The 144,179-nt window shown below is 35.1% G+C and overlaps 5 protein-coding genes and 1 pseudogene across 6 annotated transcripts; 5 read left to right on the forward strand and 1 right to left on the reverse strand.

The window, feature by feature from the left end:
- Window positions 1–22,216: 22,216 nt before the first annotated feature.
- On the forward strand, window positions 22,217–27,502 carry LOC107622907 (mitogen-activated protein kinase kinase kinase 3-like). Its single transcript, XM_088509774.1, has 11 exons — window positions 22,217–23,113; window positions 24,091–24,414; window positions 24,536–24,623; window positions 24,781–24,843; window positions 24,983–25,143; window positions 25,238–25,313; window positions 25,718–25,777; window positions 25,890–25,997; window positions 26,099–26,335; window positions 26,624–26,724; window positions 26,818–27,502. Exons 1-11 carry the CDS (start codon window positions 22,626–22,628, stop codon window positions 27,065–27,067), a joined length of 1,956 nt encoding a protein of 651 aa, XP_088365900.1. The 5' UTR covers window positions 22,217–22,625; the 3' UTR covers window positions 27,068–27,502.
- Window positions 27,503–48,648: 21,146 nt separating this feature from the next.
- LOC107620971 (DNA repair metallo-beta-lactamase family protein) lies at window positions 48,649–80,572 on the forward strand. Its single transcript, XM_021113343.2, has 4 exons — window positions 48,649–49,081; window positions 68,136–68,230; window positions 78,126–78,657; window positions 78,777–80,572. The coding sequence occupies exons 3-4, from the start codon at window positions 78,354–78,356 to the stop codon at window positions 80,366–80,368; spliced, it is 1,896 nt and encodes a 631-aa protein (XP_020969002.2). The 5' UTR covers window positions 48,649–49,081; window positions 68,136–68,230; window positions 78,126–78,353; the 3' UTR covers window positions 80,369–80,572.
- Window positions 80,573–80,608: 36 nt separating this feature from the next.
- On the reverse strand, window positions 80,609–81,970 carry NDHO (NAD(P)H:plastoquinone dehydrogenase complex subunit O). The gene is made up of 6 exons (XM_016325860.3): window positions 81,702–81,970; window positions 81,546–81,601; window positions 81,362–81,427; window positions 81,246–81,287; window positions 81,056–81,115; window positions 80,609–80,874 (listed from the first exon to the last, which is right to left on the reverse strand). The coding sequence occupies exons 1-6, from the start codon at window positions 81,925–81,927 to the stop codon at window positions 80,845–80,847; spliced, it is 480 nt and encodes a 159-aa protein (XP_016181346.1). The 5' UTR covers window positions 81,928–81,970; the 3' UTR covers window positions 80,609–80,844.
- Window positions 81,971–88,920: 6,950 nt separating this feature from the next.
- LOC148581490 (uncharacterized) lies at window positions 88,921–95,648 on the forward strand. The gene is made up of 2 exons (XM_088509798.1): window positions 88,921–90,046; window positions 95,623–95,648. The coding sequence occupies exons 1-2, from the start codon at window positions 88,921–88,923 to the stop codon at window positions 95,646–95,648; spliced, it is 1,152 nt and encodes a 383-aa protein (XP_088365924.1).
- A 7,916-nt stretch (window positions 95,649–103,564) lies between these two features.
- LOC148581491 (uncharacterized) lies at window positions 103,565–110,896 on the forward strand (annotated as a pseudogene).
- A 1,276-nt stretch (window positions 110,897–112,172) lies between these two features.
- Window positions 112,173–115,928, forward strand: LOC107623886 (GDP-mannose transporter GONST1). Of its 2 annotated transcripts, XM_016326284.3 has the most exons (9): window positions 112,202–112,817; window positions 112,915–113,054; window positions 113,745–113,874; window positions 114,053–114,151; window positions 114,572–114,726; window positions 114,928–115,044; window positions 115,295–115,392; window positions 115,481–115,545; window positions 115,631–115,928. In XM_016326284.3, the coding sequence occupies exons 1-8, from the start codon at window positions 112,620–112,622 to the stop codon at window positions 115,537–115,539; spliced, it is 996 nt and encodes a 331-aa protein (XP_016181770.1). In that variant the 5' UTR covers window positions 112,202–112,619; the 3' UTR covers window positions 115,540–115,545; window positions 115,631–115,928. The 2 variants fall into 2 exon arrangements, with proteins under 2 accessions (XP_016181769.1, XP_016181770.1); XM_016326283.3 differs by having other exon boundaries at window positions 112,173–112,817; window positions 115,481–115,928.
- Window positions 115,929–144,179: the final 28,251 nt, after the last annotated feature.

Here is a 144,179-nt window from a genome sequence, read left to right on the forward strand (position 1 = left end):
AATCAATTTTCCATTTCCTAAGAGATTTAATTGCTGCTAGAGTTTCCTTTTCATGAGTGGTATATCTCTGTTCTGTTGGAGTAAAAGTTCCTGAAGTATACCTGCAAAGTAATTCCTTTGGGGAATATTTAAAATCTAGTGATTCTTTTGCTTGTTCTAAATCTTTTATAGTTTTCTTAGCTTTTAGACATCCTGACCAGGTTATGTCTGAAGCATCTGTTTCTACTATTAAGTAGTCGTTTTCTTCTGGAATATAAAGTTCTGGAAGTTTTTCACATAACTCTTTAACTCTTTGAATTTGCATACTATCTTTTTCTTCCCATTTCCATTATTTTTTAGTACTTATTTTTGGAAATAAGCTTTTAGTGTATTCTGTTATATTCTTTAAAAATTCTTGTTCAGAAATGTAATTTATACACCCTAAAAATCTTTGTAACTGTTTTCTATCTTCTATTTTATTAGGAAATAAATTTATCTTTTCTAAAACATTTGGTTGAAGTTTTAGCTTTCCTTGAGTGGATAGAATTAATCCAAGAAACTTTATTTCTTGTTTTGCTATTCTTGCTTTCTTTTTGCTAAGAACTAATCCTTTTTCTTTACATCTTTCTAAAACTATTAGTAATTTTTGAAGATGATCTTCTTTATCCTGTTTTGTAAAAATTAGTATATCATCAATGTATACTAAAACAAATTCATTTAATTCTTTTAGATTTTTTTCCATAAATCTTTGATAAATACCTGGGGCTTGTTTTAATCCGAATGTTAATACATTCCATTCATAGAGCAACACACTTGTTGATTCTTTTGTTGGGCAAGTAAAAGCAGTTAATTTCTTCGTCTAAACGAAGTTGCCAATATCCTGATTTTGCATCAAGAGATGAAAACCAAGTTGCTCCTTTGATCTATTCTAAAATAGAATCTTTTCTTGGAAGTTTATGAGCATCACCAATGGTTGCTTCATTCATTTTCTTATAATTAATTACCATTCTTCGTTTTCCCCTTTTAATTTCATTATTGTTTTCGACATAAAAGGCTGGAGCTACATGAGGACTTTTACTTATTCTTATAATTCTTTTTTCTAAAAGATCTTTACATTCTAATGAGAACTCTTCTCTATCTCTTGCAGAATAAGGAATTTTATTTGGAACATTTATCTCTTTTGTAGGATCTTTTAATTTAATGCTTACTAATTCTTTATTTATATTTTTAATATCTAAAGGATTTTCAGCACAAATTTTATCTAAAAGTTCTTCTATCTTTATTTCAAGATTATTTTTTGGAATATTTATCTGAAAGTATAAATTTAAATAACATGTTTCTAAAATAGAAAATATTTTAAATTTTAAGATCTTATCTATAGTAGTAGTTGGTATTTTTATACGTTTTGATTTTTGATTTATTGAAGAATCGTGTGGAGCTTTTAAAACTATATATGTTAATTCTTGAATGAATGGATGATATAGCTTTAAAAAGTTATTTCCTATGATAAAATCCATTCCAGAATCTAACATATATATAGATGGAACAATGAACCTATAATTTTGAATAAAAATTTCAGCCATCTCTGCTTTTTGGTCAATTTTTTGTATTGATTTGTCAGCTATTCTAACTCTTAATGGTTTGTTTAGTTTTTTCCAATCAAGTTTTATATTTGTACTAGCAAAGCATTGTGTTGCTCCAGTATCTATGAAAGCATTTATAAACTTTTCTGTTATTTTTATAGTAATAAATGTGGCATTATTACTCAGTCTCTGAGTCTGTTTCTGAGACATATTCAAAAATATAGTCTAGGTTATCATCGGATTCTTCTAATGGTTCCATGAAACAAGACTTAACAATTTCTATTTGTTTGGTAAGATCCTTTTTATCTTTCTTTTTTGGACATTCATTTGCATAGTGTCCTTCTTCTTGGCAATACCAACACTTACAATTTTCTTTTTTATTTGGGCAATAGTAATTTTTTTATCTTTTATTTTTATTGTTATCTCTTTTTCTAAAATACCTCTTTTTTCTCCAGTTTGGATAGTATTTTCTTTTTCTAAATTGATATTTTATTTTTCTTTGAAAATTTTTATTAAGACCATATTTTTTAGGTATCTCTTCATTATCCTGACAGCAAATTCTAATTATATTTGCAAATCTTTTTTGAGTCGCTTCTTGCATACAACGTTCTTTTATTTCCTCTCTTATTGCAGAGGTTGCTCCACCAAAATTATTTTCAATTGTCCCTCTATTTATTTCTCTTATAAATCTTCCCATTATAAATTCATTAGCAGGATATGGAAGTTTTGTTATATACATACTAAGATAATGATTTTTATCTTCTTCTTTTAATTTGTAATAATGTATTCTATATTCACATATATATGACTCCACATTACATAAATCATATATCTGAATATTAGCTAAATGGTTTTTTGCTTCTTGATATTCTTTATTATAGACTTCTTGTCTATGATCTATAATATTTTTTCCAAAAAATTCTTTATATAGAATCATCATTATATGTAATATCTTATCATAAGCTGTTGTTTTTGTTGCTAATTCTTCTATTATTTGGTTTTCTATTGATGTCATATAATCTCTTATAGTTCCTTTAGTATGAAACCCTATGTAATTCCAAATATCTCTTCCAGACAATTCACTAAGTTTTGGATTAGTAAAGGCTTCTAATAAGAAGGAATTTAACCAGTTTTCGAAAATTTCTTTTTCATTCTTTTTACAGTCTAAATCGAGCATTCTTTCTCCTTCTATTTTCTGGATTTTAGGAACATATTTTGATGGTATTTTTGTATATTTTGAATCTTTATTTATAAACCTCTTTTTAAAAGCATAATTATCGAAACCTGTTTCCCATTTAAATTGAGATTGATTATCCTTAGATGTTCCAGCTTCATTTTTTACTTGTATTGGAATTGCTAGTTCTTCGTCACTTGAATAATCTAGGATGTGTTCTTCATTTTCTATGTCTTAATTTTCAGAATTTACTAATTCTTCTTCTATTTGAAATCCCTGTTCCATAATATTATTTTCTTGAGCCATTTTTAATTGTTTAAAAAGCATTGTAACTTCTTCTAATTTTTCTTCAATATTCATAATTTCAATGGTGGTTTTACTTTTAAATCTGTTATGTTGATTATATTTTGAAATTTTTCTTCTTTGGGATTCTCTTTTTTCTTATTTCTTTGAAATTTTATGGATACTAATATTTCTTCAAGCATATCTACTATAGAATTTAATTGTGGGTTAAAAGTATGATAAAGATGTGGGGAATCATTTCCATGGTAACATTTTTTAGAAATTCCATGTGAAAAATAAGTTTTTTCAGGTTTTTGAAGTCCTTCAATAAAATTTATAGTAAAATAAAGATTTTGAGAAAAATCATTTTGTATTGATTTTAAGAATTCGGTGTCATTACAGTTAACATTAGTTAAAATCATTAATTTTTGATCTATTAATTTTGATAATTTAATTATTTCTTCTCTTAAATCTTCTAATTTACTTTTTTTCATTAGGTGATGCTTTTTTTTGTGAAGAGTTACGGTTTTAAGTAAAAAAATGTGACTTTAGAATGTGTGGATCAAAACTTGCCACGTAGGCCTCTTTTATCATAAAGTCATTTTTGGAGACTTTACGTAAGTGGTGCCCTCTTAGTAAATCGTTGCTTGTTAGCACGGTTTATATTTTTCCATCGAATTGTTCACAAACAGCAACTCTCTAGCGATTTTGACCCATTTCTTTGCGCTTTTTTTTTTTTTTTTTTTTTTTTTTTGCATAATCCTAACATCTTATGACGATTTATGTTTAAATTTAAAATTTTACCTCCTGCAGTGGTTTATATAAAATAGGTATAGAATCGAACTGTAACTATTTTTCAATTATTATATTTGAGTAATTTTGTTATTTTATTTAAATACGTATTTTACCCTTTTTATATTTTTTAAATTATTCTTCATTTTTATTGATTTAATTATTATAAAATTTTCTATTAAGGATATAATATAAGTAACATATAATAAAATAGTGATATTATTATTATTATTAATTAGAAAGTTTCGAAATGACTCTTCTTCAAATTAATGTATTTTTAATTCTATTTCAGTACATAAATTAGTTTTTAATAAGAGATTGATAATTTGATCTTTATTGATTTGTTTATATTAAACAAAAAAGTTCCAATAAAATAATAGAATAAATTAGTCTCATATAGTTTTTTAAATCTTATATGATTTAATTATTATATTATTCTGTCATTTTTAAATATTAAAACTTTATTTTCTATTTTATTATAAAATAATTTCTCTAATACCCTAAAAATTATCTTTTATCTTACATTAGTGCAAAAGATAGTATTAACAGCGATGATCACCTATTCATTTTTCAAAAATAGTCTTGTACATGGCATAAACTATTACACATAATACTTTTAGTTTTAGAGTAACTTACATATATGAAATATTTGGATCACAAAAGTACACAAACGTCCTAAAAGAAATTTCACTATGTTTGTTTTCAATTTTATTATGTAAATCGTAGAATTTGGCCATATTTCACGTTTGCTCATATATATCTAATAAAAATCCAAGATTTAGTATAGAGAGAAGGCAACACTAAATTATGGGTATTCACCAGGATTTTCAGAAGCAAACGACACTAAATTGTAAGATTTTACCATAATTTAAGCTAAAATAATTAAATTGTGAAAAATTAATATTTTTAATGATACTAAATCATGGCATGTTAGGTTTTTCTTAATTTTTTTACAAATATTAAATCGTTAGAATTCTTTATTTATCATTTTTATTAAATTTTTTCATACTAAATCGTTATCTTTGAGTATGATTTACACAACTTAAACATCTGAACTTAAATTATGGTGAGATCTCACGATTTGGACTTGTCTGTTTCTGAATCTAATTCATAGTGATTATTCACGATTTAATTGTCTTTTTTATACTAAATGGTGAATTTTTATTGGGTATTACGAGCAAATGTGAAATATGGTCAAACCCCACTATTTATATAATAAAATTGAGAGCAAACATGTAGAATTTTTTTTAGAATATTTGTGTAGTTTTATGATCCGAATATTATATATATATATATATATATATATATATATATATATATATATATATATATATATATATATATATATATATTACTAAGATTTTTATGTTTAAATTTGACTAATGCTACTCAATTTTTTATTTTAAGTCGGTTATTATTAGTTAAATAGTTTCCAAACAAAATCGTAATAAATAACAAATATTAATTCCAACGGTTATATATATGTATGATAAATTTTATCATATTTTTTTTAAAATAAAAGATAAATTATCTCTGGTGATATATACAGTGATTATTGATAAATTATTCTTTTATCATAACTTCAAGATTCACGTTATGTTCTCTTTTCTTTTCGATTGACACTATGTTCAGGATCATTTTCATCCTTTTCATTAAATACATCTATTTTTTTTCTAATTTTAAAATCTTAATTCCTTTCAAATTCAATCACCATTTTTAATCAATTAAGTTAGGATATTTTTAGTATTTTGTATTTATGTTCATAAATCATAGATTATATTTTAAAGAAAAAAAGATGCAATAAAAATCAGAATATATTACGTTTGGGGAGAAGCAAGAGGGTATGAATTTGTATGGCAGATATGGATTTACACCATAAATAAAATTCTTGTAGGTAATTAATGGCATGAAGAATAAAATAATTAATTAATATTTGAGGCAAATGTGAATATTAAAATACTTATCCCATTTTGTCTCATTGTTATCTGAATAATAATTTAATATTTTTTGTGACAATATAATAGTTCAATATACTCTCATCAATGCATTAGCTTTTTTTTTTTTTTAATTAAAGAAGAAGTGTATTTGATGGAAATGATAAAAATAACACTATTATCAAGTTTAAAGATAAATATAGCGTCAATTAAAAAAAAAAAGAAGATAAAGTAAATTTTAAAATTCTAGTGAAAGAATAATTTATCAATAATTATTAAATATATCACAAGAATAATTTACCTTTTTTTTAGAGGTGTGATAAAATTCACACACATATATATAATATATGTCATGCTGTTATTTTTTATTAATCAAATAATTATATATAAATTTTATATTTTTAATATTTATTTAAAAATTATACTTTTAATTAACTAACACATTAATTTTAATTTAATAAATTAATTTTTTTTGGTCTATACATGACACAGATTTTTTTAACTTATTATAGAAACTAATTTTTTGCAATAAAAAAATTTTAGAGAAAATGATAAATAGATTTTTGACTTTTTAATTCTCGGACATTTAAGTTTTCGAAAATTTAAAAATACATTTAAGTTTTTTATTTTTTTAAAATTTGGATATATCGATATCTCATGTTCACTTAGGTCTGTCAAACCCAACAAAAAATTAAATGTGACTCTCGTTGTACTAATTAACCTGATTGATATAGATGCACAAATGAAAAAAGGGCAATTTACATAAATAAATTGTTTGTCCCTCAAATTTACGTAATTGCATTGTTTCAAAAATGAAGACGCAAATACATTGTTTCATATATCTATAGAAACCGCTACTGCCAGTAGCGGTTTATCAAAACACGTAATTCGCTATAGGCAGCAGCAGTTTACATGCGAATGGAGGAACACAGAAACCGCTAGAGGCTATCGTTTCTCTTTCTTGATGCTTGGCCATAACCAGTAGCGGTTTATGTGTACTGGGACATGTGCGTAAACCGCTAGAGGCAGCAGCGGTTTGTTTATGCTAAATTAAGTTATAAAAATATTGAGAGAAAAAAAACGGAGTATATATTTTTTGCAATCATATGATTTATATGGATAAAAAATGAAGTAATTTTTAAAGAAAAAGTGTATGCTTTAGTGAATTTTTTACTAAAAATAAATTATTTTATCATTCATGAGTTTTAGAAGGGATGAAGATAAAAAAAAAAATTAGTCTTGGTTTATATATTTTAGTACTCTGTGAATACTCACTCTTTGATTTGCTATTTAATCTCATTTTAATAATAAATACAAATAAAAAATTATTACATGCATATTTATATTTTTTATTTTATTCATCAAAATTACGATGCTATCACTATTATTTATCATATTAATCAACTGTAAAATACAAATAATTTTTATTTTTTGGTATAAGACAACAAAATTGCACAAATAAAAAAAATCATTTAGCTAGAACCTCAAATGCAAATCAGCAGTAAAGAACACAACCCATTTTCCAAACTCTCCAATCTTCTTTGTATGGTTGATATAAATAAAAGAGAATGAAGTGATTTTTAAAGAGAAAAATATATGATTTAGTAAACTTTTGGCTAAAAATAAATTATTTTATTATTTATAAATTTTAAAAGAGATGAGAATAAAAAAAATTAGTCTTAATTTATATAATTTAATACTTTAAAGACTATATTTTTTTATTTGTAATTTGGTCTCACTTCTAATAATAAATACAAATAAAAAATTTATTACATGCGTATTTATAACTTTTAAATTATATTGTGAAATGATAAATTAAATTTTTTATTTATAATATTATTTTAATAGGATATACCATTAATTATCATTTCACAATTAATGGTATATACTATTTAAATAATATTATAAATAAAAAATTTAATTAATGGTATATACTATTTAAATAATATTATAAATAAAAATTTAATTTATCATTTCACAATATAATTTAAAAAATATAAATATGCATGTAATAAATTTTTTATTTGTATTTATTATTAGAAGTGAGACCAAATTACAAATAAAAAAATACAGTCTTCAAAGTATTGAATTATATAAACCAAGACTAATTTTTTTTATTCTCATCTCTTTTAAAATTTATAAATAATAAAATAATTTATTTTAAGCCCAAAGTTTACTAAATCATATATTTTTCTCTTTAAAAATCACTTCATTCTCTTTTATTTATATCAATCATACAAAAGAGATTGGAGAGTTTGGAAAATGGGTTGTGTTCTTTACAGCTGATTTGCATTTGAAGTTCTACCTAAATGATTTTTTTATTTGTGCAACTTTGTTGTCTTATACCAAAAAATAAAAATTATTTGTATTTTACAGTTAATTAATTGGATAAATAATAGTGATAGCATCATAATTTTGATGAATAAAATAAAAAATATAAATATACATGTAATAATTTTTTATTTATATTATTATTAAAATGAGATTAAATAGCAAATCACAAGAGTGAGTACTCACAGAGTATTAAAATATATAAATTAAGACTAAATTTTTTTTTTATCTTCATCCCTTCTAAAACTCATGAATGATAAAATAATTTATTTTTAGTAAAAAATTCACTAAAGTATATACTTTTTCTTTAAAAATTACTTCATTTTTTATCCATATAAATCATATGATTGCAAAAAATATATACTCCGTTTTTTTTCTCTCAATCTTTTTGTAACTTAATTTAGCATAAACAAACATTTTTTCTAATCAACGTAAACCGCTGCTGCCTCTAGCGGTTTACGCACATGTCCCAATACACATAAACCGCTAGTGCCAGTAGCGGTTTATGGCCAAGCATCAACAAACAGAAACGATAGCCTCTAGCGGTTTCTGTGTTCCTCCATTCGCATGTAAACTGCTGCTGGCTATAGCAGATTACGTGTTTTGATAAACCGCTACTGGCAGTAGCGGTTTCTATAGATATATGAAACAATGTATTTGCGTCTTCATTTTTGAAACAATGCAATTGCGTAAATTTGAGGGACAAATAAGTTATTTATGTAAATTGCCCTGAAAAAAAATTTAAAATAGAACAAATTAAATCTAAAAATCAATGTGTGTAGATTTTGAAAAAGTAAAAAATTTAAATATATTTTTAAATTTTCAATAATTAAATATTTATAGACTAAAAAATCAGGAATTAATGTGTCATTTTTTCAAAATTTTAAATATAAAGTCAAAAAATTTGTAAAATAATAAAGTAGTTATAACTTTCTTTTTATATCAAATTTAATGGTAGATAATCTGTATGAGCGGCAAAATGATCTCATACACCTTAGTATAGAATAAGTACGTTTAATATAACTTATTCGGGGTATATATTATTTTTTGGATTAATCTCTACTTATAACTATTTATAAGTGTTTTGCATTTACAAGCTTTACAAGTTGTGTTGTTTATGTTAGGTGCTTTTTTAATAGAATTTTAAATCAATTCAAAGCAATTAACGCGCAAATATATAACTTTCATTTTTTAAAATATTTCGTTTCTTTTTTCGAGTTTCAAAGCAATTTTAATGTTTTGCTGGTTAAGGATGAGGCACATGACAGAGACAATCTAGAAGAAAAACCTAGAAGAACAGTAAAATAGTACCTTAAATAATGTTTCTTCCTTTTTTCTAGTGATTTTTGATGGAGATTTGTATCTTTTTTTTTTATTTCTTCTACTCTTCGTGAGGAGTTGGAACGTTTCTACATAATCGTAGTAGTTTGTTTCGAATGTCCCTTGAATCTTAATGGTTTGCGTTTTGATTGAGAAAGAAGAAGAAGAGTGAACATGTTGTGAAAAGGGCGCGTATTTTTTTCTTGAACTTGAAGCAACTTGTATAGCTTATAAGCCAAAAAAATTTATACGTGTAGCAGACCTTTTATTTTTTTTTTTTTAAAATAGCATGATTGCGGATTGAGCATTGACCATTGGTATAATTATGTAATAACTTCAAAAGTTTGATAAACATCACTTGCTTTTAAACACTTTCACAATTAGCATAACTCGAGGTATATCCCAGGCAGCAGCAAACTATATCTATATTAAGAAGAGTATTTATTTTATGTACACTAACACTGCTAATATAAAATATCATTTTACTTAAATTGTAAACAGTTGACTTTAGCTAAACAAAAATATAAAAAACTAATACTATCAATAAATTAAAGAATTTAATTTAATGTACTGAAAAATAATTTTTAATGTACATTCAATCACATCACGTTATGTCGCAAAAAAAATATTTTTTACATCAAATAAGTGAATACTTTTTTAAAGAAAAAGATGTGTGATTAAACAATTGTGTACAATATTTTATATTTTGATAATATATCAAAACTAAAACACAAATTATTATAAAAGAATGTAATTTATATTAATATAAAAATATTAAATAACCAATATTTTTATATTTTTCTTATATTTAAAATAGGTTTAATTATTCTGTTGGTTCTTATAATTTTTCGAAATTTTTAATTAGATCCCTATACTTTTTTTAATTGGGTCTCTATACCAAATTTTTGTTTCAATTATGTCCCTCTTGGCAGTAATTGGCTTAATTGTATAAGAACCAAACTAAAAAAAAGATGGTGCATGGACCCAAATAAAAGGAAAAAAAAAGTGTAGGGACCCAATTAAAAAAAATTGGTGCAAGGACTAAATTAAAAGGAAAAAAAGTATAGAGACCTAATTAAAAATTTCGTAAAACTATAGAAACCAACAGAATAATTAAACCTTTAAATTAATAATAACAAAAATTCTATTTTATTTTACAGTGATGCTACATGTATAAACGTTTTTGTAATTAAATCTAACTAAATTTACATAATTCCAACAAAAAAAGTGCGTACATACGTCGCCATTTCTTCTTTTTTGTACTTCTAGGTATCGTTTGGTGGAGAGACAGAGATGGAAAGACTGAGACTGAGATTGAAATAAATCTCAGTATTCTGTTTGGTGCAAAGTGGGAGACAGAAATTGAAACAAAAATGAAATTCTAATTTAATTTGTACAAAGGGTAAAATTGGAATTAATTAATTAAAATGAATGTATTTTAGGTATAAAATGTTATTAAAATTTCAGTCTCCATCTCTAAAAATTTTAGTCTCCTGTGTCCCCATTTTTAGAAGTACTGAAATATTGAAATTTTGGGGACAAAGACAAAAATTTTAGTACCAGTCTCTGAACCAACAAACATGATACTGAGTCTCAGTCTCCCAGTCTCTGTCTCAGTACCTCAAAACAAACGCTACCTTATAGTACACATATTTTTTATGGAGAGTACAAAAACTTAATGATATAATATAAAAAAATTTTGTATATGTATACAAAAATTTTTGTACATAATACAAATTTATCAGGATAATATAGACGTTTTTGTATATATCACATAAATATTTTTACATAGCACAAAAATTTTTGCAGATAACATAAAAATTTTCGCTGCAAATGTATTTGTTAGTTGGGTAAGTTGATATTTTAAATATGTGATCCTTTAAAAATTTATGTATTATACAACAAATTTTTTGTACTATGCGCCAAGATTTCTATAATATATATTAAAATTTATATGTTATGCATATTTTGTTAATTAGGTATCAATGTTTTAGATATATAGTCCTTCAAAAATTTTTGTATTATATACTAAAATTTTTGTACTGTGCACTAATATTTCTGTGCTCTAATTTTTTAAACATGTATAGAAAAAAAAAAATGAAGACAACAAGAACAATAATGAAAATAATAACAAAGAATTAAAAAAGAGAAAAAATTAAAACAACAAGTGACAGAAGCAACAACAAAAAATATACAAAAAAAAATAAAGACAACGACAATGAGAATAACGAAAGAGGAGAAAAAAAAAGAAAAAAAATAATAGCTCTCGTGTCACTTTTTTTATTTTGATATTGGGATAGGAATGGTGTATAGCGTGGTTATGGGAGTGCAGGGTGTATAACCAGGGTGTGACGGCTGTGATTAACAAATCAGACGGTCTGATTGGGGGGAGAGTAATCGGACGATTTGATTACAGGCATTGCAGGTACACAAATCGGACCGTCCAATTTACGTACTGCATGCCACGCGTCAAATATGCATGCATCCCCAGCCCCTGCTTGTATCCTATTCCCGATAAAGAACCCCCGTCCCTTTCACTTCATTCTACTCATGCCCCACTCACCTCCAATCCCACCTTCTCTTCTCTTCTCTTCTCTTATTGTTGATGCAGAAATCGGACCTGGAAAGAAAAAATTTGGACCACCAGCCTTCCTTCAACAATGCCAAGGAGAAAAAAAAATAAAAGACGTCAATCGTCCGAAACTTCACATTGCTAATTATCTTTATCATCCTAATTATGTAAGTTTTTATTATCAAATATTTTGATTTAATAGTGATAATAATGATAATGTTAGATATTAATAGAAATATTATAGTAATACTTTTTATTAAGATTATAGGTATGATAAAATAATTATTATTAATTGTTATTGATGACAATCAGTGGCTAAGAGAATGGGGGGTTGAATCTTAGCCCTTTTTCACTGTATATTAATTTTTGACTTTTAAAGGAACTTCAGGAGATATTTATGCTTTTTGTCTCGTGTTGAGTTGAGAGACACTTTTGTTTTGTCTCGTGTCGAGTTGAGAGATATTTTTGTTTTTGTCTCCTGATAAACAGAAACAAAGAAAGGGGTAGGGAAGAAGAATTAACACCAGATATATCTTAGTTCAGCCACTAGGTGCAATGTAGTCTACATCCAGTCTCCATCACAACAATGATGGAATTTCACTATGTTTTCACAATATTACAAACACCAATTTCTCCTTAGGAATTACCCATTCCTATCTGGGACAAATCCAGATTCTACACCCAATCTGAATTTGACTAGGACTCAAAATCTAGCTTTCAACCGTAAAGTGCTAACCCAACTTGCAAGGGAATCCCCACAGGATCATGACTCACAACAGGAAGATGTACAGAGAAACTCTGAGACATCTATGACTTTTTCTTTAATTTTGATCACTCCCTTTTTTCTCTTACTGGCTTTTTCTTACAAACGTCACCATGTTTGCCTTTTTCACCATGAGACTCAGACAAACAAAACTAAGAAAAAGAAAACAAAATGAACAACATTGAAGGAGAAGAACTCAGGAAGCTTGGGTAGCTATGAGAACTCTGTGTTTTTTCACTTTCTCTCCTTGATCTCAACTCTTGGCCGTTCACCCTTAATATAGAAGGGGAAGTTTCCAAGATTGAAACCGGTTTAACCAAGCAACTTCTTCTCCAACCAAAAGCAGCAGCGGTTCAGACAAAGAGAAGAGAGAGGAAAAACCAAAAACCAACATGCTTGTACCTCTCTCAACCCTTCTCATCAAACTCCTTCCATCTGGACCCTTGATCTTGTCTTTGGCTCCAAGAAAGAATTCGGACCCTTGATGAGCTTTTGACCCAGGACAGCTTATTGCTTTCTATTTTTGCTTCTTCCTACATGTAGCTCAGCGGCTATCTTCTTTCTTTGATGAACAAAAATAGAAATAAACTTTTGCAACTAAGATCTTCTTCCTGTCAGAGGCGGATTGTTTCTATTTTTGGTTTCAAAAATCTTGAAGCCCTTCTTCAAATCATGCCTTCACTGACAAAAATCTTACTTTGCCTTTCTTCAGATCTTTGAGGTGACTGTCTTCCATAGCCTGTTTTTCATAGGCTTCTTTGTAATTTCACTTTTTCTTCTGATAATTTCTATCTTCTTTTCTGTTGATTGATATGACTGAAAAGCAAAGAGAGAGAAGAGAGAAGAGACAAAGCTTTCAATGAATAATAAACTCAATTTAATTTTGAGTTTCGGTTACCAAAGAAAGTAATCAATTGAAATGAAATTTGAATTCCATTCACTAAAGGAAGTGGGTAACCGAACTAAGCTTTGGATCAATCCTTTCTCTCTTCTTCTAATTCGGACCAAGAATGATGTTGGTCCATGATAATGTTGACTTGGGTTTTGTATTACTTTCTTGGCCCAATCTGTTTTATTATCCTATTAAAAATTCAGCCACATAGTATGAAATAATTTTGCATAAAAGCTGAACATTCTTTAATCACGTTGGGCTTGATTTAATTTGGCCCAATACAAAATTTGTACACTAACAAACCTATCAACTAAACAATTGGAGGCAAATAATTAATAATTTAATAATTTTTTAATTAATATTTAATAATGTTTGATCATCAAATTTGATACAAGTTTTTTAAACTCAACAGTTATAAATAGTCAATAAAATAAAATAAATTTAGAAGATATTTAAAAAATTATTGAATCAATTATTATTATTATGAGTATATTATTTAGATATATGATTAAGGATTAATGACTTGTTGTTGTGTGTTGTTAGAATAGAATAGTTACTTAAAAATATTTGTTTGTTATGTTGGAAGTGAAAATTTTAAAATTGTTTAAATATAATAATTGTTGGAAGTGAATTAATCAATGTATATTATTATTATTATTGTTATAGACTTATAGTACCATGAAGAATGAAAACCGAATAAATTTAGTGTAATTTAGGTAATGAATTATGTTAGTTTAAATATGAATTTAATAAATTATTTATAATTATTGATAAATTTGGTCCCGCGCTCAAAATAGAAAGATTAATAATTTAATTGAGGTGTTTAATACTTTTTAAAATTATTCTAGTTATATAAATAGAAAATAAGGAATAACAATTATTATTATAAAATAATTAGATTTTAGACATTAGAATATGTAGTTTGAATGTATCTAATAATAATTAGATTTATATTTAAGATTCGTTTAAGGTTTATTGATACTTATTAGAATCTAATTAATATAAATGTGAATTTTTTATAAAATAGATTTAGTATATTTTGAGTAGTCAATAATATAGTTGTTAATATGATTATGTTTTACTGGTTATATGATAATAAAAATTTGATTCTATTAAATTTAATTTGTTAATTAAATATGGCTATATTTATTTAATGTGATATATGGCTACATTTTGTAGGGTTCACGAATGTTGCAATATAACCACTTAATGCCGCTGGATTTATACAATCAAATTGTGGAGGAGCATTTACGAGAGACTGGCTTTTATCGCGTTTCCCATATTGGAGTTGTCCAATATCAGTCGGCATTAGTTAATGCTCTGATCGAGAGATAGCGCCCTGAGACTCAAACATTCCATTTTTCAGTTGGTGAGTGTGATGTGACGTTGGAGGACGTGACGATAATTCTTGGTCTTCCGACGAATGGTCTGCCAGTTACAGGACCAACCCTCAATAGTTATGAGGCCTTAGAGGCCGAATGTTTGGATCAGTTTGGTGTTGCACCTAGGAAGACAGACTATAGAGGAAGCTTCATAAAGTTGACGTGGTTTCGAAGACTGAAAGATTATTTAGTGTTGACTGATGATATTCACATTCAGAGGTACATGAAGTGCCACATAATGTTATTATTTGGGACCATTATGTTTGGAGACAAGTCTGGGGTAGCAGTACATTGGAAGTTTCTGCCGTTGCTTTGTAACTTTGTTGGGATCATACAATTTAGTTGGGGATCGGCATGCTTGGCACACCTTTATAGAGCATTGTGTAAGGCATTTCATGTCGATTGCAAGGAGATTGATGGTCCATTAACACTTTTGCTTACCTGGACTTGGATCCGTCTACCATTTCTTGCGTCGATTTCTGACAATTCTCGACTCTTTTCGATTGCAAACAAGTAAATATAATTACTATCTGGTTTGAAAAAGTGTAGCACGTTGTATTTTAAATTTGATTGATAAAAGTTAATTAACGGATTGTCTGATGTCAGGTGGCGTAACTGGGAGCGTGCTGATTGGCCTTACAGATTTCATTCTCTTGCTCTCTTTAGGAGGTCGTTGGATGATCTGCAAGAAGGACATGTATGTTGTAATAAATAAGTATCTGTTTTTATTTAGTCGTATTATTATTTGGTATGTAATCCTCCTTTACTTGCAATGTGTACAGTTTGTTTGGGAGGCTTATGCAATTGGTCGCATTGAGCTAGACGTGAATCTTTTTGACATTCGTCAGCATTCGGTTATATGGAGTGCCATGGTGCCGTTGATATCTTTCAAATGCGTTGAATGGCATGCATCCGATAGATCCAGAAGACAATTTGGTTTGACTCAAGGCATTCCTCATCAAGAGCGGGATCTAGGTGAAGCATACGACGAAATTCTGACAAGACCCAAGAATCAAGATTGGTCTGGAACCCACTCTTTTTGGGTGATGCATTGGACGAATCGGTATAGTCATATTTGTGTTGAGCACCTGGTGCCCTCACAGCATCCTTTGGAAATTTACATGCATTGGTACCGAAGTATATATGGTACCCACTTGCATTTGTCAGATCTCGTATTGCAAGAGAATCAGGAGAGCAATCATGTACATAATCAGGAGAATCAACAAGAGCAACCACCGCCAACACCAACGCCAACGCCACCGCCACTGCCACCGGCACAGGCACAAGCACAGTAAGAGCCTGAGTATTTTACAGATATTCTTGACACGTATTCTGCAGATTATTTTACACCATATATTCTTGACACGTATTCTGCAGATTATTTTACACCATCAGTCCCATTACATCAACAGTATTGGAGTGTCCCGCAGTTTGAATCAGGGGATCAAGGTCCGTTTAGCCAACTGCTTGGATTTATGGCTCCTGTGCCAGGTCACTCACATCTAGGTAATTATGGAGATATTCCCACCGACCAGAGGGCACACCCGAGTGAGATTGCTTTAGGTAGATTGTCCTTGGATTCAAGACCTCGACCTCGCACTTCCTCTGACAATTATGGAGATAAACTTTCTGTTGACTCGAGTAGGAGTGAAGATGCCACGGAAGGGATCATACAGAGCAGGAACCCACGTCGTATTCCGATAGGTCTAATTCAGGAGAGCAATAAGGCAGTTAATGATGAGGCTGATGACTACCTGGTAGACCATTCGGATAAGGATGAGGATGAGGATGAAGATGAGGATGATGATGATGATGATGATGATGATGATGACGACGATGATGACCCGGCCGGTCAAGATGATGGTCCAGCGCTCAGTGGAGGTAAAGCAATTTCTTGGTTAGTTAGTAAAGTAATTTCTTTTAGTCATTTTGGTTTAATTATTGGTTATTGAATGTGTTGTATTTTCATAGGTACAACCACAAGTGAAAAAGAAAAAGGATACAACTTTAGAGCTGATCCTCCACGTCGGAGCGCTAATCGATTTATCCTGTCCGCTTTTAATAGGGTTGCAAAGAAGTGCAAAAAATTATACAAAGATGTAAAGTGGGCGATGAGAAAATAAGGTTTAATTACTCTGCAGGTCCCTATAGTTTCACTGAATTTTCAATTAGGTCCCAATACTTTTTTTCTTTTTAATTGGGTCCCTATACCATATAATTTTTTTTTTAATTTAATCCTTACCGTGACAAAAACGTATGAAATAACAGAATATTCTATTAAGAAATGAATATTCTCACAATAAAAAAATCTAATCAAAGACACTCTCATATTTTAAAAATTCCTAAAATGCCCTTATTATTTTGTCCCACACTCACCCAGTCCTAACCCAGTAGCCCTAACTTCTTGAGCTCTCGCCGGATCCACTGCATGGTCCTGTCTTGCGACATCTCCTCTGCTCGGCGTCCCTCCCATGCTCATCGCCACTAGAAGAAGGCTATTCATCCGCTACCAACAGTATCGACGGAACGTAGATGAATTAAGGTTGGAAGTTTTAGCGACAAATCTTGGAGCTTCGATGCCGTAACAAAAATCACTTGACCTGTGGTTCTTTCTCCTTCAAATATCTTAGCATTCCGAACTCTCCACAAGCCCCAGCACAGCGTTGCAATCAATGTCAGCTTTCTCTCTCCTTCTTGCCCTAAACTCATCGATGCGCACACCGTCAGCCACAGATCGGCAAAATTTTCAAATTGCTGCTGCTGGATAATGAACTCGAGGCTTCATCAAGATTTTTCATTCTAGAAAGCTTGATCAGTTCATGGATGAGATCCCTACCTTTGTGGCTCAGCCTTTGCCAGTTGGCATGGATCAAGTTTTTTCTTTTTTTCTTTTTTTTTGGTTTAGTTTTTATTTTTTAGGATTTTGAATTGTGTTTCTCTTATGGTTGCTTTTTTGTGATTATAAAAAAGAAATTGGTGATTAGATGCTTTGACTTTCTGGAAAAAATTGATGCTTTACATTTAAAATTCATGACATTATTGTGAGTGAGGAGTTGAATTTTAAAGATTTTAAGTTAGTTATTTGGAAGAAAGAATGTACACAAACGCTAATGCTATGATTTGGTTTTCATTCCTTCCTCCTATGAAGTGGGTGTGGTTGTTCTGTTATAAGTTACAATTAAGTTCTGTCCATTGTGTTGTGTTATTATAGAATTAGATAACTAGAAAATGTGTGCTACAATTTGTGAATAATTTGTATAAATATTATGCCTCGCACTTGTTCTTGAAGTATGGCATTTTAAGTGCTATGCCTTGTACTTTTTCTTTGGGTAAAATGTTTTAGATTTCATTCGTCCTGGTTACTATCTGATTTCAAAAAGAAAATAATAAATGCATATGCTATTTTTCTTTTAAGGTATTTAAAAGTTATTGTAAAAAAATTAAGAAGAGTATGTGATTATTTTTAACTTCAAATTTTTATATGCTATACTTTGAATCATTATTTTATTAAAGGAATTTTGGGTTTTGACTTTTGTTAGTGTCATTTATATTGTATATTTTCAGTTATATATTGATGTCAGAACCAGATCATATAATTGTCAAGTCTATTTCAAACTTAGTCAGAAATGGTCTTAGAGCTGCATTCCCTTTCTTTTATATTGAGCCAAAGAAGTATGAGAAAGTGTTAAGGAATTACTTCTTTGAGGAGAAAGGACCAATAACCAATATAGACTCGATTGGTAATTCACCTATTATTGTTGCTAAAGTATTTTTTAATTTGTTTCCGTCCAAAACTAAGTGTCTTTTAGGTTGTGTTTGATAAGTGTATAGAGATAGACTACAGAGATAAGATAGAAATGTGTTGAGATAAGAGAGAAAAGTTGTGTTAAATACAATTTTTTTTTTTTGAGTATTGGTAAAAAGACATGTATTCTTGGATGATAGTAGTAGTACTTATGGATAGTCTCTTGATTTTGGGCCACCTTTTAACTATATATGTAACGTATGTTAGGAATCTATGAATCCACACAAACGTAAAATGTTACATGATCATAATGAATACTTGAATGATGGAAAATGAATTTTATATATACTTATTATTACTATTTCTGTTTTATTTTATCCATTTCTTGTTTTTTATGTTCTTAAGATAAGGTATTTTAAAAGTAAAAAAAAAGAAATTTTTAGTACAATTTGTATATAAATAAGCAAAAGAATGATAGCAACAAAATAAAAGTTGATCTTCGTCTACACCCGGATCAACGACCTCATAGTTACTTTCAAACTCTTCCTCGCTATCACTATTATAATCTTCCAATTCAATATCTCGGTCTGCTGTAGATTGCTCGAACTAATATATAGCTCGATGAACGATAGTTGGGACCGACTTTCAAGATATACTGAAAATATTTCTTGCATGTTCACTTCATCGTTACGTATTTCGTTTGAAATTGAACGAACCCACAAAAAAAATATAGGATATCTGTACAAAATACACGACACTCTTACATATTTGAGAATCCATCTTCTCACAAATCACACCTTTTAGTTCTTCAAATGACAGTGTGAATGAAATAATAATATCTAATGGATTTTTACATACAAATTTCACTCCTTCAGATGTTTGTAATAAAATCTGCCTATGATAATATATTTTTAACATGACTCTATCATCCATGATAATATACTAACATTGAACACTCTCAACTTTGGTATTAATTTTTTTGAAACACCAGAGAAGAAGAGAAGGAGCTTTAGAAGATTTGAAGATTGTGAGAAGAAGAAGATGAAGTGGAGAGCTCGGTTAGGGGGTTGGGTATATATAAACATTGAAATCGGACCATCCGACCGCCTTTTTTACCATTTCAAATTTTAGAAGAACCTAAATCAGACAGTCCGATTAAAGTTGCGTCGTAGCAAAAGAAATTTGCATGCATGAAATTTGAAATTTGTGGGTTCGATTTCCTTAGCCAAAATTTTTTTTGTTCTATATGCATAAAATCGGTGGATCCGATTTTCTTAACTAAAAATTTTTGTTTTGCATGCATGAAATTGGTGGGTCCGATTTCCAGTCGAAAATATTTTTACTTAACACAAATCGGACGATTCGATTTGTGCTATTCTCTCTCCTCAAAGAAATCGGACTGTCTGATTTTTCTCGTCAGTTTACCATTTTCACAACAATATATAAGACCATCTCTAGTAGGGAACTCATCCCAGTTCCTATTTATGGCACACCTGTCATAAAAAGTAACTCCACATCAGCTTTTACGTCATAAACAGTAAATAGGAACTCAAAGCATCTCTCTCTTCTCCATTAGGAGGAACTAACTTTAGTCCCTGTTGTGGTCCCAGTTAATTAATTAATTAAAATACTTAAAATTAATGTAATAAATTTTTTCAATAATATAATTTAAATTTATAAATTTAAAAATAATTCACTATTTAAAGATATTAATATTAAATAAATTCATATATAACAATAATACATCATCTATAATTCGGGATTACACTAATTTGTAAAATTACTTAATACAAAGAAAAACATAATTAAGCTCTATAGTTGACGACAATCATTGTGAAATTGCCATATGTGTTCAATCAAGTCCTCTTTCAATTGTCTATGCTGCTGCCTATTTCGAAGTTGGGGATTTCTTTGGAAAAATTGATGGTATGGTGCAAAATCTTCTTCTCCTAGCTGAGGTTGTGATAAGTCATTTTCAACATCATCATACTCTAAGTCTTGAGCAAAATTTTATGCATAAGTGTCTCTTTCATCCTCAACAATCATATTATGCAATATAATACAAGCTCTCATTATGTTGGCAAGCTTCTTTTTTTTCCAAAAGCGAGCTGGACCACGTATAATTGCAAAGCGTGCTTGCAACACTCTGAATGCTTGCTCCACATCTTTTCTTTGCCCTTCTTGGTATTGTGCAAATAACTTGCATTTCTCCCCTTGCGGCTTTGAGATTGATTTGACAAATGTGGCCCATTCAAGATAAATACCATCTGCTAAATAGTATCCTATAGTATAATTATTATCATTAATAGTATAATTTACCTCCGAAACATGGTCATTTAGAATATCATCGAACATTGGAGAACGATCTAAGTGTGAGAATAGAACTGTATCTAAGTGGTATATATAGAGTAACAAAATATTAATTTATTAATAATAACAGTAACATAGTAACGACTAGTTTCCAACGGCTAATTTTGCAACGGCTAGTTTTACAACGGCTAATTTAATATAATAATATAAATAATATTCAATATTAATTATGACATAAATAATTAATATGAATCATTAATTAAATAGAAATTTAATTATTTAATCTAATTAATTATTATAATTATTACTAAATTAATTATTATTTAATTATTTAATATAATTATTTATTTAAATAATAACTTGCCAAATGGCAAGTTATTATTGGCTATATCCAGTCCCTATTTAGAAGGACTTAGTTCCATCGAAACTTGTGCAGGGACCAATTCTATTTCTCTCCAACTGGTAGGAACTTGTTTGTGTTAGAAAAAGTTTCTAAGGCATTCATCGTTAGAGTTCGTCTAACACCTCTAACATCTATAATATTATATTACACTACACTAAATTTCGCAAATTATTTTTGATATTGGGGTGAAAATGGTGTTTTTTAGGATTATGGAGGATAAATGTGTTATTCTCAAATGTAAAACTTTTTTATTTAAAATATAGAAATCAGACTCTTCAATTTTTTTGGAAATAAAAATCGGACCATGCGATTTATTAAGAACAAAAATCGAACCTCCGATTTATGATTTTTTTTTTAAAAAAAATCACAACGAACAAATCGAAGGGTCCGATCTGATATTAAAAAATTTTTGAAAATCTAACTTACAAAGTAATTGAACCTGCGATTACTTATTTCCATATCAAAATAAAATCACATACACCACTAACAGAATTGAATTGCACACATTTATCTTCTATAATAAAAATTTTTAGCCACTAAATTTCATATCCAAAAAAATTAGTCCATATATACATACAAAACAAAAGAGAGAAAAATTGGTGTGATGATTTAATTTAGTTTAAAAATCACTTAAACGCTTAATTTTATTGAATATTTTATTTCTTATCAACACTGAGCCTGTTACATTCGGATAAAAAGTTACTAGTGTGAAAAGCATCACTGCATAAGTAAACTAAAAAGAATTTGAACGTGCAGTATTATCATTCCTAAGAGAGGAGACAGAGTTAACAGCAGACATCACACACGTACGCGCAGACACAGCACTCAAAACAAGAGCGTTCTCTCTCTATCTCTATCTAAGCAATTGCCACGTCACTTATCCATCCAACCACCGTTAGCCGTCCCCTCTTTCTCTCTCTCTACAATTCCATCCTTCCTTAGCTGTTCTTCTACTGTACCCCCCTTTTTCCCCTTTCTCTCTCTCTCTCTCTGCTTCGTCGTTTCTTCCTCCACTTCCTTCTACAACGACAAAACACAAAACCTACCCCTTAACTCTCCTCTTTTCCTTCTTCCTTGAAGACTCCTTCTCACTTTCTCCCACCAAACAAATTAAACTCTCCCTCTTTTCTTCTTCTTCTTCTCTATTTTTTTCCCAATTTAGAATGCCCACTTGGTGGAGTAAAAAGTCCAGCAAGTCCAAGCAGCAGCAAGAACTGCAGCAGCCACATCAGCATGGAGGAGGAGGAGTTCGTCAATTCACCTTCACCAGATCAAACAACACCGTTTCTTCTTCTCTTTCACCTCCCAGTAAGGCCAAATCCGACAAGCCCAATCACAGCTTCGACGAAACCCTCTCCCGCAACTCACCAAGGGTCAGCAGAGACTTCTCTTCTACCCCCGCCGTAGCTTCCTCCGCCGCCGCCGCCGCCGCCGCCGGAGGCTCATCCTCCGGATTCTCATGCTTCGATTCCGACGGCGACAGGAAAGGCCACCCCTTGCCTCGCCCCTCTGTCTCCTCCACCCAAAGCTTCGGCAACGACCAAGGCCTTGTCTTCGGATCTGCCTCCGTCTCTGGTTCCAGCGTTAGTTCCACGGGCTCCTCTGATGATCAACCACCCACCCCTCGAAACACTCGTATGGATGCAACCAGGTTCGTTATTTTCCAATCATGATTTGGTTTCACTACTTCCCTAATTTTATTTTATTTTCCCTAATCTTAGTACTTATGGTGAAACTTAGTTTGATTGATTGATCCGTTTTATTGTTCTGGTGTTAATGAAAAGGTTAAGTGTAATTATTGATCATTGATCAGCTAAAGTTAGTTACTTTTACTCCGGAGCCTTAGTTACAGGACGTTGCTTTTTTTTTTCCCCCTTTCTTTCTTTTCCCTTTTGTAGTTAGACCATAATTGCTTTCATGTATGGGATCCTTTTTCGGTTTTACATACACTCTCACATGATTGTTCACTTTTCTTCCCCTTCAGTCTTTCACCCTTTTCTTGCCTTCTACTTTCCTTCTTTTTTTTTTTTTTTCTTTTAACTTCTCTCTTCCCGTTTTAGTTATTAACCTCTAAAAGGGTTCTCTCACGCATTCTGTGTGTATGTCTGCTCATGCTTTATTGCAATTCTTCCCCATTCCGATTAGGGTATTGTGGTTCTGTTCTGCGACTAGTGATTTACAATCCGTGCTTTGGAGAATTATTTACATTAACTGGCGATTTGGAAATTTGCAATTTGCAGACTTCATGTATTGATTCATTTGAGGGAAAAATGAAGATCTGAATCTTGAGCGATAGATTTGTTAATACTACATCCCGTCCTTTTTCTCCCCCTTTTACTGATTATGGAATCTTACTTAATCATTCAAGTTGATTTAGGAGACATTAATGCAAAGATAAATGCACCTTACTTTTCTTACATAATTATCATAATTCATTTAAGCATACGAGATGGTTATGATTATAAAATATCTGGGACTGATAAGTGATAATCTGTGCACACATTTTAGCATTGATTGACAATGTAAGGAAGAGAAACATGCACTTTGCAATTTTTTTATAAGGGTGTGGTTCAGTGTTGTTCTAGAGTTTTATGCTAAACTAATCTATGTCATTTTTCTTTATGGTAGAGGACAAAGTGACATAAAGTTCAATGCAAGGTCAAAAAGCCCGGGTCCTGGTTCAAGAGGGCCCACCAGCCCTACATCACCGCTTCATCCGAGGTTGCATGTTTTGAGTCTTGACTCCCCTACATGCAGGCAAGAAGATGGAAAGAGTGAGTGTCATCCGTTGCCTCTTCCGCCGGGTTCTCCAACTAGTCCTTCTTCTCTTTCCAATTCCAACACAAAACCAAATGGACTTCCAGAAAACACCACATGTAATCCATCCAAGTGGAAGAAAGGAAAGCTGCTAGGACGGGGTACATTTGGGCATGTATATGCTGGATTCAATAGGTAATCCCCCTTTTGAAGGAAATTCAAGGTCAATTTTGAATTCCCTTTTAGATTAGCCTTCCACTACCTATTCTTATGTATAATTTTCAATCCTAAAATTCTGATATTGCAACTTTCACAGTGAAAATGGACAAATGTGTGCAATAAAAGAAGTCAGGGTTGTTTGTGATGATCAAACATCAAAAGAGTGCTACAAACAACTTAATCAGGTACGTCATAAGTACAAAGCATGATGCTCTAAGCCTTTAATACATACTATAGAAATTAGGAAGATATTCTTCTCACAGTTGATTTGGATTTTGATTTAATATGCACATTATCATACAGTGGTCTATAAATTATAACACTTACACCAATCAATTGCAGGAGATACTCTTGCTTAGTCAGCTTTCACATCCGAATATTGTTCAATACTATGGGAGTGACTTGGTATGCCTAAAATATCAAATTTTAGAATTCTTTATATCATGTACGTACATATTGTAGCAATGTGCACGCATAGAAATTTAAAAAAAAAAAATTGATGAATGGGATCCATTTATGAATAATATATATGCCGTGTTTTCAGGGAGAAGAAACACTTTCAGTTTATTTAGAATATGTTTCCGGTGGTTCGATTCATAAATTACTTCAGGAATATGGGGCCTTTAAGGAGCCTGTTATTCAAAATTATACTAGGCAGATTGTCTCTGGACTTGCCTATCTTCATGGTAGAAATACAGTGCACAGGTAACGTGACCATGCCTGCTCTATTTATAACATGAAGTTGCTGTTTCTTTACTCTTGATCAAATAGTTTATCACTTTGTAATTTTGTTTCACAGGGATATCAAGGGGGCTAACATACTAGTTGATCCAAATGGTGAAATCAAGCTGGCAGACTTTGGAATGGCTAAACATGTAAGTGTATCATATGAACAAAGAATGAAATTTCTTCTAGATTACTTCAATAGTGGATCATATTTATTATTTGTGGTACATACAAGTTATACAATGTACAAGTTGTATTAGAGGGTGAAACCCCAAAAAATACTCGTTTTCCTGAAGGTTGGAAATTTTTGTAGATTTGCACATATCTGTATGTGGCAAGAGATTTTTCCCTCCTCTCTCTCTAACAGTTATGTTCACTCACATAGATAAGGAGAGATGAAAACATATTGATTCTGTTATTTTATTAATAAGTTGGAGCTGTATCACCTGAGAATATATACTAAGCAAAGCTAGTTTGGAGAGCGATGTATAATTTTCTCTGTTGGTTGATTTCTGATGGAGATCATCTCTGAATTATGGCTGTTCTGAACCAGATAAATGCTTCTTCCTCAATGCTTTCTTTCAAAGGAAGTCCATACTGGATGGCCCCTGAGGTAAATATTTCCTCCGGTTTTAGATCTTGAAATTTCTTTCGGAGAAAAAAAAATTCCCTATACTTCAGTTTCTGCTGTACATAGTACGTTATCCTGATTTTTGCTATCTTAGGTTGTAATGAATACAAATGGCTATAGTCTTCCTGTTGATATATGGAGCTTGGGATGCACAATTCTTGAAATGGCAACATCGAAGCCTCCTTGGAGTCAATATGAAGGGGTGAGCTATTCGATATTTTATAACTACATTCATTGACATTGCTTGTGATCCTGTTTCAAGATAAAAAGATCAAAATCATTATTTTCACATGTTTGAAACAGGTAGCAGCAATATTCAAAATTGGTAACAGCAAAGATATGCCTGAACTTCCTGAGCATCTATCGAATGAGGCAAAGAACTTCATCCAGTTATGCTTACAAAGAGATCCATTGGCTCGCCCAACAGCTCAAATGCTGCTAGATCACCCATTTATTCGAGATCAGTCGGCAACAAGAGCTGCAAATGTCAGCATAACCAGGAGTGCTTTCCCCTATATGCTTGATGGGAGCCGGACACCGGTATAGTCTGATTATTTTGCTTAGTTTGTATTTTGTAGCTGACCTTATATGTGCTTGAGGATTTAGTACGCTTTGTTGTTTGGCTTAACTGTAGGGAACAGATTAATTGGGAAACCTTAACATAGTTTGGGGTGATAAGTGATGACTGATAGGGAAATATGTTACCCATTTATCTATACTGTATTAGTGGAGTGTATAACTTCATAGAAGATTTGCTGCCATATAATTCTAGTTTTAACTTGAACGAAAAATATTTGATCATAATTGATTGTTTGGATTTATTTGCAGCCACCTGAGATTTTTTCAAATAAAACGAATGCAACTTCATTTGATGGAGACTATGCAACAAGGGCAGCCCCTCCAGCCTCACGGGCTGTAAGGAACCAAAGGTAAAACACCCACAACCTGTTGTTTTTTAGAGAGTATAACTATAACTATGTTAGTTACTTGGACTAACCAGCTATTGTAATTCGCTTGTTCAGAGATAACTCAAGAATGATCACATCATTACCCGTATCTCCTTGTTCAAGTCCATTACGGCAGTATGGACCAGCACACAAGAGCTGTTTCCTTTCACCTCCTCATCCAACTTGCACATTGATGGGACAAAATACCCTCCCGTCATATCCGTTGAGATCGAATGCCGCCTTCACTCTTGATCCTTGGCACGAAACATCTCCATACAGATCCCACCACACACCTGGTGGATCCCCAAGATCGAGACTCATTTGAGTTGTCACCATTGTAAATTCCGCTAAAATCTTCCAGTGTTTTCCCCAGCATGCATTGTGACCTCTGGTTGAACTTCAATCTCTACAAAAGCAAACTTTTTCCATAAAAATATTCGGGTCTATTTTCACTACTGATGAGGTGAAGGATATAAGAAGGAGCACTCAATGCAAGGTATAGAGACCTAGTTCAATGTACCAATTTATTGATTATTGTAAATGCAAGGTGTAAGGTGTTCTCTGTTTGTAGCAACGCTTATGTTGTATATTCATAGTTCATGGCAGAAGGGAAAAGAGAGTAATTTTTCCATACATACTCTTTTTCCGTTTTTTAAATTATATAGTTACTAGTTCAGACTCAAGACACTGACTAGTGTATTGGCTTGGAAGAGTTCGTTTATCCCGAATGCCAAAAAAATATTTGAAAGTGATTATATCACTCATTTGAATTGATTTAGTTTTAGTTTTAGTTTCACCGTTACCATAGTTAGTGTTTGGTTAGTGGGTGTGTTCATTTAGAATAAATGTCTATTTCGGTCCCGAAGGACAAAGCGTTCTCTAACGATTGGAAATTGACCAAGCGGACCTCAAACACCTAAGAAAATGGTTATGGCAGCCCCTGCGACCGGTTGGGAGATGGTGGAGTGCTAACCTGTCAATTCCTCAGTCACGTGGATTTTGTTCCTACCAAATTGGGACAAATTGACCCCTTCCTAGCGTACAAAACGTCATCCTTGTCTCAACCTCCTTTAAATTAGGGTTTGGGTCTTCGTTGTAGCCATAGTTGGAGAACGTGTATTCTGCAAGTCATGACTGATGAAGATGAGGGTTCTTACTCAATAACGCAGAAACGAAATGGAAGCCCAAGCGCGTAGCGAGGGTTTGAATGCGATGTTGGCTTGATTGGGAGCTTCAGGAGAGGGGCGAATAGGAGGAAGAAAAAATTTACAGCACCTACCTGTAACTGCAAAATATATGCCATCTTGTTAGAGTTAAGTACCATGGACAACCCAAACAAACTTTTTCGAATGCTCCTATTTTAAGGTAATTTCGGTTTGATTTTGGACCTATTCTACTAATGGTTATTTATGTCAATTTCTTTCTTTTCACTCTCAGCAAGTAAATGTATTTTTACATACCAAAGCTCCTCTTTGCAAATTCTTTGCTTGGTTGGACAAATATGTGACATCTTTTCATGGTAAAGATATAACGAGTTCTAATGAATTGGTGGATCAAATGAAGAGATTGGAAGAGAAGTTGTGATCTCTGGAGATGTTGATGGAAAAGGACAGAGTAGGGATAAAATCTCATGGTAGCACTAAATGCAGGACTATTTCCACATTGATGTTTGGAATTGTAGTGACATTGTCATTTTTGGCTTTATTTAGTGCATTGTATGCTTGAATAATTGTACTTATGGAGTAAGAAATAGGTTAGGATATCAAATTAGAGTTGTGTGATGGACCTGTTTTGTGGAGAAATGTGAGTTTGTGTGAAATATGTATTTTGCAAATTGAAAATGAAAATGTGATGCAAGCCCTTATGCTTTAATCATCACCTGCATTGGTTGGGAACTACATTATATTACATAAATCAAGTAGACAGCAGTACGGACACTACTAATCAAATTATAACGAAAATAATAAATAAGTGCATTTAAGGTTTGAGTAATGTGATATATTACCACCAAAATACATAACCAAAATAGAGGCAATGTCTAAGCCAATTTAGCACTGCTGCATGACGGAGGATTTAACGTTGGTCTAGAATTTATCAATAGAATTTCATTGTAAGTATAGTTCAAACTGATAATTAACTTTCACAATTAAAGTTTAATTTGTTTGTTACAAGTACAAACCAATAAAAATACCGAGAGTATTAAATCTCGGGTCGTCTCTCAAAAGAACTACAATGAGGAATGCGTATTATAGGTTATGAGTATACGAGAGTTTGCAGATAAACAGATAGAAAATTAAATTACAAGAAAGTAAAACCAACAACAGAAGGAATATAAAGGCTAAAAGACATTCCTGGCAAAGTTCGATAGTCAAAGCTTCCTTTCCAAGTCATTGATTACAAACATAGTGATTATCTAGAGTTAATCCCATTTAGTCATCTCCAACATGAGAAGAAAGTCAAATAAGCATAGTCAGTCTTAATCCATAGGTCTTACTCATCAATAGAAACAAGAACAACTAATAACCCTAAATCATCAATCAATATTGGACATCAATTACTCTTTCATCACTAACCACGACATGACATTTATAAAAGCAAACCCAATTAGTCAACCTTTAATAGTAAGATAAGTCAATTGAGCTCAATCAATCACAATCCATAGGTCTTACTCATTAATGGAAACAAGATTCATTGAAATCCCCAAATTGTCAATCAATTCAGACATTAGTGACTCAAGGTCAGGGACGGATCCAGAAATGATATTATGGGGGGCCAATAACACATATAATATTAAAAATTATGTAAAAAAAGTATATAATATAAGATATATTATAAAAATATACAGATAGAGAATATATTTTAAAGTAAAAGAAATATGTGTATACTTTTTAATTACTAATGAAGTGGTCGATTCTTCGTATCATAAAATTCACCGATAATAGAATTTGTGTCAAAATTTATAACAATTTTCTTTTCAATATAATTAAAAGACAATTAGCAAGAAATTCATCTTTTATTTTGTTTTTAAGTTATCTTTCACAATATTCATAATTAAAAAAAGATCTCTTAATTGTAGCAGTTGAAACGGAGAGAATTAATACCAAACGAATAAAAAAAACGGCCACAAGAAAAAAAAAGAATTCACTTTATGAGATTTAAAAATTTTTATTTAATTAAAAAATATTAATAATAATATCTTTTTCAGATTTTTTTAATATTGTTACTTATTTTTTAGATATTAAAAATTATTAATATTTAAATTAGACTGAACTTTTATTTATATTAGACTAAATACTAAATATTTTTTTAAAAAAATTAAATTATACATAATAACTTATTACTATTAAAAAAAGTTGGGGGGCCGAGGCCGCCACTCGCCCCCTATGTCCGTCCCTGCTCAAGGTCATCTCAAACACTCAATTCCAAGTCAAGAGTGTAAAAATCTACTCTAAAACTAAGAGAAGCATTTTCACAAACACTTGGAATGCATAAAAGTAAAGCATGGTAAAATTTCAATAATAATAAAATCTAAGGATTTGGTCCCACCTATGAAATCAATGGTGAGAGATTACACTTTTCTCTCTAAAGTGAAATTCAAACTTTAGAGGATCCAAATCTAAAATCTAAAGCTACCAAATATAAGATAGCAATAGTCAACAACTAAAGGAAGCAATAATAATCATGAAAATATAAATTGCATTAAAGAACTCAAAATTAACAATAATGTTCATAAAACTAAAAGTAGTAAAAATGAGAGATTAACAAGAGAAACTGAGAGAATCAAGGCAATGAAACATGCAATTATAAATGAAACTACACTAGAACAAGAATTAAAACCTAAATCTAAAGGAGAAATTACTAAATCTATCCTAATTCTAGAGAGAAGAAGAGCTTCCCTCTCTAGAAAATGACCTAAAACATTATTCTAAACTACTCTAATTGCTCTCCCCCTTCATCCTTCTGTAATTTGGCTTGAAATATCCAGAAATGAGTTGGATTTGGGCTTGAGAAGGTCTAGAAATCGTCATCCACGTGTTGTCTTAAGGGAATCACGTGCCGTCAATCGTGCATACGCATGATGCATGCGTACGCGCATCATGGCAAATTCTCAAAGCGCGTACGCATGACCATGAAGTGCTCCAAACTTCATTTTTTCATGAATTTTCCACTTTTGTATGTTTTTCCTTCACTTCTTCAATCAATCCTTACCTTGTAAGCCTGAAATCACTCAACAAACACATCAAGGCATCGAATGGAATTAAAGTGAATTAAATTTAGCAATTTAAGAGCCTAAAAAGCATGTTTTTACTCTTAAGCACAATTTAGGAAGAAATCACGAAATCATGCTATTCCAGTGAATAAGTACAAGATAAGTTGATAAAATCCACTCATTTCAATAAAAAATAAACCATAAAATTATGGTTTATCAACCTTCGCACACTTAAACAATAGCATGTCCTCATGCTAAACATCAAGAAAGACAAGAAAGGGGTATCAACATTTATTCGATGTAAACTATCTGTATGCAATTTATCTACATTCATGCAACTACTCTAAATAACACTATCTATTTATCTACATGTATTTACTTAGTCAAAGTAAATCAATTTTCAAGAAAGCATTTATGCACAATCAAAGTCTAAAGCAATTATAACCAAATTAAATCCACAATTGAATTGAGTCATATACAAGAATGTACAAACTTGCAAGATAAGAGATCATCGTAGGTGGAAACATAGAATTGAGCAATCGAACCCCTCACCGGATATGTGTATACACTCTAGTCGCTCAAGTGTTTAGGGTCGATCCACTCAATTTTTCCCTAATCATGCTTTCTAAGGCTTGTTCTTCATCTAACAATCGACAAATATTTAATGTACACATACAAGTATCATGAGACTTTTTAAGGTTGTAACGGGGCTAAGGATAAAGGTAAGGATATATATGGCTAAGTGAGTTAGGATTTGAATCTTTGATTAACCTAAGCTCTCACCTAATATATATAACAACCTATGCAATTCATATTGAGCTTAGCTACCCAAAATCTCACATTTACACATAGTCATGCATTCTTTTCAATCACAACACATATGCATTGTTATTATTACTCTACTTTGGGATATTTTGTCCCCTTTATTCTTTTTTTTACAACAATAACATAATATATACAAAAGGTGAATGCATATGGTTTACATAATTAATACATGAGTATGTACCCAAATTTTCAAGATTTTTCAATAGAAATGCAACACACTTTTATCAACCCATTTTTTCCATCTTTTTTCACACTTAGATGACACACACACACTCACTATTCTAAGCTAGTCAAAGATTCAAATTAGGGATATTTATTATTTTTCGCTTACGGTTAGTGATGTGCTAACATAAAGAACAAAAGAGGATTAAAAAGGCTCAAAGTGGGCTAATAAAGGTAGATGAAATGGTAGGCTATATGGGGTAAGTGAGCTAATTGAAATGAAGGCCTCAATCACATAAATGCATATATACATCAAACAATGGACATAAAGAATCAAACAAATCAAAGATTGCAACCATAGAAAGAGAATACACACAATAATTAAAAGAGTGGTTATATGATGCAACCACACAATTAGGCTTAAAAATCATAAGGATGTGTGTTCTTAGCTCAAAAGTCATGTTCCACAATGTGTAATTTAAGCAAGTCTTAATAAAAAATCTCAACTCAATTCAATTGGAATATCAATGCCCTATATAAAAAGAAGTTTTCTTGGAAATTTCATTAAATTAACTAAGCTTATTCTATATATAATGTGATTGGATGCAAACCATCAAAAATCTTAAGTTTATTTCCTAATTTCAGTCAAACCAAATCATCAAGTGTATAGAAAATTCAACTAAGTTCAATTATGCGCATTGTCCAATCACCACTAATCAACTACAACTAAACCATGTATTTACACTAGACAACATAAAATAAGGTAAAAAGTATGTAAAACTAAAATAGAAATCTAGAGTACGTACAAACTAAAGGTATAAAGTGCAATAACTAAAAAGTGTTCAAAATAACATAGTATATACAAAAGTCCAAAAGCATACTAAAAATTAAAATAAAAGTGTTTGGAGTAGAACATTTCACCCAAAATAAACATCGCCAATCAGTCGGACGACTTCCCCACACTTAAGAATTAGCACCGTCCACGATGCTCCAGAAGTCAGGTGGAGTGGAAGGAGTCCTCGTCGCTATCCTAAGCTGGTGCGTCCTGTTCCTTCTCCTCGCTCCCTACTGTGCTTAGAGGGGGTATCCGGCTCCTCTATCGCTGAATCCCACGTCGGAAGCTGCCTCCTGATGTTTTGATAGCATCGTTCGGAGTGGCGTTCCAAACGTGCTACGTCCTCAACCAACCGGTGGATCAGACGATAGAGTGGTTGTGATGCTGATGATGGTCCAGGTGTTGAAGGTGCTGAGGGTGCTGCTGAAGAGGTGGCTGCCTCTGTGGTAGTGGTCGTCCTACGACCTCGGCGTCTAGTGGATGACCGCAACCAATTACTATGCGGGATGATCCTCTTGCTACTGACAACTGTCGGCCTCTCATCTGCATCCTCCCAAACTACATCAACTTGCAGACCCAACTGTGTAATCAGGCATGGGAATTCTAGGTTGCCTATGTGATGTGTCCGAGCCATATACCTTCTGAGGAGCCTTGGAAGGTACAGCTGCTTTCCTTCCAAGACATACCAGATAAGCACATCCATATCTGAAGTGATCTCTGTCTCATGAGTGCTAGGGATCACATAGTTTGTTAGGATTTGATGCCAAAGCCTAGCCTCAACTGTGAGATATCTGATTGCTCTGCCCTTCGGACTCGGCTTCGACCGCCCATAGATCCAAGGGCTATTGGGGTGGACGACTATAACTCTTAACACTGCATCCCAATCAAAAGTCATCATCTATATGTCCTCTTCTGCCTTTTGAAAAGCATGTTTCTCGGCCACTTTAGGCCAAAAATGGAGGACCTCTTCGATTGCCTCCTCTGTAATCAATATCTGCTTGCCTTGAAGAACTGCATCTAGGGTCGCTCTGTAAAAATTGTAGTAGAATTCGCAGACCCAAAATGCATTCACTCCTACTAGGTCCCGATCCAGGAATGTCCAACCCCACTGCTCGATCTGATGCTCAGTGTATTTTTGCAGCTCTGGAGGTATCTGAAGCTTCTTCTCAATATGGAGGCTTCGCTTCTCAAAAAAATGCAGGAACCTCAGCTCTGAGTAGAGGTTTGTGAACTTAGACGGGTCAGAGGAGGATGTGTTTTGATTGGCTTTGTCCCTCTCACTGAGCTGTCTCTCTAATAATGAATCTTCCGTTATTTCAGCAGTCCGTGAGGATCTTTTCCTCTTACTCGGGCCAGTGGCCTTACTCTTTCTCTTCCTGTCAGTCATCTTGAAAAGGATAAAAGGAAACGGGGATACGAAAAGTGATATAAGGCATATAAATCAGAAATATAAGCAAGCAGCATAACAAAAATAGAGGCGAATACACAATTATGAGTGAAGTAGAAGGAAGGAATAAAATTGATTGGAAGAATAAGTGAAATGACAAAGCAACTCTAGCAGAAAGCTCATTCCAATCAATTAGAATCCATCAAAGCAAATTAGCTTGCCTGTTTGACAAAAAAAGAGTAAAGGACACATTGTTGCTATACACGAAGAAAAAGAAAAAGAGTTAGTTGAAAAAGAAAAGAAAAGTCAAGGGTTATGTGCATAAGAAGTATGATCCTTAATTCTAAAAAGTTTCAAGAGTTTCAAAACAAGCAGGCTCACATTCACTTCACGACAATGCAATATGCTAAAACAAGTGATGTAAATGTATGTGTGTAGCACATAATCAAATGAAAAATGGTCACAGTCACTTGGCATAATTTTAAGCATTTTGGTGTTTAAAAAGATAAAGTATTGATTAACAAAGCAGTTGAGGAAATTTCAAACACCAAATTGCAAGTAAGCATTAAATTCACAAGTTTGAAATAGGAATTGAAAAATTCATGCTCTATGTGACTTAAAGCAGTTTAAGCATGGTGAAAATGGATCAATCTAGTCACATAGGTTAAGAATCCTCAACCTTGTGAATTCCTACAAAAGAGGCTCTAATTCTCAAAAGAATCCAAGTTTTGGTTAATTTGAAAGTCAATTTAAGCCATTCAATGCATATGAGTAAATCACAATTGAAAACAAGCAAAGAATTCAAAGATATGACTAAAATTTGCAATAAATCTTCCTTAGGGCATCTTTTTCAAATCCGTTTGGTAAACAAGGTTCTATTAACACAGAAATTTGTCAAATAAAGCCTTGTTGCACCAAATCAAACAATGCAGCTTAATGAAACAAAATAACAGAAATCTCAGCTTTTAGCAATAAAATACTGAATCTATTAGCTGGATAATCAATTAATTGATCTCAGCAACATTTCAAAGCAAAATTAATGGAATACCAAACTCAATTAAACGAATGTACCAAAGATAAATAGTGAAAACATATTCAAACAATTTTCGGCAGCATTTCAGCAGCAAACTAGCACATTTACCAAATTTACTCAATCAAATGAATGTCCATATAAATGTAACAACAAATAAACACCATTCACATATCTATTCATATGAATCAAACATAATTGAGTGAGCAGCACATATACAGTCACAACTAAAAAATGGATTAATACAGACAGATTTACAGACAGATTTAGTCTTTATTACAGACGGATTTTTGGTTACCGACGGATTTTGTCCCTCTGTAAAAGCCTCGTCAGAAATTATTTACCGAAAGATTTTTTTCCGTTAAAAAATTACCGACGGATTTTTCCTCTGTAAATTTTCTATCCATTTCCCTAAGATGACGAACTTTCCGACGGATTTTTTGTCTGTAATTACAGACGGATTTTCTGACGGATTTTACGTCTGTAATTTGAATCTTGGAAACCATCTTACATTCTAATTACAGACAGAAAATCCGTCGGTAAGGTAAAAGAAATTTTTTTTAGATTTTTCTATTACAAAAATAAACCTGTTTTCATATAAAATAAATATATACAATTTTTTTTATCTATTTTGTATTCGAATATTTATAATATTTCAAAAAATAAACAAATTCATCGTATTATCAAACTAAAAGAAAAGTACTATAAACAAGCAAGTTAATATAATTCAAAACATAAACAAAGTGTATTAATACATCAACTATAATAGTAAGTAACAACCATACATCAAAGTGTGTTGATACATCAACTATAATTCATCACAAACAAATATTTAATTAAAAGAGCATGTAGTCAAATCTTATGGAATAAGAAATCTCTTAGCGTGTATATTTGCCAAGTCAAGCCAAGCTAAACAAATTGCTAGATGTTTTTAGTGCCGACATGTAATTAGAGTAAGATATAGTGCATGAATATCCTACTTGCTAATTAGCTTACAGTTACATGCATTCAACTAAATCAATTAAACAAGAATATCCTACTTTTTTGAAGCTGAAAAATGAAGCTTTAAGGGAGAATGTGGCTAGTTTGCAGCAAAACTTGGCCGAGAACCTTAGATCCTCCTTCCTTGGCTCCTTTCTCAGCTTGTCCTTCTTCCCCCAATTTTGGGATGTTACAAACACATTTCAAACATCCAAACTGAAATAACAGAGTAAGATATAATGCATGAGCGATTTTATTTAAATCATAATATATAATTTCTTTTTTATTACCAAATTAAATACCGACAAAAAAAAGGTAAAGACTAAAGAACTAATAAATATGCATGGGAAGTACACCCCTTTTTTTATGTTTCTGGTACGTTATCCATGTGAAGTTGGTAAAGAGAAGCTAAGTGCAATTTAGGTTTCTTTATTTAAGTACAACATAATTTCATCATCCTTTTCATATCAAATCCATAGATTGTTATTGAATTCCTACCAAGACAGATAACATTATATGAAAAGAAAGCAAAAATTAGTAAAGATCATCTTACCTTTCCTGGGTCTAGTCTAGGTTGAAAGCCAATCTCCACCACCTTTTCTACTCTCTGTGTATGTGGCCGTAATCCACAGATAAGCCTAAGAAGCAAGAAGTTGAACAAACAACACAATTAAAATATGAACCACACAAAACCCAATTCAGGGAACCACAAGGATTTTAAAAAATGGAAGTACTCATGAAATGCATCATCCTGGTGTCTAGTCATCAAAATAAAAGTTCAGGCACATTAAGAAACTGTTGTGATTTAAAGAGAATGCATATTTGATACTTACTATTTCCATACGGGTGGAAGCTTCTTGGTCTTCTTGTAGTAACGTGCAAGGCGGTGGATCCTGCTCTCTACCAAAATCAACCTGAATTTGGAGTCCTTGTCCTTCCTATTCCTCTCCAAGTGCTTCCTGATTGAGTCAGCCTTCTTGATCAAGTGAAAAGGGAACTACACTTTTTTTGCTGCAAAAATTTTAAAGTACTGCATGCCAGTATAAGTATACAACAAAGAAAAAGACATGAAAAAAAATTTTCAATTAAGTCTACAACACTTGCGACAACTTTGCAAAATAGAAAAATTATTAAACATTTTCAGCAAATAACATAACACGAGAATGGATAAGGAACATTTCCATTAGTTTTCCATGTACTTTTCCATGTACTTTTACTACTACTACTACTAATTTACTTACCTAAGGTACATGGAACAAGGTAGAGAAGTGCCGGTTGTCCATGACCTTTCATCAAGTATAGCCCAAGATATGTTAGGAAAAGGCCTAAAAAAGGGATCATCAGATTGTATGAGAATAAATTAATAGTATCCATTTTACAATTTATAAACACTATTGAAATGATAATCTTTTATCAAAAAATAATCAGTGTGGCTTATGATGTGATATGATACTGAAAACTATGTTACCAACTCCAATGATATAACCATATATCAAATTTTATATGTAAAGTGAAATTATCCAGCCATGGCATGAACCAGAATTTGATCCATCGCATGATTCCTGTCTTATAAATAATTAACGGCCATCCAATCGCCATAAAGGCAAAAACACAAGCTAAACTTATCTTGACCCTCTTTACTTCATTTGTCCTGAACTTCTTCAAATCAAAGTGCCACATCAACCTGCCAGAGAGCATGGTTATATCAAGATTTAGTATAGATTAAAATTGAGACTGCCCACTGCTCAAGTCAACGAAGAAGTTCTTGAGGAACAAAACAATGATATTATAGGGCATAGTTGATCACATAGAATAAAAATCTCATAATGTACCATACCAGTGAGCTATTTCGAAATATATTATTGCATTTTGCAAAACAGGAGATGAATCAAACTCATCTTTCTAAACAGGGTGCCAAGCAATATCTTCATACAACCTATAACAATGGAGATATTACAGTTTTTAAAGCACAACAAAACAATAAGGAAACTGCTGATAATTTACAAAATCTTCCACTAAAATCATTATTGAGAAACACTACTTACATGTTCGTCTTTGCATGGTGTCTGTCATGCATAAATCGCCATGGCTCATATGGAAAAATTAGTGGCAAAGAAACTAGAGTTCCAACAATGTCCTCAACCAATTTGTTCTTTGAAAATGATTTGTGAGGACAGTCATGGCCTATAACAAAGAAATAGCAAAATGAGAGCATTACAAAGAAGAATTTTTCAAACAGACAATAAGGATTAAGTAAAATATGCATGTTGAACTAACCCCAGTTACTGTAGTCCCTGTCCATGCCCAAGCCAGAGGAAGTAGGTGCCAAGATGCTTTGGAAATCATAAAGAGCCTCAATGCATAGAAGGCAAGGCACTCACCATAGGGCTGCTAATTCCTGATTTGATCAGTATGGAATTCTCGATCTCTTTTAGCTTCATTTTTAGTTTCACAAGCTCTAGTTTCAAGTCTTGATTTTCATTTTAATTAGTATTCAAAACATTATCAAATAAAGTCAAAGAACAAAAGAATATGAATGACCTACCTTTTTATCATTGCAGACTTGGAAGTACTTTGTTATTCCCCTAATTCTCTATTCCACTGAGAAACTGCATCCATTTGTTAACCGTGAAGATCATCATGTTAGCGTGATTAAGGTCTATGTTAGCAACTTGTTCTTTCTAGTTTTGCATCGTGAAGCAAGACACTAACATTATTAATAGTTGGGAATAATTTTCAGGCAATATTATATACAGAAAATGATAGCTCAGATCAAAATTCAAATAAAGCATCTATCCTTATAAGATTATTTAGTTATGGCAAATGAACCAAGCATTGAAAACACAAAATAGTATTTGATTAAGGGAATTAGGGAAACATAGCATTTTTTGTTCAGGGTGGCCACCTTGAATAATAAATGGAAATAACTAATTATTATTACAATTTATTTGTTTATTAACATAAATCATGACATGGAGTTGCGGGGACAAACCTTATGGAAGTTGAATATCAAGTCCAATTCACAGACCTGCAAATGGTGATGCAAGCAATACTGAATTAGAAAGATATGAGAAAATGCTATATTCTGAGGAAGAGAAGAATGGTACATTAGGGTCTGAATGGTATAAACAAACTCAAATTCATTAACCTTGATTTCAAATTTATACCATCCAAAAAGATAGAGAATGAACTATTAAGTGTTGTTTAGTAGTGTTTATCTCTAGAAGCATTTACGAGAGCGAAGAAGCTCTGTTCAAGGTCATGGATGAAATCACCTTCCTTCTTTGACAAGAAGAGCTTGATGCGACGGTAGCTCTCAAACATGGTTCGAACCTCATCTTTGTTCCTCTGCTTGGTGACGACCTCATCTTGTGATAGAGGCGGAGGAGGAGGAGTAGGCGGACGAGCTAGGGTTTGAGGAGATTACAGCGGCGGTGCTAGCGGCGGTGGTGTGGCAGTGGGGATTCCGGGAGAGTGTCGTGCTTTCACTTCTTCAATGGCTGCTCGGCGGACGCCATTGGTTATGGTTAGTGCCGCTGAATGAGCGATCGGTGCTGTAGTTTTATAAAATTGTGAAGGTAGACGAAGGCGACGAAGACAATGGCGGAGAAATGCACATTAGGGTTCGAAAGGGAACGACGTGAGCAACACACATAGAAGAGCCGGGAAGGGGTGTGACGGGGCAATGTAAGTTCAGTGCAATGGAGGTTCGGTGCGGCAGCGGCGAAAGGTGCGACGGCGGTGCAAGGCTGAGAAGCGCCGCCGATAGAGCATTTGGAGGGGAGGGTGTAGAGGCGCAGGGAAGAATATGTGAAATGAGGAGGAGTTAGTAACGCTAAACTTTATTTTAATATTTCCGACGGAAAATTTTAAATTACATACGAAAAATCCGTCTGTAGTAATTTAATAAAATTCAGCGTTCTATCCATTTAATTACAGACAGATTTTCCATCTGTAACCATTTTCCATGAAAAAAATTAATTTTTTCGACGAAATTATCGACGGATTCTTTTTTCCGTCTGTAATTTATGCTAATTCATTTTTTTTGTTTTTCGACAAAAAATCTCTCTGAAATTCTGTCTGTATTTCTGTGGGATAAAATTCGTCGGAAATATCCGTCTGTAATAACTAATTTTCTAGTAGTGATTTTAGTCAAAAAACATCAATGCCATCAGCATACAACAAACAAATTCATACCAAACACATTCAAAACAGCAAAATTTTCAAACGTAAAAATCCACTACAAACTAAGTTCATCCTACCTAACCACCTAAAATCCACTAAAATATGCAGTTCTAACTAACTCTAATTAACCAAATTAACCAACTAACAAAACTAACGAAATGAAATTAAACTGACATAAATTGAAAGTAAACTAACCTAGACCAGAGAAAGATAAGAACAGGGGGAGGGAAAGGACGGCGGGGTTGTAGTCACAACAGTGGTGGCTGGCCAAGAGAGGCAGAAGTAGTAGCAGATGAAGAAGAAAACAGGGGGTCGTGCCCTATTTTGGTTCCTTGAAGACAATGGAGAATGGAGTGGAGATAGGCGAGATATCTAGTGATGTAGTGAGAGTGAGTGGAAGACAAAGTGATGGGGGTAGTTGTGGTGGTCGCTGGCAGAGCCGCGGTAATAGCGGTGGCAGAAGGGATAGAGAGGGAAAATGGAAGAAGAAAGGGGAGAAGGGGAAGAAGAATGGAGGTAGACAGAGGTATTAACAGTGCTGTTGGGGTCGTCGGAGGTGGTTGGTAGTGAATGATGGAGGTTGATAGTGGAACGTTGGAGAAGAGATGGATGTTGGGAAGAAGAAGAGAAAGGTGTGCGAATACACTAGGGCATTCACGTATAAGGGTTGGGATTTTCAAATTGGCACATACGCTTAAGGCATGCATACGCGCGAGGTATGGTGCGAATGGAAATTGTGCATACACACAACGCTCGCACCACACCCTTTTGGTTCTAGAAAGGGGATCGTGCATACGCATGAGCGTGAGTTTTTTTTTAACATGATGTAGTAGGCGGACGAGCTAGGGTTTGAGGAGATTGCGGCGGCAGTGCTAGCGGCGGTGGTGTGGCAGTGGGGATTCCGGGAGAGTGTCATGCTTTCACTTCTTCAATGGCTGCTCGGCGGACGCCATTGGTTATGGTTAGTGCCGCTGAATGAGCAATCGGTGCTGTAGTTTTATAAAATTGCGAAGGTAGACGAAGGCGACGAAGACAGTGGCAGAGAAATGCACATTAGGGTTCAAAAGGGAACGACGCGAGCAACACACATAGAAGAGCCGGGAAGGGGTGTGACGGGGCAATGGAAGTTCAGTGCAATGGAGGTTCGGTGCGGCGGCGGCGAAAGGTGCGACGGCGGTGCAAGGCTGAGAAGCGCCGCCGATAGAGCATTTGGAGGGGAGGGTGTGGAGGCGCAGGGAAGAATATGTGAAATGAGGAGGAGTTAGTAACGCTAAACTTTATTTTAATATTTTCGACGGAAAATTTTAAATTACATACGAAAAATCCGTCTGTAATAATTTAATAAAATGCAGCGTTCTATCCATTTAATTACAGACAGATTTTCCATCTGTAACCATTTTCCATGAAAAAAATTAATTTTTTCGACGAAATTATCGACGGATTCTTTTTTCTGTCTGTAATTTATGCTAATTCATTTTTTTGTTTTCCGACAAAAAATCTCTCTGAAATTCTGTCTGTATTTCCATGGGATAAAATCCGTCGGAAATATCCGTCTGTAATAACTAATTTTCTAGTAGTGAGTTTAGTCAAAAAACATCAATGCCATCAGCATACAACAAACAAATTCATACCAAACACATTCAAAACAGCAAAATTTTCAAACGTAAAAATCCACTACAAACTAAGTTCATCCTACCTAACCACCTAAAATCCACTAAAATATGCAATTCTAACTAACTCTAATTAACCAAATTAACCAACTAACAAAACTAACGAAATGAAATTAAACTGACATAAATTGAAAGTAAACTAACCTAGACCAGAGAAAGATAAGAACAGGGGGAGGGAAAGGACGGCGGGGTTGTAGTCACAACAGTGGTGGCTGGCCAAGAGAGGCGGAAGTAGTAGCAGATGAAGAAGAAAATAGGGGGTCGTGCCCTATTTTGGTTCCTTGAAGACAATGGAGAATGGGGTGGAGATAGGCGAGATATCTAGTGATGTAGTGAGAGTGAGTGGAAGACAAAGTGATGGGGGTAGTTGTGGTGGTCACTGGCAGAGCCGCGGTAATAGCGGTGGCAGAAGGGATAGAGAGGGAAAATAGAAGAAGAAAGGGGAGAAGGAGAAGAAGAATGGAGGTAGACAGAGGTATTAACAGTGCTGTTGGGGTCGCCGGAGGTGGTTGGTAGTGAATGATGGAGGTTGATAGTGGAACGTTGGAGAAGAGATGGATGTTGGGAAGAAGAAGAGAAAGGTGTGCGAATACACTAGGGCATTCACGTATAAGGGTTGGGATTTCCAAATTGGCACATACGCTTAAGGCATGCGTACGCGCGAGGTATGGTGCGAATGGAAATTGTGCATACACACAACGCTCGCACCACACCCTTTCGGTTCTAGAAAGGGGATCGTGCGTACGCATAAGGCATGCGTACGCATGAGCGTGGGTTTTTTTTTAACATGATGTACCGAGGGGTACCATGCGTACGCATGGTGTACACACGATACTAGCACAAAATGGCTTTCGTTCTGTTTTGGTGTCATGCGTACGCATGAGGTACGCATGATTTGGTGAACTTTTGGGGTCATGCATATGCATAAGATGTGCATATGCATGGTTGGTGCTCTGTTTTTCAAAACTTTTCCAACTTCTTACACCAAATCAAGCATTCCAAACACCCAAAATGTTACCAAAACACTACTAAACCTTATTTAAACATACTAAACTACTAATTAAACTTAACAACCCAAACTAAATGGGAATTAAACTTATTCACCAATATGTGCAAAAGAGAAAGTGGAAAGAGTTTACCATGGTGGGGTGTCTCCCACCTAGCACTTTTAGTTATAGTCCTTAAGTTGGAAATTTGGCGAGCTCCTTATCATAGAGGCTTATGCTTGAACTCATCCTTGAACTTCTACCAATGCTTGAATCTCCAATATGTTCCAGAATTCCAAATTAATCGCACCAAGTTTTGATGAAGCTCCGAACAAGCCAGGGGCTCCCAAGGTTGATCCTCATGTATTCAGGGGTCCCAAATCTTATTTCTACACCCGTCTTCTAGTTGTTCATCAAAATTCCATCCGGATGGCATGTTCTTAGAATTCTCATATAGACACCCAAACATCCTCCTAGATCCAATTTATTGAGCATTACACCAACATTTGCATTTAAGCCTTGATGATGCAACCGTAATGAACCTAAAATGGTGTTTTTAACTACTAACCATCTCTCTTTTGCTCTTAAATCCACAAAGAGCTTTAAGCTGACCATCCGTCTCAAGCAAAACCATATTCAAGCGGGATAATAAAGTTTAGGCATAAGAGTTTAACCCACTCAAATGAAAGAATGGACGGTGACCTAGGAAAAGACGTTTCCAACAGTTGTGACAAAGTAATTTCCACTCCCATCCGTCCTTTTTGAAGGACTTCCACCACTTAACAAGATTCCTCATATACAGCTTCTCCTTCACCAACTTCATCGAACTCTTCCCCATCACTCAAGTCATAACTCGGAGGTTGTGTAAAATCTACATCAACATCCATTTCAAATTAAATAGGGAAAGGTTCATCAAACTCACAAAAATCATTAGTTGGTGTGAGATCATTATCAATAATGAAATTTGTCCCTTGTTCAACTTCTTCTAATTCTTCACCGTTCACAATATGCTTTGGAGGTTGTGCATTATCCTCCTCAACATCAAATTCGAGTGCAGTGGCAGAAGGTTCCACAATTTTGGAGTTTGCTTTGCACTCAACATCTCTTAGATCTTCAACCACTTCTTCCTCTTCAATAATTTTAGCTTCCTCCACTTATTCCAACACATAAGTCCACTCCTCGTTTTCCACTTGAGATTCTAACATCTCATTCATACTACGCTCTTTGGTTGATTCTCCTCGTTCATCAACGAGAGCACCTTGATTGCATAGGCATTGTGAGGCTAAGTTACTTATGACTTCGGCTAAGGTAACCATGAATTCTTCTTGCCTCCTTCGAGCTTCACATTGCTCTTGAAGAAATGAAATGAGAGCGTCATCCATGAATGATTAAGGTAGAGAGGAGGGTTCAATGTTTGGGAGAAAGGGTTCATAATTGGAAGGTGGTCCATATTGGTGAGAATATTGGAGTGGTGTATAAGGGATTAGTGGTTCTTGGAAATATTTATGTTAGAATGGTGGTGGTTCTACGAGTATTTGTTCATAATGGTCACAAGGATGAAGCACATAAGGTCAGTAGTATAGTGGATATGGATTATAAGAAGGTGTTTGGCATGATGGGGATTTTGAATAAGGTTGAGAATAATGTTGAAGGATTGGTTCATATTGGTGTGCATTATGGGGTAGATTGTGATCACTATCGAATAGAGAAAATTGATCCGGGTACCAAGAAGTTCATTCATAAGAGCACGATTCCTCTTTTAATTGACTTCTAATCCCATAGCATGTACCATCATTGAAGTTCACATTTCTTGCAATATAGTTGTAACCAAACTCAAAGCCAAAAGGGTGACAATTCATAGTGAAAATGAAAAATAACAAGACAAAAACTATTAAAAAATAAAGAAAATAAACTCCTAAAACTAGCAAAAACTAGCAAAGAAATAAAAAACAAACTATTCAGAATATTAACATATATACAATAACCAATAACAAGCACACATTGCAAATCTCCGGCAACGGCGCCAAAAACTTGACGTGAGGGGATTAATGCTGGTCTAGAATTTCTCAATAGAATTTCGTTGCAAGCATACTCCAAACTGACAATTAACTCTCACAATCAAAGTTTAATTTGTTTGTCACAAGTGCAAACCAATAAAAATATTGAGAGTATTAGATCTCCGGTCGTCTATCAAAGGAACTACAGTGAAGTATGCGTATTATTGGTTATGAGTATACGGGGGTTTGCAGATAAATAGGAAGAAAATTAAATAACAAGAAAGTAAAACCAACAACTGAAGGAATATAAAGGCTAAAAGACATCCTGGCAAGGTTTGAGAGTCAAAGCTTCCTTTTCAAATCATTGACCACAAACATGGTAATTATCTAGAGTTAATCCTATTTAGTCATCTCCAATATTGGAAGAAAGTCAAATAGGCATAGTCAATCTTAATCCATAGGTCTTACTCGTCAATAGAAACAAGAACAACTAACAATCCTAAATCACCAATTAATATTGGACATTAATGACTCTTTCATCACTAACCACGACATGACAATTATAAAAGCAAACGCAGTTAGTCAACTTCTAATGATGAGATAAGTCAACGGGACTCAATTAATCACAATCCATAGGTCTTACTCATTAATGAAAATGAGATTAATTAAAATTCCCAAATTGTTAATCAATTCGAACATTAGTGACTTAAGGTCATCTCAAACACTCAATTCCAAGCCAAGAGTGTAAAATTCTACCCTAAAACTAAGAGAATCATTTTCACAAACATTTGGAAGGCATAAAGGTAAAGTATGGTAAAATTTCAATAATAATAAAATCTAAAGATATCAAATGCAAAATAACAATAATCAACTATTAAAGAAAGCAACAATAATCATGAAAATATAAATTGCATTAAAGAACTCAAAATTAACAATAATGTTCATAAAACTAAAAGTAGTAAAAAGGAGAGATTAACAAGAGAAATTAAGAGAATCAAGGCAATGAAACATGAAATTATAAATGAAACTACACTAGAACAAGAATTAAAACCTAAATCTAAGGGAGAAATTACTAAATCTATCCTAATTCTAGAGAGAAGAAAGAAGCTAGAAAATAACCTAAAACATGATTCTAACTACTCTAACTGCTCTCCCCCTTCATCCTTCTTTAGTTTGGCATGAAATACCCAGAAATGAGTTGGATTTGGGCTTGAGAAAGTCCAGAAATTGCCAGCCATGTGTTGTCTTAAGTGAATCACGTGCCGTCAATCATGCGTATGCATGATGCATACGAACGCGCAACATGGCAAATTCCCATGCTTACGTGCAAGGCATGCATACGCATGACCATGAAGTGATCCAAACGTTTTTTCTTCATGAATTCTCCACTTTTGCATGTTTTTCCTTCACTTCTTCAATTCATCCTTACCTTGTAAGTTTGAAATCACTCAACAAACACATCAAAGTATCGAATAGAATTAAAGTGAATTAAATTTAGCAATTTAAGAGCCTAAAAAGCATGTTTTTACTCTTAAGCACAATTTATGAAGAAATCACGAAATTATGCTATTTTAGTGAATACGTGCAAGATAGGTTGATAAAATCCACTCATTTCAATAAAAAATAAACCATAAAATTGTGATTTATCGCTGTCCAACATAATTAAACTAGACCCAACTACAATTGAGCAATAAGTCTTATAGTAAACCAAAATAAAACATGTGATCCATTTAGTACAATAAGACATTTCAAGATGAGTTGTTCATCACTAGCAGATTCATTAATCCTTCTTTGGTTGATTTATGCTTGGAATTAGAATGAACTTAAACATCTTTGAGGAAGTTCGATTACCAACTACTGCTATTATTGTTACCACCGATATGGCATCAAGTCATCAACATTGATATTTGGTTGTCCCTGTGATGGCTTAGATGTTAAGTAAGTGCTGCATTTGTTTGAGCTTGGGTATTGGTGACATTCCTTTGGATCTGACTTGCTGGTGCTGGGGTCCTTAAGATCCTTTGCATGGGCCTAAACCTTGTGGCACCAATTTTGTGTTGAGTAGTATTTGCTTATGTAACCTTTGGGAGGGAGGCATTTAGGGCTTTAGATTGAATCATAGTGGGCTACAAAATGACTACAAAATAGAAACATATCAACAAAACCTGTAAACTAGAGGCTTTAAATGACTACAAAATTAACCGCATTGTATTAACTTACCCCTACTTGTAATGCAAATTGTAAGACATTAATTTTCTCAGCCTCACCAATGGACCTCTTTGGCATCTTTATTTTTTTTTCTTGGACTTGGTCTATATGAACTCAAAATTAGTATCCACTAATAATAACATTAGTGATTAAAATTGTCTAAAACTAAGACTTTAGTTAAGTGACTATATGTGTTGCCTCTTAATATGTTGTACTGGGATACGAATTTTAGTAATGGCCACGTAGTAAATAGAACCATGTGTGTGTATGTGAGTGGGATGTGTGTGAGTGTGGCTTCAAATTAGGGACTGTCCAATCTATCCAAACAAAAAAAAAAGTCTAAATATAGGTTCTAATACGATAGAACTAGTTATTAAAATCGAACCGGTAATTGATCCGATGAAGTTACTGGGTCACTGAATTAGTGGTTCAATCGATGGGTCAATGGTCGAACAGTTTGACCTGGTAATAATTAAATAAATATATAAAACTATAATACAATGTTTATTGAAAAATAAAAATTAGTGTTTAATATTTTATATTATTTAAATTTATAAATTATATATAAATTTCATTAGCTCGTTGATTTAATGTGATATATATAATTTATATAAATTATTAGCCTTTAATTTAATAGGTCTAATCTGAAAAAAATTAAAAAAAAAGTTACATATAGATAAAATTAAAAGTAAAAATATTTTGTTGATAAAAAATAAGAAACAATCAAAATTTTAAAAGAGAAATAAACATATATAAGTTGAATTACATAAGTAAACATGTGAGGTTAAAATTATTCTAATAAAATATGAACTAATGTAAGGTTGCAAGGTTGGAGCATTACTCATGTGAACTTGGTTATTATATATTCTATTATTAGCATACAATAGAGTAAGAGTGTGCCTGAGTTCGAATCCCATGTGAAGCATTCTTGTGAATTAATTCACAAGTTCTTCTACTGTGATTCAGCATCCCCGCTGGTGTACCGTGGAGGCGCAGGTCAGCGGCCCGAACTACACCGGTTCGTGTCGAACTGTCTGGTTTTTAACGGATTTGACCACCGTTGATCGGGTTAATTACTGAAGCGGTCTAATAATAAAATAGAACCGAATAGATCATTGATTTACTGGATTTTTTAGTCAAATCGACCGGTTCGGTTCGATTCTGATTACTATGCCACAGAATCCTCCAGGGATGCATTATTGATTTCCAACAAGGTTGTTGGTCAAACCAAAGCCTTCACCCTAAATACCATAATTTTGTCTAAATATTAATTTACTACAATTAAACTCCTATCCTTTTAAGTTGAGTACAAATAATTTCGGGACTAATTTAAATTATGACACATAACTATCTAGGTTTTTTTATTAAAATAAATAAACAAAAATATTTAATTTCAAAAATACGTGTGGAAATAAAGTAGGACAAAAATACGCATGGCCATTTCAAAGCCAGCACACACAAAATGGAAGAACCTGGCAGAGCAGTGGAGTGTGGCGCGGGGAAAACGAGGATTGATGCCAACTCAAGCCTGGCGACCACGAGTTAGCGCACCTTGGGCATGGCGACCACGAATTGGAGCAATTCACGCGAGGCACCCTCTTCCTTGATCTGTGGCCGAGTTACTTAAATCCTGTTTTTGGGCTTCTGGCAATGAGTCGTTTCACGTTTTTTCCTTTCTTCTCTTTAAAATATCTTTTATGTCTTCTAGAAAAGGTACATTGATACATCTAGAAGGGGAAATATGGTTAGGAAGGACACACGGTTAAGGGAAGGAAGCTCTGGATTTAACTAACTCAGAAATGGATCTGACAGAACGGGAAAGATATCAGCAGCTGGAGGGAGCCGAGAAGAAGATTATGCCTTGTGAGTCTATTCTTCTCTCTAGTCTGTTCTTTATTCTCCTATTCTTTCTTCTCCCCTATTATTGACATAAAAATATAAGGTGAATTTTATGGTGTAAAAGGAGAGACTCTTATATATGTTGTAAACAGTAGAAATTATTAAATGTCTAGAGAAAAAAAATGTAAAAATAATGTCTGTCATTGTCTGAATAAGTTACAGAATTCTTTTACTTCTTTATTCCTTGATGCACGTGAAGAAATTTAGTTGTTAAATGTGGTAAATATTTATTTAATTAGTGATTATGAATATGATGTTGGGTCTTTATTTAGAGACACTTTTTTGTATTTGTAAAATTCTATTCGTGTTGGGTCAGACTATCTTTATGAATGGAAATTGAAAATACATTGACCCAAAATTTTTAGATTAGTGACTTGTAGGAAAGGGTCATTAACTTTTTACATGATTAAAGTATGTACTAAGTATGGTGTACCAATTGTAATTTTTTTTTAAATAATAGTTATAATAAACAATATAAAATTTATGATATACGTAAATAAAATTTTTAGGTAATATGTGTGATTTGAATACTAATTTAAATTTAAATTTATCTACTTCAAAATATTAAACAGTATTTTATACTATATTTTAATTTTTAAGTTGATAGGTGAATAATTAATTGTTTTTGGTTCATTATGTGCTAATTTTTAATTGTAAAATAATAAATTTAATTATTTTATATAACAAGTATTTAATAATCTAATCCATGAAGACTAATATATATATACCGAAATCACTAATGTGAAGATTACTATATGAACCGAATATTAATTGCTTCTGGTTCTCAGTTGGACCAATCTAATCGATCCGTCCAATCCGATTTTTAGAACTATGAGAATTATTGAGGAAAATAATGAAGGTAATGGTAGCACTAACTCATGTTCATGTATTGGAAGTGTCAAAGACAAGCACCTACTTGCTGCAATTCATTGCATATATTTATTGGGCTGGACTATATTACTACTTCTTCTATCAATAAGCCTAGTTTCATTTACTCTCAAAAAAATCTACCAATAATTCTAAAAAGTCCAAAAAGCTCAAGTCTAGTTAACTTTCACCATCATTAATAATACTAATCATAATTACCTATCAAGATTACGCAACATTTCACGTGAGGGGTCACCATCAAAAGCTGCTAAATTTCTAAACCCAACCAGAAATTGTCTCTTGGGAAAACACTTGTCGCGCTGACAGTGTAACAACACCACTCCACACATGTAGAATAAAATCCATCATCTACACCCAAGACTTTGCCAAAATATAAACACTAAGATAGGTACATATACACATAGATATTTTTTGTCTGACAAGTATGATACACATAACATAAATTACTTTAAAAAGTCTATTTTATTATCCCTTTGTCTTCATAATATTAATTCCTCTATCTTCTTCCTTCTTCTATTTAATTCTTTTCTCCCAAAAAAGAAGAAAAAAAGAAGAAAAACTATAAAATCATAATCCAATACAAGTTTAAACAACAAAACAAGATCTCATTAATAAATACATATAACATATTTTGGGAGAAAAATAAAAATTAAAAATAAAAAAAAAGATGATGAGAAAAAATGAAAAGATAAAGCATATTAGAAATCAAAGGACATCACCAATAGCATTGCAAGCTGGAGGCGGCGAACAAACGAACAAGTGAGGGAGAGCAAAGTGACGAGTTGGCACATATGAATACAAAGAGTAAATAGAGGAAGTGCAAAACAAAAAGTGAAAGAAAAGGAGGACATAAAGAGGAGGGTACAATTGCAGTGGAAAGAGAGTAGTGATGGAAGAAGAGGGCAGTGGTAGAGAAAGTGGGAGGATCATAGAGAGCAATAAAAAGAAGAATTGCGATTATGATAAAATTGACAATTAAAAAAATTATTAGAGATAAAAATGTCAAACTTTGTGTCTTTTAGATTGTGTCTTGGTGTTCGATTTTTAATGAGGATAATTAAAAATATGTATTTTGTGCATATTCACTATATCTATAAAAAAAATCTATGTCTTAGCAAATAAATAATGTATATGTACCACTGTGTCTATGTCTCTTAGGTAGAGTTTGTTTTGAAGTATTGAGACTGAGAATGAGATTGGTATTGAGATAATAGTATGCCCAAGATTTAATCTATCATGATTGGTTCTCGTGCAAATGGGAGATTGTTGGAAATAAGTAGTATGACCACAATCCAAATCAATTATGTGTCAAATAATTTGATATTGTTATTATATTAAAATGTTAATATAATAAAGCCCTTAATTAAATTTAGTGATTTATCATTGTGATAGTGATCATAATATTGAGAGATAAATCTTTTATTATTTAATCTAAATTATTTTTGGTCACATGATTATTTAAAAGGACATTATAATCTAAAATGATTATATATATATATATATATATATATAAAATAGTCTTCATTGGATGAAGATTAATAGATCTCATTTATTAAATTATATATATAGATGGTGCATATAGAGATATGACCATTGAACTGACTCACTTTGAAAATTCCTAATGGTTATAATTACCGCATATTTGTCAATAGGATATTCTCAAAATGAACATAGTAATAGAGTTCCTTTGACTTGCAACTATCATAGTAATTGACAATGTATTTATTATACTTTGATTCCAGACACCTAATACCTTAGGGTGCTAGTTGAATGGACATTGGGTATGATTTAAATACTTGTAGAATTAATAATTAGTCAATAAAGAATCCGTCAACTCTCGGTAAAGAGTTTGAGCTCTATGATTATAATGACTGAGATGAATAAAACCTTGGCCAAGGAGATTGAATGAATAAAGAAATGAGTTTCTTAAGCCATTCACAGTTCATTATAATAATCGTATCAAGTTAGAGGTTGATAATTAAACCATACTCTAAAGATTAACTAAGAGCTGGAAAGATGGAAGGAATTATACTTTGTTCTTCTCGGATTCTTAGTAAAAATATATTACTTCATACTATTGGGTCGTTAAGGAGTGTTGTTAGACGCCAACCTTGATTAGTAAATTTAGTATGACTAATTTACTACCTGCTTAGTATTAAACCTATGGGGCCACACACTAACGAGTGTTCTAATCTTTGCTGTAAAATTATTTAATTATTATTTTGATTTGATCAAATAAATAATTATATTAATTCAAATGGAATATTATTATATTCTTTGCTAGAACCAAGAATATAATAATAGGATGATAATTGAGAATATTAAATGAGATTTGAGAATAATTAGTTATTCTATTTCTAAATTTGAATTCTAAATTTGGATGAGATCCTAATTGATTCTGTTTTAAATTGAGTTATGATATGATTCATAAATTTGAAAGATTCAAGTTTAAAATAACAAGATATGATTTAAATTTGAATTGAGATTCAAATTTAAAATTAGTAACAAATCTCATACTATATATATGTATCCCAAGAGTAGAGAAATCATAGAAGATAATAAAAACACAAGAGTTTATTCCTTTACCTCTACACACATAAACGTATGTGAGTCTAATTCTTGTAGAAGAATTTTATGGCATGCAAAGAGTTGCAAGAGGTTTCTCAATTTAGATCAGATGTCCATTGGTCAAAGAGTTGACAGCAAATGTTGGTCTCAGTATGGACACGCATAGCGCCTTCGTACCATCAAAGGAGAAAGTAATTTTTATTAGCGCACACAGGTATTTATATTAGATCTAATCTATATTTTGTTTATTCGAATAAAGTTTAAACACAAAATAGATCTTTAGGATTACTTTATTTTCTTCCGTTGCATGTTATGAACACATAGTAATTTTTCAGTGGTATCAGAGCATTGGCTTTTTGTGTTTAAATCTTTATTCCTATTTTCTAAAAGTTTGTGAATTAATAAGATTAATTCAAATTTTTTTAGCATGTGATGTGGTTATTTTCATTGAGATGGTTTTCTAATAAATTAATAGTTAATTTATTTCAATGTTAATGATTTAATTGTGATTAAATTATTATTTTTTATGGTTATGATTTTAATTAAATTTTATTTGATTTTTTTATCATGACTTTATAAAGTCACTTTAAAGGAATAAAAATATTTGTTTTTATATATAAGTGTATATATTGAGAATGTCAAATTTGATTTGATGGTTCTATAAGGCTAAATGTTAGTCTTTTAAAAAATCAAATTTTGATTTGATTGATGTGTTTTGGACACTGTAATTTTAGAAATTAGTTTTTCTAATGTTCTTGATTATAAATAGTGGCTTGACAATCAGGAGTTTTATTTTTAAGATAATAATCAGTATATACATTTGATGTATTAGGGATTTAATTTTATATTTTTACCTAGACAACCTAGGAGTATAAAATTTAATCCATGAGTACTGACAAAAAAAACTCTGACAATAGAGATAAATTCTAAAAGTAAGGAGATTGCCAAAAAAATAAATTTATCTCTTGTTTACAAGGAGCAATCTGACAACCAGGAAACTTGTACTCAAAGATAGAATTTATTTATGCATATGATGATGTATAAGGAGAATTAATTTTATACTTGAACCTAGACAACCTAGGGGTATAAAATATAATTTAGTTAAATAATTGTCTGACAACCAGTAATTATTTAGAATTATAATTGTATGAGATATAATTTAATCATGTTTATTTAGAATAGGTATGAGTAACAACTTGACAACCAAGGTACTCATTCACGATTCTAAATAATTTTGCCAGAAATATAAATTTCTTAACTTACTTTCATATTTAAAATTTTTAAATATGTTCATTTTTTGTGTGACATACTTGAAAGTAATATATGGACTACAATTTGAGAATTGTTTTTTCTAAGGAGTTATTATTGAGATAATCCTACTGAAATAATATCTTCCAATAAAATTGATTTTGAAATGGTCAGAACTTGTGAAGTATTTGCATGGTTCTGAAAATCGGACCGGACTGGCCGGTCGAACCGGTTCAATCGGGAATCGGCAATGCAAGCGGTCCAATCCTCCACCTATAACCGCTCGAGAGAAAACTGCTGGAAAATTGCTGAACTGGCCGGTTGGGCCGGACCGGTAACCGGCCGGTTCGGATAAAACGACGCCGTTTTTTAATTTGTAAAAAAAAAAAAGAAACGGATCCAGCGATCCACTCGTGACCCAACCCTCACCCCAACTTCCCCCAATCATTCATTCATTTGTCACTCTCCCTATACTGGAGAACTCTGAAGCAAAGGAACCCTAGCCCTCCATCGTGGGGAAATAAATTGATTTGGGTCTTCGTGGGAAAGACCATGATACTGGCAGTTTTGTTGCACCAGGGTAACCAATTGTGGCTTCAACTCAAAGTTGTTCGCAGTTATAGGAGGCACCACAATGGTTTTACCATAGAGAACTGCAGTAGGAGCAGAGTAAGAGCCAAGCACTCTCCTTTGTTGATCATCCCCATTCGGATTTGCCACATTGGCATTAACAGCATTATTGTGATCCATAATGGATTCTGCAGCCTTGCAAAGTCTTGCTTGTTGTAAACGCTGCCTGAAAGTCCTTTCGGGTTCAGGATCAAAGTCTAAGAGATGTTCCTTGTCTCTGTTCCATCGCATAAACAAACAAAAAATAAGAAAAGATGGGAATCTCTACATCAGAGTGTAGAGAGTTCCTAGTGAGGTATCCTGTATAAAATAATAAAATAAAAATGCTAAATAAAATAAATAAATAAAATTCGAAAATAATAACTAAAATTAAACAGAAATTTTCGAAAATTAACAGGAAAAATAAACAAGACAATTAAAATAGAATTAACTAGGTGACACCAAACTTAATTTCAGAAATTAAGGAAAAATATTAGTGCTATTTTAAAAAAAATTCAAAAATAATAAACAAAATTTAAATAAAATTAAAACTAAAATTCCTAATCTAAGCAATCAAACAACTGATAGTTGCTAATCACAGTCAATCTCCGACAACAGTGCCAAAAACTTGGTGCCAGATTTATAAGATCCAACAAACTAACCAGCAAGTGCACCGGGTCGTACCAAGTAATACCTCAGGTGAGTGAGGGTCGATCCCAAGAGGATGGATGGATCAAGCAACAATGATTGATTGATTGGCTTAGTTAGACAAATAGAAAAGAGTGTTTGAATATTCAAAGAGCATTAAACAATCGTACAGAAATTAAAATAGTAAAGTAAATGAATTGGGAATAAAATATGGGGAAGGCAGTTAAGGTTTCAGAGTTATCTATTTTTCCGGATTAACTTTTCTTACTAACTATTTTAATCATGTAGGATTTAATTTATGGCAAACTATATGTGACTAGACCCTAATTCCTTAGACCTTTCTAGTCTCCTCTAAAATTCATCAACAGCCAATTCCTTGGTCAATTAATTCCAATTAGGGGGTGATGATCAAATTCCATTTTATATGCCACAAAAACTCTAATTACCAAAATATAAAAGGATTATATGTCATGTATCCCGTTAAATCCAGATAATTAAAATTTAGGAGAACATGTTTTCAAGTTGTTGTTCAAGTAAAGAGCTTTTCCAAGTTATACCAGAACACAATTAGAAAGAGGGTCATACTTCCGTTCCACCCAAATTCATAAGATAAAGAGCGAAAACAATTCTTAAATTATAAATCCATACATAAATTAAAATAGAAAAAGAAATAAAATCAATCCATACAAATAGACATAGCTCCTAACCTTAACAGTGGAGGTTTAGTTGCTCATGGTTCAGAGTGAAAATAAGGATTGTAAATTATAATTGGGAATAATGTTGTGTTGTAATCACCCTGTTGGAATTTTCTTTTATATCTAATCCTAATTAATTTAAATTCTATCTTCTAAAACTAAAATAATATCTTTTCCTAAAAAATAATATTTGAATTTAAATTAGAATTAATTAACAAGTCTTCAGTTGATAGGTGGGGACCACTTGTTTTGTCCATTCTACAGCTTCTAATCTGTGTTTTTTGGGCTGAAAACTAAGTCAAAACAGCCCAGAAATCGCCCCAAGCATTTTTCTGCATTTTCTGCAAGTGACGTATGTCACGCATACGCGTCAATGGTCTTCTTCGCGTGTCACGCGCACGCGTCAATCACGTGTAAATCACGCGTACGCGTCGCTGAGCAAATCTTCAAATCACGCGTACGCGTCAGTCACGCGCACGTATCGCCATGGAAAGCTCCAAATCACGCGCACGCGTCAGTCACATGTACGCGTCGCTCCTCGCTGCCATCTCCTTTGGTTCTTGTGCTACAGAAACTCCATCAAATCCAGCCGAATGCTACCTAAAATAAACAAAATTGCAAAAGACTCAAAGTAGCATCCATATTGGCTAAAAGATAATTAATTCTTTATTAAACTCAACAAATTAGATGCAAATTCACTAGGAAAAGATAGGAAAGATGCTCACGCATCACAACACCAAACTTGAATTGTTGCTTGTCCTCAAGCAACCATAACTAATATAGGCTTAGGATGTGAATTTGCATGAGAATGAGAGTTCGATTAAGCTCATGTCTCTTCTTATACTGGGATTTAAAATTGCAATCCTGAATAGTTTTGGCATCTCACTCTCCTTTGAATCAGAAGGATGTCACTGTCATTTGGAATTAGAATCCGGATAATATTATGAATTCTCTGATCTTTTGTAACTCAATTTAATCCTTGAACACATCAATTTTTTTTGGTGCTTTGCACCTTGAGCCTAGCCGTGACTTTAAATGTTTTGTCTCAAACTTTACTTGAAACAGAAACACCACAAGCACTTAACTGGGGAACTCTCTTTACGTTCTAAATATTATTATTTTTATAAATTTTTTTCAGTTACTCCTAGACAGTGGTGCTCAAAGCCTTTGGCGTACTCTGCAATTGATCTTGACTTTAAATGTTTTGTCTCAAGGATTACTTGACACAAGAACACCACAAGCATGTGACTAGGGAAACAACTCTTTGAGCTTTTAATCATGTCTGACCTCCCTAGTCATTGATGCTCAGAGCCTTGGACCTTGCTCTTATTTTTTCTTTTGCTGTTTCTTTTGCTTCAAGGATTAAACTTTCATTAATTTAAGAGAAATCATAATAATTCTCTAAATTCCCATTCCTTGTGCATCAACATTCTTTGATTCAAAATTAAATATGCACTGTTCATGTCATGCATTCAGAATCACAGAAAGTACCACCACATCTAAGTAAATAAGACTATTCTTCAATATAAACTCACTTTCTCATGCAATACATCACTTCTGTATTTTTTATTTGAATTCAAGCTCAGTGAGTAATATATGAGACATCTTTTCGGAATTAAAGCAATTAAGAGAAAACTAAACTAGACCTAGGATTCTAACTAATAAAGGATCATGCAACAAACAAAGCAAAATAGCAGAAAAGCGGAACATGATATAGTAAAAGCGGGAAGAAATGTAGAATGAAAGGAACTCAACCACCTTAGTTATCCTAGCGGTCATTTTATTCTTTAGGTTGTGCTCCTCCTGTGAAGATGATTCGCCTCCCTTTGGTGCCATAAGAATAAACAGAAAACTTCTAAGCGAAGTGTCAACACCAAACTTAAAGGTTTGCTTGTCCTCAAGCAAAGAAAAACTGAAAACACAAAGAAATAACTATTAGATGACAGAAGAATAAAAGGATAAAAGAACAAGAGAGAATTAGGATTGGGAGAAAAAGAAAAAAAATTAAAACTGGGAGGCGAACTAATGTAGTTGTGCGGCGAAGGCGACGCGTACACGTACAGCACGCGTACGCGTGGGTCGCGAATTTTCCTTAATGACGCGTGAGCGTCAGGCATGCGTCCGCGTGCTCATGATTTGTGCGATTCGCGTAAAGCCAGCCGCGTGCACGCACAACTCTCTGTTCACGTGGCTTGGGAATCAATAATTTCATGCGACGCATGGGCGTCATGCACGCGCACGCGTAGATGGCCATTTGTGCAGATGACGCGCACGCGTCAGGGACGCATACACGCGAACAAGTTTTGTGCTTCTAGCACACTTCCAGCCCTAAGCTAGCACAACTCTCTGCCCAAACACTTATTTACGTCATTTTTTAAGGTCATGCGTACGCGTCGATGACGCGTACGCGTGGAGTGCCAAAATCACGAATAACGCGCACGCGTGGGGTACACGTATGCGTGGGCTTGTTTGTGCGAAAGGCATCATTTTTGCGCCACTCCCGCGTAACTCTCTGTTCATTTTTATTTTTCACGCACACCCATCTGACGCGTACGCATCAGCAACGCTTGCGCGTCGGGTGCTCTCCTTTTTTTTTCGGCTCCTGTTCTAAGATAGCTGCATGATCTAAAAAACAGTAAAAACTTAGTAAAAATCAAATAAGGAAGAAAACTACAACTACGAAAAATAGCTAAGGATACGAATTTATCGGGTTGCCTCCCGACAAGCGCTTCTTTAATGTCAGTAGCTTGACGGTCAGCTCCTCTAAGGAGGAGGATCATAGGGGCTCAGCTCTTCACCCCTTACTTTAAATTTCTTTCCTGTGTCTCCATAAATTAGCTCAATATGCTCCAGAGAAAGGATTCTGTTTACTGTATAAGTCCGTACTGGATTCTTAGTCAACACCACCTTCATTCCTGGGGAGAAACCTTCAGTGGGGATATTTTTGTTTCTCCATCCCCTGGGTATTTTCTTCTTTTTGGGAACCTCCTCCTTGGTGGATGATGCATTCCCAACACCAAACTTAGGTTTGATGTCAGGAGGAATTTTATTGGTTGTCACCAAAGGAGGTTTAAGCTGCAGATTCTGCTGTCCGTCATCAGGGGGTTCTTGAAGGTTTGGATCAATAAGCTCAATCTGCATGCACCTCTCTTCTTCACCTGTTGAATGTAATCTTTGAAGACATGAAAGACCAGTTGCTCATTATGCACTCTAAGCACTAATTCACCCACTTCTACATCAATCAGAGCTCTTCCAGTGGCTAGGAATGGTCTTCCTAGAATTATAGAGGCGTTCTCATCCTCCCATGTGTCAAGAATCACAAAATCTGCTTGAAGGAAGAATTTACCCACTTTGACTAAGATATTCTCCACTAATCCGTATGCTGGATTCATAGATTTGTCTACCATCTGTAATGCTATCTTTGCGGGTTGTGCCTCTTGGATTTGCAACTTCTTCATCACAGACAGGGGCATTAAATTGATGCTTGCTCCTAGATCACATAATACTTTCTCAAAGGTTGTGCTCCCAATGGTGCATGGAATTTGAAAGCTCCTTGGATCCGGCATCTTCCTCGGCAAGTTATTCTGAATGATAGCACTACATTCTTTAGTCAGGACCACTGTCTCATCTCCCTTTAAAGGCTTCTTCTTTGATAATAGCTCCTTCATGAACTTGACATAGAGAGGCATTTGCTCCAAAACTTCAGCAAAAGGAATATTGATTTGCAACTTTCTAAAGACTTCCAAGAACTTCGAAAACTACTTGTCCTTGGTCTCCTTTTGAAGTCTCTGAGGATATGGCATTTCAGGCTTGTACTCAGGAGCCTTTGGCAATGTAGGATAAGTGTCAAGAGAGTCTGGGAATGGGTTGTCTGCACGCTTTGGAGGGACGTGCTTTACTTCTTCCTTCTTCTCTTCTGTAGCTTCCTTTTCAACTAGCTCTTCATTGAACTTGGTCTCAGAGCCATCTACTTTACCACTTCTAAATTTAATAACCTTGCAATCTTCATTTTCACTTGGCTCCTCATTAACTTGTGCTTTAATACTTGCCACTTGTCCATTTATCAATGTGATAGCCTTGCATTCCTCTCTTGGATTTCGAATAGTGTTACCAGGAAGGCTATTAGTGGTCCTTTGATCAATTTCATTAAATCTTGTGGCTATTTGACCCATTTGAATCTCCAAATTCTTGATTGATGCTCTAGTTTCCTGCATATAACTCCTCATCATCTTCCAATTAGAATCTTCTTGGGAATTAGAATTTGCCTGTGGAGATAGTTGTTGTTGATGAGACTAAAATTGGCGGTTATTATGATTGTTCTGTTGGAAGCCGCCCTGAGAATTATTGTTAAAATTCTGAGCTCTCTGAGATTGGTCCCTCCACCCAAAATTTGGGTGATTTCTCCACCCCTGATTGTAGGTCTGAGAATAGGGATCATTATTGGGATTTCTAGGAGCACTCCCCATGTAATTAACCTGTTCAGAAGAGGATGGAGCATAATCATAATTATCATTTTGTACAAAATTACCTGTCATGTCATAAGAGGTCTCTTGAGCTAGGTTTTGGGTGTTGATAGCTGAGACTTGCATTCCACCCATCTGTTGAGTAAGCAGATTTATTTGCTGAGACATAAGCTTATTTTGAGCAAGAAGAGCATTAAGAGCTTCTACTTCCATAACACCCTTCTTCTGAGGAGCCTCAGAGTTCACAGGATTCCTGTTAGATGAGTATAAATATTGGTTACTAGCAACCAATTCAATCAGCTCAATTGTCTCTGCCGGTGTCTTCTTCTTGTGCAATGAACCACCTGTAGAATTGTCTAAGCACATCTTGGACATTTCACCCAAGCCTTCATAAAAGATATCTAGTTGGGTCCATTTAGAGAACATGTCCGGAGGTCATTGCCAAATCAGTAGCTTGTACCTCTCCCAAGCTTCATAAAGAGTTTCACCATCCCTCTGCCTAAAGGTCTGAACCTCCACTCTAAGTTTACTCAGCTTCTTTGGTGGGAAAAACTTAGTAAAAAACTCAGTAACAACCTTGTCCCAAGTATTCAAACTCTCCTTGGGTTGGGAATCTAGCCATAGCTTTGCTCCATCCCTCAGAGCAAACAGGAAGAGCATGAGTTTGTACACCTCTGGGTTCACTCCATTTGTCTTCACAGTATCACAAATCTGCAGAAAATTAGAAATAAATTGATTTGGGTCTTCGTGGGGAAGACCATGATACTGGCAGTTTTGTTGCACCAGGGTGACCAATTGTGGCTTCAACTCAAAGTTGTTCGCAGTTATAGGAGGCACCACAATAGTTTTACCATAGAGATCTGTAGTAGGAGCAGAGTAAGAGTCAAGCACTCTCCTTTGTTGATCATCCCCATTCGGATTTGCCACATTGGCATTAACAGCATTATTGTGATCCATAGTGGATTCTGCAGCCTTGCAAAGTCTTGCTTGTTGTAAACGCTGCCTGAAAGTCCTTTCAGGTTCAGGATCAAAGTCTAAGAGATGTTCCTTGTCTCTGTTCCTTCGCATAAACAAACAGAAAATAAGAAAATACGGAAATCTCTATATCAGAGTGTAGAGAGTTCCCAGTGAGGTATCCTGTGTAAAATAATAAAATAAAAATGCTAAATAAAATTAAAAAATAATAACTAAAATTAAACAGAAATTTTTGAAAATCAACAGGAAAAATAAACAAGACAATTAAAATAGAATTAACTAGGTGACACCAAACTTAATTTCAGAAATTAAGGAAAAATATTAGTGCTATTTTAAAAAAAAAATTCAAAAATAATAAATAAAATTTAAATAAAATTAAAACTAAAATGCCTAATCTAAGTAATCAAACAACTGATAGTTGTTAATCACAGTCAATCACCGGCAATGGCGCCAAAAACTTGGTGCCAGATTTATAAAATCCAACAAACTAACCAGCAAGTGCACCGGGTCGTACCAAGTAATACCTCAGGTGAGTGAGGGTCGATCCCACGAGGATTGATGGATCAAGCAACAATGATTGATTGATTGGCTTAGTTAGACAAACAGAAAAGAGTGTTTGAATATTCAAAGAGCATTAAACAATTGTACAGAAATTAAAATAGTAAAGTAAATGAGTTGGGAATAAAATATGGGAAAGGCAGTTAAGGTTTCAGAGTTATCTATTTTTCCGGATTAACTTTTCTTACTAACTATTTTAATCATGTAGGATTTAATTTATGGCAAACTATATATGACTAGACCCTAATTCCTTAGACCTTTCTAGTCTCCTCTAAAATTCATCAACAGCCAATTCCTTAGTCAATTACTTCCAATTAGGGGGTGATGATCAAATTCCAGTTTATATGCAACAAAAACTCTAATTACCCAAATATAAAAGGATTATATGTCACGTATCCCGTTAAATCCAGATAATTAAAATTTAGGAGAATATGTTTTCAAGTTGTTGTTCAAGTAAAGAGCTTTTCCAAGTTATACCAGAACACAATTAGAAAGAGGGTCATACTTCCGTTCCACCCAAATTCATAAGATAAAGAGCGAAAACAATTCTTAAATTATAAATCCATACATAAATTAAAATAGAAAAAGCAATAAAATCAATCCATACAAATAGACATAGCTCCTAACCTTAACAGTGGAGGTTTAGTTGCTCATGGTTCAGAGTGAAAATAAGGATTGTAAATTGTAATTGGGAATAATGTTGTGTTGTAATCACCCTGTTGGAATTTCCTTTTATATCTAATCATAATTAATTTAAATTCTATCTTCTAAAACTAAAATAAAATCTTTTCCTAAAAAATAATATTTGAATTTAAATTAGAATTAATTAACAAGTCTTCAGTTGATAGGTGGGGACCACTTGTTTTGTCCATTCTGCAGTTTCTAATCTGTGTTTTCTGAGCTGAAAACTGAGTCAAAACAGCCCAGAAATCACCCCCAGCGTTTTTTTGCATTTTCTGCACGTGGCGTATGTCACGCGTACGCGTCAGTCACGCGTATGCGTCGATGGTCTTCTTCGCGTGTCACGCGCAGGCGTCAATCACGCGTACGCGTCGCTGAGCAAATCTTCAAATCACGCGTACGCGTCAGTCACGCGCACGCGTCACCATGGAAAGCTCCAAATCACGTGCACGCGTCAGTCATGCATACGCATCGCTCCTCGCTGCCATCTCCTTTGGTTCTTGTGTTGCAGAAACTCCATCAAATCCAGCCGAATGCTACCTAAAATAAACAAAATTGCAAAAGACTCAAAGTAGCATCCATATTGGCTAAAAGATAATTAATTCTTTATTAAACTCAACAAATTAGATGCAAATTCACTAGGAAAAGATAGAAAAATGCTCACGCATCACATCACTTCCTTGCTAATGCTCTGTTTAATTTAGTGTCATCACTGCCTTGTTAATGCTAATACTTGGTGACTGAATGCTCTGTTTTAAACTTTTGATATGTTGTATAATGTACTAATTTTGCTGTTTTTAGTATTTAATTTAGTGTCATCACTCATCACTGTCTTGCTAATGCTCTGATTAATTTAGTGTCATCACTTCCTTGCTAATGCTAATGCTTGGTTACTGAATGCTCTATTTTGAACTTTTGATATGTTGTATAATGTACTGATTTTGCTATTTTTAGTGTTTAGTTTAGTGTCATCACTGCCTTGCTGAATGGTGTTGCTAATGTACTAGTGTTGCTGTTTTAGTGTTTTGATAATGTACTAGTGTTGCTGTTTTAGTGTTTTATAATGTCTTGCTGTTTCATTGTTGCTGTTTTATAATATATTGGTGTTGCTATTTTAGGGTTGCTAATGTACTTTTGATATTTTAAGATTTATATTAGACTATAATTATATTTTAGGGTGTTTAATTATAATTTATTTATTATTTTATTCTAAAACGGTTTTTTTGGTTGAACCTCTGGTTAGACTAGTAAACCAGTGAACCAGTGACTATAGCAGTTCGATGACCGGTCCGGTTCTCAGAACCTTGAGTATTTGTAATATTTTTTTACATAGGTTGTTTTGACAACCATAAGTTCCAATTTCAAAGGCATCTCCCCATTATTACTGAACATCTTGAGAAGATGTATGGTGCCCAAAGTAAGACAGTATGACTATCAAAAATTTTGTTTCAACTAGTGGGAGTATTGGACGATATATTTTAAATTAAACAACTTTAGAAGTTAAAATGCCGTTAGGTGAATGGCTTTAACGAGATTTGTTCTTGCAAGTATTTTTTAGATTTATTTTGTTACAAACAATTTATAATTAGCCTTAATATGATTAAGGTTTGTGATCCTTTTGGAAAAACTTAATATGAGTATTGAGAATGCAAATCAAAATTGCTCTTGAGGGTTGGTTTAACCAATAATAAAGATATTGAGTATTTTTATTAGAAGAGCTTAAAGTAAAATCTCTAATATCTAATTGATATTTATTATGCACTAAATGTATTTTACAAAAGATTAAGCACACATGCTCAAGAGCTAAGGTGTTTAAGGTCAAAAGAGTTTTGATAAACACAAATGTGCATTGAAAAATTATACACATGATCGAATAAACAATATATAGATCAGATCTAAATACTTGTGTGCGCTAGTAAAAATTACTTTCTCCTTCGATGGTACGAAGACGCTATGCGTATCCACACTGAGACCAACATTTGTTGTCAACTCCTTAACCAATGGACATCTGATCTAAATTGAGAAACTTCTTGCAACTCCTTGCACGCCATAAAATTATTCTCCAAGAATTAGACTTACATACGTTTATGTGTATAGAGGTAAAGGAATAAAACTCTTAGTGTTTTTATTCTCTTCTATGATTTCTCTACTCTTGGCATACATATATATAGTATGAGATTTGTTACTGATTTTAAATTTGAAACAGAATCAATTAGGATCTCATCCAAATTTAGAATTCAAATCTAGAAATAAAATAACTAATTATTCTCAAATTTCATTTAATATTCTCAATTATCATACTATTATTATATTCTTGGTTCTAGCAAAGAATATAATAATATTCCATTTGAATTAATATAATTATTTATTTGATCAAATTAAAATAATAATCAAATAATTCTACAACAAATATTAGAATAATCGTTAGTGTGTGACCACATAGGTTCAATACTAAGCGGGTAGTAAATAAAGGTTGGTGTCTAGTAACACTGCTTAATGACCCGATAGTATGAAGTAATATATTTTTACTAAGAACCCGAGAAGAACAAAGTATAATTCCTTCTATCTTTCCACCTCTTGGTTAATCCTTAGAATATGGTTTAATTGTCAAACTCTAACTTGATACCATTATTATAATGAACTGTGAATGACTTAAAACTCATTTCTTCATTCATTCAATCTCCTTGGCCAAAGTTTTATTCATCTCAGTCATTATAATCATAAAGCTCAAACTCTTTACCGAGAGTTGACGGATTCTTTATTGACTAATCATTAATTCTACAAGTATTTAAATCATACCTAATATCCATTCAATTAGCACCCTAGGGTATTAGGTGTCCGGAATCAAAGTATAATAAACACATTGTCAATTACTATGATAGTCGCAAGTCAAAGGAACTCTATTACTATGTTCATTTTGAGAATATCCTATTGACAAATATGTGGTAATTATAACCATTAGAAATTTTCAAAGTGAGTAAATTCAATGGTCATATCTCTATATGCAACATCTATATATATAATTTAATAAATGAGATCTATTAATCTTCATCCAATAAAGATATATATATATATATATATTGATCTTTTCGGATTATAATGTCTTTTTTAATAATCATGTGACCAAGAATAATTTAGATTAAATAATAAAAGATTTATCTCTCAATATTATGATCACTATCACAATGATAAATCACTAAATTTAATCAAGGACGTTATTATATTAATATTTTAATATAATAACAATACCAAATTATTTGACACATGATTGATTGGATTGTGGTTATACTACTTTTTCCCAACAACTGGGATATTGAGACTCAGTATCATAGTTGTTGACCTAAGATTGGAACTAAAATTTCAGTCCCGAGATATAAAATTTCAATCCATTTAATACCTCCAAAGAGTGGAGACACAAGAGACTAAAATTTTATGAACAGTGACTGAAATTTAAATAATAATTTCTAGCCAAACTACATTCATTCCAAATTATTAATTCTAAGTTCACCCTTTTGCAAAATAAAATTAGGGCTCATCTTCTCAGACCAAACACAAGCATCAAAGGTACCCAACTGGAGCTGCTGCCCCATCGCCGCCGCCAGGACCACCACCTCCTCGTCATCATGGTAGCCAACGTGAGTGGTGAGTAACCGGTAAGAGAGAGAGAGAGAGAGAGAGAGAGAGAGAGAGAGAGAGAGAGAGAGAGAGAGAGAGAGCAACGGGTAGAAAGAGAAGAGGTTATTTTCGCGCTGACGAGCTTCCATCATTGCTGCTGGTACTGACTAGGGTCGGCATTGTCGCTGGGTTTGCTATGGGAGAGCTTGAGAAAGAGAGCTCGACGTGCGTGACAGAGGAGGAGGGAGAAGCTACTGTTGTCGCCGAAAAACATTACATTGTTTGCATCCCCCTGCTCAGCCACCATCTCCTCATTCTTGTTCCTAAACCTACTTTGTCTGTGCTCTGTTTGGTTGTCTTTACCTTTGCCACACCTTTGCATGCTGGAACCTTTGTTGGTGTTGCTGTGTTGTCACCCTCAACCCTGTTCTAATGCGGTTCTTAGGGGTATTTAAATAATTTATCACATTTTAGTCTTTACTTTTATTTCAAACTTGAGACATAACTCAGTCATATACACTTTTACATCAAACACAATACTATGACTTATTTCAGTCTCAGTCTCTCAGTCTCTTTCTCTCAGTCTCAGTCTCAGTTTCACTTCCAAATGCTACCTTAATGCTCCATTTGGTTTGTATATATATTAAGACATATTTTGACATAGACATAAAATATTTGTGTTTGTGTATAGTGTTTGGAAATAGTAGACATGACATTAGTGTAGTGTATAATATTATGTTTAACTAAAAAAAAAGAACAATATACAATTAAAAAGATACTTTTATTTTTATATTTTAATTTAAAAATAAATAATAAAAAAACAATAACGAAACAGAACCCCTAAATTTTCAATTATCAAGGATTTTCTTCACTTTTTCCATAATTTATTTTTCCCCTATCTGAACTCCTCCTTCATTACTATTATCTCGTGCATCCTCTTCTAATTTTCTTCTCTTGCTAGCCAAAAATATGATAACTATTATTGATTTTCAATGGCAACACCAAAATGTATATTGAGAGAATGAAAAGAAGAACAATGAGTATGAATATATCCTCCATTTTTGCCTTTTTTTTCATCCTCCAATCCTTCAATTCTTTCATAATTTACACATCTAGCATTCTTTCCCCTTTATTTTGTTTTTGTTTTGAATCAGATAAAGAAAAATAAATTTTTGGAATTTCAAAAGATTAATAAAGATAAAATAATCTTAAAAAAGTTACTCAAATTCATGTTTATTGTCTAAGAACCGTGCTTCACCATTTTAGTGAGACATGAAAAATGGATTTTTTTAATATAAAATAAAAAAATTATTAATTCCCAAAACAATAGAATTGAACTTTATTTTTTAAAATACGATTTTTTTTTTGTAATTAAGGCAAGTTCGCCGCACCCCCGGCGAACTCTATGGTGAGTTCGGCGTAGTATATATACCTAGTGATGGGACCATTTTCTTTTGTCCCTTTCTTATCCAATCTTTTCTCCAAATTTACTGTTCCTCTTTTCTGTCTTTTTGATGTCCGTGAAGTTCGTTGTGGACGACATTCTCAGTTCCAGGTCAGTAAATAATAGGTTAGTTAGAGTTACTTTTTTTAGCTTAGTTAGAGTAACTATTTTTAGCTTAGTTAGAATTATTGTTTACATGTTAGATAAAATTACTAGTTATAAGTTGCATGTTAGTTAGAGTTACAAATTTATTGTTTACATGTTAGTTAGACTTACTGTTAACTCTTTTTATGTTAGTTAAATTTTTTATGTTATTGTTTTCAAGTATAGTTGCTATTTATTGTCTATAACATGTTAATTAGTATAACAAAGTAAATTGTTAGTTAGTTTAATTAGTCAGAGTAATTAGTGGAATAATTAATTAGGTTAAGTTAAACTAGAAAGAAACTTGATTAGTAAATTTAGGTCCAGTTAGTTATTAATTAATTAGTTAGTTGACGGCATCAATTAGTTAGGTTAAATTTAAATTAGTAAGTTTATAAGCTATTATGGATTTAAATATTTTTTTAATAATTTAATTAACGTAAAAAGAACTGAGTTCAGTGTGTGTGATTTCATTTTACTAGATTGTGTTTAGATGGAGCAGCAGTTATTGGGTTACGAGGATGAGATGTACAGATTGGATCACGCTAAGCACATTGCTGGCAGGCTTGATCGAGTGGTACACTTTTTTTCACTATTTTTTATTTTATTGTAATCAATAAACAATGAACTTGTTATTTTATGTGTTCACCGTCCCTGTTTTTTTAATTTTTTATTTTCGTTTGGTAGGCGCCTCGAATCTTACGCACCATCGAGAATTTGATGACACGGCCGCCGGAGCAGATTAGGTCATATCTCAGACGAGCCAGGTTTGAGTATGTGGCCTATATAGTCGAGTTCGAGCATGATTGGCCGCTTGCCTCGACATTGATAGAGAGGTGGAGGCCTGAGTCTCACACGTTTCATCTACCATGCGGGGAGATGACTATCACCCTGCAGGACGTGGCCTAAGTCCCACAAGTACATCTGCACAGTGAATAACCAACGAGGAAGCTCATTGTATGACTCCTCCTAATCGCCATATATTCTAGCAATGACTCTCTATTTTGCAAGCCAAACCTTTCTGTAAGATGCCTTGTAACCAAAGTAATTCTCTACACCTCCTTTGAGAACCCTGATGCTGATTGTTGGATCGGCTTTGACCATCATAAAAATGTGTCGCGTAATCACCTTCGAATCCAACCTACGATGGTCTTGCCTATCGAAGTTTGCATGCAAGTATGAGGACCAATGTATTTCCTAACCTCTCACTTTTCTTGCTTTCGGCGATATGATATGAGTATGCTCCAATTACAACTGGGTCCGAACTGGATACATTGTGCATTGTACCTCAACTGGTCACTCTCTATTTTTTTGTACTCCGCAGCCCTCCTGATGCTGTACTGCTTAACTGCCAACATGGCTTCTTCCTTGTTCTTAAATTATTGTCCAATCTCAAACTCGTTGCTTAGATCCTCTTCAGGGCCTCCCTGGGTAAACAACCAATCCGAGGTCATTGCATCGAGATTTAACCTTATGAAATGATTCGGCCAGTCATATGGTCGAGAAATGGCAGGCTGTGTCAGAGCAATTTGTGTGTCACCGTAGTAGCTCATCTCTTCTTTCTCGTCACCCTCATCAGGAATTTTGGGTGGTTATTCATCAGCATCGTCTCCATAATCGGGGTTAACTTCATACTGATCCATCATTGGATCTCTGATAGCAGAACCATCATGACTTTCAACATCGTCATCCATTAAGTCAACATTATGAACTTCAACATTATACCCCTCCTGGCTACCCTCAGGTGGCAAATTTAGATCCACCATCATCCTTCTGATAGTTCGTCTAACAGCTCCACTCAACGAACTATCATCGACAGTATCTGTAGATGATCCTCGGCCACCCAACTCAATGAAAAACACAAATAATTCCAATAGATGAACATTTGTCCATCGGTTGTGCCACGACCTTATAAGCCGTACGTCCTCGTCGTCGCACAAACGGTACCTAATTCAAAACAATAGAAATATTTCTCACAACCATGGTCTGATAAATATACTAGTAACAGAGAGAATACAACTGTAATATACTTTTTATAAAACAAACTACCATCTACTTCGGTCGGATATCTGTAGTATATTTTTTTCACCCTTTTTGCCTCTTACTGCCTGACGGAATGCAATATCAAATTCTTCAAAGCTGTTAAACTGTTGACTTCCGATATTATATAGGTAATTGTCGGTTGTCCCAGTCTAAACGATAGAACCTTCTTCGTCATACACTATTTCACCATCGTAATGAATGGTTAACAATGGATTCCTTGACATTGTAGAGAAAAAATGTCAACAGTGAGAATTATGGTGAACAATGAAATTGTGGCTTTCTGATCTGCTCTCCAACATGCATGCTTTTATTCTGGAAACCTAACATAGAGTTCACCGGGAGTGTGGCAAACTCTATATAAATTATATAGTTCGTCAGGGGTGCCGTAAACTGTAACATCCTAATATTCAAATCCTTATGCTCGAGTCATAAGTCAATGATATTACGGTGGTACGACTCTCAGGTGGATTTTTAATATATAAATATAGGTAATTTCGAAAAGAGTATTAATCAAGAAGCCTGAAAAGAGTAGAAATAAAATCGCGAAGACGTATCACTCACGTTTCGACAACAAAAGATAAACCGTGAAGCCGAAAATGATATACGGACAAGGCGTAGAGGAGATTAAGAGATAGATAACAGATAGATATATATAACATAAGTAAATAGCCACTAGTCGCGACTCGCGAAGTTTAGGCCGGCTAGGGTACAGTATGAAAGTAGATGACAACAGTATATCCTAATCTCTCCCAAAGGAAACATAAGAGCCTCTATAGGCAAGTTCCAAAAGAGTTCAATACATAATATAATCTTTTCAAAACATAGGTGGAGAGATTCTAATCAAACACAAAGTAGAGGAAATAAAGATCTTCGCCGTCTCTCAGACGACCCACAACTCACTTCTGAGCACCTGGACCTGTATGTGAAAAACAAGAGATATATACGGAATGAGAACCCCGGGCCCATGGGTTTCCAGTACGGTAAAAGTGCCAAATAAATACAATGCACTGCAATAAAAACTCACCAAGCATCCTAAACTCCTTTTCACCAAGTATCCAGCCTAGATTCTCACTAATCTATAAATAGGCATCTTTCGTAAGGGAATACTAAATCTAGATCACATCTCATATGACTCCTAACTCGCTGACTCTCCCACGAATCAGATTTCAGAATCATAAACAAAGCCATCATCAGTCGTGCTGTCTCAGCAATTCTATATCAATATATCATGCCCTCCCTGGAACTAGTGAAACCACATCACTGCGTCTACCTAGGGAGCTCAAATCATCTCAACTAATGATCACCATCATCATACAATCGCATCATCAATTCATCTCATCAAGAACAGCCCTCAACCTCCACCGACACCAACATGAGGGGCCTCTCAGTTGTACAAACACAAGCAATACAGGCAAGTAATACACAATTAGGGTACAAGTAGAACAAGTAGCACATAATCAGGTAACTTAGCATATATAATGTAGAAATCCAAAACAAATAGGCAAACCCAAACAATTCAAACATATGCAAATGATGAATGCCTGCCCTATGGCTGATGATATCATCTGTCGGTTATCAAGCCAACCCGACATGTCCGGTAGCTAACCCGGGCACAGTTTCTCTGTTGCGTATTAATATCATTAGAGGGAATATGTGCCCTGTCACCATTAGAGGGTATCTGCGCCCTGTCGCCATTAGAGGGTATCTGCGCCCTGTCGCCATTAGAGGGTATCGGTGCCCTGTCACCCTTACAACCAGAGAGAAAACACAAGCATGCTTACATTCAACATTTTTCATCATTATTCATTTATCATATTCGTTAATTTATCATATATGCCTTTATACTCAGCCATAATCCCTAATGGCTCTGCCGTAACTCGGCAATAACTCAGCCACTCGGCTCACAGTTCAATCCAGAACTAGCCAATTTATCAACATGGCTCCGCCGTATCCGGCAAGAACTCAGCCATCCGGGTCATGGTCCAATCAAGAACCAACCATTTATCAATAAATATAGCCCTTCGGCTCATGGCATACACGGTACTTCCACCGCCATCCTCCATATCTCATATAATCATATCTGATCATCATTGATCATAACCTTTTCCCTTGCTTCACTCGCAAGTTACCACATCCCCTAGCTCCTTCCTCATTGCTAGGCATACCATAATGATTTGATACATAAGGGGTGAGATCGGAGGCTTAAAAGTATGAGGTTTGGCTTTAAAAACTCAAAAATCAACTTTGGCATGAAAACAGGGCCACGCGTACGCGCACTCCACGCGCACGCGTGGATGGCCAAAAACTCATCAACGCGCAAGCGTCATACGCGCGAACGCGCGGGTTGAAAAATATCCAAATGGCACGCAAGCGTCAGCCATGCGTACGCGTGGGTGCTCTTGCGCCCAGGCACAAAACTGGCATGACCCTGGCACAACTCTCTGGAAAATAGCTGGGCATTTGGTACAGCGCATCGACGCGCCCGCGCACACCACGCGCACGCGTGGATGGTGCTTTCTGGAAGAACAGCGCGCACGCGCCAGGTGCGCCTACGCGCGTAGGGTCGTTCTGCTAAAAATTTTCTAAGTTAAAAGCTGCAGAATTTACAGATTCAACCCCCAATCTTCCGACGGACATAACTCTCTCATTTTAAATCGTTTTTCACCCGTCCTTCGAACGGCATGGACATCCCGGATCCAATTTCATTTCTAAATAGATTTGGCAGAAAACAGAGATCCGTAGTCCAAGTTATGTCCCGTCAAAGTATGCCCCAAAACCATGTTTCCATACAAAACCACAAAGTGCCATTTTCAAAACAAGCCAATTTCAACTCTTTTCAAAATCAATCAAAACATGCCAATTTCAGCCTTTTCTTTGAAATCAATCAAAATATACCAAAATCAACATCAAGCCTCCTCAACTCGCACGTTGACACTTTCTCAAACTCAAACACATTTACATATCATATACTCTTTCTCATGCCAAATTTCAACAACACTATTTCCAATCAACCATCATTATACATAATCAATATCGTACTCACTATCATGTGGCTTCACCCACAAATCAACCTTAATCATTCCTCAAGCATATATCACGACAAACATATCTCTAATGCATCATCATACCATCAAGGCATCAATAATCATAATCACATATATGACCATATAATATATCTCAACCAAAACCAAACATACCTCATCTATATAATTGCACCCAAATTTACCAAATCCCACACCTCAACTCCTCAAACCTTATTATTCAATAACCAACCCAATCATTCATATATTCATTATCTGAAATTCATCCAATCACTTGTGTCATCATACAATGCACACATCAACTTACCTTTCTCACCTTTTTTCGACCTCCGGCCCAAAATCCACGGCCTCCAGCCCAATATCATAATTTAAATGCATAAACCACAAATCAATACTCATTACCCAGTACATCAAATTCTCAATACACCAAGCATACAAGGCCACACAATTCTCAACCCAAATCATTAATTCACATTACATACCAACTATGCATATTAGCACCAACCATTTACACAATCCAAACTTAATCCTAGGGGTATCTAGCCTAGGAATTCTCATCACAACACACGGTACTTAAATGAAACTTAAACCGTACCTCTTGTAGCCAAACCAATTGAGCCTATTCTTTGGAAGTCTTCACCAACCTTAGCTCCAAGCCTCACCAAAGCTCCTCAAGCAATACCAATCTCCCAATTGTGCACCAACATCACCAAATACACTAACATAACCAATATCACATACATACATCAACCTAGGGCTCATAAAAATGACAAGTCACAAGGGTTTGAGCACTTCTTACCTCAGCCCATATGAAGTAGGGATAGAACCCACTTAGAATCCATGTTGGAGTATCCCTAAACACCCAAAATCACAAGATTTCAACACTAATTACCCAAAAACGTGTAACAGTGGGGAATTTCGAAAACTGGACAGAGATGAATGGAATACTCACCAAAAAACTTAGATAGAATTGTAGAGGATGAGAAGATCGACGCGTGGCCACAAACGGCTCGTCAATCGGAGCTCCGTAGCTCAAGTTATGGTGGTTTGAAGATCAAAGAGAGTTAGGTTTTCTCTCTTCTCTTCTCTCTTCCCAATTTCAGCGCCCAACACCCCTTCTTTAGGGCAAAATGAGCTGAAATACTCATAACTAATATTTATATATGTTGGGTCTTGGGCCCACTTAGGCCCGGTTCACTTATTTTTGCCTATTGGTCCAATTTTGGGCCAAAACCTTTAAGATTAGCGCTCTAAATTGCACTTTAAATATTTCTACCTTCCCTAATTATAGTTCCTCATTTATTAATCTTATTTACCCATAATCAATTTCCTCAGCTGTAGTACCAGACAGATCTCAGCTGGTACTGCCAGTCAAAATTCCACTGCGCGCTTTTACGCAGAAAACTATGTTTTCTGACTCGGAAAAATTCACTGAATCCAAATATCATATTTGAATTATCAAATTCCAATTGCCAAATCTTCCAACCATATTCGCTCTTATTTAACTTATTATTTAATTAATTTCGGTTAGACCGGGTATTACATAAACTCTATATAAATTATAGAGTTCGCCAGGGGTACGGCGAACTTCATAATTTACATAGAGTTCGCCGGGGTGCAGCAAACTTGCCTTAATTACCAAAAAAAAAATTGTATTATGAAAAATAAAGCTCAAAAATCTTGAATAATTTTTTTATTTTATTAAAGAAAAAAATCCTGCGAAAAATATATATTTTGTGTATTTTTCTTTGTAACCGTGTTCCTTATATTTTTGTACCTCACAAACCAAATGCTAAATACATACTACCGTATCTGTGTTTTTGGAAGACACGGACAAACGGGCTTTAATACTGCGTTTGGATGGTGTCCGTGTATATGAGAGACATGCACACAACAACACATGTGTACTGTTTGTTTTGTAAGACACAAATTCAAGAGAGACACGATTACACATAACTACCCACAGAGAACATGTATTTTGTATCTGGCTAAAATGAAGAGACACAGATCAAAATTTCAAAATTACCCAACTCAGTTAACGCTCTTTTTTCTCTTCTCCTTTTACTAACTTCTATTCCTACTGCATCTTAACTCTTCCCCTCCAAATCTCTTTCATCCTGATCCTCCACCATACCAGATCCATCAAATAGCTATGCTTCCAAAATACTTTGTGTTTATCCTCTCCAAAATCGATGACTCTCGCTCTTTCTCTGGATCTCTTTTTCTCATTCTCTCCTCTTTGGCACTACCGCAAACACGAAGAAGGTTGCCTCTGCGAACGCGCAATAACCGCGATCACGAAGAAGGTCGTCCAACACTGTTGTTTGCCTCCGCATCACCCTTCGCCATCACCTTCATTTTTCCCATCATTTCCCTCTCCTCCAGTGTGTCAACAAACTCTCACCCTCCCTCATCTTAGATCTGTTTCTGCCTTTTTTTTTATTTTTTTTCTTTTTTAATTTGAATTGTTTAAGTGATATTTGAATTAGAGTTGTTAATTTTATTTATTCGAAATAAGATTGAAAAATCAGTAGTGATAATAGTGGTGGTAGAAATTGGTGATGATGGTGGTGGTGATAGTGGTGGTGGTGTTGAGATTGTTCTGATTTGAGGATAAATTTGACTTTTGAATTAGTTAGATGCGTCTTGTGTATTATGACCATTAACACCAAATTTGTTAAAAAATTTGTGTGTATTTGTGTTCATATATCTCTGTGTCTTTGTGTCTATGTCTCTATTTTTTTGAGACAATAACCAAACACAGCCTAATATCATGAACATCTATTTTCGCCTTTCTCTCTCTCCATCCCTCACTGTCTACATCTCTATTGCAGACTTTATTCTGTCTTTGCTTGTCTTCTGTGTTGTCCTCTTCCTCTATGTCTCTTCCGTCTCATGACTCTTTTAGTTCTTTATTTTTTTATTTCTAATTTTTTATTTATTTAGATTTTATTTAAAATTTTTGTTAAAGTGATATTGTTGGTTTGTTGGATTAAATTTTTTATTAGGTTAAGAGATTTTAATAGTGATGGTTTAGTTGAGATGTTGGCTAAGAAATTATTGTAGTAGTTTGTAATAAGGATAATATTTATATTTTAATAAAATTATGGTATGTAAGTTTTGACATTTAATTAGTTACTAAATAAGTTAAAATTTTAAAATGAGTAAACTACCATTTCTATCCATGAAAGTTCTAAACGCTGACAAATCTAGCCATAAAAAAAAGAAATTACCATTTGTACCCATAAAAGATGGATTCTATATGATAAAATTATCCAAACGTTGAAAAATAACCTAAAAATCCCAAATTACCATTTTCCTAACCCTAATCCCAATACCCCCTCACAAATTTCAACTCTCTCTTTATTCTTTTCATCAATTTTGCCACCTCCTTCACCAACACCATCATCACCACCACCGTCACCAATCATCAGCCTCATCTTCCTTCTTCTCCACTGTCACAGCCATAAACTACAACAACTTCACTCTAACTTTTAATTTTACTTCTCATCATCACTTCTCCAATCCCAAATTCTATCAACACTCTATTACTGCCATTACCATCACCACACTTCCTCCATCACGTTCAATACAATGTCAGAAGGAGAAGCACCTTTGGATGCTAAAAATTGAAACTTTGGCAAGATCGCTTTGGTAGGATCGCATGTGAGTAACACAGGAATCTTGCACATGATGGTGATTTGGGAGAGTGAGAAACCATGGGCTTTGAAGAAGAGATGACGAAATCTGGCTTGGTGGGGTGTCAAAGAGAACGCGCTTGTGTGCTCTGAGAGCGTTTTTATGGAAGAAACCGCACTTAGTGGTGAGGTAAGAGATAGTGAAAGAGTGGTGGTCATCGAAATGGAGGTGATTGAGAAGAGGAATGAGTGGCGGCGTGTTTGTGATGGAAGAGGAGAAGAACACAAGGCGTAGAGCAGATTAGCAGTTGCAGGAAGCAAAGGTTGCAAGAAGCAAAGGATCATCATTATCGTTGTTGTTTATGGCTGTGAAGAAAGAGAAAGGTGAGGTTGAGGGTTGGTGGGAGTAGAGATGATGGTGGTGTTGGTGAAGGAGGTGGTGAAATTTCTAAAAAGAATAAAGGAAGGGATGAGATTTGGAAGAAGGGGGTTGAAATTAGGGTTAGGAGAAGGATAATTTGAGATTTTAAATAATTTTTTAGTATTTGAATAATTTTGTTATATAAAACTCATATTTTATGGATACAAATGATAATTTCTTTTTTTTGTGAGTAAATTTATTAGCATTTAAAACTTTCGTAAATAAAAAGAATAGTTTACTCTTTTAAAATTATATCTCGTAATTATGTTTCTAGTGTCTATATCTCTATCTATCTCCAAGACATACACAAACCAAATGAAACGTATATGTTATGATGTGTATCTTTTAGAAGCAATGTAAACCCAAAAAACGATTCATGAAAGTTCATAATTAGCAAAAAAGATATTCACAATTAATTATTATAACATTAATTACGATGTAATGTAATATTAATTAGAATTTTGTGTAAAATGGTCCGATCAAGTTGGGTCTTACTTTAAAGTCAGTATTATAGTTGAGTTCGATTCATAACTAACCAAATAATTTTATTTTAGTCCAACTCAAATGCCAAAGATCTAAAAGATACCGATAGAAACAATGACTATCAAGGACAAAAAATAAATGAAAAGAAAAGGAAAATTATTAAAATAAAATTTAATTATTTTGATTAGATCAAGAGTTTTTAAAGTGAAAAAAATTAATAAGTAAAAAAATGAGAGCCTAATTACCTTTAAATCAAACTAGTGAGACTCATACATGATTAAAATTATAAATTTTATGATGATTAATCTCTTATTTTATTATTTTACAGTTTTTCTCATTTTGGAGAATCTTTTTTTTTTTTTTTTGAATTAATCATTAGTTATCAGACTCAATTTGATAATTAAATTGGTTAAGATATTGCATCATTCAATCAATGATTCAACTAATAAATCACTAATTAAACCGTTTAAATTAAAATTCAATTTAAGTAATTAACAAAAAAAGACCATACTATATATCACAAAAACAAGTTAAGCTAGTTGTCATTAATTGCTATATAAACAAATAATCATACTAGATTTATACTAAAAATCATCTACAAAATAAAAAAGCAACTATTTATATAAAATATATATTAAAAATAAATTAAATTATATATATTTATATATAAATATATAATAACTAATTTAGTAATTAATTTTCATGGTGTGTTTAGTACTAATTAAATTCTCACTTCATGGTTTTATAATTTTATTACCTTAGCCTGAACCAAAACTATTATCTGACCAAAAATAAAAAGAAAATTATTATTATTTATTATTTATTTATTCAATATTTATTGTGAAGATTCCGCGGGAAGCCTCCTGATTTTGAACGAAGCATTTTGTACCGCGCTGCTCCTAAAAGCTTCGCATCTCTGAGGATTCTAGTTAGGGTTTTCCCCAGATCTACACACCAAATTTTCGAATTCGTATTTGTTTGGATACGTTTTTCACCGATTCACGATCCATAAGCAATTATAAGAGTTTGAAATGAGTGGATGATGTACATTATCGTTAATAGGAGATCAAGAAGATGCCGATCGAGATGCCGCGAGGGCTTCCATTCTCGGTGGACACGTGGAGTTCCTCATCCATGGCCTCCAAGAGGCACCATTTCTTGAGCCACGCCCACAGGGACCATTCTTCCGGCATCTCTTCCTACTTCTCCTTCCCTATTTACTCCACTCTTCTCACCAAAAACCTCCTCCTCCGCCACTTCCCGCACCTTCAGCCACATGCTGCCTCCTTCTTTACCATCGAGGTAGGTCAATCCTTGACCCTCGACGACCCTTCTGGCCCCTTCACTGTCACTGCTTTCGACGCCAATCACTGCCCTGGTAAGTAATTTCAACTCAAACGTTTTTCGATTTCTTATTCACCCTATGGCTATGCTCCTGGTATGGATTCAAATTAGTATCAGATTAATTCAGTTTCATGTTTTGTTTGTGTTGTATAGGAGCTGTGATGCTCCTGTTTGAGGGCAAATTTGGAAATATTCTACACACAGGGGACTGCAGGCTGACCCCTGAATGTGTACGGAACTTGCCTGCTAAGTATGTTGGGAAGAAAGGGAAACCGCCGCCTTGCGCGCTTGATTGTGTCTTCTTGGATTGTACATTCGGTAGCTTCTCTCAGGCGATGCCTAGCAAGAATTCTGCTGTTCAGCAGGTTGTTAATTGTATATGGAAGCATCCTGATGCATTGACGGTGTATTTGATATGTGACATGCTTGGTCAGGAAGAGATACTTCTTAGTGTTTCCAAAACATTTGGAAGCAAGATTTATGTTGATAGAGCTGAAAATCCGGATTGTTTCAAGAATTTAGAACTTACTGCGCCTGAAATACTGTGTGAAGATCGATTGTGTCGTTTCCATTTGTTCGATGGATCCCCGGGGCTGTATGAGAGAGCTAAAGCAAAGCTGTTAGAGGCCAAGGCTGCTCCTCAGCCTGAACCACTATTTGTCCGCCCTTCTTCGCAGTGGTATGCCATTGAAGAAGGGTTCTCTGACATTGAAAATGCTAGGAAAAGGAGGATTAGCGAAGCAGTTGTTGATCAGTTTGGTGTTTGGCATGTCTGCTATTCAATGCACTCGTCCAAGGAAGAATTGGAATGGGCACTACAACTTCTTGCACCTAAATGGGTTGTTTCGACAACTCCCACCTGTAGGGCTATGGAGCTGGATTATGTCAAGAAACACTGTTTTAAGTCTAAAGCTGCTCTCAGTAGCTCCATATGGAAGCTTCTTGATATAAATGTGGAAGCTTCTGATGATGCTGATGCATTCATGAAATCTGTGAGCTGTTCTCCGGTGGTTGAAGAGACACCTCAGCCTTTTGCTCGAATTGAATCACCAGTGAAACAGCGCACAGACACTATAAAACTTGTGTCTCTTCCTGCTCAAAAATTGCCTGTCACGTTATTTGGAAGAGCAAGGCTGAGTCTTCAAGATTCGAGCTTTTCACGGGTAGGGTGTAATAGCTTACCTACTAATGTCCCCACGCAAGCAATTTCAAGCAATGCAGGAAAAGAAGTCCTGGATGGCGGGAAGGATGCTGAGGCGAAATTGGAGAGATCACCGGAAAGAAAAGATTTACGTCAAGTTAAGTATAAGCCATCTGAGGATCAGGAAATAAGAGATTTACATCAAGTTAAGTATCAGCAATCTGATGATCAGGAATCTGAGGTTCAGGAAATAATAGATTTACATCAAGTTAAGTATCAGCAATCTGGGGATCAGGAATCTGAGGTTCAGGAAATAATAGATTTGCATCAAGTTAAGTATCAGCAATCTGATGATCAGGAATCTGAGGTTCAGGAAATAATAGATTTACATCAAGTTAAGTATCAGCAATCTGAGGATCAGCAATCTGAGGTTCAGGAAATAAGAGTTAATAATAGTCGCTCTTATTTAAATATTAGACCTTCAGGCATGAGTGATAGTGTAAGAAAGTTGTACAGGCGTATGAATGTTCCCGTGCCTGAACCTCTTCCATCATTGGTGAAACTTATGAATTCCAATAAACGTGCCAAGAGAGGAATTTTTTAGTTTTATTCTTTTAACTATGGTTTGCCAATTTCCATATTGATAGATGCCAATGCACTGAGCTATTCTTTTAACTATGGTTTGCCAATAAACTTTTCCATATTGGTAGATGACAGTGTTTTTTCTGTATTTGAATTTACGAACATTGGTATACTGCTTCTATACCTACATTTGCAAATGAAGATATTGGTTTCCATTTCTGTTCCATTTTCTGATGATTTCTATTGCTGTGCATCAGAGCTATACTATAAGTCTATAACCTTTATTTATTAATTATAACGAGGCACATATACAATGAATCAGCGATGGTGATCTCCAAAAACTTCTGGATCTTTTGAAATGTTGAATCTAGACTATAGATGAGACAGAATTCATTTGGTATTTCAAGCCAGGCTTCTTTAATCATACTTTCTTACAACACCGGAAAATGAAATTTTACTGATCTAAATATTTAGCATATATCTGTACCAAACTGCAGATCATAGCCTCTCATAATTGAGCTTCTCTGACTGCAGGAGAAAAAGAGTGGGTTAAGTTTGTCATCTAGAAAGTAGCTAAAATGAAAAGTAAAAAGCAGCGTATATCAATATAAAGAGATGGCGAATTTATGATTTACAGTGAATACCAAACCAGGGATGCAAGTCATCATCTACGAAGAAGTAGAACATCATGAAGCAATTAAAACCTTACCTTGATAAGCATGTCTGTTGGAAGCCAAGCCGGGGCAGTGGGGATTCCTACCCATGCAATCTGTCAATTTTAACTAGGAGTTCTCATCAGTTCCGTTGTGTATTGCAATTTCTCTATTCTTTTCTTTCTTCTGTATTTCATGTAAACAAACTAACAAGGGTAAGAATGAGTTTGATATAGGATCACTTACAAGTGCATACTCCCCTGTTTCAAATATACGCATATCCAGGACCTACAACACACCCCTCTTCAGTTAGATTCACCTAAATAAAACAAAATTTGACCATTCTGCTGTTTATTACGCACCTCCCCACGGTCTTCATAGATGTAATCCAATCCTTTGTAGTATGGCGGATGCCCAACAGAAAGATACTGAAACACCAGTCTCAAATCTCAATGTTCATCAGTTAAAAAAACAAAGGAAATAAATCATTATAACTCGAGCCAAAAACATGGGAGAAAGGGACAACAAAATGGTTGAGGTTCTTACATTGATGCTGTTGAGATATTTTTCTTTGTCCACTCTCACAATCTGGCCCTTCTTCACTGGCCACAGCAAAGATAAAATGAACATCAATGGCAAAACAGAGCTTTAGAAAAAGAATAAAGAAAAAACTTGTTGAATGGGTTGTTTTGTTTGGCTTACTAGAATAGACGGGTTTCTTTGGTCTAGGAGGAGGAGAAGCAGCAGCAGTTGAAGATGGTGATTCTTCAGTCTTTTTCTGTGCAGACTTTTCAGTTTCTGATTCCCCTGATTGCACTGCACGAATCAATTGGAAATGAATTCGTCTTGTTCTTATCAAAGTTTGTTGTGGGAAGCGGTGAACGATGAAGAAAGAAGAGGTGTGGCAGAGAGAGAACGCCATCATCATCTCAGAGAGACAAGGTACAAGGTGTGCCCATGTGTCTCACATTACATGCAAGAGATAAGAGAAAAGCCTAACAAAGGGCACCATTCGTGACGTGGCAAATGAAACAAATCACAACACGCCATGTGTCCATTTATGAATTATTTTGACTTTTTGACCAGACAAGAGAATTTTCAACTCACCCTCTGTTCATGCTTGCTTCTAGTAGTAGGTGAATTTTAATATATCCATTTATAATAAAATGTTTAATTCTTTTTTATTTTTATAATTTTATCAAATTTTTAATTAAGTTTTTATATTTTTTTCAAGTGAATTCTTATAATATATTAAATTGTGTAATTAAGTCTCTATTATAATAAAAGTGTTAAAATTAACGAAATATTCTGTTAACCAAATCAAATATACTATACATAAAGCTAAAAAACCTCAATGACGATACTCTTTACTTTTTAAATTCCAAAAATATCCTCAATAAATCCTTTTTCCTTCTCGCCTCCAGCATCTTGCTCTTTTCCATCCTCATTTACCTCGCGTCTAGCTTCTCTCGTCTCGCTCTAGCTCGCTACTGCTTCCTTTACCTCGCATCCAATTCCTCTCACCTCGCATTCAAATCGCCTTGCCTCCAGCTCATCGCTGCCTCCTACGTGGCATCCAATTTTTCTTGCCTCGCGTTCAAATTGCCTCACCTCTAGCTTCGCCGATTGTTCTCCGTTGGTGCCATGGTCGTCGCACAGAGAGAGAGAGAGAGAGAGAGAGAGAGAGAGAGAGAGAGAGAGAGAGAGAGAGAGAGATTCAACCTCCGTTCTCCGTTGCTTGTTGCCTTTGGGTTCTGGACTGGTTCTCCTTACTTCTAGTGCATTCTGTTTTTGCTTCTATGCGTTCTGTTTCTACTTCGCTTGATTCTGGTTTTGCTTCTGCTTCTGCTCCCGAAGTGGTTCTATTTCTAGTTACTAATCATACTAAAAAAAATTTAGTTGTGCTAACAAATTCTTATTATGAGTTTTGATTATGTGTTCTGCTTATAATTAACTGATTATGCTATGGCAAAAATCTTATTTTCGATGATGCTAAAATTTGATTAGGCAAAAATTCTAGCTTTGGATTTATGTTAATTATAAAAAAAATTTTGCTTCATATATGGTGAGAAAGAACAGGAGAGCTTGTTGGTAGAGAAAGTAGAGGATAGGGGAAGTGAATCTTGTCCAAAAAGATGGTTATCATATATGAAGAGTATGAGTAAATTGATAATTTATACTACACATAAACATATTTTAACATTTACTGTTAATAAGGATTTAATTACAAAATTTAATACGGTATAAGGATACAATTGAAAAAAAAAAATATAGAATGCTAACTGAAAATTCGGTGAAATTATAGAGAACGGTTGAGTAATTAAACCTTTATAAAATGTGTCAAGAGAGAAAGGTTTACATTCAAAAACTCAATTTGGTCTTTGAACTTGTATGTGAGTTTTAATTTAGTCCTTGAAAATTTAATTGTCTATATTTAGTCTTTAAATTTTATAAACGTGACTCACACTAGTCTTTGAGATAATTTTCGACACACAAACATTAATGAAGCACTTACATAGACAATCAGATGCTATGCTAGAATTATAAAATGACACTTTTTTTTTTTGTTTTGGCGCTCAAATAGCCAAAAAACAATGTCGCATCACTTGTTTTGGGAGAAAAAGTTTTAATAAACACCATTTACAATGTTATTTTTGGACTATTTGAGTATCAAGTAAAATAACATTATTTTACAGAATCCAGTATGGCATCTGACTGTCCATACCAGTGTTCCGTTAACATTTATACATTGAAAATTGTTCAAGGACTAACAAGAGTTACGTTTGCAAAATTTGAGAACTAAATAGAGGCAATTGAAATTTTAGAGACTAAATTGACACTCGTGTAAAATTTCAAAGACCAAATTGAGTATTAACTCCAGATGCATATGTACATAGTATAAGGTAAGCTTTATTCTCAAAAAAAAAAAAAAAAAAAACTCACATATTTCATTATCTTTCTTTCTCTTGTACTTTTGTACACTCTCATATGTATGTGAGTAAATACCGAAAAGAATATATATCTTATCACCATCTGTGTGAAGACACTGTTTTATTCTTTTCTCTTTTTTTTTAATAATTCAAAACTCAAATTTATATTGACATTATTGTCTTTGATGTTTCTTGTAAACTCTGAAAAATTAATAAATAATTATCTAATAGATTAAAAATTATTTAAAAATATTAGAAAATTAAATTTTATAGTTTAAAAAAGTAGAAATAATTAAAATACGAATTTTAACACTAATTTTAAAGATTTTGGTCCAAAACTGGATCAATGGACTAAACCGGTCGAACCGGATCCAAACTGGACCTAAAGCCCAGCTCATTCACTTCTTTTAAGTGACTTCAGCCACTTTTCCCTCAAAGCAAAGGGAATTCACGCAGGAAGAGAGAAAATCGCGTTAAAACTCATAACCCTCACCTTCGAAATTCAATCGTCCATAACTTTCAATCTGAAGCTCCGATTGATGAGCCATCAGCAGCCACGTGTTCGTCTCAAAATTCTCTACAAAGCCCACTAACCAATTTGGTAAGAAATTCAATCTTTCTCACCCAAATTTTTCCTCTTCAGTTTCGAATATATATGGAGTTTGGAATTGAGAATTTTGTGATTTTGATGTTTTAGGATTGAATTAGCTAGCAGAAATTGTTGTGTCTTGTTCATTTGAACCGTGGAAAAGGTAAGAAACTCCTATTTCTTGGTGAATTTCCAATTTAGTGAATTCTATGTTGATTATAGTGATAACATGTGATATTAGATTAAAATTGGTAATTGGTTGAAGTCAAGTTGGTGAAGCGGAGTAAGTGATGTGGGTTTGAGCTTATTGAATTGAGAATTGGAGGAATTGGAGCTTGAGGTGGAGAAGATTTTGGTGTTCCGAGCTTAGGGAGGAATCAGCCAAGGTATTGTTTTGGTTTCTCGTAGTTAATGTTTAATGTCACGTGAAAACTAAGGCTAGAAGACCTTAAGATAGGAATGAACTGAATGAGTTATTGATGGATTGTGTATATGGTATATGAAGTGTGATTCAATTTCATAAATGGCTTGCTATTGGAGTGGGTTGATTTTTGCAAAAGATTTAATATTGGATTTGGTTTGATTTTGAAATAATTTGATACTGGAAATGATTTGAATGACCGAGAGGTGTTTGGTTTGGTAGTTGGGACCCTTGAGGGGTGGCAAAAGTCCAAATTTTAGAAGAGATGATGTCGAAATTTTTATGAAAATAAGAAGCTTCGTTTGAAGTAGTTATTTAGAAAGACTTGGACTTTTAAGAATTTTATAATTTGATTTTGAGTTATTAAGAAAAGGATTACGTTTTAAGTTTTCTTTATTTGGAAAAGAATGAATTGTGTTTTGAGTATGAATTATTGTTGAACAAAATGGGAGGTGTGATGATAAACAATGAAGGATGATGATAATTGATTTTTAAGTCTAATTGTTGAATGAATGTGAATGAATTATAATGATAATGAGATATGTGTGACCGGATAAGAGGCGGTGGCGTTGTCCACTCGATTCGGGTATAAGTTGAGACTTCGAGTAAGATGTAATGGTATTATCCACTTGCTCCAGGTAAGAGTCAGTAAAGCCGGGTAAGATGTAGTGGAGTTATCCACTTACTCCGGATAAGAGTTCGAGACTTCGGGTAAGATGCAAGGGTTGAGTTTTATCGCCGCTTGCTCCGGGTTGAGAACTGTAACACCACCTGGGTAAGAGAAAAGGGTGAAGTTGCCCCCTACTCTGGATACCCGGATAAGATGCAAGGGTTGCGGCGATGTCCCACTTGCTCCGTGTTTGGTGTTATGTCCAGAGTTAGCTACCGGACATGTCGAGTTTGACTTTATAACCGACAGATGAGACTCATCAGCCATAGAACAGGCATACTTCATATGCATATGTGTGTTTTGTTTGATTGTGCATTAATTGGGCTTGCTTATGTGATTATTATGCTTACTTGCTATATTTGTTACCTGCTGTATCTGTATCCTAGTTGTGTTTTGTAAACCCCGGTTAAATTAGTAGATAATTAGTTAATAAATTATTTTTTAATAAGGAGGATTAGAAATGCGAATATTATATCAAAATAGGGTAGAGCTCATCGAAACGAGAATTTTGACACCAATTTTGAAGAAAACGGTCCAAAAATGGACCGAAAGGACCGAACCGGTTGAACCGGACCCGAACCGGGTTATCGGTTCAACCGGACCAGCCCTATTAAATGAACCCAAGCCCTTCATCCCCTTCATTCCAACAGAAACGAAGCTTTCAGCTTCCAGGGGAGGGAAGAACGAGAAAAAATCCCGTAACCCTCACGTTACATTCCAAATCCCGTAACTCCTCCGTTCGAGCTCCGATTGCCGCACCGTTTGCGGCCACGCGTTCACCGCGTCGAGCTCTACATTTCTACCGGAACAATTTCATAGGTAACTTGTTTAATCACTCTCAGCTTCATCTTCCCCCAATTTTCGAATTTTAAGTGGGAATATTGAATTTCTTTTATTTCTGATGTTTTAGGATCCAATTAGCTTGAGAGAAACGTTCACTCTTGCTTATGTGAAGCTTGGGTAAGGTGAGGATATGATAATTCTATTTTATTTTCATTGAATTTGAGCTTTGAGTATTAAATTGGGTATATATGTGTTATGAATGTGTATTAGGTTGAAAATAAATAATTGGAGCTTGAAATTGTGAATACTGGAACTTGGAGGAAGCAGATTAGTTGAGTTTTGAGGGGCTGTTTTGGTTCTGAATAAATAGCTTTGGTCGTTACGTGGAAATCGGCCAAGGTATGGTTTAGGTTTCTTGCATTTAATATATAATGTTCTGTGAAAACTTAGGCTAGATGACCATAGGATAAGTTGGAATGCAGGTGTATGCTTAATGTTTAGTAATTTGTCGATGAATATATATATTTGGTTGAAGTTTATTGGATAATTAGTTATTAACTAACGATTTGGTGAATTATTGATTTGAGGTATTTGTGTTAAAAGCCTAGGATTTGTGAACTATGATTCTTAGTTGAATTTTGGTTGTTGGATTTGAATATTGTATGAGTTTAATTGTTGATTTGAAGTAGATTTATTGTGGTGATTGTTATGATGATGAGGAAGAGTATGTTGAATTGAAAAGAAAGCAGGTTTGGACCCGAAAAGGGTGGCAAAGTTCGAGTTTTAGAGGAGATGCTGCCGAAATTTTATAAAAATTAGAGATTTTGTTTAGATGATTATTTAAAAGAAATTTAGATTTAAATGTTATATGGTTTGATTTTGAGTTATTAAGAAAGTGAGTATGTTTTAAGTTTGAAGTTTGATTCTTAGAAAAGAATGAATTATGTTTTGAATTGAAACTATTGATGGACGGAATGGGAGGTGTGATAATGAAGGATAAGGATCGAATATGTTTAATGTATGATGATGAATGAGATGCAATTGAGAATGATGTGGATGTTGAGGAATTATAATTGAATTATTTATATGGCTTATGAATTTGAATAATCTGAGATACGAGATTCCCTGGATTAAGTGCCGTGGCTTGCCACCACGTGTACCAGGTTGAAAACTCGATACTCTGTTGACCCTACGACGTAAGTGTGACCGGGCACTATATAAATTCCCGGGAATGTTACCCCCATTGAGCAATATTGATTATTTGAGAAAAATCTATGCATAGACTCTTGGGGATGCACGTCGGGGGACAGTCTAAGGACAATTCAGACTTGTCGGGTTGGCTGGATAACCGACAGATGAGCCTCATCAGCCATAGGACAGGCATGCATCATATGCATATTACTTGAATTACTTGCTTGTGCTCTAATTGGGTGTGCCTATCTGTATTTGCCATGCTAAATGTGTATTTGTTACCTGCAGTAGTTGTAACTTTCTTGTGTTTGCCTTTATCTGTTTATTTGTCTGTGAAAATGCATGATGGAATTGGAGGTATGGAGGAATGGCAGTATAGGACTTAGATTTAAGGTTAAGTTAAGTTAGGATTAAATATTTTTAGGAAACCGTCTTTTATGGCTTCTGTTTAATACTTTAAGCTCTACAATCTGAGTGTCGGCGTTCTAGGATTGCCTCTGGCATTCCCAGGACCTTATATATTATGTGTGTGGCACCTTTACCATACTGAGAACCTCCGGTTCTCATTCCATACTATGTTGTTGTTTTTCAGATGCAGGTCGGGAGCCATCTCGTTAGGCGTCTGGACTCTTAAAGCGGAGGGGTTACTGGATAGTGTTGTTGTATAGTTTTGTTGTACAGTGATGTATATATATGTACTTAGCTTTCTCTCCGCATGACTTATTCTTTTTGATCCTCTTAGAGGTTTATGGAGAGGCAGGATTGTGTATATGTACTTTTGGGTTTTGGATATGTATGTATATATATGTGTAAATATTCTCCGGCCAGTCTTGACTTCGCAGGCTGAGTTAGGAGCTTGATATTTTGTATCTTTGGCACTCTATTCCCACTTCTGTTAGCTTATGTTTGATAGTTATGGTTTTCTTAGCACGTAAGTTAACTCGTTCCTTGAGCGTTGCGCCTTTATTGTGCGATTTTTATTTCCCCCTTTTCCTCAAGGCTCCTAGCATATTATAACTCTTCTGCTATTATATGTACTTATTTTATTTTAGAGGTCGTAATACCACATCACCTCTGTTTTACGACTTAAGCGTAAAGCTTTGTGTGGTCGGGTGTTACATTATGGTATCAGAGCAGTTCGTTCCTATAGAGCCTGAAAGACGGACTGATTGTGCTTCTGTGCATTCTCTGTATATGTGTTTATGTGCTATTAGGATATCTGATTGATATATATGGCATAAACGTTTGTGAGCATGCATTTGGAACTTAAAGCATTAGACCTGCGATATTGAGACTGATCAACTTAATATCACTTGTTTGGTGTGTATAGGGACCAGATGTCGACTCGCGGACGCGGTCGCGGGCGAGGTAGAGGTAGGACAGGCACCGTTACTCCTGTACCCACAGGGACTGATCCAGTAGACTTTATGGCTGCCTTGGGAAATATGGCTGCAGCTATGCAGGCAACAGCTGAGGCACTGGGTAATCAGATAAATCAGGGTAATCATGGGAACAATAATGATGGAGACGGTCCTATGACACTTGCTACATTTCTGAAAGTTCGCCCTCCGACTTTTAGGGGAACCTCAAATCCCACTGATGCAGATAATTGGATTCAGGCTATGGAAAGGGCATTACAGGCACAACAGGTTCCTGAAGAGCAATGGGTTGAATTTGGAACTTATCAGTTGCAAGGTGAAGCTCAGTATTGGTGGCAAGGAACACGACGTATCCTGCAGCCTGATGGTGCTGCGATTCCTTGGGAGGTTTTCCGGACAGAGTTCTATAAGAAATATTTTCCTAATTCAGCCAGAAATGCCAAGGAACTTGAATTAATGCAGTTAAAACAGGGACAGATGACTGTTGCTGAGTATACTAGTAAGTTTGAGGAGTTATGTCGCTTTTCTCGTATCTGTCAAGGTGCGCCTGAAGATTTTGCTGAATGGAAGTGTATTAAATATGAGGGAGGTCTTCGGAGCGATATTCTGAGCTTCGTTGCCCCAATGGAGATCAGGGTATTTTCTGAATTGGTGAATAAGAGTAGGGTGGCTGAGGATTGTGTGAGGAAGGCGGCAGCAGAGAAAGGGAGTTTGAGGATGCCTTTTCAGAGGCCTTCAGGGAGGAACTTTGCTCCGAGAGGTAGGAATTTCAAACGTGGAGGTTTTGTTTCGCAGCAGACTCAGGGTCAAGGTAATTACAGAAGGCCGAATACCAATGCTAGTCAAGGAAAAAGGTTTGGGAAGCAGCCACAGCAAGATCTGAATTGTCAGAAGTGCGGAAAGTATCATCCTGGAGTTCCGTGCAGACTAGGACTTGGAGTGTGCTATTCCTGTGGACAGCCCGGGCATATAGCCAGTAATTGCCCTGAGAAGAAGAAGTATGAGACTGGTAGGGTGCAGCAGCCGGGGAGAGTATACACCACTTCTACCATTGGTGCTGAGGGATCTGAGACACTGATTAGAGGTAATTGTTAAATGGCTGGTAAAATCTTAAATGCTTTATTTGATTCAGGAGCAAGTCATTCATTTATTGCATTTGAAAAGGCCCATGAATTAAGATTGAGAATGGTGGTTCTAGGTTATGATTTGAAAGTATATAATGCTACTCATGAAGCTATGGTGACTAGGATAGAATGTCCACAAGTTCCTTTTCGAGTGCAACAGCGTGAATTTGTGCATGATTTGATTTGTTTGCCTATGACTGGTCTTGATCTCATTTTGGGATTGGATTGGTTATCCAAGAATCATGTTTTACTTGATTGTTCTGAAAAGTCAGTACAGTTTATGCCGGAAGGGTCGGAAGCACCGGTTGTGGTGAATAGTTACTATTTGAATTCTATGATAGTAAACTGTTCTGGAACCGAATGTCAGGGTATTATGTTATTAACTGCGGGAGTATCAGGTGATGATCAGAGTTTAGAGCAGATTCCTGTTGTATGTGAATTTTCAGATGTGTTTCCGGATGATATTAATGAATTTCCGCCTAATCGGGAAGTTGAATTCGAAATTGAGTTGGTGCCTGGAGCCGGTCCGATTTCAATTACTCCTTATAGGATGTCACCTTTAGAAATGGCTGAACTGAAAGCTCAGCTGGAAGATCTGTTGGGTAAGCATTTTATCCGACCAAGTGTTTCTCCGTGGGGAGCGCCAGTGTTACTGGTAAAGAAGAAGGATGGGAGTATGCGGCTGTGTGTCGATTATCGGCAATTGAATAAGATCACTGTGAAGAATAAATATCCGTTGCCTAGAATCGATGATCTAATGGATCAGTTACAGGGTGCCGGTGTATTTTCTAAGATTGATTTGCGATCCGGATATCATCAGATAAGGGTTAGAGACGAGGATATTCCGAAAACTGCTTTCAGAACCCGTTATGGTCATTATGAGTATACAGTGATGTCTTTCGGGTTAACTAATGCCCCGACAGTATTTATGGATTACATGAACAGGATTTTTCGACCGTATCTGGACAAGTTTGTTATTGTCTTCATTGATGACATTCTTGTTTATTCTAAGACTGAAGAGGAACATGCTAATCACTTGCGGATTGTGCTTCAAATTCTGAGAGATAGGAAGTTATATGCTAAGTTATCTAAATGTGAGTTCTGGAAGAGTGAAGTGAAGTTTCTTGGCCACGTGGTGAGTAAGCAGGGGATAGCTGTGGATCCTGCTAAGGTGGAAGCAGTGATGAATTGGGAGCGACCAACTTCAGTGACAGAAATCAGGAGTTTCCTAGGTTTGGCGGGGTATTATCGCAGATTCATTAAAGGATTTTCACAACTCGCCTTACCTTTAACTAAGTTGACTAGGAAGGACACACCTTTTATCTGGACTCCGGAATGTGAAGAGAGTTTCCAGGCATTGAAGCACAAGTTGACTACTGCACCTGTATTGGTATTACCTGAACCAAGTGAACCGTTTGAAGTGTATTGTGATGCATCTCTGAAAGGGTTGGGGTGTGTTCTGATGCAGCACCAGAATGTTGTAGCATACGCCTCACGGCAGTTAAGGCCGCATGAGATGAACTACCCGACACATGATTTAGAACTTGCTGCTGTTGTGTTTGCTTTAAAGATTTGGAGGCACTATCTCTATGGTGTTAAGTTTCATGTTTTCTCAGACCATAAGAGTTTGAAGTATCTTTTTGAGCAGAAAGAATTGAATATGCGTCAGAGGAGATGGATGGAACTTCTGAAAGATTATGATTTTGAATTGAATTATCATCCAGGAAAAGCGAATGTTGTAGCGGACGCTTTGAGTCGAAAATCTTTATATGCAGCTTGGATGATGCTACGGGAAGAAGAATTACTAAAGGCATTTCAAGGTTTGAATTTGGGAATTAGAGAAGAATCTGGAATCCTGTGTTTGAGTCAGTTGCAGATTTCAAGTGATTTTAAATCAGAACTTCTGAAGGCTCATCAAGATAGTGAAGCGTTACGTAGGGTATTACCAGCAGTTGAACAGGGAAAACAGTGGAGAATGTCAGAAGGTCAGGATGGTTTATGGAAGTTCAAGAACCGGATTATTGTGCCTGATGTTGGAGACCTACGACAAAGTATCTTGAAGGAAGCTCACAAGAGCGGTTTTTCAATTCACCCAGGGAGCACTAAAATGTATCAAGATCTGAAAGCGATGTTCTGGTGGCCAGGTATGAAGAATGATGTGGCATTGTATGTATCTAAATGTTTAACGTGTCAGAAGGTTAAGATTGAGCATCAGAGACCATCAGGGACCCTTCAGCCTTTGGAGATTCCACAATGGAAATGGGAGAGTATTGCAATGGATTTTGTGATAGGTTTGCCTAGAACCCGATCTGGTTATGACGCTATTTGGGTGGTTGTAGATCGACTAACAAAATCAGCTCACTTTCTTCCTATCCGAATAAGTTGCACAATGGAGGAATTGGCTCGAATGTATATCAAAGAGATTGTCAGGTTACATGGTGTGCCCTCTACTATTATATCTGATAGAGATCCCCGTTTTACATCAAGGTTCTGGGGAGCTTTTCAGCGTGCATTTGGGACTCAGTTAAGCTTGAGTACTGCGTATCACCCTCAGACAGATGGTCAGTCAGAAAGAACTATTCAGACCTTGGAGGATATGCTAAGGACTTGTGTTTTGGACCAGCCGGTAAGCTGGGACCGGTATATGCCATTAGTAGAGTTTGCTTATAATAATAGCTATCATGCGAGCATCGGAATGGCTCCATATGAGGCTCTGTATGGCAGGAAATGTCAGTCTCCGTTGTGTTGGTATGAAACTGGAGAAAGGAGTTTATTAGGGCCTGAGATGATAGCCGAAACGACTGAGCAGATAAAGAAGATTCGTAATCGAATGCTTATAGCCCAGAGCCGCCAGAAAAGTTATGCTGATCAGAGGCGAAAGCCTTTGGAATTTGAGGAAGGAGAACATGTTTTTCTGAAAGTAACACCAACCACTGGAGTGGGAAGAGCTATTAAGACCAAGAAACTGAATCCCCGTTATATTGGACCGTTCGAGATTTTGAAGAGAATTGGACCAGTGGCTTATAGAATTGCCTTACCGCCATACCTTTCGAATTTGCACGATGTATTTCATGTATCACAGCTTCGGAAGTATACTCCTGATGCAAGTCATGTTCTAGAACCAGAACCAATCCAAGTGAGAGAAGATCTAACACTCCCAGTAATTCCGGTGAGGATTGATGACACCAGTGTTAAACGATTACGAGGAAGGGAAGTATCATTGGTAAAAGTAGCTTGGAGACGAGCTGGTATCGAGGAACATACCTGGGAACTCGAATCAGATATGCGAAAGGACTATCCACATCTCTTTTCAGGTAACTATATTTGAATTTTGAGGGCAAAATTCTTTATTAGGTGGGTAGGATGTAAACCCCGGTTAAATTAGTAGATAATTAGTTAATAAATTATTTTTTAATAAGGAGGATTAGAAATGCGAATATTATATCAAAATAGGGTAGAGCTCATCGAAACGAGAATTTTGACACCAATTTTGAAGAAAACGGTCCAAAAATGGACCGAAAGGACCGAACCGGTTGAACCGGACCCGAACCGGGTTATCGGTTCAACCGGACCAGCCCTATTAAATGAACCCAAGCCCTTCATCCCCTTCATTCCAACAGAAACGAAGCTTTCAGCTTCCAGGGGAGGGAAGAACGAGAAAAAATCCCGTAACCCTCACGTTACATTCCAAATCCCGTAACTCCTCCGTTCGAGCTCCGATTGCCGCACCGTTTGCGGCCACGCGTTCACCGCGTCGAGCTCTACATTTCTACCGGAACAATTTCATAGGTAACTTGTTTAATCACTCTCAGCTTCATCTTCCCCCAATTTTCGAATTTTAAGTGGGAATATTGAATTTCTTTGATTTCTGATGTTTTAGGATCCAATTAGCTTGAGAGAAACGTTCACTCTTGCTTATGTGAAGCTTGGGTAAGGTGAGGATATGATAATTCTATTTTATTTTCATTGAATTTGAGCTTTGAGTATTAAATTGGGTATATATGTGTTATGAATGTGTATTAGGTTGAAAATAAATAATTGGAGCTTGAAATTGTGAATACTGGAACTTGGAGGAAGCAGATTAGTTGAGTTTTGAGGGGCTGTTTTGGTTTTGAATAAATAGCTTTGGTCGTTACGTGGAAATCGGCCAAGGTATGGTTTAGGTTTCTTGCATTTAATATATAATGTTCTGTGAAAACTTAGGCTAGATGACCATAGGATAAGTTGGAATGCAGGTGTATGCTTAATGTTTAGTAATTTGTCGATGAATATATATATTTGGTTGAAGTTTATTGGATAATTAGTTATTAACTAACGATTTGGTGAATTATTGATTTGAGGTATTTGTGTTAAAAGCCTAGGATTTGTGAACTATGATTCTTAGTTGAATTTTGGTTGTTGGATTTGAATATTGTATGAGTTTAATTGTTGATTTGAAGTAGATTTATTGTGGTGATTGTTATGATGATGAGGAAGAGTATGTTGAATTGAAAAGAAAGCAGGTTTGGACCCGAAAAGGGTGGCAAAGTTCGAGTTTTAGAGGAGATGCTGCCGAAATTTTATAAAAATTAGAGATTTTGTTTAGATGATTATTTAAAAGAAATTTAGATTTAAATGTTATATGGTTTGATTTTGAGTTATTAAGAAAGTGAGTATGTTTTAAGTTTGAAGTTTGATTCTTAGAAAAGAATGAATTATGTTTTGAATTGAAACTATTGATGGACGGAATGGGAGGTGTGATAATGAAGGATAAGGATCGAATATGTTTAATGTATGATGATGAATGAGATGCAATTGAGAATGATGTGGATGTTGAGGAATTATAATTGAATTATTTATATGGCTTATGAATTTGAATAATCTGAGATACGAGATTCCCTGGATTAAGTGCCGTGGCTTGCCACCACGTGTACCAGGTTGAAAACTCGATACTCTGTTGACCCTACGACGTAAGTGTGACCGGGCACTATATAAATTCCCGGGAATGTTACCCCCATTGAGCAATATTGATTATTTGAGAAAAATCTATGCATAGACTCTTGGGGATGCACGTCGGGGGACAGTCTAAGGACAATTCAGACTTGTCGGGTTGGCTGGATAACCGACAGATGAGCCTCATCAGCCATAGGACAGGCATGCATCATATGCATATTACTTGAATTACTTGCTTGTGCTCTAATTGGGTGTGCCTATCTGTATTTGCCATGCTAAATGTGTATTTGTTACCTGCAGTAGTTGTAACTTTCTTGTGTTTGCCTTTATCTGTTTATTTGTCTGTGAAAATGCATGATGGAATTGGAGGTATGGAGGAATGGCAGTATAGGACTTAGATTTAAGGTTAAGTTAAGTTAGGATTAAATATTTTTAGGAAACCGTCTTTTATGGCTTCTGTTTAATACTTTAAGCTCTACAATCTGAGTGTCGGCGTTCTAGGATTGCCTCTGGCATTCCCAGGACCTTATATATTATGTGTGTGGCACCTTTACCATACTGAGAACCTCCGGTTCTCATTCCATACTATGTTGTTGTTTTTCAGATGCAGGTCGGGAGCCATCTCGTTAGGCGTCTGGACTCTTAAAGCGGAGGGGTTACTGGATAGTGTTGTTGTATAGTTTTGTTGTACAGTGATGTATATATATGTACTTAGCTTTCTCTCCGCATGACTTATTCTTTTTGATCCTCTTAGAGGTTTATGGAGAGGCAGGATTGTGTATATGTACTTTTGGGTTTTGGATATGTATGTATATATATGTGTAAATATTCTCCGGCCAGTCTTGACTTCGCAGGCTGAGTTAGGAGCTTGATATTTTGTATCTTTGGCACTCTATTCCCACTTCTGTTAGCTTATGTTTGATAGTTATGGTTTTCTTAGCACGTAAGTTAACTCGTTCCTTGAGCGTTGCGCCTTTATTGTGCGATTTTTATTTCCCCCTTTTCCTCAAGGCTCCTAGCATATTATAACTCTTCTGCTATTATATGTACTTATTTTATTTTAGAGGTCGTAATACCACATCACCTCTGTTTTACGACTTAAGCGTAAAGCTTTGTGTGGTCGGGTGTTACATGTTTGTTTTGTCTGTATTGCTTGTCTGTGCACCAAAATTTTGGAGGAATTGAGGAAGTGAAAATTAAAGGATTGGATCACAATTAGATTAAAGGAGACAAAGAGTGAATTGTAAGGTTAGCGTTTAATGAGACAGAAAGTGAACTGTAGAATTAGAGTTACATGGAGACTTAGATACCTTAGAGAGTTTTACTAAATTTATGGTTTGGTTCATTCCTTTAAGTTTATATCTAAGTGTCGGAGTTCTAGGATTACTTCTGGCTTTTTCGGGACTTTTTATATTAACTATGTGGGCACCTTTACCATGCTGAGAACCTCCGATTCTCATTCCATACATATTGTTGCTTTTCAGATACAAATCAGGAGGTACTTCACTGAACATTCTGGAGACTTTATGGAAGCGAAGAACTCTGGAAACTTAGGGTTGTATTTTATTTATGTTTATATATGTATATAGATTCTCCATCTTGTATTTTATAGTTATCCCTTTTAGAGGTTGACTTGGAGAAACAAGTCAGTTTTTCGAGTCGGGGGATATTTTGGGTTATATATATATACTTTGGTCGGCTTTTGCTTCGTAGGTTGATTTTGGAGTTTGATATTTGTACTTTAGAATTCTAATCTATGTTTATGGTCTTTTAGCTTTCTTTTCTATCTTAGTTATTCATCTACGCTTATCTTTCGTGAGCGATGCGATTTCTGTTTCGATTTTGCTTAACTTCTTTTTCAAGTTTTCTAGTTATAACTTTTTTCAACTATATCATGTACGTATTTTATTTTTAGAGGTCGTAGCGGCTCACCATTCCTAATTTACGTCTAGACGTAAAGTTTTATATAATAGGGTGTTACATTTCTGCTTTGTTTTAAACCAAATATACCCACGTTCTTTTTCTCTCCCGATCACACAACGAAGAAGATTAATATCGAAAGTTTTCCAAATTGCATACAGAGCAATGTCATTTAAAATCGAGTAAATAATTATTTTGACACTTAAAAAATTCAGATTTCGACAAAAAACGAATTCCACAAAATAATAATAACAAAATAACCTTCAAAAAATATATTCTATTTCACAATATGATCTAAACATCTAGTCAATAATTAATTTATTTGGTCAACAGTTAAATTTTTTTTGTGAATTATTAGTTTATTCTCACATCCTCTTATAATATTACTAAATTATCCTCTCTCTCTCTCCCTCCATTTTCATTACCATCATGCACCACTATTCTTCTGAACCCATTACATTCCACCACCACTCTACCGCCATTACCATGCACCCACGCACTACCACAATCTCATTCGTTACTGCCTCAGTATTATCTTTCTTGGATGTTCTTTCCTTTTGTTTATGACTTCTTCGACAATCTCTCTTGTTCTATGTCTCTACCTCTTCTGTTCATTCTTTTCTTTTCCTTGTTAAAAAAAGTGAGTGAAAAATACATAGCAAAATAAGTTTGAGCCAAATGAAATGAAAGAGAGAAATAAATTAAATATCAATAATTCATATCTATTCTATAAACGGTTATCTTTCAACCCTTCAACAAATTATTTGGATCATCACCATAGAATAATAACAAAATTCATATATAAAAAAAGAAAATAAAAATCTTCATAAAACTCATATTTTTTTTTCTTAAATAGTAAATAGAAATCAGAAAGATGATAAAATGAATTAAAAAATAATAAAAAAATAACAAGGTATAATATTGAAATTGAATAAAGGAGAAAAAAGAATGGAATAAAAAATAATACCTAAGTGAGAGTAAAGAATGAGAAAAATACTTGAATTTAATGAATAAATGAATAAAAAAGAGAAGACAAATTCAGATTCTCTCTTTGTAATATAAAATTCAAGTCTTCTGACATTTGTGGAGAATTATGATGATGATGATGTTGATGATTCCAACAATGAATGACGAATGGTGGATGGGGTGTTGATAATGGAACTGGATGAGATAGAGGAATGGGATGGAATGGGGTTAATGGTGATAAAAGGAGATGAAGGGGACAAGATGGGGCGGTGGCAGTGGAATTGAATGGAGAGGGAATAAGGGTGATGTTAATGGTAATAATTGAGCGAGAAAATGATGGGGTAAATTAGAAATTTTATAAAAAATGAACACTTGACCAAATAAATTAATCTTTGACTAATGCTTGGATCATTTTGTCAAACGAAGTATACTTTTTAGGAGTCATTATTGTAAAGATTCTACAACGAACACTATGAAAGCTCTATCAAGAGAGTTAGAATAAAGCAAGAACTCAGAACAGAGACGAAGAGTGCAATAATCTGCAATAACTTGCAGTAAAAGAAAAACTGAATTAATGTGAATGAAAAATACAATTGTTGCATACGTACTACTTAGCAACTACACATATACATATATGTAGCTAGAGTCCAACTAACTAAGCCTAACATAATTACAACAAATCAAAACTAACTTGAACCAATCAAGTTTGATTTTCTTGCTTTGTTGCTAAGCAATTCTACTATATATATGCATGTTTACTAACACCACCCTCAAGCAGATAGTTGGTTTAGGAACAACTCTCAGTTTAAACTTTAATCTTTCAAAGATAGTTGCTGTAAGAGGTTTAATTAGTAAATCTGCAACTTGATTAGTCCCTGGTTCATGAACAACATGGAGCAAATTCCTCTGGATTTTGTCACGAATTAATTGAACCTCAAGCTGAAAGTGTTTAGTTTTATCATGTAGAATAAAATTGACCATGAATAAAATAGTACTGAGATTATCATAGTAAATTGTAGGTGTAGTAGTAAGCTTCACATCCAATTCAACAGGAAAATTCTGCAACCATTCAATTTCTGCTTCACAAGATGCCAAGTTTCGAAACTTAGCTTCAGTAGAGGATATAGAAATAGTCGCTTGTTTCTCGCAAGACCATGAAATTAAATTACCACCAAGGTAAACACAATAGCCTGACACTGACCTACGATCTTCAAGGTCTACTGCCCAGTCTTAGTAAGAAAATCAATACAGCATCATGTCATCACTCTTGTGCAGAATCAGGCCATGATGCTTAGTGCCTTGCAAGTATCTAAGAACTCTCTTTGCTGCCTTCCAATGTGCCAACAAAGGACTATGCATAAACTGACTAATTTTACTCACTGCAAAGGATAGGTCTGGTCGTGTAATCAGTAAGTATTGTAAAGAGTCCACAACAGTTCTAAACAGCTTGGGATCTTCAATTTTTCAAAATCTATAGACAGTAATTGAAGAGAAGACACCATAGGAGAAGGCATAGTACTAGCTTGTCCCATTCCTAATTGGGACAATAAATTTATAACATATTTCTTTTGTGAAAGATGAATCTGTCCTTGTTCAGTTTTAGTAACTTCTATACCTACAAAGTAATTTAATTCTTCGAAATTCTTTATAGAAAAAATTGTATCCAATTTGTGTATCATGTTCTGAATAGCAGTAGCATTATTTCCTGTGATGATTATATCATCAACTTAACACAATATAAATGTGAACATTAGAATTCTTCATAATGAATAAGGATGTATAAGATTTTATATTGACAAAGCCAAAAGAGTGTAGAGTTGAACTAAGCTTGATAAACCACTCTCTTGGAGCTTGTTTCAAGCCATAGAAAAATTTGTCAAGTTTACAAACATAAGTATCATTGTTAATTTCAAAACCAATTGGTTGTTTTATGTAGATAAGTTGATGCAAGTCACCATTTAGGAAGACATTGTTAAAATCAAACTGCCTAATAACCTAGTTTCTAATTAGAGCTAAATTCGAAATTAGTCTGATTGTTGTTGGTCTAATTACAGGGCTAAACACCTGTTTGAAATCAAATCCCTCTTCCTAATGAAAATCTTGGGTCACTAACCTAGCTTTATGATTTTGAATTGTGGCATATGTAGGGTGTCTTTTAATGCAAAAACCCATTTGCAACATATTTCTTTGGTTCCTGGTGGTTTAGGAACTAAGTCCTTGTATGATTTCAAATTAGAGCTTAATATTCATCAGTCATGATCTTCTTCCAGTGAGAAATAGCTAGAGCTTTAATAGGATTCTTATGAGGTTTCTCTACTTCAGAACTAGAGAAAAGAATAGTAATGAAAAGTCTTGGTTTAAGAGAGCCTATTTTTGATCTAGTCATCATTGCATGAGTATTGTTGGGATTAGTAGTATTTATAGTGTTAGTAGCAATAGAAGAATTATTATGATTCACAGATTCTATTGTTAGTAGGCTACGTCTGATTCATTTGGGTATTCTGTACTTGTAAAATATCATGATTGTGACTAGTTGCAGGATTAGAAGTGATTAAAGGAAGATTTGTCATTTATTGATGCAGAAGTAATAAAAGTATTATGATTATTATGATTATGCAAAAGAAAATTAGAATTGATAGTAGATATAGAAGGTATAGAATAATTATCAGATTGATTATAAGGTAAAGTAGCAGATTGAGAATCGGATCTAATCATACCAAATAATTCATTATAGAAAAAAATATATTCATCAAACAAAATATTTTTAGTGATATGAATTTTGCCATTTGGAGACAGACATTTATACCCTTTGTAATTAGGAGTATAGCCTAGAAAGATACATTTGTGAGACTTGTAATCCAATTTTGATTGATTGCATGGTCTGAACAAAGGAAAATAGGCACTGCCAAACACTCTTAATGAAGTGCAGTCTGGTTTTTGATTAAACAACAACTCAAAAGGTGATTTGTTAGATAAAATAGGAGTTGGTAATTTATTAATCAAATAGGTAGCAGTGATCACTCTTAATGAAGCTATGCAATTCTTTGATTTTCTTGATTGAAGTCATTAGACTCTAGAGACTGTGCACCACTCTATATAAGCTAAGAATCTTTTTAATTAGATAATCTACGAGTATTTTTTTTTTAAATCCGCAGTAATAAAGGATTTTCTCCGGGTTGATGACTAGTGAAGACCTAATTAGACTTTAAACTGAAGAAAAAATCTCTATCTTATGGGTGTAAAGTGTTTGACACCCATTGTTATTGACTTGTTGGTACTACTTGAGACCAATAGATTGGGCGGCTTCAGGTCGGAGGTTTTTTCGGTGATACGTACATGGCCTCTGACAAAGGAGGCACATGAAGGGGACAAAGCCAAAACGAAGTAGTTTTGAGTTCAGGGACTAATTTGTTTGTTTGTAGATGGAATAATTGACTACCACGTGTGCTAACTTAGACTTTCATGTTAATATTTTTCGTTTGTCATTAATCAAAAAATTAGGTCAGAAACTGATTTTTTTGCGAAAGTTAAACTTGAGAGAGGCTTTTGTGTATTTCAAAAGTTAGGGGAATTATTTTTGAACAAGAAAGTTCAACACAGTAAGTAGAGTAAGAACAAAAAAAAAATTACAAAAAAACTCGTCAACTATTTTTTGTACTCTTCCTTTTTATAGTGTACTCCTGATTTTGTACTCCTAATTTTGTACTCATGAAAACATTTTCAACCACTCCAATCTTATTAAAATTCTGTCAATCCAATTGTAAGATCACTAAGCGAAAGTCCACCAGTTGCATGTCTTCTTTTATTGATTCTTACTAAAGTTGGGAAAATTAAAGTATCCAATTTAAAAATTTTAGGAACTGATTTAGATAATTACTCTTAACAAAAATCAACTAGTATAATGTTTTTAAATTTTTAATAAATAATCTAGTTATTTTTAAGTAATATAAAATAATTTAATTATTTTATTTTTGTAATTAAAAATAATACTGTATAATAATTAATTTTAATATATAAAAAATATTTTTATACGTATTTATATATTTTATATTTATTTTAAAACAAAAGATTATACGTGTTATTTTTAAAATATTATATATTGAAATATATATATATATATATATATATATATATATATATATATATATATATATATATATATATATATATATATATATATATATATATATTGATACGAGCTCTATGGGACAAACTGAGAACTGTCATATGCTAATTAGTCTAATTACAAGAGCAACAACTAAGAGAATAAAAGAAGGTTTTGCAAACATGGCTAAATCATGTGTTCAGGAGATGCATCAAGAATTGGGCAAGACAATGATTAATGATTATCAAAAGTCACACGTCTTACTATTTTATAAGATGCATTGAAGACTCTCATTAGTCAAGATGAATTAAAAAGAGACATCACTTTCTTAGAATTTATTCTATGTTTATTTTATTTTTTGTTATTTGTTTATTTTAGGCCTAATTATGATTTGGCCCATATTTTATTTTAGTGAACTTATGAGTTAGGAATTTAAATTTAAGAGGTATAAAAACCCTCTAAAATCTTGTAGCCATTTTTTTCCTTAATTTTATGAATGAAATTTTCTTTGAGTTTCTTTGAGAAACTTGGGTGTGAACAGGTGAGGTAGAGTGATTTCCTTAGCTGTTGCATCAGGAAATCAAATTGAGGTAGAGGAGTCCCTTTCTTTGATCTTTCATCTTATCTTGGTTTACGTTCCGTATCATTTGGTATCAGGTATTAGATTAATTTTCATTAGTCTACGTTCACCCTTTTTATGTTCTATATAAATTAAAAAAAATTCCAGCCACGGATAGTGACTTTATCCTTATGTCTTATTCTTTTCTTGTTGATTGACTTTTAATTCCTTTCCCTAGGATTATTTTCTTTCCCTAGCCAACACACCTTGAGTACAAAAAAAAAACAAAAAAAAAAGAGTACATACTTAAAAGTACATACTTTGAAGTTACATAGTAGCACTCAAGCAAAAAAAAAACATACACACACAAAAAAAAAGTGTTGTGTTCTTATAAAAAAACAAAGCAACAATCTCAAAAAAAAAATGCATTACATACGATATTATTATTATTCTTATTCTTATTTTTTTATTATTCTTATTTTTTGTCTTTTGTGTCTTTGTCCCTTTTTATTATTCTGTCCATCTTTTCCTCTTATTGTTGCGTCGATTTTTTTCTATCTTTTATTTTTATTTGAATTCTAAAGTGCAACAGTCAAAGAGATTCAAGAGTGGTAAAAGGCAAGAATGGTAAGTTCAATAGAGGGTAAAAGCCAATTTTGAGAATAAACACGAGTATCCATCTTTGAGTGAAACACGTGAGCGAGTGATTATGAGGTCCTTTTATAACATTTTTGTTACAGGTTCATTGTTATGGCAGCTCATTCCGAAGATACTTTAGTTGACATGGAGTTGATGCAAAGGGCCATTCAACACTTAACTAATCGCTTGACTGAATTGGAAGCATGGAAGTAAGAGGTGACACAGACACTATCCAAGATTACTAAACAAGGACCTTTCCGGAATCGGTGTCAGAATCATGTACCTTCTGATGATGACTCTGATGGGGTTATAACACCTCGACATAAAAGTCAAGATAGCAACATCAACGCCATCAAGATGCAAATACCACCATTCAAAGGGAGAAATGATCCTGAAGTTTATTTGGAGTGGGAACGTAAGGTAGAAAGAATTTTTGCTTGTCATAATTACTCTGAGGCAAAGAAGGTTCGTTTGGCAGCAGTTGCATTCTCTGACTATGCCTTGCTTTGGTGGGATGAACTAGTGAAGACACGACGGCAGAATGATGATCACCATATAGAGTCTTGGGATCTTATGAAGCGCCTCATGAAGAAACAATTTGTGCCTTCGTACTACTATAGGGAAGTGCATCAGAAGTTACATCGACTGACTCAAGGCTCTAAGTCCGTTGAAGACTACCATAAGGAAATGGAAATGCTTATGATTACTACCAACATAGAAGAGGACACTGAGGTTACTAAGGCACGATTTGTGGGTGGTTTGAATAGAGCAATTTCTGATGTGGTGGAGTTACATCATTATGTGGAGATGGAGGATTTGGTCAGTATGGCAATGAAGGTGGAGAGGCAACAACAAAAAAGAGCACCAAGAGGATTATCACATGCTAATCCAAAGTGGGAGTCTTGTAGTGTTGACACAACAAAGATTAAGGGTGTTGAATCTAATGCATTGCTTGATGCTACCAAGAAGAAAGGTAATTCTAACTCTTCTTCTGCTACTTCTAGACATCGAGATATTAAATGCTTCAAGTGTCATGGTATGGGTCATTATACTAGTGATTGCCCAAATAGGAGATTGATGGTTATTAGAGAAGATGATATTGTGTCTGATTCTGATCATGGTGATGACTCTGATCATAATAGCATGCCATCTTTGGAGAATTGTTCTGATGGTGATGTTGAGTATGTAGTTGGTAGCACAAATTGCGAATCACACTTTTCACAACGCGTACCACTGACCAGCAAGTGCACTGGGTCGTCCAAGTAATACCTTACGTGAGTAAGGGTCGAATCCCACGGAGATTGTTGGTTTGAAGCAATCTATGGTTATCTTGTAAATCTTAGTTAGGAAGTCAATTATGTTTATCAGTTGAATTATGAATAACCAGTAGAGCATAAATTAAAAGTTACTTGTTGTGCAGTAATGGAGAATATGTTGGAGTTTTGGAGATGCTTTGTCCTCTGAATCTCTGCTTTCCTCTGTCTTCTGATTCACGCACGCACGTCCTCCTATGGCAAGCTGTGTGTTGGTGGATCACCGTTGTCAATGGCTACCTTCCATCCTTCCAGTGAAAACTACGCTCACGCGCTCTGTCACAGCACGGCTAATCACCGGTTGGTTCTCGATCCGGTTGGAATAGGATTTACTATCCTTTTGCGTCTGTCACTAACGCCCAGCCTTCCGGAGTTTGAAGCTCGTCACAGTCATTCAATCATTGAATCCTACTCGGAATACCGCAGACAAGGTTTAGACTTTCCGGATTCTCATGAATGCCGCCATTAGTTCTAGCTTATACCACGGAGATTCTGATTTAAGAATCTAAGAGATACTCATTCAATCGTATATAGAACGGAGGTGGTTGTCAGGCACACGTTCATGATTTGAGGAAGGTGATGAGTGTCACGGATCATCACCTTCATGACAGTTAAGCGCGAATGAACATCTTAGATAGGAACAAGCGTGTTTGAATGGAAAACAGAAATACTTGCATTAATTCATCGAGACACAGCAGAGCTCCTCACCCCCAACAATGGGGTTTAGAGACTCATGCCGTCAGAGAATACAAAGTTTAGATCTGAAATGTCATGAGATACAAAATAAGTCTCTAAAAGTTGTTTAAATACTAAACCAGTAGCCTAGGGTTACAAAATATGAGTGGACTATGATGGATGATGCAGAGATCCACTTCTGGGGCCCACTTGGTGTGCTGGGGCCCACTTGGTGTGTGCTGGGGCTGAGACTTTAAGCAATTCACGTGCAGAGGCTATTTGTGGAGTTGAACGCCAGTTTTTGTGCCAGTTTGGGCGTTCAACTCCAGTTTTTGATCCTTTTCTGGCGCTGGACGCCAGATTTGGGCAGAAGGCTGGTGTTGAACGCCGGTTTACATCGTCAATTCTTGTGCAAAGTATAGACTATTATATATTGCTGGAAAGCCCTGGATGTCTACTTTCCAACGCAATTGGAAGCACGCCATTTCGAGTTCTGTAGCTCCAGAAAATCCACTTTGAGTGCAGAGAGGTCAGAATCCAACAGCATCAGCAGTCCTTTTTCAGCCTGAATCAGATTTTTGCTCAGCTCCTTCAATTTCAGCCAGAAAAATACCTGAAATTACAGAAAAACACACAACTCATAGTAAAGTCCAGAAACATGAATTTTTCCTAAAAACTACTGGAAATAAACTAAAAACTAACTAAAACATACTCAAAACTATATGAAATTATCCCCAAAAAGCGTATAAAATATCCGCTCATCAGTAGTCCATGGTGAATCTCTTGTTGTTAGACGTGCTTTGAATTTGCAGGTGAAAGAAGATAGTCTAGAGCAACGCCACAATCTTTTTCACACTAGATGCTTGGTGGGTGGAAAAGTGTGTAGTCTAATTATTGATGACGGGAGTTGGACTAATGTGGCTAGTACACTTATGGTGGAGAAATTGGGTTTGACATGTGTTCAACATCCTAAACTATATACGTTGTAGTGGTTGAATGACAGTGGAGAGATCAAGGTTGACAAACAGGTGACAATTGCATTCTCTGTTGGCAAGTATGTTGATGAGGCATTGTGTGATGTGGTGCCAATGCAAGCTTGTCATTTATTATTAGGGTGACCTTGGCAGTTCGACCGTCGAGCATTTCATGATGGTTACACGAATCGATTCTCCTTTGATTTTAATGGTCGCAAGATCACTCTTGCTCCTTTATCACCTAAGGAGGTTTACCTTGATCAGTTGAAGCTTCAACAGGATGCCAAGAGAAACATGGGATGTGAGATCACAGAAAAATTTGAGAGAAAAGAGGCTATGAGAGAAAAGAATATAGAAAAAGGCCCAAAGGTGAGTGAAAAGAAAGAAAAGAGTCCATGTCATGAGAGTAGTACAAATACAAAAAAAATTGAGAAAGTTAAGAGCAAATTGTGTTTCTTTGCAAAAGAGAGAGATTTAAAGAGTGCTTTAATAGGCAAGAAAGCTTTGTTTATGGTTCGGTTTAGGGATACTTTATTCTCTGACACTGACTTAACCCAAATTTGCCAAATAGCTTTGTCTCTTTGTTGCAGGAATTTGCCGATGTCTTCCCTACTGACGTACCACGTGGTTTGCCTCCATTACATGGGATTGAGCACCAAATTAATTTTATTCCTGGTGCTAGCATTCCTAATAGACTAGCTTATAGAAGTAATTCTGAAGAGGCAAAGGAGCTTCAAAGGCAAGTGGAGGAGTTATTAGCCAAAGGTCACATCCGGGAGAGTATGAGTCCATGTGCTGTACTAGTTTTGTTAGTTCCAAAGAAGGATGGTACTTGGCGAATGTGTGTGGATTATCGTGCAGTCAATAAAATTACGGTAAAGTATCGTTATCCTATCCCTAGGTTAGATGACATGCTTGATGAGTTATATGGTGTATGCATATTCACTAAAATTGATTTGAAAAGTGGGTATCATCAAATTAGAATGAAACCAGGGGATGAATGGAAGATTGCATTTAAAACAAAACATGGGTTATATGAGTGGTTAGTAATGCCTTTTGGGTTAACTAATGCCCCTAGTACTTTTATGCGTCTAATGAACCATGTTTTGCGAGACTTTTTGGGTAAATTTGTTGTTGTTTATTTTGATGATATTCTCATTTATAGCACTTGTTTGGATGACCACTTGTCACGTGTTTCAGCTGTATTGGAAGTGCTTTGAAAAGAAAAATTATATGCTAATCTTAAAAAGTGCACTTTTTGTATTGATCGAGTTATATTTCTTGGTTTTGTTGTGAGTGCGAGTGGAATTGAAATTGATGAGGAAAAGGTAAAGGCTATTCGTGAATGGCCAACGCCTAAGAATGCTTCTGAGGTACGAAGTTTTCATGGGTTAGCTGGGTTTTATAGAAGATTTGTAAAAAAATTTTCTACCATTGCTGCACCTCTCACAGAGGTTATAAAAAAGGATGTTGGATCTAAATGGGAAAGGGAACAAGACATTGCATTTCATACCCTAAAAGACTGTTTGTGTTCTACTCCTATTCTTGTTTTACCTAACTTTGATAAAATCTTTGAGATTGAATGTGATGCTTCTGAGATTAGTATAGGTGCTATTTTAATGCAGGAAAAATGAGCCATTGCCTTCTTCAGTGAAAAGTTGAATTTAGCTCAGCGTAAATATTCAACATATGACAAAGAATTATATGCTTTGGTTCGGGCTTTAGAGGTTTGGCAACCCTACCTCTTACCTAAGAAGTTTGTGATTCACACGGATCATGAATCTTTGAAGCACTTAAAAGGACAAGGTAAGCTTGATAAAAGACATGCTAAATGGGTGGAATTTATTGAAACATTTCCCTATGTGATTGCCTTTAAATAAGGTAAAGATAATGTCGTTGCTGATGCTTTATCTTGGAGGTATGCTTTGATTACTACACTTACCTCTAAGTTATTGGGATTTGAGTTTTTAAAGGAGTTGTATGTCACTGATTCTGACTTTTCTGCTATTTATGCCTCTTGTGAACATAGTGCATTTAACAAATTTTATAGACATGAAAGTTTTCTGTTTCGTGGTAATAGAATTTGTGTGCCTGCTTGTTCTACGAGGGACTTACTTGTTCTTGAATCACATAATGAAGGTTTGATGGGTCATTTTGGTGTGCATAAGACATTAGATGTGTTATCTGAAAATTTTTACTGGCCACGCATGCGTAGAGATGTTGAAAAATTTTGTGCTAAGTGTGTTGCATGTAAACAGGCTAAATCTAAGTCTTTACCACATGGTTTGTATGCCCCTTAACCTGTTCCTATGCATCCGTGGGTTGATATTTCTATGGATTTTGTTCTTGGTTTGCCTTGAACAAAAAAAGGTCGAGATAGCATTTTTGTTGTGGTAGACAGATTTAGTAAAATGGCTCATTTTATTGCATGCCATAAAACTGATGATGTAACAAATATTGTTGATCTGTTCTTTAGAGAGGTTGTGCGTTTGCATAGTATTCCCCAAACTATTGTTTCTAATCGTGACGTAAAATTTTTGAGTCATTTTTGGAAAGTTTTATAGGGTAAATTAGGCACAAAATTATTATACTCTACTACTTGTCATCTGATGCGTGAGCATCTTCCCTATCTTTTCCTAGTGAATTTGCATTTAATTTGTTGAGTTTAATCAAGAATAATTATCTTTTAGCCACTATGGATGTTACTTTGAGTCGTATGCAATTCTGTTTATTTTAGGTAGCATTTGGCTGGATTTGATGGAGTTTCCGTAGAAAAAAAGAAGAAGGCGAATGATGCTGTCAACCCTGACCTCTCTGTACTCAAACCTGAATAACTTGAGCTACAGAGGTCCAATGAACGTGATTTCAGTGGCGTTGGAAAGCTAACTTCTAGAGCTTTCCAACATATATAATAGTCCATACTTCTTCTCCAACCACGCTGCCAAGGCTGCGCCTAACTTGAGATTTTTCAAGTTAGGCGCAAAACATTAATAAGCATGCATAAGGATTAGGCCTCCATCAAGTAAGGCGCAGCTCGTCACCAAGTTAGGCGTGGATCCTGCGAAGCAAGTGGTCCCCACCCATCAATTGAAGACGTGCTGATTGCTATAATTAATTCTGATTTAAAACTTTAATTTTTATTTTAAAATAGGAAAAGATATTATGCTAGTTTTAGAAATTTGAATTTTAAATTTATTAGGATTAGATATAAAAGGATCCCAATTAGTTAACAGGGGGATTCGAACACAACATTATTCCAATTCATACTTTACAATCCTAGTTTTCTACTCTGAACCATGAGCAACTAATCCTCCATTGTTAAGGTTAGGAGCTCTGTCTATTTCTATGGATTAATTTTATTGCTTTTTCTCTTTTAATTCATGTATGGATTTATAATTTAAGGATTGTTTTCGCTATTTATCTTATGAATTTGGGTGGAACGGAAGTATGACCCTCTTTCTATTTGAGTTTTTGTATAACTTGGAAAAACTCTTTACTTGAACAACAGCTTGAAAACATACTCTCCTAAATTTTAATTATCTGGATTTAACGGGATACGTGACATATAATTCTTTTATTTTTGGGTAATTAGAGTTTTTGTGGCATATAAACTGTAATTTGATCATGCAGCTTCTAATTGAAATTAATTGACCAAGGAATTGGCAGTTAATGAATTTTAGAGGAGACTAGAAAGGTCTAAGGAATTAGGGTCTAGTCACATATAGTTTGCCATAAATTAAATCCTACATAATTAAAATAGTTAGTAAGAAAAGTTAATCCGGAAAAATAGATAACTCTGAAACCTTAACTGTTTTTCCATATATATTTCACAGCTCATTTACTGCTTGCTTTCTGAAATTCTTAATTACTTTTTAATGCTCTTTGAATATTCAAACACTCTTTTTTGTTTGTCTAACTAAGCCAATCAATCAATGATTGTTGCTTAATCCATCAATTCTCGTGGGATCGACCCTCACTCACCTGAGGTATTACTTGGTACGACCCGGTGCACTTACCGGTTAGTTTGTGGTTATAAATTACCGCACCATCATCCTCAAACTGATGGTCAAACTGAAGTAGTAAATAGAACACTAGGGACCTTATTACGTGCTGTTGTTGTTGGTAAGAATTTGAAAACTTGGGAAGATTGTTTACCTTTTATTGAGTTTGCTTATAATAGAACTATTCATTCTTCTACTGGTTTTCTCCTTTTGAACTTGTTTATGGTTTTAATCCTTTAACTGTTTTGGACTTATTACCTTTGCCTTTGAGTGATATTGTTAGCTTGGATGCAGAAGATAAAGCTGAAAAGGTTAAAGCAATGCACTTGAAAGCACGTGAATCGCTTGAACAGAAAAATAAGTTGATAGTCCAACGGGTGAATAAAGGTCGAAGACAACTTATCTTTGAACCTGGCGATTGCGTATGGGTTCATTTGAGAAAGGAGAGATTTCCTACTCAAAGAAAATCCAAGTTAGACCCTAGGAGTGATGGTCCATTTCAAGTGCTCGAAAGGGTCAATAACAATGCTTACAAGATTGACCTTCCATGTGAGTATAATGTATCAACTACTTTTAATGTCTCTGACCTATCTCCTTTTGCTTGTGATGCAGATTCGAGGACGAATCTTTTTTAGGAGGGAGGGAATGATACGAGCCCTATGGGACAAACTGAGAACTGTCATATGCCAATTGGTCAAATTACAAGAGCAACAACTAAGAGAATAAAAGAAGGTTTTGCAAACATGGCTAAATCATGTGTTCAGGAGATGCATCAAGAATTGGGCAAGACAATGATTAATGATTATCAAAAGTCACACGTCTTACTATTTTACAAGATGCATTGAAAACTCTCATTAGTCAAAATGAATTAAAAGAGACATCACTTTCTTAGAATTTATTCTATGTTTATTTTATTTTTTGTTATTTGTTTGTTTTAGGCCCAATTATGATTTGGCCCATATTTTATTCTAGTGAACTTATGAGTTATGGATTTAAATTTAAGAGGTATAAAAACTCTCTAAAACCTGGTAGCCATTTTTTTTTCCTTAATTTTATGAATGAAATTTTCTTTGAGTTTTTTTGAGAAACTTGGGTGTGAACAGGTGAGGTAGAATGATTCTCTTAGCTGTTGCATCAGAAAATCAAATTGAGGTAGAGGAGTCCCTTTCTTTGATCTTCCATCTTATCCTGGCTTACGTTCCGTATCATATATATTAATATATTTTATATTTAATAAAATTTAATAATTTATAAAAAATAATAGCACACAAAATTATTGGGGTCGGTTTTTTTCTGGCTTAAGGTAAAGTCACCTGAGAATTTAAAAGATAAAAGTCACACTTACGAAGCATTTGAAAATTAGTTTGCGTTTCTCATTAGGCAAAGTCAGTGCATTCTTACTTAATTGGAAATTTGGAATTCTGATATTTTGCTAATGTATGAATGTAAGATACGTTTGACTTTTTCATTTGGATCGTTTATAAGACATCTTCGGGTCAAACATGTTACAATTGAATAGTGACATGAAACATTAATCTTGGTGGGCACAACATATTCGATGCAAGTGCACTACTATCTTACAAGTGGCCTAATTTCTGATATGATTAACAAAACAAAAATATAAAAAAGAAAAAACCCTTTCCCTTTGGTTTTGATGTTTAATTTAGAGAAATTACGGAGGCTAAACGGTAAAAGTGTAAAACACAAAGCTCTTTAAATAGGAATAGATTCTTTTTTTTTTCTTTTTTTTTTTTTTGTAAAATATGATTTCTTAGACTCTTCCCATACATTCTTTAAGTTGAACAAGAAAATATATAATTAAAGATGTTAAATAATAAAAGATCACGTTTTATAAAAAAATTTAAAAAATTATTTTTAATTATATTTAACGTTCTACTTTAAGGCAAATAGTAGCCATAACACTCGTGGAAATTGGAGGAATCAAGAAATGGGTAATATATGAAAAAAAATCTCAATTAAATAAAGGGTCATGTTAAATAATAATAATAATAATAAGGTTATTATTATGATGTATTTCAAAACTATTAAGAACCCAAGCAAGAGTGGATTTTGGCCAATCTCCAGTTTATTGAGGATTTGGAAAGGACAAAGACACATCCACAAAAGTTGGCAGCTTCATCACCAAACGCAAAGAAGCTTCCATTTTTGAATCTCAAACGGCCTTTTTTCTCCGTACATCAAACATTTCTGGGGTTCGTTGATCCCCAAATCGTCTAATTTGACTTTTCGCCTCCTTTTTCATCTAATTCTCTGCTATTTGAACGATTACTGGTGTGACCCGTGATGGGTCATTCCCTTTGATCATTAACACAAACGGGTTTTTGAAAAGGGGAAATTTTTATCTTGATTTGTTGTACTTCTTGTTGCCCTTGTTCACTGCAAACAAGTACGAACGCTCCTTGTTGAAGCCACAGTTGGGTCACAAAAGATGAATGCTTCTACAGATGATGAACACGACGTGGAAAATGGCAAGTTTATAAGAAGTAATAGGGGAGTTAAACTCAGCAATCAAGCTTTGTTGTCTGGAATTGCTTATTGCCTTTCTTCATGCGGCATGATATTGGTTAACAAGTTTGTGCTTTCAAGCTACAATTTTAATGCAGGGATATCCTTGATGTTGTATCAGGTAATTGGTTTCCCCTTGATGTTTTCCTCTTTTTATGTATTATTTTTGTTTCTTGTATAGTTTGATGAGGTAATTGGTGATGTTTGTTTGGATGCAGAATTTCATTTCGGTGGTTATTGTTGCTACACTTAGCCTTCTTGGTTTAGTCTCAACTGAACCTTTGACATGGAAATTGATCAAAGTATGGTTGCCTGTGAATGTTATATTTGTTGGAATGCTTGTTACAAGCATGTTTAGGTATGTAGTCTTCAGTTTTCTTTGCTACTGTAAATTTATAGTACTTTCCTTCCCTCCTTCATTGGAATATATTGATCTTTTTCCAATATAGTGACTGGTTTTTCTACCAAGCAATGTTTCGTTTATATGTCTTTTCAAATTATTATTATTTTATTATTATTAGATATGGGGAATTTCATTGAAAGTTTGGTTGCATCAATTGTAGAGAAGACAGTAGAATCTCCCCTTTAGGTGATTTCGGCACGTGTGACGGACACTCGAACAGTCCTTGTAAGGAGAATAGAATCATTGATCAGATAGAGAATACTTCAATAATTAGACATGAGGGAGAACAAGAAAACCATAGGAAAAATTATCAGATTTAATTGTTAGTGAGTTAAATGTTAGTATGGTTTATGATCTGTGGGATCACTTGAACTATGTAGTCTACCTTACCTAATGGGAGTAGGCTTGGTTGTTTTATTTTGCCGAATAAGCTCGGAGAAATTTTGTTTGAATGAGTAAAGCAATATAGTCATGAAATGAAAATAGTGCAAGGAAAATTTTGTTCTTATCCGGAGATTCTCAAAATCATAAAGGATGCTAACTTTTTGTTGTGAAATATGTAATCTAGATTACATATTGAGGTTGCAACAGAGTCTCTCTTGCTTAGTAGCATTGTTTTGCTTATCATGATTTGTTTATGTGCAGTTTGAAATACATTAATGTAGCCATGGTGACAGTCCTGAAGAATGTTACTAATGTTATAACTGCACTTGGTGAGATGTACTTGTTCAATAAGCAACATGACAACAGAGTCTGGACTGCCCTTTTTTTAATGGTATGTTTGCATGCATCTCCCACAACCATTATTATTGCCGATATCTTCTCCGTTCAAATTGTCAAACGATGTAATCACTATAATAGGAGATAATTTTTTTAATCAGAACAAAAATAGTGATCAGTCTGATTAGCACTTGGTGCCTCTTTCTTCAACGTGATTCCCTTTCCTCTTGCAGATCATTTCAGCAGTGACTGGGGGGATTACTGATCTCTCTTTCAACGCAACTGGCTATGCTTGGCAGACATTAAACTGTTTCTTAACAGCATCATATTCTGTGAGTATTTCATTTTGTGAATTCAACTTCACCATTGTAATCTTCCTTGTTTTCATGCAACCTCAAGGTCACAGGATCAAGCTGTGAAATCAGCCACTAATGCTTGTAATAGATTAGGCTGCCTATATTTTAAATTTTTTTTTTAATGTGTTTTGATATGGTATACTTCAGTGTAGGTGAAGTGAAGTAACCAATTTATGCAATCAAACCTTTTCTGTTCAAAAGCAAACCATTTTTCAACTATCCCTTCTTGCATTGGAAAGATTTCCTGATTTTTAAGGGTCATTTGGTTCTCCTTTTAACAGGGGAGCTTTTAAAAGAATCATTTAGAATTTTCTCATGAATAAATGTAGATAGCGCCGATTGTTGGCTTAGTCAACTTTGCTGATTATTTGGTTGTTTTTTATTTTATTGCTGCAGCTGACCCTACGAAGGGTCATGGATACAGCAAAGCAAGTTACTAAATCTGGAGACTTAAATGAATTCTCGATGGTCTTGTTGAACAACACCCTTTCAATGCCTTTGGGAATTTTCCTGATTTTGGTTTTCAATGAGGTGGATTATCTCTTAACAACGTGAGTTTTTCTCCTATTTTTTCTCTTATCTTTGCATGACTCGAAACTATTGTATCGCATCCTAAGTTTTCGTTCGCTTTGTGTTTGTGTTGTGTTTCTTTATACAAATACACATATCTGCAATCTGAATCTCCGGAAGGTGCTTTATACGGTGCTATTTTTCTGCATATCTTATTAAATTTTTGGTATTTCAATTGACAGGCCACTTCTGAGATTACCTAGCTTTTGGCTGGTGATGACCTTAAGCGGCTTTTTGGGTCTAGGAATTAGCTTCTCATCCATGTGGTTTCTTCATCAGACAGGGGCTACGACTTACAGGTTTTATATTTCGTTTTAGTTTCGCTGCCGACAAGCCATAAAGTCAACTGTAGTACTCTCTTGAAAAATAAAAGAATAAAAGACAAACTCAACTTGTTAAAATTTAAAACTCAGACTGGTTAGGAATAATTGTGAAACAGTAGTTTGTTGTTGTCTAGATTTGAATCCTTAATGCCAGAAGTGTGTCTGTTTTAATTGATTGGAGCTGTTAGTATGTTGACGTAACTAATTGGCGGTATGCCATTTGCAGCCTTGTAGGTTCGTTGAATAAGATCCCACTTTCAGTTGCAGGCATCCTTCTGTTTCATGTTCCAACTAGTTTGCAGAATTCTGCTAGCATTTTCTTTGGTTAGTTCTTTGTTTACATTTGCATTATTATTATGATAGTTCTGTATTTTGTTTTGTTTCGCTGCTGAAATGTGTGTGGAATTCGTAGGTCTTTTGGCTGGAGTGTTTTTTGCGAGGGCCAAAATCCGGGAGAGATCGCAATCCTGAGAAAAGGTAGAACCATAGAATCCTATAGTTAAGTTTGTACTAGAAGGAAGCATTCATTCCCCAGTTATAGAATTTGATTTTTTGGGTGAAGTTGGAAGTTCAATCCATGTATAGCTGTGAGGTTTTGTCAAAGAGTTGATGGTGTTGGAGAAAAAGCTACTCGGCGGCGTTGGATGGTTCATCATCACTGCCATTCCATCAAGGATTTGTGGATGGAGAAGCTTTGGGAAAAGAGAAAAAAAAGGAAATAAAAAATGTGACTAACCTTTCTGAGTTTGATTGATTCTTGTACCATAAAGAACTTCCATTGTATCCTTGTATTATCACGTTACGATTTGTTTGATATGATTGAAAATTCTCAGGGAAATCAAAAGGTGGTTAATATTTCATTCGTTTGAACTTTCTCTCCTTTTTTCGTTCTTGTTAATGTGACACATTGTTATTCTACTACTATATCATTTACCTTTTTCCATTTATCTGGCTATTTATAATAGAGTGAATACCCCATCCGGCCCTGACAATTATCTCGAAAGGACAACGAGGTCCCCAGGAAAAAAAAAACACCCAATCCGGCCCCTGATAATTTTTTTTGGGACTGATTAGCCCTTGTGCCAAAAAAAATAATATTGATTTTTTTTTTGACACAGGGACCTCGTTGTCCTTTCGAGGTAATTGTCAGGGGCCGGGTTGGATTTTTTTTTTGTCAGGGGCCGAATTGGGGTTTTTTTTTGTCAGGGGCCTCATTGTCTTTCGAGGTAATTGTCAGAGACTGATTTGGGTTTTTCTCTTATAATATATTAATAGAAAAATTGAGTATGTTTCACAGTTATCTTCAAAAAACATGGTGGATTGAAACATCTAATATTATTACACAACTTTTTTCCTAGATAACAGTATTATTTTTCATGGATTTGGCTATGGTGGTGAGAGTATAAGTGGTTCTTAAAGGATATTTTAAAATGATTTAAATGTGTGGTTGTTGTGCAATCGTACAAGTTAGTTTGTGAATTTATATTCTCACCCAAAGTTTATAATAATTACAAAGAGGCCTGAATCATTAATGAAATTTTCTTTATTTGGATGCAATTAGGGATAGATTAGGTGTTTAGACTTTTTACAACTTGAGCCTTTAATAGACATTCCTATAAAAGAACTAACATTTTCAGTTCTATATATAAAACTAATATTGGACATCAGTAAAAAAAATTATTACATTAATAGTTTATGAATTAAAACTCACAAAGCAAGGTGTAAACAAGAAAAAAAAATCACAAGCAAAGTGTCAACAACAACAACAACGACAACAAGAAGAAGAAGTTATATACATTATTTCAACAAAATATTAATTTCAGCCAAAAAATATAACAATTATTTAATGGACATGTTTTAGGATTCATTATGTTTATTTGTATTATAGACAAATTTGAATGTAATTTTAAAAAGATTAATAATAATAATAATAATAATAATAATAATAATAATAATAATCCTTTATTATATACATTATTTCAACAAAGTATTAATTTCAGCCAAAAAATATAACAATTATTTAATAGACATGTTTTTGGATTCATTATGTTTATTTGTATTATAGACAAATTTGAATGTAATTTTAAAAAGATTAATATATTTTCTTTTAATTTTGAAGTGAATAAAATTAGATTGTGAATAATATATGTATAGTTTTATTTGTCCTCAATTACTATATTAATCTAATGGTGATATTATATAACAAAAGGCATTTTGGTAATTAAGTTTAATTAAATTAGTCTAATAGTTTAGCTGCGTTTAGTTTTGAAAACAGGATAAGACAAGACATTGAGAATAAAACATAAAAGACAGAGACACAAAAATTAGTATTCTTGTATTTTATTTGGTAATAAACTAGAACAAATTATAAAAGACAGGATAAGACAAGACATTGAGAATAAGACACAAAAGACAGAGACACAAAAATTAGTGTTCTTATATTTTATTTAGTGATAAATTATAACAAATTATAAAAGTTTAAATTATTCTCATTTTTTCATTTAAAAATTTGGAAAGAAAAATATAATAATAAAAAATATAATTATAAAAAATTAACAAGTATAATAAAAAAAATGAAAAATAAGTTGTGTCTCTTGTTAGAGTGTCTTTGTGTCATCTTATTAGGATGGACACAAAATACACTAATTCAGTATTTTTGGAAACAATATCTCTATTCATATCTCATCTGTCAAATACAATTTTGTGTCTGTGTCCTTATTGCAGTGTCATGTATCTGTTGACAAATACAACCTTAAAAATTGATAAAAAAAGGTTTAGTTGAAGTAAAAAAAAAAAAAAAAAAAAAAGAGAAAAACAAGAGGTATAAGAAGAAAAAGAAACTTGATTAGAGTTGATTACAAAAATAATTTGTTCACCTGATATTTTTTATAAAATCAAAAGGTTTAATTTTTTCATTTTTAAATATATTAAAAATTTAAATGCTAGATTATATTTACTTAATTAATAGAATTGTACAGATAATAATTAGATCAATTAAATAATAATACTATATTTTTATTATTTGTTTTACTTATGGCATATGTAGTTACTAAAATTTGTGTGCTCATCTACTTATGACTTATCAATATATAAACTACACTATTTATAAATAATGGTTTCAAATTTAATATTTACTTTTGTTAATAATTTTGTCAGAAGATTTAAATTAATTATATATTTTCTTGTGCTAATAAAATAAAGCAAAAAACAATTACTAATTTTCTTTTTTTGTCAACATAAAAATAAGTTAATTTTAATTCACTGTTAGTATAAAAGCAGTTTTACACATATATTCAGATATATAACGTTATATCAACTAAAATAACTTAATTTTACTTTGACTACGTGAATAGTCTTTTAAAACAAATAACAAACATGATTAGACTACTGTATAAAATATTTTACACTATTAATATATCAAGAATAAATTCTATAAAAAGATAAAGGCATAAATAATTATTTTTACTTAAACTCAATATGTATATTATTTTTTATCAATTGATTTTATTAAATTCGTGTTTATTACAGACAATTTTAGATTTTATTTTTTTACTAAATTCAAGGTCTTGAAATTTAAATTCATCTACTCTATTACCATCGTTAAAAGTAGTTTTCACATTTTTGTACACCTTAAAATTACTTTCCCTAATTCTATTTTCACCTCCTATTACACTATATTAATTTTTTCGCCATAGACAAACACATGATTTAATATGTGTCTATTATTTTATGATACCTTTACTAAAATAAATATACTAAAAAATATTTTTCAATAGTTAAATTTAGTTGTTTAAATTTACAGTATAATAACAATTTGATTAATATTTAAGATTTAGAATTTAGGATTTAGGATTTAGAGGTGAGAGAATAGAGATAACAGTTGAAGGTTACGATTTAGGGTATAAAGTTTATGGTATAGGATTTCAGATTTATAGTTTAAAATTTAAGGTCCAAGGTTTAGAGTATTGAAAATGATAGTTTAGGGTTTTAGGGTTTACAATTTAGAATTTAAACGTTTAGGATTTATGTATTTAAAAAAAGGATTACATGAATATACATTTTTAATTAATCAATTCTAACAAATTTTTTTTATATATTTTTGTAACATAGAGTAAATAAGAGTAAATACAAGCATAATAAATAATCAATGTATAATAAATACAAGCATAATAAATACAAGCATGATATTTTGGTGAATAAAATATATAAAATATAATCGTTTTAAAGAATTTACTTAATATGTTATAATTTTATTATCATAAGAAAAATAAATAAATTTTAAAATAATTTATTTTCATGTATGTACTATAATATATAAAGATTTTTTTAACATCTAATTAGATGTTAATGTCATTATAAATATTTAAATATTTGTATATTATAATTAGTATTTAAGGTTTAAGATTTATAGCTAAGAGTTTAGGATTTATGGTTGAGTATCGTGTCTAGAAATTAGGGTTTAGGATTTATGTCTTAGGGTTTAGAGTTTGGAATTTATAGTGTAAGGCCCACATCGGTTGGAGAGGGGAACGAAGCATGCCTTATAAGGGTGTGGATACCTCTCCCTAGCATGACGCGTTTTGACAAGTGAGTGTGGGGGGTTTCGGCTAGCATCCCTATCGTCAAAGGCAAAACCGTGAGGCCTTGTGTGCCAAAGCAGATAATATCGTGCTAGCGGGTGGTCTGGGCTGTTACAGATGGTATCAGAGCCGGAACCCGGATCGATGTGCCAGCAAGGGCGCTGGGCTCCCTTAGGGGGGTGGATTGTAAGGCCCACATCGGTTGGAGAGAGGAACGAAGCATGCCTTATAAGGGTGTGGATACCTCTCCCTAGCATGACGCGTTTTGACGAGTGAGTGTGGGGGGTTTCGGCTAGCATCCCTATCGTCAAAGGCAAAACCGTGAGGCCTTGTGTGCCAAAGCGGATAATATCATGCTAGCGGGTTGTCTGGGCTGTTACAAGGAGTTGGGGTTTTCTCCAAGATCGATTTGTGATCTGGTTATCACCAGATAAAGGTGAGGGGTGAGGATATCCCTAAGATCGCTTTCAGGACTCGTTATGGTCATTACGAGTACACTGTAATGTCCTTTGGGTTGACGAACGCTCCTGCAGTATTCATGGATTACATGAATAGAGTGTTCTGTCCGTTTTTGGATAAATTCGTTGTTATCTTCATTGACGACATACTGATTTACTCCAAGACTGAAGAAGAGCATGCAGAACACCTGAGGACCGTGTTGCAGATTCTAAAGAAGAAGAAACTCTATGCGAAACTGTCTAAGTGTGAGTTTTGGAAGAGTGAGGTGAAGTTTTTGGGTCACGTGGTGAGTAAGAAGGGAATAGCCGTAGATCCAACTAAGGTGGAGGTTGTGATGGATTGGAGGCAACCAACCACAGTAACCGAGATAAGGAGTTTTCTGGGTTTAGCTGGCTATTATCGAAGGTTCATCAAGGGCTTTTCGCAATTAGCTTTTCCGTTGACAAAGTTAACCCGCAAAGACACTCCATTTGTTTGGACTCCTGAGTGCGAGGAGAGCTTTCAGGCATTGAAGAAAAAGTTGACCACTGCACCTGTGTTAGTGTTACCTGAGCCGAACGAGCCTTTTGAGGTGTACTGTGATGCCTCGCTAAAGGGTCTAGGATGTGTGCTGATGCAGCATCATAATGTGGTGGCGTATGCCTCACAACAGTTGAGACCTCATGAAGTTAGTTACCCTACGCACGATTTGGAACTCGCTGCGGTCGTGTTTGCCTTGAAGGTGTGGAGGCATTATCTCTATGGGGTTAAGTTCCAAGTCTTCTCCGATCATAAGAGCTTGAAATATCTCTTTGATCAGAAAGAGCTTAATATGAGGCAAAGGAGGTGGATGAAATTATTGAAGGACTACAACTTTGAGTTGAATTACCATCCGGGAAAGGCAAATGTAGTGGCGGATGCGTTAAGTCGGAAGTCGTTATATGCGGCTTGGATGATGCTTCAAGAGGAGAAGTTGCTCAAGGGATTCGAGAGTCTAAAAGTTGGTGCTCGAGAAGTATCTGGAACCTTGTGTTTGAGCCGATTAGAAATCTCGAGTGATTTTAAGTCCGAGCTCCTAAAGGCTCATGAAAATGATGAAGCGTTATGGAAGGTGTTAACGGCTATCGAGCAAGGAAAAGAGTGGAGAGTGTCGGAAGAAAAAGATGGGTTATGGAGATTCAAGGGTAGGATCATTGTGCCGGATGTTGGCACTTTGAGGCAAGATATCTTAAAGGAGGCACACAGAAGCGGATTCTCCATTCACCCGGGAAGTACTAAGATGTACCATGATTTAAAGGCGATGTTTTGGTGGCCAGGTATGAAGAATGATGTGGCGGAATATGTTTCAAAGTGCTTAACTTGCCAAAAGGTAAAGATTGAACATCAAAGACCTTCTGGGATGTTGCAACCTTTAGAGGTTCCGCAATGGAAGTGGGAAAGCATTGCAATGGACTTTGTGTCGGGATTGCCAAGGGCTAGGACTGGTTTTGACGCTATCTGGGTGATTGTGGACCGACTGACGAAATCAGCTCACTTTTTACCCATTCGGATGACTTACACCCTTGAGGGTCTAGCTCGGTTATACATAAATGAGATTATGAGACTCCATGGTGTACCTACTACTATAATCTTTGATAGAGATCCTCGTTTCACTTCGAGGTTCTGGGGTGCATTTCAGAAAGCTTTTGGAACCCGATTAAGCTTGAGTACAACTTACCATCCTCAAACAGATGGTCAATCTGAGAGGACGATCCAAATCCTAGAGGATATGTTGAGAGCTTGTGTTTTGGACCAACCGGCGAGTTGGGATCGGTATATGCCGTTAGTGGAGTTTGCATACAATAATAGTTACCATGCGAGCATCGGAATGGCTCCATATGAGGCATTGTATGGGAGGAAATGTCAATCCCCGCTATGTTGGTATGAAGCTGGAGAGAAAGGCTTGTTGGGGCCGGAAATGATAGCTGAGACCACTGAACAAGTTAAGAAAATCCGAGATAGGATGCTTACGGCGCAGAGTCGCCAGAAGTGTTACGCTGATCAGAGGCGGAAGCCCTTAGAATTTGAGGAAGGAGATCATGTTTTCCTTAAGGTTACTCCAACCACAGGAGTAGGTAGGGCGATTAAAGCGAAGAAGTTAAATCCTCGATACATTGGTCCATTTCAGATCCTGGAGAGGATTGGACCGGTGGCGTATCGGATGGCTCTACCACCTCATCTTTCGAACCTGCACGATGTGATTCACGTGTCACAGCTTCAGAAATACACTCCTGATGCTAGCCATGTGTTAGAACCTGAATCGGTTCAGTTAAGAGAAGATTTGACGCTTCTAGTGGCTCCAGTTAGAATTGATGATACTAGTATCAAACGGTTGCGTGGAAAAGAGGTTTCATTGGTCAAAGTGGCATAGAGTCGAGGTGGTGTTGAGGAACACACTTGGGAACTTGAATCGGAGATGCGAACGGATTATCCGCACTTATTCTCAGGTAATTGGATTTGAATTTTGTGGACAAAATTCCCAATTAGGTGGGTAGGATGTAAGACTCGGTTAATTAACGAATAATTAACCCATAAATGAGAATTTATTCTAGAAAGCCAAAAATGTTATTTTTATGGCTTAATACGATAGAGAAGATTGAGACGAGAATTTCGGTACCAATTTTATAGAAATTGGACCAAGATTGGACCGAATGGGCCAAACTGGTCCAACCGGACCCAAAGTGGGCCCTTGGACCAACATAACTAAACCCTAAAATACTCATTTCAGCACTCTCTCTCCTCATTTGAGACACTAAACACGCTGAAATGGAGGCCATGGAGGGAAGAACACTCTCTCAAGTTCTTTCTCTCATTTGATCTTCAAACCACCATAACTTTTGATCTAGAGCTCCGATTGCCGCACTGTTTGTGGCCACGCGTTCACCGCGGAGAGCTCTACAAAACCCATACAATCAATCTTGAGATAAGCCACGTTTTGCTCTTCGAAATTCCAGCCCTTGTTTTCGAGTTTCATGGGTGAAATGTTGAGATTTTGGGTTCTTTGATATTATAGGACCCAACTCTCTTGAAGGAGAAGGTTAATCTGGTCTCCTTGGACCTTGGGTGTGGTAAAATTCTCAACCCTAGTGTAATTTGTTGTTCTATGATGTTTGGGTATTGAGATGTTGTGTATGGGTATGATGATTGTGGCTTAGGTTGTGTATATGTGAATATTGGAGCTTGATTGGTGATTTTGGAAAGCTTGGGAGAGGGTTTTGTGTGATAAAATCTGTTCTTGGAGGTGTTGAGACCTTGAGAGCTTGTGGACAAGTGGTTTGGAAGTACTCTGGTTGAGCTTGGGAAATCGACTAAGGTATGGTTTCGGTTTCTCGTATCTAATAGTTAATGTGGTAGGAAATACTTAGGCTAGAGGCCCTAAGATAGGCATTGAATGGTTGATGTTGTTAAATGGTTGAGATATATGATGTGATCATATATGTGATTATGAATATTGATGCCTTGATTTTGTGATATATGAGAAAATGCATGTTGTGATATATGCTTGATGAATGATTAAGGTTGAATTGGTGGGTGGTACCATGTTGATGGTTAGTATGATGTTGATTATGTATAATGATGGTTGATTGAAAATGGTATTATTAGAAATTGGGATGAGGGAGGATGTATGACATGATATTGTGTTTGTCCTTTAGCCATTTGATTAAGAAGTGTTAAAAAGAGTTGGATGGTAATTTTGGGAAGTTTGGTAAAATGTCAATGTGTGAGTTGAGGATGGCTTGATGTTGATTTTGGTACATTTTGATTGATTTCAAAGAAAAGGGATGAAATTGGCATGTTTTGATTGATTTTGAAAAGTGTTGAAAGTGGCTTGTTTTGAAAATGGCACTTTATGGTTTTGTATGGTTTTTGGGCATACTTTGACAGGACATAACTTAGACTACGGATCTCTGATTTGTGCCAAATCTATTTAGAAATGAAATTGAATCCGGGATGTCCATGCCGTTCGAAGAACGGGTGAAAAACGATTTAAAATGAGAAAGTTATGTCCGTGGGAAGATAGGGGGTTGAATCTGTGAATTCTACAGCTTTTAACTTAGAAAATTTTTAGCAGAATGACCCTCCGCGCGTAGGCGCACTTGGCGCGTACGCGCCGTTCTTCAAGAAAGCACCATCCATGCGTGCGCGGGCGCGTCGATGCGCTGCACCAAATGCCCAGCTATTTTTCCGAGAGTTGTGCCAGAGTTGTGCGCACGCGTGGATGGTGCTTTCTTGAAGAACGGCGCGTACGCGCCAAGTGCGCCTACGCGCGGAGGGTCATTCTGCTAAAAAATTTCTAAGTTAAAAGCTGCAGAATTCACAGATTCAACCCCCAATCTTCCGACGGACATAACTTTCTCATTTTAATTCGTTTTTCACCCGTTCTTTGAACGGCATGGACATCCCGGATTCAATTTCATTTCTAAACAGATTTGGCACAAATCAGAGATCCGTAGTCCAAGTTATGTCCCGTCAAAGTATGCCCAAAAACCATGTTTTCATACAAAACCATAAAGTACCATTTTCAAAACAAGCCACTTTCAACTCTTTTCAAAATCAATCAAAACATGCCAATTTCATCCCTTTTCTTTGAAATCAATCAAAATGTACCAAAATCAACATCAAGCCATCCTCAACTCACACATTGACATTTTACCAAACTTCCCAAAATTACCATCCAACTCTTTTAACACTTCTCAATCAAATGGCTAAAGGACAAACACAATATCATGTCATACATCCTCCCTCATCCCAATTTCCAATAATACCATTTCCAATCAACCATCATTATACATAATCAACATCATACTCACCATCAACATGGTACCACCCACCAATTCAACCTTAATCATTTCATCAAGCATATATCACAACATGCATTTTCTCATATATCACAAAATCAAGGCATCAATATTTATAATCACATATATGATTACATCATATATCTCAACCATTTAACAATATCAACTATTCAATGCCTATCTTAGGGCCTCTAGCCTAAGTATTTCCTACCACATTACATATTAGATACGAGAAACCGAAACCATACCTTAGCCGATTTCCCAAGCTCAACCAGAGCACTTCCAAACCACTTGTCCACAAGCTCTCAAGGTCTCAACACCTCCAAGAATAGATTTTGTCACACAAAACCCTCTCCCAAGCTTTCCAAAATCACCAATCAAGCTCCAATATTCACATATACACAACCTAAGCCACAATCATCATACCCATACACAACATCTCAATACCCAAACATCATAGAACAATAAATTACACTAGGGTTGAGAATCTTACCACACCCAAGGTCCAAGGAGACCAGATTAACCTTCTCCTTCAAGAGAGTTGGGTCCTATAACATCAAAGAACCCAAAATCTCAACATTTCACCCATGAAACTCGAAAACAAGGGCTGAAATTTCGAAGAGCAAAAAGTGGCTTACCTCAAGATTGATTGTATGGGTTTTGTAGAGCTCTCTGCGGTGAACGCGTGGCCATAAACGGTGCGGCAATCGGAGCTCTAGATCAAAAGTTATGGTGGTTTGAAGATCAAATGAGAGAAAGAACTTGAGAGAGTGTTCTTCCCTCCATGGCCTCCATTTCAGCGTGTTTAGTGTCTCAAATGAGGAGAGAGAGTGCTGAAATGAGGATTTTAGTGTTTAGTTATGTTGGGCCAAGGGCCCACTTTGGGTCCGGTTGGACCGGTTTGGCCTGTTCGGTCCAATCTTGGTCCGATTTCTATAAAATTGGTACCGAAATTCTCGTCTCAATCTCTTCTATTGTATTAAGCCATAAAAATAAAATTTTTGGCTTTCTAGAATAAATTCTCATTTATGGGTTAATTAGCCGTTAATTAACCGGGTCTTACATCCTACCCACCTAATTGGGAATTTTGCCCACAAAATTCAAATCCAATTACCTGAGAATAAGTGCGGATAATCCGTTCGCATCTTCGATTCAAGTTCCCAAGTGTGTTCCTCAACACCGCCTCGACTCCATGCCACTTTGACCAATGAAACCTCTTTTCCACGCAACCGTTTGATACTAGTATCATCAATTCTAACTGGAGCCACTAGAAGCGTCAAATCTTCTCTTAACTGAACCGATTCAAGTTCTAACACATGGCTAGCATCAGGAGTGTATTTCTGAAGCTGTGACACGTGAATCACATCGTGCAGGTTCGAAAGATGAGGTGGTAGAGCCATCCGATACGCCACCGGTCCAATCCTCTCCAGGATCTGAAATGGACCAATGTATCGAGGATTCAACTTCTTCGCTTTAATCGCCCTACCTACTCCTGTGGTTGGAGTAACTTTAAGGAAAACGTGATCTCCTTCCTCAAATTCTAAGGGCTTCCGCCTCTGATCGGTGTAACTCTTCTGGCGACTCTGTGCCGTAAGCATCCTATCTCGGATTTTCTTAACTTGTTCAGTGGTCTCAGCTATTATTTCCGGCCCCAACAAGCCTTTCTCTCCAGCTTCATACCAACATAGCAGGGATTGACATTTCCTCCCATACAGTGCCTCATATGGAGCCATTCCGATGCTCGCATGGTAACTATTATTGTATGCAAACTCCACTAACGGCATATACCGATCCCAACTCGCCGGTTGGTCCAAAACACAAGCTTTCAACCTATCCTCTAGGGTTTGGATCGTCCTCTCGGATTGACCATCTGTTTGAAGATGGTAAGCTGTACTCAAGCTTAATCGGGTTCCAAAAGCTTTCTGAAATGCACCCCAGAACCTCGAAGTAAAACGAGGATCTCTATCAGAGATTATAGTAGCAGGTACACCATGGAGTCTCACAATCTCCTTTATGTATAACCGAGCTAGACCCTCAAGGGTGTAAGTCATCCGAATGGGTAAAAAGTGAGCTGATTTCGTCAGTCGGTCCGCAATCACCCAAATAGCGTCAAAACCAGTCCTAGTCCTTGGCAATCCCGACACAAAGTCCATTGCAATGTTTTCCCACTTCCATTGCGGAACCTCTAAAGGTTGCAACATCCCAGAAGGTCTTTGATGTTCAATCTTTACCTTTTGGCAAGTTAAGTACTTTGACATATTCCGCCACATCATTCTTCATACATGGCCACCAAAACATCGCCTTTAAATCATGGTACATCTTAGTACTTCCCGGGTGAATGGAGAATCCGATTTTGTGTGCCTCCTTTAAGATATCTTACCTCAAAGTGCCAACATCTGGCACAATGATCCTACCCTTGAATCTCCATAACCCATCTTTTTCTTCCGACACTCTCCACTCTTTTCCTTGCTCGATAGCTGGTAACACCTTCCATAACGCTTCATCATTTTCATGAGCCTTTAGGAGCTCGGACTTAAAATCACTCGAGATTTCTAATCGGCTCAAACATAAGGTTCCAGATACTTCTCGAGCACCAATTTTTAGACTCTCGAATCCCTTGAGCAACTTCTCCTCTTGAAGCATCATCCAAGCCGCATATAACGACTTCCGACTTAACGCATCCGCCACTACATTTGCCTTTCCCGGATGGTAATTCAACTCAAAGTCGTAGTCCTTCAATAATTCCATCCACCTCCTTTGCCTCATATTAAGCTCTTTCTGATCAAAGAGATATTTCAAGCTCTTATGATCGGAGAAGACTTGGAACTTAACCCCATAGAGATAATGCCTCCACACCTTCAAGGCAAACACGACCACAGCGAGTTCCAAATCGTGCGTAGGGTAACTAACTTCATGAGGTCTCAACTGTCGTGAGGCATACGCCACCACATTATGATGCTACATCAGCACGCATCCTAGACCCTTTAGCGAAGCATCCCAGTACACTTCAAAAGGCTCGTTCGGCTCAGGTAACACTAACACAGGTGCAGTGGTCAACTTTTTCTTCAATGCCTGAAAGCTCTCCTTGCACTCAGGAGTCCAAACAAACGGAGTGTCTTTGCGGGTTAACTTTGTCAACGGCAAAGCTAATTGCGAAAAGCCCTTGATGAACCTTCGATAATAGCAAGCTAAACCCAGAAAACTCCTTATCTCGGTTACTGTGGTTGGTTGCCTCCAATCCATCACAGCCTCCACCTTAGTTGGATCTACGGCTATTCCCTTCTTACTCACCACGTGACCCAAAAACTTCACCTCACTCTTCCAAAACTCACACTTAGACATTTTCGCATAGAGTTTCTTCTCCTTTAGAATCTGCAACACGGTCCTCAGGTGTTCCGCATGCTCTTCTTCAGTCTTGGAGTAAATCAGTATGCCATCAATGAAGACAACAACGAATTTATCCAAAAACGGATGGAACACTCTATTCATGTAATCCATGAATACTGCAGGAGCGTTCGTCAACCCAAAGGACATTACAGTGTACTCGTAATGACCATAACGAGTCCTGAAAGCGGTCTTAGGGATATCCTCACCCCTCACCCTTATTTGGTGATAACCAGATCGCAAATCGATCTTGGAGAAAACCCCAGCTCCTTGTAACTGATCCATGAGATCATCAATTCTCGGCAATGGGTACTTATTCTTTATGGTGATCTTGTTCAGCTGCCTGTAATCCACACAGAGCCGCATACTTCTAATTTTCTTCTTTACCAGTAACACTGGAGCACCCCACGGGAAAACACTTGGTTGGATAAAGTTCTTGCCCAACGATTCCTCTAACTGAGACTTTAGCTCGGCCAACTCTAACGGTGACATTCTATAAGGAGCACTTGAGATTGGTCCCGCCCCAGGCACCAATTCAACAGCAAACTCGACCTCTCGGTTAGGTGGAAATTCCTCAATATCATCGGGAAACACTTCCAAAAACTCACACACTACCGGAATCTGATCCAACCTTTGATCATCACCCGAAACACCCGCGGTTAACAACAGGATACCCTGACATTCGATTCCAGAACAGTTCACCATCATCGAATTCAAGTAATAATTATTTACCACGACCGGCCCTTCTGTATCTTCTGGCATAAAGTACACCGACTTTGTAGAACAATCAAGCAGGACATGGTTCTCAGGTAACCAGTCCAATCCCAAGATAAGGTCAAGACCGATCATCGGTAAGCAGATTAAATTATGGACAAAATCATGCTGCTTGAACCTAAACGAAACTTTTGGGCATCCTAGCCTAGTTACCATGGCGTCATGGGTAGCATTATACACTTTTAGGTCATAACCTAAGGTTACGATCTTCAACCCTAAATCATGGAATTTCTCAAATGCAATGAATGAATGTGATGCTCCCGAATCAAATAAAGCATTTAAAGTTTGGCCAGCCATTTTACAGTTACCTCGAATGAGTGTCTCAGATCCCTCTGCACCCACAGCTGAGGTGGTGAACACCCGACCAGTCTGTTGTGCTTTTCCAGCACCTTGTTTCTGCTTCTCCGGACAATTTGCGGCTCTATGCCATGCCTTTCCACAATTGTAGCACAAACCCCATCCGGCCTTGCATGGTACTCCCGGATGGTGACTCCCACACCTAGTACAAGCTTGATCATTCTGAGGCTGTTTCCCAAACCTTTTCCCTTGGGAGTAGTTGTTGTTGGGCCTCCTAAAAGAACCTCCCCTTTTGAAAGGCGGACCTCTAGGTGCAAAGCTCTTCCCTCGGTTCTGTGGAAATGATCCTTTGTGACTCCCTTTCTCAGTGGCTGCCCTCTTCACACACTCTTCAGCAACCCTACACTTGTTCACCAACTCGGAGAAAGTCCTAATCTCCATTTGCCCCACCGAACCAAAAATATCGCTCCGGAGTCCTCCTTCGTACTTAACACACTTCCATTCCTCATATTCCACCGGAGTCCCTTGACACATACGAGAGAATCTGAACAGCTTCTCAAACTTGTCAGTATACTCAGATACGGACATAGTACCCTGCTTCAGCTGCAACAATTCAAGCTCCTTGGCCGTCCTGGCAGAAGTCAGAAAGTACTTCTTATAGAACTCCTCTTGGAAGACATCCCAGGTGATATAATCATCACCCTGCTGCAGGAGGCGTCGGATACCCTGCCACCAATGCGACGCTTCACCAGTGAGCAAATAGGTAGCGAACTCCACACGCTGCCCTTCAGGTACCACTTGCGCTTGCAGTGCTCCTTCCATAGCCTGAAACCATGTATCGGCTTCAGTCGGGCTAGTAGTTCCCTTGAACTTCGGGGTATTAACCTTCAAAAAGTTTGCCAGTGTCATCGGGCCCTGAACTCCACCTCTGTCATTACCATGGTTGTTCATCTGTTGCCCAAGAGCCTCAGCAGTGGCTTGCATAGCAGCAGCTATGTTCTCCAATGCAGTCATAAAGTTCACCGGGTCATTAGGGTTATTCTCCGGCGCACGGGCATTTTTACGACTCCTCCCACGACCTCTACCGCGTCCACGAGGCACCATCTAGTTCCTATACACACCAAACAATCGATATTAAGTTGATCAGTCTCAATATCGGAAGTCTAGTGCTTCAAAGTCCCAAATGTATGCTCATGAACATTTATGCCAATTATATCAAGCAGATATACTAATAGCACAGAACACACATACAGAGAATGCACAGAAGCATAGTCAGTCCGTCTCTCAGGCTCTACAGGAACGAACTGCTCTGATACCATAATGTAACACCCTACCATACAGAGTCTTATGCTTAAGTTATAATCCGGAGATGGCAAGGTATTACGACCTCTAAAACAAAAATTTAGTACGTATAATAGTATGAATAAGGATTATAACTAGGAGCCTTTGTAGAAAAAGGGGTAAACAAAAAATCGCAACTCGAAAGCGCAACACTCCGATCGATAACGCAACGAGCAAAGGATAAGCTAACGCAAGATCATATATATACAAAGAGTGTCAAAAACGGGAATATCAAGACTCAAAATCCGGTTGCGAAGATAACCGGTCCGAGCATAGTAATATATACATATAATAAAATAAGGAAACCCCAAAGGAAACCCAAAGGGACACAAATACAGAACCCTATTCTCCAAAAATCTCCTATAAGAGGAGTCATCACAGTTTGTATTATTTAATGGAGATAAAAGTATCTAAACAAGATATATAAACCAAGACGGAATCCCGAGAACAAAGGATCTTCGCTAATCCAGAAGTCTCCAGCATGCCTTAACGAGAAGCCTCGCGTCCTGCATCTGAAAACCACAAAATCCGCATGGGTGAGAACCAGAGGTCCCCAGCACGGTAACAGCTTCCACATATATAATACATAATAATAGAGGAAAGCCGAAGGCAATCCTAGAACTTCCTCCAGATAATAACCAAGCTTATAAACAAACTAAACCGTAAGTGGCAACTGACTAAAGATCCGTCAGTCTAACTAATACTTCCCTTTCCAATTCCTTCAGACCTCCCAACCACCAGTAGGAGTATAATATAGCAAACACAGTTATATCAGACAAGAGATTTACAAATAGGAACAGATAAGGCATTTAGACAATTAGCAAGTAATATGCAGTCAAATAGGCAATCTCAAACAATTCATATAGTATGCATATGATGAATGCCTGTCCCTAGTGGCTGATGATATCATCTGTCGGTTATAGAGCCAACCCGACAAGTCCTGGTAGCTAACCATTGGACTGTCCCTCTGTCGCGCATCCCCAAATCGAGTTATACTCATCATAAACTTGATCATAATCATGATCCATATCTATCACCCTCACTGGTGAATAATTACGGGGGCGAGCTCATCCGGGCCTTTCACAGTGCTCGGCCACACTTACGACATAGGGTCAAAAGAGCTTCGAGTCTCAACCTGGAGCACGTGGTGGCTAACCACTGCTTCCTCCCAGGGAAACCCTCATCTCCGATGGTGGAAGTGCAAACATTCACAATTCATTCAACAGCATATATGCATTTATACTTAGCCATAATCATGGCTCCGCCGTAACACGGCAATAATCTAGCCATCTGGCTTACGGTTAAATCCATAACCAGCCAATTCATTAACAATTACGGCCCTTCGGCCCATGGCACAACAAGCACTTCCACCGCCATCCTCCGCATCTCACATAATCACCTTTGATCCTCAATGATCATTCATTTTTCCCATTGTTTCACTCGCAAGTTACCACATTCACTAGCCCTTTTTCTCATGCTAGGCATATCATAATGATTCAAGACATAAGTGGTGAGATCGGAGGCTTAGAAGTATGAAACTTGGCTTTTAAAACTCAAAAATCAACTTTGGGATGAAAACAGGGCCACGCGTACGCGCACTCCACGTGCACGCGTGGATGGCCACAAAACTCATCGACGCGCAAGCGTCATACGCGCGGACGCGCGGGTTGAAAATAGCCAAACGACGCGCGAGCGTCAACCACGCGTACGCGTGGGTGCTCTTGCGCCCCAGGCACAAAACTGGCACAACTCTGGCACAACTCTCGGGAAAATAGCTGGGCATTTGGTGCAGCGCATCGACGCGCCCGCGCACACCACGCGCACGCGAGGATGGTGCTTTCTTGAAGATCGGCGCGTACGCGCCAAGTGCGCCTACGCGCGGAAGGTCATTCTGCTAAAAATTTTCTAAGTTAAATGCTGCAGAATTCATAGATTCAACCCCCAATCTTCCGACGGACATAACTTTCTCATTTTAAATCATTTTTCACCTGTTCTTCGAACGGCATGGACATCCCGGATTCAATTTCATTTCTAAATAGATTTGGCACAAATCAGAGATCCGTAGTCCAAGTTATGTCCCGTCAAAGTATGCCCAAAAACCATGTTTTCATACAAAACCATAAAGTGCCATTTTCAAAACAAGCCACTTTCAACTCTTTTCAAAATCAATCAAAACATGCCAATTTCATCCCTTTTCTTTGAAATCAATCAAAATGTACCAAAATCAACATCAAGCCATCCTCAACTCACACATTGACATTTTACCAAACTTCCCAAAATTACCATCCAACTCTTTTAACACTTCTCAATCAAATGGCTAAAGGACAAACACAATATCATGTCATACATCATCCCTCATCCCAATTTCCAATAATACTATTTCCAATCAACCATCATTATACATAATCAACATCATACTCACCATCAATATGGTACCACCCACCAATTCAACCTTAATCATTCATCAAGCATATATCACAACATGCATTTTCTCATATATCACAAAATCAAGGCATCAATATTCATAATTACATATATGATCACATCATATATCTCAACCATTTAACAACATTAACCATTCAATGCCTATCTTAGGGCCTCTAGCCTAAGTATTTCCTACCACATTACATATTAGATACGAGAAACCGAAACCATACCTTAGCCGATTTCCCAAGCTCAACCAGAGCACTTCCAAACCACTTGTCCACAAGATCTCAAGGTCTCAACACCTCCAAGAACAGATTTTGTCACACAAAACCCTCTCCCAAGCTTTCCAAAATCACCAATCAAGCTCCAATATTCACATATACACAACCTAAGCCACAATCATCATACCCATACACAACATCTCAATACCCAAACATCATAAAATAACAAATTACACTAGGGTTGAGAATTTTACCACACCCAAGGTCCAAGGAGACCAGATTAACCTTCTCCTTCAAGAGAGTTGGGTCCTATAACATCAAAGAACCCAAAATCTCAACATTTCACCCATGAAACTCGAAAATAAAGGCTGGAATTTCGAAGAGCAAAACATGGCTTACCTCAAGATTGATTGTATGGGTTTTGTAGGACTCTCCGCGGTGAATGCGTGGCTGCAAACGGTGCGGCAATCGGAGCTCTAGATCAAAAGTTATGGTGGTTTGAAGATCAAATGAGAGAAAGAACTTGAGAGAGTGTTCTTCCCTCCATGGCCTCCATTTCAGCGTGTTTAGTGTCTCAAATGAGGAGAGAGAGTGCTGAAATGAGGATTTTAGGGTTTAGTTATGTTGGGCCAAGGGCCCACTTTGGGTCCGGTTGGACCGGTTTGGCCCGTTCGGTCCAATCTTGGTCCGATTTCTATAAAATTGGTACCGAAATTCTCGTCTCAATCTTCTCTATCGTATTAAGCCATAAAAATAACATTTTTGGCTTTCTAGAATAAATTTTCATTTATGGGTTAATTAGCCGTTAATTAACCGGGTCTTACATATAGTTTAGGGGTAGAATATTAGAAATGATAGTTTAGGGTTTAGGGTATTAGGATCATAGTAATAAAAATGATAGTTTAAGGTTTAGGGGTTGGAGTTTAGAGTTTAAGGTTTAGGGTTTATGGTTTAAGGTTGAAGGGTTAGAGTATTAGAAATGATAGTTTATGTTTAGGGTGTTAGGATCATTGTATTAAAAATGATAGTTTAGAATTTAAGGTTTAGAGTTTAGAGTTTAGAGTTTAAGGATGATTAAAGTATTAGAAATGATAGTTTATGTTTAGGGTTTAGGGTTTAGGGTGTAGGGTGTAAAAATTAGACTATTAAAAATGATAGTTTAGGATTTAGGGTTTAGGGTTTAGAGTTTAAAGGTTAGAGTATTAGAAATTATAGTTTATGTTCAGGGTGTTAGGATCATAGTATTAAAAATGATAGTTTAAGATTTAGGATTTTAGGTTTAGGATTGAAGGGTTTCTTGTATTAGAAATGATAGTTTATGTTTAGGGTGTTAGGACTATAGTATTAAAAATGATGGTTTAGGGTTTAGAGGTTGGGGTTTAGAGTTTAAGGGTTAGAATATTAAAAATAATAGTTTATGTTTAGAATTTAGGGGTTAAAATGTAAAGATTAGAGTATTAAGAATGATAATTTAGGGATTAAATTTTTTTTTAAAATTTTTTTTAACACCGAGTTAATACAAGAATAATAAATAATCAATATATATTTTTATACGAAATACTAAAATCTATTATTTGAAAATAATTATGCTACTAAAAAATTTTGTACGAGAACATTTTATACTATATTTTTCATAAGTTATGCTGTATAATTTTTAAGAAAATTAATAATTTATATACTTGTTATGTAACAAAGAAATGTTAAATTCTTTTTATTTGATTTGCAAAAAATAAATGAATGTAACCTCTTCAAATTAAATTATTTTTTGAAATGGTTAAAAAAATTACTATTACGTAATAATAATAATAACAACAACAATAATAATAGATAAGTATTGTTTTGGTCTCTAAAATTCAGGGTCAAAATAAAAATCATCCCAACGTTATTTTGGATTTAAATTGTCCCCAACGTTTCATTTGGTATTAAAATTGCCATTTTGAATAAAATATTTTTATAAATAACAAAAAATGGAAAGGAGGGGAGGAAGCTTTCGCCGGTGACGGTGGAAGTTCTAGCGAGGACGAATCAGGTAGTTACGAGTCACCGTAGCTATCTGTCATCTTCGTCGTTGCTTCGGTCACGAGTCACGAGTCACGGTAGAGGTTCCAACGAGGACTAGCGAATGCTTTCCTTCATGATCGTCGTTCAGCGAGAGAGATCGAGGGTTGTGTTCATGTTCTTTGCTTGAAAAGGGTTTCACGGGATAGAGAGGGTTTGGGTTCATGTGGCGTGTGGATCTGGAACCTCTGGGAAGAAGGAGATGGAAAAGAGATGATTTGTTCTTCAGATCTGTTCCTTCGTAATTTTTTATTTTTTGTCGGGGAAATATGCCATTTTATTAAAAAGATGGTTTTAATAATAAATGTAACGTTGAGGATGATTTTAAATCCAAAATAAAATTAGGGACAAATTTGATTTTGACCCTAAATTTTAAGGACCAAAACAGTACTTATCCCTAATAATAATAATAATAATAATAATAATAATAATAATAATAATAATAATAATAATAATAATAATAATAATAATAATAATAATAATAATAATAATAATAATAATAATAATGATCAAAATAAACAATTTAGTAAATTGGATAAGGCATGACGAGATTTTTGATGGAGAGGATTATGCACCAATACTTTTTTATGGAGAAGTCCATCAATCATATTAAAAAAGTTATTATGACAGTTGGTAGCATCAAGAGTCTAATGCTACATGTCTATTGTTATTGTACTAATTTTATTTTGGGATAAGTATTGTTTTGGTCCCTAACGTTGAGGGTCAGAATCGAAATCGTCCCTAACGTAATTTTTTTTATTTATAATCGTCCTTAACGTTTTATTTCGTATTAAAATCATCCTTTTAACTTTTTCCGGACAAAAACACCCTCCACCACCACCAGCACCTTTACCTCCACCAGCACTAGCACCTTTACCTCCACCACCAAGAATAACAACATCAGTGAAATCAACACAAATTCAACAAATCAAGAAATCAGAAATTCAACAAATCAACAAATCAACACAAATTCAACAAATTCAACCACCAAATCAACACACAACAACAATAAAATAAAAAATAACAAATCAAAATCATAATTAAAAGTAGAAGCAGAAGCAGTCACAAAAGCAGAAGAAACAGAAGTAGAAACTCAAGCAGAAGCTCAAGTAGAAGCAGAAAGCAGAGGCCAAAGCAAGGAGCAGAAGCCGAAGCAAGAAGCGAAGCAAGCAGCAGAAGCAGAAGTAGAAATAGAGGTCGAAGCAGAAACGGGGAGGAGCAGCGGCAAGGCGATGAGGAGCAGCGGCAGGGAGGAGCGGCGAGAACGCGGCAGAGAGGAGCAGCAGTGCAGAAGCAGAAGCTCTCTCCCTGGCTCGGGACGGCGACGGCGACGGTGGCTCCAAGCTTCGCCAGCGCCGTCCCCCCTTCCCCTTCCCCCTCTCCCTTTTCCCTTTTCCTTCCCCTCCTTCCCTCGCATCCTTTTTCCTTTTCCCTTCTCCCCTGCCCCCTCGCGTCATTTTTTTTAATTTTATAATTTTTTCATTAATAGGGGGTAATTTAGTAATATAATAAAAAAATTTATTAAAAAAGACGATTTTAATACGAAATAAAACGTTAAGGACGATTCTAAATAAAAAATTATATCAGGGACGGTTTCGATTCTTACCCTCAATGCTAGGGACCAAAACAATACTTATTACTTTTATTTTTAGTGAAAATCTATTATTTACTATTACTAATTTTACAACAAAAATGTACGGCATATTATTATTTCATTGCAATTGAAATTAAATATATGTCACCAAAATTATAATTTTATTTATACTAATATCTAATTATATTTTTATATTCACATGGAGAAAAAAATACTATTTTTAAATAGCAATAATAAGAATTAATTATTTCTATTTGTGTAACAGACTTAACACCTAATAAACTGTAAAAGTATACACGTTAAATTTTTGTAAAAGTAATTTGATTTGATAAATTTTTCTACCATAATCTATAATGTTAGGATAAAACTGATATAATTTTAAAAGATTTATATTCCTGTAATGTTATTACAGGCAAAAAAACTAATTAATTAAATTATTAAACTTTTGGCAGACAAAAACCTTTTATATTATTATTATTATTATTATTACAATGTATTGTAGTTGATTGGGCTTTCTTCTATTTTAGATATTTATGGATGATGTGCATATATTATATGAAGATTAAAATTTTAGTAAAATTCATGTCACGTGAGACTCACACGAGGGTTTATGGTTAGATCAAACTCCACGCAAGTCTAGCCCTTCATTCTTCAATATCTTTGCAGCTGTAACCAGGGGGTTGTGGGACTCAAGTGCGTAGTGAAGCTAGGGTATTGATAATGGTGTTCCGCACCAATGGCAACTATTACATGATTTTTAGGGGGCGAATCTCCGGAATCTATCCAACGTGGGAGGCGGCGAAGTAGCAGGTAACGGGATTTTCGGGAAATTTGCACTGCTGGTACCGTAGCTACGAGACTGGACTGAATGCGTGGATCGCCTACCATGGAGGAATGTCGGTTGAATCTTCCTTTGGAGGTGGAGATGTTGCAGTGTCGGATGTGAACTACCCCCCGCGTTTAGAGATGACGACGAGGGCACTATTCCCACCCGGTGGTCTCAAGTCGCAACATGGTTCCAGCTCGCACCCGTCGCTAGCCACCCAGCCGGAGTTTTAGCATCAGTTCGGGGATGGTAATATTGTACTTGAATCGACTATGGAATTTATGTGCATTACATATTATTGGGCTTGAGGGATTCATTTTTAATTTTATGCAGAGAGTGTTACAATTCGTAAGCTAGTGGAGGTGGTGGGGTCACTGCAAACTCGTGTGTCTTAACTTGAGACGGAGAAGTGGGAGTTGTTCATTCAGATTGAGAAAATTATTGAAAAGTTGTCGACTGTGTTCAAAATGAAGGGTCAAAAGGATTGACCGCATTTTGGTTGCATGCAAGGGGTAGGTTGCATAAACTACTTGTTGTAAGAACTAATTTGTTGTTTTCATTGTTCTTTTCATTGTTCTTTCTCACCGTTTCCTAGTGCTTTCATTATCTAATTAAGTAGAATTAGAAGTGGTACTTACTGTTTCTGCATTGGTATGAGTGGCAGTTGTATTTAAGTTGAAAAAAAGTTGTGTAAGATGTTATTAGTGTTGAAGTTAAATTTAAATCATTATCATGATCAGTAAATTAACGATTATTATGAATGTCAACTGAATTTAGTAAATTTGATTTAAATTATTCATCATATTAGCGAGCAATACTCGGTTTCTAGTTAGATATAAATTGGAGGAATAATGCATCCTGTTTAGGGATGACAGGTTCAATCAAAACTTGAAGAATGTGTGAATATGAGTGAGATAACTATGGTATTTCTAATAAGAATTACTCTCCCACCATGTTAAAAAATGGATAGCAGGAGCTTATAATACCCAAATGCATTGTTTGACGACACAAATATTTAAGTGTATAATAAGAGTTTAGTGCCCGAAGCCCTTTTTTGTTCTTCTAACGTGAGTCCAAATTTTCTGAAAAGAAATAATTTTTTTTATTGTAATCAATGATTTAAAATTATAATATGAAAAAAATATAAACCAGTACAATAAAAATTAAAGATTTCAAACTATGAATTATTTCAACAAAAAAATAGTTGATAGTCTATAAAAAAAAAGATTTAAACAATGTATTAGAATTTTTTAGTTCAAGCAGTTTATTTATTTCACCACATTACTCATTTTATTACTTTTTTCAAGGATTCATAATTGTATTTGACATTAACAATTACATCTTATTTTTTATCCTATTAAGTATAATAAATTATAATAACTTTATGTAGATGTCAAATAGGAGGATTCGATGGTAAGATATTAGTTGATCTTTGAGTGTTGTGGGTGATTAGTGACACCATCATGTCTCACTCACGTAAGTCAAGTATGGTGTTGGCAAGTTAGAAGAAGAGAAGATACCGAAGGATGTCTCATTCACATAGGTCAAGTAGGGTGTTGGCAGGTTAGGAGAATAGAAGACGTGAAGGTCATACTGAGATTCTTCCATTCTTACCAAGAATGCAAGATGGTTTAATAGTTAGATTTCCTAATACAGACCAGATAGGACATTAAGCTAGCTATTATGCTTCATCCTTTTCCATAATGCCACCCTATGACATGGCCTAAAAAATTTCACTCATTACCTCTATTTATTCACTTTCCAAGACTACCCTTCACTACCCTTTTAAGTAGGATTATGCCTTACCATTCACACCATTCAGAAAGTGCTTCTGTTGCTTACCATTCACTACCTAAGAATTGGTTCCCTCCTATCATGGATGCTGATGAGCCAATGAAGGCTGTGGGAGAACACTAAGATGGGTCACCTCGTCCTGCAGTACATTGCTCCTTGCTACTCACTCTCATTTATTTTACACTGTAATGTTGTAGTCATATGATATTAATGTGTGAATCCGTGTTGTTTTCTCAGGACAGTGATGTTTGTCTTACATTGAAGGTCCTGAATGAAACCATAGAGGGGTCTTGCCAAGAATATGTTCAAGGTTCTTCAGGTAAATCCGTTTGACAAAAGCCTTGAGTTACATAACCATATTTTGTTTCTGATATTGGCATAACTAACTTACCGAAATGATAATCTGTTCCTCATAAACAGACTTACGAGCAGGGCGCCGAGCAGATTGGAGCTATTACCGGTGACCTGAAAAGAGCCCTTAGTTTGGTTGACTAAGCGCTGAAAACATTCAGATAGAAGAATCGACAACCGAGTAACTCTCACAATGCCGCCTCTGATGTCATCGTTGTTAATGAGGATGACATCATCGGTGGCAAGAGCATTGCCATTCCGGTTGCAATAGATATGAAGGAGGTTTATATCCCCGAAAAGCCAGCTGACCAATCTGTGGGTGACACCATACCCCCTATGGAACCCTTGTTGCACTCTAGGCTCCTTGGCAACTGGAACGAGGACACCATTATCTTGGGCTCTATTATTCATCAAGATCAGACCCGCACGTTCAACACGTCTGGCGTCAGAGGTTCCTCTTCAGGTGCCACAGCATTTGCACCGGTACATTCTACCTACATCCCTCCGCAAATGAAGGGTAAAGTGATGGTAATTATGTTTACCGCATTCTCCATGAACCTATTTTAAACTCATCCCTCATTGTTAATGTAGAGGTTCCTTTTGTTTTCAACTTATCTGGGGTGGGCTTGGTGAGAATGTTAGATGCCGTGCACCTTTCTTGCTTGGAACACCAAAATCTTCGAAGATTGCAAAGATTGCTCAACGCTCTCCAAAGAATATGAAGAGGAGTGGTAAGATGCGCAAGCCAACGCGAGAACCACCACTAAAGTTGAGCTACGCTACTATGAGGGTTACATTTCTGCCAGTAAGAAGCGTTGATTATGGACTATTAAGTGCTTATCTTCCTCCATTATTTGAACCCTAACAGCCCGTTCCATGTCTTAAGTTCATCCGTTCGAACTTCAAGATTACGAGGGCAATGCGGTATAGCCTTGAGGAGGCTCAGGCAGTGACCTACTATTGAGTTCAAATGTGATTCTTTTCAAGAGAGGATATCATAGTATGGACCGTGAAGCATTCTCCTGCTTTTTGCCAGGCAATGATCCATCAGACTTTGTCATGGAGCTCATGTCTTATAAAACTGCATGGACACAAGCTCAACTTCATGAATGCACCATCTGGTCCCTCCAGTCATTTTCTCGGTCAGTGATTATTCAATTCAAAACCTATCTAACATTCACATTTTGGACACAAGTAAATAAACTTTGTTTTGCTCCTTCCTTATAGGACTTCATAATAGACCCGGAGATCGATGACGAGCATGTTATCACATATTATACCGATGATCACTTCTCCAAACCAACTGCTCTGAAATATGTAAGTACACCTCATATGGATTTTATTGATTTTTTTGTTTGCATCATGCTGATACATTCTCACATGATTGTCATGTCTATTTTTTAGATTTATGTTCAAATGAAAGATGTGCTAAAACCCTTAAAAGAAAGTCACTACTATCTTATGACAGTGGACATCTCAAATGAAAAGATATGGCTGTTTGATAGTTTTCCAACACTTGAAACCCATATAGGGAGGGTTCATGCTGATTCGGATGTGGTTAGTATGACCCTGTATGAGCTACTTGATTGGATTGTTGATATGTTAACTTATATTCTTGCATGCATGCAAATTTGTTGTAATACTAACCACATTATTTTTCTTTTTTTAATAGAAAATAATAATATAATTCTAAGATTATTAGACTATAATGTATTCACTATACAAAATAAATCTAATATATTATTATTAATTATGTTACATTTTATTGATAGAAAAAAATCAATGAAATGCATATGAGGGATGAAAAAAAATCTAACATTGACTGTATAACTGACAAGATAAGGAGGGACTGCGCTTGCGTTGGCTACGGAGCACTTCAATGAAATGCGGGATGAATTTTTTCAGCGATCCCTGGTTGACTGGAATTCTCGAAGGATTGAAAGAGAAATCTTGTCATGAGCACCTATGGTTGTTATATGCGTGCCCTAGGAACCTACTTATGTCTTAGTATTATGAATGTTTAATATTTTGGTTACTGTCACGTATTAGTAGAAGATTTAATGTTATTAGTGAACTTTATGCTAGCATGGTCCGTGAACAATATTAGCGCCAAATTAGATGTCCAATTTTTTGTTACCCCAATATAGTTTCAACATCCATGATGGTCATCTAAATTGGCTGAACTGTGTCAAGGGATCATTAGCATGCAAGTGCACATGTAGGTTTTGAAATTTCTTCCATGTTAGCTATGCATGCTGTTGTGAGAACTATTATCAACAGCTACTAATGCTAAATATTAATATCTACATGTTATGCTAGTTTATGAGCACATTATGAGACATGCATGATATAATGGATCTAGTCTTTTGGCTAATCTAATTATCCAATTCACACAACTGGTTCACATTATACATACAAGAACGCTAGAATAGTGGTTTATTATGTTGTCTTCTTCTCTCTATGTGTGGTGTGTGGGGAATGACCACTTCATAGAAACTAATGAATCCTTTGAAAATCCTTTAATTATATGAGTTGGACAAATTACCTAATTAGAGTATGGGGTCCTGTTTGTGTGTTTTGTCTATGTTGCAATTTGTTTGCATACATGTTTGTTTTTGGTTATCATGTTCTGGTGAGTGGTGTTTATTCATTCCGTGGTCTTTAATTTTGATAGATTAATGTACAACATTAATGACAAAAGCTGCATAGGTAGATGGACGGATAAAACAGTAAACAAAAAAATCAACTTAGGGAATTCAATTAATTTTGTTCTAAATGAGTGTTGCTTAAGTGGTGAAAATACAGATTTTCCTACAATGTTAATGTGAATTTTTAGGAAAATTTGCTTTCGTCAGCCGTTTGTGTGTATGTAAGGAGCATAAAGTTGTATTTTAGCTTTTCCTTTTAAAAAATGTTGAATTCTATTGATGTTAAAATTTCACAGTTGGAAAGTTAATCGTAAGTTTAATACAATCTAAATTACAGAAAATTAATAATTTGATTAATTTTTCTCATTAACTGCTTCTGCAAGGGCCTGCCTTTGTTGGAAGGATGTTTTTCCATTACCAAAGAGCCATAAAGGCAGGATTTGAGACCGCCACGAGTTGTTCATAGGTACCAACTGGCGGAGATCACCCAATGACTTCCTAAAAGAAAGGAAAGGATCACAACGACCGACGTAATTGATTTAACATTCTGGTTAGGTTTACCTCGCTCTTCTCTCTATCATAGAAAGAAAGATCTCTCAGAATAAAGAACAATCTTAAAAAGAGTTTTTTCCTTTTTATTTTCTCTAAGAAATTGTGTAAGTTCTTTTTTTTGGACAGTAGAAATTGTGTAAGTTCCGAGGCCTAGAAAAAGAAAATTCTAGATAATCGTTGAGCATCCTTTATAATGAAATCTCTAACAAATAGACCAACTTGATTACTTGATAGTTAAACTAAAAAAAAGCTTCGTTTGACCCAAACTCATTAACAAAAAAGCCCAAACGTATATCATTAAAATGTCCTAAAAAACATTGGAAGCCTTCTCTGTTATCAGAGCCAGGTTTCAATCTTGTTAAAATGATGCACACAAATTACCATCAACATTAACAAAGTAAAGTTGTATAGTTCATTGTTCATAGAATAAACCTAGATAAATATTAAGATAGGTATCAAGTATATCAGCACAGCAGCACATACCAACAGAATAAGCATGGACGATAACATCATAGTGGGTACATCAAATACGTAATATTACGCTACTCTAGAGCTAGTCTAAATTCTCTTGTGCTGATCTAGGTACCATGGACAGCTGTTTGACAGGGGGCTACTTGTTTGCTATAGTCCTCTGGCAGCAATTCTGCAAATGCACAGCAAAATTGGGGAAACAAAAACTCAACTTCAGTCCAATAATATAACTACAAACAGAATTATAAAATAAACCTGCAAATACTAAAGGGCTTGCACAGAGGATTAGTAACAAGTCTATCTTTTGCTACATAAGTCTGTATAACAATTGGTAGAACTCAATTACTTCAGCAGTTATACATGTATAGTAAAGAGTTTTGTCACATACATCTGTGACCAAAGCCTGATGATAACCAAATGAGACATATGCCAAGTCAGGGAAAGAAGAGTTCAAAAGATAATGACAGATTGTGAATACAATTGCTATCAAACCTAAGGTCTTTAGTATGTCCAAAAG

This window comes from Arachis ipaensis, chromosome B10, assembly GCF_059453495.1.
Source record: "Arachis ipaensis isolate K30076 ecotype BB chromosome B10, ASM5945349v1, whole genome shotgun sequence".
NCBI lineage: Eukaryota > Viridiplantae > Streptophyta > Magnoliopsida > Fabales > Fabaceae > Arachis > Arachis ipaensis.

Bases quoted from the DNA above. Each gene is read 5' to 3' on its own strand.
- LOC148581490 (XM_088509798.1), top strand. From the start codon at position 88,921: ATGTCGACTCGCGGACGCGGTCGCGGGCGAGGTAGAGGTAGGACAGGC. The intron at 90,047-95,622 runs GTAATTGTTAAA...GTTGTTTTTCAG, and splicing joins ATCTGAGACACTGATTAGAG to ATGCAGGTCGGGAGCCATCT.
- NDHO (XM_016325860.3), bottom strand. From the start codon at position 81,927: ATGATGATGGCGTTCTCTCTCTGCCACACCTCTTCTTTCTTCATCGTT. The intron at 81,116-81,245 runs GTAAGTGATCCT...TAAAATTGACAG, and splicing joins AAACAGGGGAGTATGCACTT to ATTGCATGGGTAGGAATCCC. The intron at 80,875-81,055 runs GTAAGGTTTTAA...TTTCTCCTGCAG, and splicing joins CAACAGACATGCTTATCAAG to TCAGAGAAGCTCAATTATGA.
- LOC107622907 (XM_088509774.1), top strand. From the start codon at position 22,626: ATGCCCACTTGGTGGAGTAAAAAGTCCAGCAAGTCCAAGCAGCAGCAA. The intron at 24,844-24,982 runs GTATGCCTAAAA...CCGTGTTTTCAG, and splicing joins AATACTATGGGAGTGACTTG to GGAGAAGAAACACTTTCAGT. The intron at 25,778-25,889 runs GTAAATATTTCC...TTGCTATCTTAG, and splicing joins CATACTGGATGGCCCCTGAG to GTTGTAATGAATACAAATGG.
- LOC107620971 (XM_021113343.2), top strand. From the start codon at position 78,354: ATGCCGATCGAGATGCCGCGAGGGCTTCCATTCTCGGTGGACACGTGG. The intron at 78,658-78,776 runs GTAAGTAATTTC...TGTGTTGTATAG, and splicing joins CGACGCCAATCACTGCCCTG to GAGCTGTGATGCTCCTGTTT.
- LOC107623886 (XM_016326283.3), top strand. From the start codon at position 112,620: ATGAATGCTTCTACAGATGATGAACACGACGTGGAAAATGGCAAGTTT. The intron at 114,152-114,571 runs GTGAGTATTTCA...TTATTGCTGCAG, and splicing joins TCTTAACAGCATCATATTCT to CTGACCCTACGAAGGGTCAT. The intron at 114,727-114,927 runs GTGAGTTTTTCT...TTCAATTGACAG, and splicing joins GTGGATTATCTCTTAACAAC to GCCACTTCTGAGATTACCTA.